The 144,179-nt window shown below is 39.7% G+C and overlaps 1 protein-coding gene across 1 annotated transcript; it reads right to left on the reverse strand.

The window, feature by feature from the left end:
* Positions 1-8,062: 8,062 nt before the first annotated feature.
* On the reverse strand, positions 8,063-89,277 carry SCAF8 (SR-related CTD associated factor 8). Its single transcript, XM_047769865.1, is given in 22 exon segments — positions 8,063-10,176; positions 11,218-11,436; positions 13,914-13,982; positions 15,880-16,024; positions 17,766-17,899; positions 20,086-20,242; positions 21,488-21,601; positions 24,659-24,759; positions 26,609-26,802; positions 28,185-28,297; positions 28,796-28,927; positions 32,750-32,864; positions 34,907-34,986; positions 36,214-36,390; positions 39,222-39,352; positions 40,715-40,868; positions 42,505-42,666; positions 49,815-49,859; positions 53,969-54,052; positions 83,417-83,455; positions 83,457-83,480; positions 89,078-89,277. Coding segments are annotated over 22 exon segments (3,870 nt in total). The 5' UTR covers positions 89,108-89,277; the 3' UTR covers positions 8,063-8,725.
* Positions 89,278-144,179: the final 54,902 nt, after the last annotated feature.

Genomic DNA, 144,179 nt, shown 5'->3' on the forward strand with positions numbered 1-144,179 from the left:
ACGGCATATGGAGGTTCCCAGGCTAGGGGTCAAATCGGAGCTGTAGCTGCTGGCCTACACCACAGCCAAGGTAACACGGGATCCAAGCCATGTCTGTGACCTCCACCACAGCTCGAGGCAATGCCGGATCCTTAACCCACTGAGGAGGTCAGGGATCAAACTCGCATCTTCACGGATGCTAGTCAGGTTCGTCAACCACCGAGCCACACACACACTCAGGGTTTCCTTTTCTTTTTTAAAATTTTTTTATTTTTTTAAGGGTTGCACCTGCTATGTATCAAGTCCCCAGGCAAGGGGCAGAACCAGAGCTGCAATTGCAGTCCTACATCACAGTGCCAGAGGGGTGAGGCCAGGGATTAAACCTGCATTCTCATGGATACTAGTTGGGTTCTTAACCCACTGAGCCACAATGGGAATTCTTGTGTGAGGGTTTTAAATTTAACACCCAAAGGGATTTATAAATGAGATTCTATAAAGACATGTTTCATCACTATAATATGTGACTAGCTTTGCAACAGCATGTGTTTTAAACTGTTCAAGGTCTATTTATTTAGATCTTAAATAGTTACAGGATTCAGCCACAGGCTGTTATGAAAGGTGTCCTCTAAAAATGTATGCTGAAGTCCCAACTTCTAGTACCCCAGAATGTGACTTTATTTAGAAACAGGGTCAATGTAAATATAGTTAGGATGAGGTCATGCTAGGATAGGGTGGGCCCCTAACACAATATAACTGGTGTCCTTTTAAGAAGAAAATTCAGGCACAGACATGCATAGAAGGAAGGTGACGTGAAGACACAATATGGAAGACGGCCACGCAACAGACGCAGAGACTGGACTCCAAGCCAAGAACACCAAGGACTGCTGAGAACTTCCAGGGGTTTGGGTTTGCAAGCAGCAAGGAAGGATTCTCTTCTAGAGCTTTCGGAGAGAGCACAGTCCTGCAAACCCTGATCAGATTTCTAGCCTCTGGAACCATGAGAGATTGAGTTTCCGTTGTTCTAAGCCATCCATTTTCTTGTATATTGTTAGCACAGCTCTATGAAATTAATTATACAGACCATACATTAAAATTAAAATCTACCAGTCCAAAAGAACATCTTTTAAAGTAAAGCATAGCTGTGAAGTCAGCAAAACCTGGGTTCAAATACCTATGCAAATCAAAAGCTGTGTGATCATGGACTTGAGTTTGTCTACTTGTAAAGAAGGGAAAATAAATCCTACCAGTTTATTTCTGAAGATATTTATACAGAATGCCCATGACACAGAGGTTAAAATTTTTCTCTCACTCCCAAACCCCTCTGTCTCCCTGTAATGAGAATGCATTTTAACATACAGTCATAGACTATTTGGCCAACAATTCAGAAATATGACAAAAACAGAGGACTGTAATTCAAATATTATTAAATAAATTTTATAAAAAAACACTGTGCTAAATGAAGTCCTGATGCCTTTACTGCTTAGAAATCGCTAAATCTTTACTGTGGGTATGACCACAGGGCTGTCAGACACCATATGTTTTTTGGAACTTCTAAGAATGTAAGTGCTACTCTACTGAAAAGGAAAGATTTTTTTTTTTTTTTGGCTTTTTAGAGCTGCACCTGCAGTATATGGAAGTTCCCAGGGTTGAATCGGAGCCACAGCTGCAAGCCTACACCACAGCCAGAGGAATGTGGGATCTGAGCTACATCTGCGACCTACACCACAGCTCATGACAATGCTGGATCCCCAACCCATTGATCGAGGCCAAGGATTGAACCCGCATCCTCATGGATACTAGTTGGATTGTTTCTGCTGTGCCACAATGGAAACTCCGAAAGATCGATTCTTACACAATCTATCTTTTATACTTTCAAAGATTATTCATTTAATACAAGTCTTCTGATTTTACTAATATTCTTACTAATGTGTAAACTGATTCGAGTTCAGTAATAACACGAGACTCACGTCACTAAAAAGCAATTGTTCAAATGCAAGAATTTTTTATTTCATGTAATAACCGTAACATAAGCAAAATAATAAACTCTGGCAAGATTAGTAGTAATAGAAGTATAACTCACAAACATGATAAGCACGGTCCCCTGATAAATGGATTAGGCAGTGATACGGCCACAATGTTTAGAGTCATCTGTCCAAAGACTCTGGGAAAGGTGATCAAAGGCCAACACCATGACATGCGGTGGATTAAACCTTATGTGAGTCTAAGTTTAGCAACCTGAAGAAAGTCAAGATTCAGGTTATATATTCTAAAAAAAGTAAAACAACTGCAAATTATCCACTACCACCAAAGACAACAGCTAACTAACCTCTTAGACTACTTGCATTCAAGAGGTGAATAAAGACTAACACTGAATGCTCACTATGTGTAAAGACAACTTTACATATTTCACTAATTTCAATACACGGAATATTCCTAATATAGGAATTTCACACACAAGAAAACTGAGAACGAAGTTGTGGCCACGCATACAATGTTTAAACGTCACATTTTAGAAAGGAGTGGTCGAGGCTACAACCCAAAGTATAAATTTGCAAAAGCCACCACTGGCTCTGCTTTAAGCGTATTAAACCTTTAAAAGGATTAAGAAAGTTTTGAAATTTTATGGAACTTGTGGGAAAAGGTGTTTTCACAAAGCAATCCTATTTAATACCAATGCAACACAAACCTGCCTCCAAAGCAGCAAGTTATTTAGAAAGTTAACAATATTCTGCTATGGTATCACTTGAAGAAAAAAAATCCTGAAAACAGAATCTAAGAAAATGAAGCTGAAGTGAATGTTCAGCCATTGGAAAAGACGACTGCCCCATGCATACTTATCACAACGAAAACACAGGTTTGGTGTTTCACTGCAGCCTTACCCTGTAAGGACATGCCTTCTTGGCTGTTCAAGTTTACATTTTTCTACACAAATTTTTTTCTGAAGAGAAGAGGAACTACTTGTTGGTGAGCCACTGCCATGTATGCCTGGCCCTTTATAAGGTGGGACATGATCATTTTTTGATCTGATAGATCCAGGTTTCAATCTTTGCTCAAATATTTATAAGTTCAGAGACCTCAGGATATTAAATCTGTGACTTAGGTTTCTCTTGAGTAACATAGATATTAAAATAACAACTACCTCACAGGATTGTCAGTGAGGATTATACTATGCAGGTAATGAAATCAGCCCAGTTCTTGCCACAGAGTACATGTCTACTAAATATTAGCTAATATTATCAATAATTCTTTAAAACGTAGCCCTGAAAGTTAGGTTTTAAGAAGTGGTGATTTGAGGTGCAGTAACTTGTACAAAGACACACATCTAGAAATGTTAAAGCTAGTTTTGAAAACCCAAAGGCAATAAAAATCCATGCTCTCTTTAAAAAAGTGTTCTAATACTGTTAGCCTTCTCTGTTCCTCTTGCTTCCTCAACTGGTCTTTTACAGAAGAGAAAATTTCTTTCATTGACTCAAGGTATTTAAATGCTGGAAATGACCTTTGAAATCACTAAGCAAAGAAGCGGCAAACTGCTTTCGACAACAGTTAAGTTCAACTGACAGTTCCTGCCTGGAATGACAGGTCAAAAAGGGGAGTGGGAATGCTATGAAGAGAAGGATGAGAACTCGGAGAAAGGTAGAAAAAGGCGATACAAGAGTGACCGCTGCCTGGGGGGTGAGGGGTGACAGTGGTGGGAGATGGAAGGACACATAACACAGGTCAGCCCAGTGCTGCATATATGCCATGGCTCATGAATCTCCTCTAATTCTCACTAAACTCAACAGGGCTGAATCGTCTCAAGTCCCAAGTGCATCCTCCTCCACCATCCACAGCACACGCTCAGCTTCCTTCCCTACAGGTCATTGTATTACCTTGAGCATTAACATTTCCTATGCAATATAAAGTCAGCCCATTTGCACCCACTCCACCCCTTGGATCTACTAGGTATTTTCCCAATTACAAGGGATATTTGTTCTCTATCTTGACCAGAACAAGGCACAGTAATTCTAGGTGTATGTATAGATGGAGAGCTCCCTGGAAAGTAGAGGGGAAGAAAAATGTCTCAGCAAAGCTCGTGCCACAATAAACCACTGATCTGCATTAGTTTTGGATGTGCAACCCACATCTCAGCAGTCCTACTAGGAACACTACTCCTAGTTGCTGATAAACTTCATGCTTGCAATTTTGTCCCAAATGGGTTTTTTCTATATTTAAAGCATTTAATTACATATCATCGAGTAAATTTTTAAGGTATTCCATAAAAAGTTTCACTTGAGTTGAAAACACTTCCTGCAAAACACTTTCAAATGCTTCCTTCCATCCCCCTCGTGCTACAATCATTCTTATTTATTTATCTATCTTTCTAGGGCCACATCTGAGGCATGGGTTGAAATGGAGCTACAGCTGCCAGCCTACACCACAGCCACAGCAACGCCAGATGCGAGCCTCATGTGCGACCTACACCACAGCTCTCGGCAATGCCAGATCCTTAACCCATGGAGCGAGGCCAGGGATCAAACTGGCAACTTCATGGTTCCTAGTCAGATTTGCTCCTGCTGCGCCCTGAGAACTCCTAATCATTCATTTTTACACTGGTATTTAATTTTGAAACATCTGTGATAATGGACTTCTTTTTATTCCTCCTCCAATACCAATTACCACAATTAACTACATACTTTATGGAAACACTAAAAATCATTTTGTGTTACTAACATATTTTACTTTAAAAAAAACTTTAAAAAAACCTCAAGGGTATGGAACATTAAACATTTCAATATATCTAAAGTGGTGGTGCGTAGAAGGAACGTGAGTATGTACTTGCGTATGTATATAAACATGTATCTCCCCAGGAGATTCTGTATTAGCAAGTCTGTGGTGACTATGCCCCCACGTTTTCAAAGAGCTCCACAAATGACTGTTCCACATTTCCTGACTGAGAACCACAGAGAAAGCGTATTTCAAATTTTAGCTTTCAATAGACATGCCCCCATTTACAGCATGCCCCCCCAAAAAGAAAACAACCTGGGCCACTAATTTTAAATTTTAGTTCTAAAAAGTTTTGCTGGAGCAAGGTATCTTGTTTTTAAATCTCGTGCAGTAACCTGACTTCTTCAGAAGTGGAAAATAAAACTTTTAGAGCCTACAACTTAAAATACAGTTTAAAAATGTTTTCTATAAAAACCACAGCATCATCATTTAAGGAGACACAATTCTCTGCCACACGGCAGTATTTATGAATACTTACAATAATTTTATTTTGCCTATCTTAAAAATGAATACACACTTGCTCTCCTCCTCTACTTTACGTAAAATACTTAAAGAGAAAAACGTTAATTTTCTTCTTTGAAAGAGTATTATAAGCCCTTGAAACATTTTATTAATATAGCACCAAATAATAATGATGAAGGCACATAAGGTGTTAACCAAATTGTGTTTAATCAAATGTTAAAATTTCCTTTTTCATTAAATGCCGTGCCCGTGTAAAACATAAACAACGACCAAACCTCAAAATGTTTCTAAACCACCTAGTAAGGGGCTATATATTATATGCATAGTCCAGTAATGAATGAATATCACATTTCTTTGATTCTAAAACATGTTTTACATTTGACATTTCTGAATTAGAAATCTTATAATCACTGGTATGTCACATTGGAAGCATTTTAAAATTTAATGGTGCTTCTTACAATCAAGAGCACTTTAGATCTGACAAACCAGTGTTTATTAAAAAATATATATATATTTTTTCAAAAGAGGTAACTTTTTAAGTATCACTCCATAAAATTGTAATATTTTCTATGACTAAAAAATGGCCAATAAATTTGGTAAGGCAACTAAATTATAAGAACAAAAGAAACTGCTCTGGTAAGAATAGCTTAAATAAAAAATTTTATCAATTAAATATTATGTAAAGACATTTCCAGAGTTTTAAAAAAATAACTTTATATTATTCCATCTTCCAATGTGTTCTAAGTATCTGCCCACCCTATAAATTGAAATAAAATAACCTTTCACCTATGATATGCTATAAAGACTACCTTGCTTTAAAATAAGTTTCTATCTACAATGTAAAAAATCAAAGTACAATATATGTACTCATTCTAAGAAGAGAAGCCAGTTTAATGTTTAAAGATGTAAAAAAAAAATACCAATGTCTATTAATGCTGCAATCTACTAATACCACAGGAAGTCCTATCATCCTCTCCTCTATCCTATTACAAATCAAAACACTATGTGATCTCACATCTAATGTAAATTACTGCCTGCAACACTTCAAACTATTTTATGTAAGTATTTAGGTTCCTCCTTGCATACTTTACTTGCATTCTAGTGACAGCAGTACTGTGATCAAAAGCATCAAAACTGTGATAGGTCTTAAGTCAAACTTATCAAAGATAATTCTCCCTCCATTGTTAAAAAAATACCAAAATAAATACCAATATTGGAAATTCCATAGGAGGATGAATAATACTCTTTCACTCAAACATTACAGAACAAGGATAAAGTGAGTATAACTATACATTTTTTTTTCAGCTGTTTTTAAGCGTGTCACACATCTCCCAGAGGGGTTTCTACATACAGTGCTGAAAACTGATTAGGTAACTTTCACTATCAGAATCTTCAAACCAGTGCAATACTTGTACACATTTTGTTATCAAGTTTGCACATGAAAGTCCAAGAGTGATAAAAAGCTTGAGATCAAAAGACTAACAAGTCCCACATTTTTTTTTATTATTGCTACTTAATCCAAGTGAATGTCACTTAATTTTAATAATGATAAATGTAACTTAAGTAGTTTCAGAGAAATTCTAGATAGGCTAATCTTTCTAGAACATGAAATCCTTGTACTACTGTCACGGTTTTTTCCCACTACCCCAAGAAAATAATCTGAAACCAAATTGAATTACTGAACTGAATTAATTACTTTAGAAATAAACTCTGAATTTCCACTCTTATCCACTTTTCCGATAAAAAAATAAATAATGTACTATTTCTATTTCAGAACCTGTAAGAAGAAAAAGACTTCATTTTTGGCTATGAACCTTAATGCTATTTCACAGAGGTAAGCAAAAACAACCCAATTTTAAATGGGTGGTGTACTCCAGCATCTGGGGGTAGGGGTGGGGCCCTTGACAAATCTAACAAAAATTTAGCTAGAGCAAATGATGACTTATTGGAATAGGAAACAAAACGACCACTCATAGGACCAAATGAAAGCCTCCATTAGAAACAAAAAAACACCAATGGTTTTATATATATATACTCATGTGCATATATGTAAAACCCAAAGGAGAAACAGATAGCAAATGAATGAAAAGCAAGAGCAGGGGCAGGGGTGGGCGGTGGGGTGGGCACTGGGAAACCAATGCCCAATTTTTCTGCTACTCGGTTTATCTTGGAGGCTGATCTGGATGGTGTTACACAGAGCCGATAAAGCACATGATGGACACGTTCCTGGCACAGGAACTGATGTTTTCAAACCCACCAACTCCACTCTACATTTTGGGCAATTCAGAAATTCACCTCAGGCAAGTGACCAGTAAGTACTTTTAGTACAAGCACTACCTATGCAGAATAGCAAATACAGTGTGAAATAAAGCAATGCAAGCATTTACGTGAAATTCGGCTCCTTGCTAAATCTGGCTTCATGCTTACTACATTAAAAAAGAACTGCCAAACTGCCACATATTTCTTATTTTATCATCATCATAAAGGCTAAGGGCTATAACTATGAGCAATGTCAATTAGCCAATAGCCAAATGTCTCTGATTTTCTATCCAGTTCTAAAGAGTATTTTATTATCTAAACTGTCAGCTTTCTATTTTTCTCTGTATGTGCATGAAAACAGACATACAGAGAAACAGAAACACTCCATGACTTAACACAGTAAATATACAAATATATTACATACATACTAATGAGACGGCATGATTTTTATATCAAAGTACATGCTTTTCCACCACATAGTTCTTTGTTGTCATTAAGGGTAATAGAGAAATTTTGCAACAACTAAGCACATGCTGCTAATGATCCATGGTTATAAGAATTTGTAGGTTAAAAAAATACAATTCCTAGAACACTGTTATCAAACAAATAAGTTTTATTGGCATCTAAAAACAAAATTCACCCAACATTGAAACGTACTTTAATATTTATGTTGTTTTCTTGTTTTCTTTTTTCTTTTTCACTCACTGAGTATGAGGAACAAATCACAAACACTTACTTTGGAGAAACAGAGACCATAGTGTAGATTTTACAAAATCACTTTTTAAAATCTCTGTATTGTGCTCCTCAAATATCTAGAGCCAGTCTTTGCATAAAATATCACAGCTTTGTCTATTACCTTAAAATTCTGCAGCAGCCTAAAGATATGGATAAGATATACCACCACTTGCTATTTGAAATATATCTATTACCATATCCAACCTAATGGTAGTATCTAAAAAATTCTTTCTTCCATAGGAAGTCTCTGACAAGCTGTTATTCATTTCCTTGAAGTTAAAAGAATCTGGGGGCAACATTTATATTTTATCAGAAAAATAAAAAAATGTTTACCTACCATGTTCATATTAAGAACAATGTCTATACAAGTCAGTTGTACAATTATTTTAAGAGAAAGGTGAACATGAACATCAGATTAACTTAATTCTGGCAGACAAAAGTGAACAACTATGGTCCAGTCAGCCATTAATCTATTACAGAGAGATGACAACTTTACAAAATGTATCTTTTACCTACTGAGTGATGATTATGTCCCCTCAGTTTCTGTGCTTTCTACCACTGGTTCACTTTCTATATCAGCAACTGTGTCACTCTTCTCCTTGCTTATTTCACTTGAAGATGTCAGTTTTTCATAAAGTTCAGGATCGCTCTGTGCTGGTAAAGGTGGTGGCTGAGCATGTCTCTCGGTATTTTCACCATTAACCTGAGGCACATTATCACCTTTTCGTTGAGAAGTGGCCCCTTCAAAAAAATCAAAAACCCGAGCATGAGGTGGGGGGACCCAGGTGTTCTGAATTCTATCTCGTCCAAGCCGATTTCCATTCATTTCTCTGCAGAAATCAAAATCTCTGTCGTCCCTGTCCCTTTGCCTCTCCCAGGGTCTTCTGCGGTCATCAAAATCTCTGTGAACCTCTTGTCCAAATCCTCTGTTCCAAGGACCACTTCTAGGATCAAACCGATAGTTTCCAGACCGAAATCGCCCTCTTTCTTCATGTAAGCCTTTTGGCCCCGCATAGACAGGCAGAACCCGGTGCTCTCTCTCGTCGAAATCTCTATGCCCCCATGGCTTCTCTGGAGTAAAGCCAAAGTGGTCTCTCCGACCCAGATGATCTATGCCTGGCCTCACAAGATTCTCTCTAATATCTACAGGAGGTCTTCCAAAATGCTCTCTGCCATCTAACGGAGGCCTTCCAGGACCTTCTCTCGGATCTACAGGCCGTCCAACCACATCCCTAACATCCACCGGGGGAGGCCTACTGATGGTTTCCCTGGTTTCCATGGGAGGGAACCGGTAATCTCTATCTCCTTCCTGTTGCATATTATCATTTCCAAGCGGTATCCTTTTTTCTGGATTACTGACATTGTCTACACTTTGTCTTCCAGGAACTAGAAAAGGTCTTTCAGGTGGACTAAAAATATCCCCTGGAGGAAAAGGACCACGGGGTGGTGGATGAAGAGCTGCATCAAGTACTGATGGGGGAGGGAGTCCCCGCTGGGGTGGAATTCCAGGCTGTATTAAAGGGAATCGTGGCCCAGGAGTCTGTGGTATGAGTCCTGGACGAATGTCTAAGATTGGCATTGCAGGCATCCTTTGATTAGAAAGATTCAAAGGGGGCAAATTTTGAGGCCCAGCTGGTGGCTGTGTTCCCAACAGTCCAGGATTTGGAACCCCGGGTGGCTGTACTCCTATGAGTCCAGAACTGTTAGGTATATTTGGGGGAAGCACCCCCAAAAGTCCAGAACTACTCGACACACTTGGTGGCTGTATTCCCAAAATTCCAGAGTTATTTAGAATAGTTGGTGGCTGGGGTCCAATAATCCCAGAACCACTGGAAACATTAGACGGCCGGACTCCAAGGATTTCATTATTACTTGATACATTTGGTCTTTGGACTCCTAGAATCCCAGAATTGCTTGTCACATTTGGCGGCTGTCCTCCTAAAATTGCAGAGTTGCTTGAAATATCATTTGGAATCACTAAAGTGGAAAGAAGAAAAATTATACAAGCTGTCATTCTGGTGTGAAAAGGAACCTATATTTCTAATTATTAATGCAATAATTTCCAGTAGTTAGCTTCATCAGCTACTGTACCCCCAAAGGCCAAGGTATACTAGATAATAAAAATTAATACCATGCATAGCGATATTTAAGTATTAAAACATAAGTGGGGCTATTACATATTAAATCTTTTCAACATAAACAAAAAAGGTCAAGTTTTACACTGACTGTCCGCCTTTAGCAAAGGTCTTTCCAAAGTACAAACAATTCTCAATACACTAAAAAAACAAAAAAAAACAAAAAAAAAAACCTTCTTGCTTTCAAATACCATATTTATCTTCTAGACCTAGCTGAATACCTGGTAGTCTTATACTTGACTCTTGCTCATTTTAATCTTTCATAAGTACACATATTTTGTGCAATTTTATTTTGATAACAACACATTAAAACAGTCCCAATAGGGAGAAGGAAAAAAAAAAAGTCCCAATAGGCCAAAAACAAAGGTGGAGTCTTAATGGAAAGGTGTCAAAATCTATACTATCCTGAACAGAATGCCAAATTGGTTTTTAATGGAAATTTTAGGAGATAGTGATTCTTATTTTTTTTTAAATTGCATTATTTGTGCACTGAACCATTTATACATGCATGTCGCCTCAGAATTAATACCAACAGGAGTTCCCATCTTGGATCACTGGTAACGAACCCAACTAGTACCCATGAGGATTCCGGTTCGAGTCCTGGATTCAATGGGTGAGTGGGTTAAGGATCCGGAGTCGCTGATGTGGCTTGGTTCCTGAGATGCTGTGGCTGTGGTTATAGGCCGGCAGCTGCAGCTCAAATTGGATTCCTAACCTGGGAACTTCCACATGCTACAGGAGCAGCATTAAAAAGCAAAAAAAAAAAAAAAAGAATTGACACCAACATAAAGAAGCAGTACTATAGTACTTATGATTTAACTACGTATTTCTGGGGATTTCTTTTGATTTGGGTTTTTGGTGTTTTGTTTTGTTTTGTTTTTACCTGATCTGGTGTTTTCACCAGAAGAAATCTGGTGGTCTAAAAGATGAGGTACTTTTTCTTCAGGCTCTGCTTGTTTAGTTGGAGGATTAAAAACACTTCCGGCTGGCAGAGTGGAAGTAGCAAGACTGCTGGCAACAGAACCACCTGGTAAAACAAGGCTACCAAATCCAACATCTTTCACAGTTTCTGGAGTCATAGATAATGGTGGCTGCACTAAAGCTGTTTAAAGAAGGAGAATATATATTTCAGATTGAATTAGCTAATCAATTCATGTGCTAAGTTAGGTATAGCCAACATGGGTCTTGCCAAAGTTTTAAATGACTTCCTTTCCTCTTTCCCCAGGTATCTGGGGTAAGACCGCTTGGTTAACAAGACACATCTGAGTTCTCTTTTAGTCCCTTTATTTCATTTATAATGAAAACTAACTTTGGCAGGTTGAGTGTTTAATGTAATGGCATATCTGTATTACCCACCACATTTTATGATGTTCAAAATGACAAATGAGCCATCATGAAGAGGCTAAACTGTATTTAGAAAGCTTTATTTTTTAAAAATAGGAAAAAAAATTTTGGAAATATTTTCAAGAAAAATAGGACTCATATTTAAGAAAATCCCAGCCCCCTCCAAAAACAAAAATCGTAATTTTTCAAGGATGACAGTATATGAATATCTAAATATACAGAAATGATTGGTGCAGACCAACAAATACAAGAATGAAAATCTGCCCAATCCCCTTGAAATTATAAGGACTAGGTTCCTCACAATTTACTTTTTGACAAACGAGGTTAGATGAGAACCACAAAGAAAAAAGTATAAACGTTTCATTTTTAAAAATGGATAGAAAACCCTTGTGTATGTCATTTATATGTTAAAAATCAAAACCAGAGAAACATAAAATCACAATCAAATAATCAGAATTTCTAGACCAATTCATGCCACTACACTATTAAACCATGTACTGTGGGATTTTAGAAACTGATTTATGCTCACATTTAACTCCAGACTACCTAGACAGACCGCTGGCACACAACAGAGATGTAAGACAGGGATAAGACCACCCAGGACCATGTATGGAAATTATGAAAGCTGAATGAGACAGTGTGAACAATCAGGTGAGGATCTTAACACACAGGATTTCTCTTTCTCCTTTAATGGACCCCAGGCTTTCTAAAATGAGTGAAAGTAAGGAGAAATAACTGGGAGGTAAACTCTAAGTAAGACCAGTCTCTATGAATGGTGAATTCGGAAATGGCTTCTGAGCACTCTTCTAATTTTCAGAAAGAATAAACAATTCTTCCTAATTAACCAACGGTAACAGAAAAAGGATCCTAATGTTGTCTAAACAATGAAGGTTCGAAGAGTTTAAAAATATAAGAGAACTTCAAAGAGAAAAGTGAATGCAACCGTTTGGAAGTAAAAATCCATTAGTCCTTAAACACTACAAAAAATGAAGAAGAAAAAAAAGAAGAAAGAAATAAGAAAAATCCACTCCCTCTTCAGTCACTGCGTATCGAGGTAATCCCCACAGAACTCATTACTTGGAAAAAGGCACTTATAGGAAAGAATTGAGCATCCACACCTAGGATCCTGTACATCTACACTTCAAGGTAACTAAATACTATGAGCTAAGAGAAAGTTTTTCTTTACAGAAAAAAATCTAAGACGTGGAAGGAGGGCGTTCTCCTGCGGCACAGCAGGTTAAGGATCCAGCATTGTCAGCGCAGCAGCTCAGGTCACTGCTGTACACAGGTTTGATCCCTGGCCTGGAAACTTCCACACGTTGAGGGTGTGGCCAAAAAAAAAAAACAACAAAACAAAAGAAAAAAAGAAAAGTGGAAGGAATTATAAAATTTGGAAGATCACTACTTTGCAACTAATGAAAAGTAGATTTAGGCAATACCAATCATAGGATGAAACCATCAGAGGAAAATCTGAAGGGCAACTTTTTTTTGATGGCTAGGTCCTAATACCTGATGCTCTGATCCATTCTAACACCGCTGAAAGTGGGACAAGGTACTGCATGGCTCCTGATGTGATGGAATATCAAGTCCATCCAGCACCCCACCTGTAAGCATCCTGATCAAAGCAGTTGAAGCTTATTCTAAACAAGCCTATGGTGCTAAAAACATCGAGATTCGAGGAGACAGAGCTACAAATTCAATACCGAAAAGAAGCAAAAAACCCAAATCCATTATTTGGGATGCTGCATACAGAAGTGAACTGTGTCGACAAGTCAAAGACACGAAGAATTTTAAGAAGGGAGGTTTGGGTGGGGCTACTCTATATTAAGACAATTAATACACAAAACAAACAAAAAATCCCCACACAAATACCATGTAAGAACCCTTCTCTGGCTTTTGACTAAAATAAAACAATTATAATACGGCAAATCTGAATATGGACAACTTTGTTAGAAATCATTTAACGAAAAAATGCATTTGTCTGAATACTTTGAGACTAAAAAGATTAACAATACTTCACAAGAATGAGAACCGACATGTATTATTAACACTACCATAAGTAAAGAAAACATCCTTTTCTTTTTTGGCCACACTGACAGCATATGGAAGTTCCTGGGCCAGGGACTGAATTCCAGCCACAGCTGTGACCTACATCACAGCTGAGGCAACACCAGATCCTTAACTCACTGCGCCACAAAGGGAACTCCAAGAAAATTCTTCAGGTAGAAAACTCACATGTTGGTACTACTGGTGGGATAGTAGGTGGTGGTACAACAGGTGGTGGAACTGGAGGTGGCATGAAACCTACATGGAAAAAAGAGACCAAAAATAAAATAGCAAAAAAAGTTACTTTCCTTTAAATCAAAGATTTCAATAGCTATTAAATGAAATTCTACAGTCTTAAAACAGTCACTACTAAACCACACATTTGAATATATTTTCCATATAAAAAATTACTTTTATGATTCTTAACATGAGCTTATCTATTTACTCATTTGTTTAAATCCTGTGGTCTATGAAGCTGTAAATATCAAAGATTAATTCAAGCCAGACAACCTGTTTATATTAGTGTGGTGACTGCATGAGTAGGTAAACATTTATTTCAAGCTGCTGATATATTATCTGCAATAATGACTTCTGTAAAATGTGCTATATTGTATTTGTTTGATATATATATGCTGTTTACTCACTAGATCAGACGATTTTCATTAACCTTGAGTATCACTATATTTTGTTCTGAGTATTGAAATCTTAATAAAAACTAAAAAAAAATTAATATTGTCTGTTTTATGGTTTTAAATATCAGAAAATCAAACTATAAACCTGCTTCCTTGCATTTTTTAAATACAGACCTGGGAGTTCCCACCGTGGCTCAGTGGTTAATGAACCCGACTAGCATCCATGAAGACACAAGTTCGATCCCTGGCCTTGCTCAGTGGGTTAAGGATCCCGTGTTGCCATGAGCTGTGGTGTAGGTTGCAGACGCGGCTCAGATCCTGCAGTGCTGTAGCTGTGGCGTAGGCCGGGGGCTACAGCTTCAATTTGACCCCTAGCCTGGGAACCTCCATACGCTGCAGGTGCAGCCCTAAAAGACAAAAACAGAGCTACTGCTAAATTCCTTTTAGAAAATAGTGGCTAAAAATAATGAAAAATACAGATACGTGATTTTCAAGAAATGAATGCTAAAAAATCCATATGGTATGGTTTTTAATTTAAAAATATCTTCTGAAAAAAGTCTTAATTTTAAATCATAAACACAGATGGTGTCAGACAAGAGCAATTTGCCAATATCTGAAATATAAAAAGACAAAGTTCTTACAAAAATCTACATCAACTACAAATTATGTATCAAACTGTAATTTAAAATTTTACATAACATGACAAATTACAACCATTCTCAGATGATGAATTTACTTTTTGTCCCTGCTGAACTCTATCAGTGGCTAAAAACTTAAATTATAGAAACCGATTCTGTAATTCTTTCCTATAATATGCAAATAACATATAAAGTTCAAAAAAATAAAAACAGTTCTGAAAAACAATATATATCATTTGATCTCTTGTATTGTCTCTCCCTATTCTTCTAAACCTATGATCTAATACTAAAAGTTCTAAGTTATGCAAGTAATTATTTATACTTAATTGATATGTGTTAATCTAGTTTTTACCTTTAAACACTGATGCAAAGAACTTTTATCAATAATTTACTAGGTCAAAATAAGTATTGTGAATTCAATTAGCACTTTAAGATATCATCTCTAATGTCAAAACTGAAATCGAATGATTTTTAAGAGGACCAATCTATATAACGTAACACATTCTTTCTGATGAATAACCACAGAGCACTCTGATATGGAAACTTCAACACAAATTATTTTAAGAGCATTTCAATGATTTTTAAAGGATTCCACTTCTCTTCTCTGTCAGTGCTTTGTGAAGTGCGGTCCTTTAACATCGGGCATCAGTCGGGCAGCTGTTAGTCAGGAACTTGTTAGACGTGCAACTGTCCTGCCCCACCTCAGTCCCGCTGACTCAGAAAGAGGCTGGGCCCAGCAATCTGTGCTCTAAGGCCCTCCCGGTAATGTGGATGTAATCTGAGGTTTGAGAATCACTGTGCCATATACAGCATTTAAACCTGGAAGATGAACAATTTAAATAGCATTCTAAATAGAGTTAAAATAATAAGATGAAAGTTTCTTACCAGGAGGTGGTTGTGAAGGGTTAAAACTTGCTCGGAGAAAAGGAGGTGGAGGAATTGGACTGAATCCAGGAGGAGGAACTGGCATTGACACAGGAAATGCTGGTGGGACTAAACTAACTGCAGGCACTGCTGGAGCTACTGGAATCTTGTGGGTAGAAAATAAAATGTATCGTTTTATCCACTTGCAGTGATTATATCTTAGAACAACCAAAGATGAATTATTTGTTTCTTTTTTTTTTTCCTTTCTGGATTCTTGTAAGTGAACCTAAGGTAAGAACCCAAGGCGGTATTTTTCAACAGACAGTATATATGGAGATCGTGAAATCTCATATTCAAATGACATAAAATAATGGGCACCTTCATGAATAGCGAATATCATGCTCAATTAATAACTAATTAATTATGTAGGCTGCGCCTGTGGCATGCAGAAGTTCCTGGGCCTGGAATCGAACCTGAGCCATAGCAGTGACAACACTGAATTCTTAACTGCCAGGCCACCAGGGAACTCCTGTCATGCTCAATTTTAAACTGCCATGTCCCACTAAGTTTATTATACCTAGCCGTGTTATGTGATCTAATCACCATCAGGCAGTATGTCACCGAAAGCTTTAAAATGGCTCAAATTTCTCATTAATTTGTTTTCTACTCAGAAGCATAAATTCTTTTACTCATCCTAAGTACAATGATCCCCAAATGTTTGTCTGCACTGTGGCTATTCCTCTCCCCTAAAGCTCAAATTATATCAATGGTCTGTCTTTTCAACACCTCAACTTTGTTGTCTAGAAAGTTTAAACTTCACACATAAAAACTGAATTCCCAACTGTCCTTCCTCAAACCATACTTCCCACAGACTTTCCCATTCTCAGATAATGGTTAACTTTGTCTTTCTAATTTCTCAGACCCAAAATTTTGCCTCTGTTCTTTGTCGAACTATCAGAAATACACTTAGTATCTGACAACGTTCTGCTGCCTCCATGCTATCAGTCCCGTCTGAGCCACCAGCTCCTCTCATCTGGATTGTTGCAACTGTCTTTTAACTGGCCTCCCTGCTTTTATCAATGTGCACTACACCATTCTCAGAACAGCTGCCAGTGTAAGCCTTCAAAACTCTAAGCCAGATCAAGTCGCTCCTTTCTTCAAAATCCTCTAATGGCTCCCCATCTTGGCTGGGTGAAAACCAAAGTCCCTCTAGAGGTCTCACTTCCACTAAGCTGCTGCTCACTCACGGCCAGGGCCTGTGCACTGCTTATTCCCTTGGCCTCCACTGTTCTTCTTCAGACAGCCACACAGTTAACTGCCTCAGCACCTTTAACTTGTGGCTCAAACGCCATGTTCTTAATTAAGTCCATCTTGACCATTTTATTGCAGTGGCTACCCAGACACTCCTGATGGTCCTTTCACTACCTTTTCCCTCCCACATAATTTAATCAACTTCTATCTTCTGCCTCCCCTATTGAGAACAAAAGCTCCATGAGGGCAGGGATTTGTGTTTCTTTCTTTTTTCACCGATGTATCCATATTCCAGGTGCCTAGGACAGCGCCTGCTGCATGCAGACCAGGCAATCAACAAATATTTGTTCAATAAATGAACATTTAAATATGAACTCTTTTCTAAAATAAAGTTTTCAAAAATGCTTGTATTTAATATTAATCCCTTTTGGACAATTTTCTCCAAGTCTTATTTTACTTATTTATTTATTTTAGCCATGCCTGCAGCATGTGGAAGTTCCCAGGCTAGGGACTGAACATGAGCCATAGCAGTGATAACACCAGATCCCTCATCACTAGGCCGCCAGGGAACTCCCTACATGTTTTATAAAGTAAACACATGAACAAAAATAGAAATGTAAGAAAACACATTAAGCAATAACAAAAACGGCACTAACCTGTAACATAGCAACAGGCGGAGGGAAAACCTCTGCCTGGGTCGTGACCACTGTTTCCTTTTCAACTGGAGGGGGGCTCTGAGTCGTCTGGACCGTCTCTTTAACCGGTTCTGAGCTTTTCACAGTTTCCCACTCTAAACAAAATATGTGAAACTGATTTCCTAGGAATAGGTGCAACTTTTCATTTTGTTTTTATATATACATGTATTTGATGTCTGCATAGCCCCTCGACTACCCTGGCGCATGTTTAAAGACATGTCCACAACTATAGGTGCCAACCTATTTGGTTTTACCAAGATACATCTGATTAGGATACTAAAGAGTTCAAACCAGCATGACACAAGGTACAAATCAGAGACACTAAAATATTTATTCTAGAGAAAACACTTTAAAGGGACATAATAGGTATATATCTCAAAGACCATCCTTGTTCTTTATTTTGTCACAAGGTTCAAGAGGAGACCAACAAGGGAGTACTGACCCAATACAGAAAATCTTTCTGAAAATAAGGCTATGCAAAAACAGAACAAAGACGCTCCAAAGGTTCCTCCAAAGGTTCCTCACCTCTCTCAAAGTCATCAGAATGACCAGTAAGACTTTACAGGACGCTGCCCCTCTGGACCTCTCTGACATCAGCTCCCACTACGCACGCCCTACCAAACCCAAGCCATACCAGTCTCATGGTGTTGTTTGTTTCTCATGATTTGTAAGAGATGGTGCACTTGCTGTTCTCTCTGTATGAAAGGCTTTCCCCAGAGAGTCGTATATCTCACCTCTCGGAGCATCACCTTCTCCTATTAGACCTTCTGCAACCACTTATACTGCAATAGCTCCGAACCCATACTGCCTACCCCCATTCCATGTTTTCTCAAAACTCTTCGAAATTATCAAGTTTATTTTATCATTCGTTTTTCCCCACGAGAACATGGATTGGCAAACTTCCTATTTTAAGTATTTTAGACTTTGGGGGTCATGTGACCTGTTACAGCGACTCTACTGACTGAATTTTAAAAAGTCATATCCAATAGGTAAACACAACTGAGCATGGCTATGTTTCAATAAAACTCTATTACAGAACGAGCTGCCAGTAAGACCTGGCTAATGGGCTGTTAAAGGCTGTCAACCCCTGTTCTACAATGTACACTCCTTAAGGATTTTGGTCTGTTTGCCTCGCTGTCATAATCCCAGTTCCTAAAATTATACTTGGAACACAGTAAAAACAAGTATTTTTTTGAATGAATAAATGTTCTGGAGGAGCATCCATCAAAAAGAGAGTGGGAGAGAGACAGAGAGAATGACAAGAAAAAAAAAAACTGAAAAAGTGTTTGAAAATACATGCATCAGCTTGAGAACAAAAATACTATTCTGAAAATTAGCTACTTTTGGTAGAAGAGCTAAGATGTAAAGAAACAAGGTATATATCATATTTCAATCCTTTTCTAAGTATCCATTTTAAGATTTCTTATTGGTTGTAACTGCTAATCATTCTGTTAATTTAAAACAAAATTTTAAAAAACAAAGACAAACTTTTAAAAAGAACAGCCTGGATTATCATTTGATTATAAGCTTTCTAGAACTGCATGAATCTGAACTGCAGCTCTCTAAGTCTATTCCTGCCATTCTCAACATAGATACTAATCAAAATAATCTACGAAGTTTTTTAAAGAAACTTCCTAAATCCCCAGTCTCATTAGAAATAATTAGCTTAAAAAAGCCTCCATATACACAAGTCTCTCAAAGACTGAGAGTTTTTGAAAGACAAATATGAAAAAATGCTACACTGCCAGAGTTCCAGAACACTATCGATACCCTGAAACTTATAAAGTCCGTTAAGCACATACACTGGACAGGATAATGTTTCATTTTTTTCCCCCTCTTTTGCATGAGGTGGGGTGGGGAGAGTCAAGGAAATAAACACAATTCATCCTATCATATAAAACTCTTATCAATTACATCTTTTTAGGCATACATGTATTTTTATTTTTTTTATATATATATATATTTTTTTTGTCTTTTTTTGTTGTTGTTGTTGTTGCTATTTCTTGGGCCGCTCACGTGGCATATGGAGGTTCCCAGGCTAGGGGTCGAATTGGAGCTGTAGCCACCGGCCTACGCCAGAGCCACAGCCACGCGGGATCCGAGCCGCGTCTGCAACCTACACCACAGCTCACGGCAACGCCGGATCGTTAACCCACTGAGCAAGGCCAGGGACCGAACCCGCAACCTCATGGTTCCTAGTCGGATTCGTTAACCACTGCGCCACGACGGGGACTCCCATACATGTATTTTTAAACAACAAAACCATCGCTGGTGTTCTTACCAGTATTTACAGTTTCCTGATCAATCATGCCTCCTTCTGCAAAACCTTCCAAGTCATCCACTTTAACTTTTTCCCATGGTATATACGTAACTCCAAGATCCACATCCCAGAATTGTTTGTATTCTGTTTTTACACCTTTGTTTAAAGCCCAAGCGATCTACCAAAAATAAGGTGAAGAAAAAAGAAAGTTCATGTAAAAACAAGGCAAAACATACAAAATTATATACTAACAATGTAAATGCAAATAAAATTAGTCTTAAAAATCAATTGAACAGGCAAAGCATCACTGCCCGAATAACACTAGGCAAGGAAATTTTTTCCATACATCTTCCGATTTTGTTTGTAAAATAAAACCTCCATTAGACAGTGATGTTATTTATAACATAGAGTTTATTTCCATTTCTTACTAAGACTTTAAAACAATACAGTTCCAGAAATAATCCAAATCTACTTTTCACCACAAAAGGTGTCAATCTATATTAGTAATAATTAGAATAGCTAATTTAAATAAAATCTTGCTACTCCAGAAAAGGGGAAACCAGTGACACTTTAGTTTAGCAGAGAAACTCTCCACCATAAAATGACAAAGCACAGACATATTAACTCCCTTGAAAGTAGTTAATATATTTAATTCAGTTGCAAAAACTGATGGAATAAATTATCTTCAAATAGCAGAAACAAAATGTAAATTAGTTACAAAAAGTAAAAATGGAAAAACACACCAAAAATATACTCAGTGTAAAGACTAGTAGGAAAATAAAAATATACTTTTACATAAACCCTTCAACTGTGTAAGACGTTAAAAAGGAGACATTAATAATAGAGTTAAGGGGTAGGCTTAGGAAGCACTGGGAAGGAGTGAATGGAATATGAACTTGTAAAAACAAAATAGTTCACATAAAATGGTGCCTGGTTGACTATGAGAACTGTGCATGCGTGGTTTCAAAGAACTGTTTGAGTAAGGTTTTGGTTTTACCTGCAGCTAATTTTACAATTCAACAATACTAAAATAATTAAATTTCCTTCTTGCCATTTTTTAAATTTTTTTTTTTAAGGGCTGGATGTGCGGCATATGGAAGTTCCCAGGCTAGGGGTCGAATCAGAGCTGCAGCTGCCAGACTACGCCACAGCCACAGCCACAGCAATCAACGCCAGATGCAAGCCACATGTGTGACCTACAACACAGCTTATGGCAACGCCAGATCCTTAACCCACTCAGCGAGGCCAGGGATCGAACCCACATCCTCATGGATACTAGGGTTCATTACCACTGAGCCACAATGGGAACTCAGCGAAACAATAAATTTCTGTGAGGGTTTGCCCATAACATTAAAAAAGAAGATGAATTAGATGAAACATTCTAAGAATCCAATAAAACACAAGGAGGTGCCCTTAATCTCACCTTAATGACCTTGGAGCCAATTTTATACGATCCGGAACTGAGTTTCTGAAGAGCCCGAAATGCATCTTGTCGATGAACCATGCAGACATAAGCACAGCCCCTGGGAGGAATCATCTATTAAAAAAATTTTTTTCTTTAGAAAGGGTATAAGGAGGCCAATTCACTTCTGGCATTTTATGGTTTTGGCACAGAACACTGGTCCCTAACACTGAACTGCTTCCCCTTTTCGTCCTCCAGCTATCCGTTTACTGGCATAATTCACGCACAATCACTTCGTTTAAAAGAAACTCAAAAACGAGTTGGGTCTCTTCTTATAAACCATGTTACATATGTGAAATCTTGACTATCTACACATCTTAAAACTTTAATACACAATGAAGAACAGATAAAACGATGTGTAATTACATGCATATAATACCACCAGGTAAAAGGAAAATAATACTTTATGGCCAACATATTTGAAGGTGTACAATTTATTCACAGTAGCATTTAAGTTGGAAGTGTCATGCTGAGTAATGTGAGAAGGATTTTTGTTTTGAGTAAGTTTCTTATCCTTAATAGAAAACCTAAAATCTACAACAACAAATGGTAAAATTAACATTCTTCTATTTTATAAAACTTAATTTTGTCCAAGTATCTCTGGACAAAGGTTTTAACATAAATAATAAATAGGAAGACAGCTTCACTGTAACCTCATGAGTTTTATTTACAAAGTATTTAACTATTCTACAGTCTACAGATATAAAATTATCTTTAATGTATTAATTCAGAAAAATACAGAGCATTTCAGCTTATTTTTGAAGAACTCAAAAGGTATTCTAGGAGTTCCCGTCGTGGCACAGTGGTTAACGAGTCCGACTAGGAACCATGAGCTTGCGGGTTCGATCCCTGGCCTTGCTCAGTGGGTTAACGATCCGGCGTTGCCGTGAGCTGTGGTGTAGGTTGCAGACGCAGCTCGGATCCTGAGTTGCTGTGGCTCTGGCGTAGGCCGGCGGCTGCGGCTCCGATTCGACCCCTAGTAGCCTGGGAACCTCCATATGCCGCAGAAGAAATAGCAAAGAAATAGCCCAAAGAAATAGCAAAAAAATAGCAAAAATAGCAAAAATAGCAAAAAAAAAAAAAAGGTATTCTATCACTTTATTAGTACTCAATACATAATAAGCTCTAGTTGTCAAAACAATATTTCAAGCTGTCACTTTAATAGCAAATTTTTCAAAAGAGCAGTCTATCTAAACCTTTACATCTCTCATAATGCAGATCCAACCCCTTTGCAACCCACTGAAAATATTTTCTTCAAGCTAATGACCTACTAAATGCTAGATCTAATGGACTTTTCTTTCTCTTCAAGCTCCCCCAAAACCAAGTGAAAGGTTTATACATCTCCCATCAATTTTTCAAATCCTTGATTTTTATCTCTAGCCATTCAGTACACTTCAGTTCACAAAGTAACTTAGTGCCTATTACTTGCAATTACTATGCTCTTAAAAGCCAATACACAAGAAGGGGGAGACAATGCAAACTAATGTCCAAATGACTGCAGTAAAAGAAAGACTACAAATATCATAAGGAATGTGAAAATCCAAAATGCTACTTGGATTCAGGATGTGTCCAGAGCAGTTATTCCTAGCTTTGCATCAAAATCGCCTATGTAATTATGGTACTTTGATAACAATCTTTAATCTAAAGACAATGACCACCGATATCCAAATTTTCTCAAACTAAATGACATGCAGCTAGAGCTGAGAACCACTAGTTTAAAAGTAGAGAAAAATCAGAAAAAATTTTAGAGGTTATGTGGTCACAGACTCTGAAAGATTACTTATGTTCTGACAGGTGAAATTTAAAAAGACAAAAAGAGAAGCCTCTCATACTTTCGTGGTGTAAAAACACGAATTTGAAATACTGAAGTTGAAACACTCAACCTATCGCCTATTATTTATTAGCCAATCTGCTATTTATCATCCATGTAACTCAGTCAAATCATTTGGGTTCCTCACTGGTAAAACAACATCTTAACTACATAAACAGCTTCTTGTGGGGCTCCAAGAAGAGCCTACATAGTTGAAAACAAAATACAAAATAACCAAATTCAATTTAAATAAAGAGTGCTGTTATTAATATCAGTAAGTCAAGTTTGGTCACGTAAGAAATGTTGGGAATATAAGGAATCTAAGACAAGAAAGGAGAACCAGCCAATTTCCAAGTAAATAATGATAAAAAGATCCAACAGACATAAAAGTACATTAATGATGAGTAAAACCAGAGAGTTAATGAATTATAAATCTCCTCAAACAAATAAATAATGATGAATCATTTCATTACTTAGTTTTAGCCCAAAAGGAAAAACAACAGCCCTTCAGGAAGAAAATGCTCAGAGGATTAGAATCCACTGAAAGAATAAAGCCCAGGAGTGAGTTATGCTCAAGTCACTGGAGATGCCCTGGCCACATGGGTTTTCTTGCCTCAGGTTTGCTATGAGAAGGACAGACAGAGAAAGGGAGGGAAGAGGCTGACAAACTGGACCTCAAGTCCAGTTGTGTCTCTACCACTGCCTATGTGCTCATGGGCAGGTGATTACAATTCTAACTCAGCTTCTTCATGTTCATTACCAAAAAATTAAAAAGTAATTAAACCAGATCACACATAAGACTCTTGCTAACTCAAACATTCAGTTTTTTTTTTTGCTTTTTAGGGCTACACCCACAGCATATGAGGGTTCCCAGGCTAGGGGTCAAACTGGAGCTGCAGCTGCTGGCCTGCACCACAGCCGTGGGGATTTGAGCCATGTCTGCGACCCACACCACAGCTCAATGCAATGCCAGATCCTTAACCCACTGAGTGGGGCCAGGAATCGAATCTGCCACTTCATAGGTTTGTTTCTGCTGAGCCACGACAGGAACTCCAAACATTTCAATGCTTTTAGGAATCAAATGCCACTACGCTGCTATAAAACCCCTAAGAATATTTTGTTAGAATTCCATTAAAAAGAGCAAAAGTAATTAAGTAAGGAGATCAAGAGCAGTGGAATAAACACAAAAATGATTAGAATTAAATAATCCTTATAAAGATGTGATTAAAGGTAGCTATTCCTGGGCTAATTAGGAACCAAGGTAATGTTGAAAACTCCATATTTTTTTAACCATAAACTATTATTTAAGAATTGATACTTACATTAATAGATTCGATCTGTCCAAACTCTTCAAACAGGTTAGTTAAATCCTGCTGTGTTGCCTTCTTGTCTACCTGACCAACCCACAGAGTAGTACTGCACACTGTCAAGACAGAAGAGACAAAAGGCCTAAATCACACGGACAGTGACTTCTTTCAAGCAGCTGGGGAAAAGGCACTGGTAACAATAATAAATTAAAATTAAGATCGTGTATTTAAAAAAATTTTTTTTTTTTGGCTGCACACTCAGCATATGGAAGTTCCCAGGCCAGAAATCAAATCTGAGCCACAGCTGTGGCAACGCTGGATCCTTACCCACTGTGCTGGCCAGGGATTAAACCTGAGCTGCCAGAGACAATGCTGGTTCCTTAACTCACTTTGCCACAGCGAGAATGCCTAAAATACTTGACATTTTTATTTGTTATGTTTAAAATCAACTAAACTACCAAGTGCCCAATTCACACCTATGCCAAGTCAACTTCTCGCATTATCACATATTCTCAAGTGTGGCAGCATACATGAATCACCTGTGTATATCTGAGTCCCACTCTAAAACATGATGCAAGGTATGGAGTATGACCATTTTGGGAACTGGGAATTTTAAAATTCTGTAGGTAATTCTAATGTGCAATAAAGTTTCAAAGCCACTTTTAACTGAAATCCTGTTTGTGCATCTTAAAATATCTCTGTGTGCTAGAATGATTAAGTGATGTTTCTCCCTAATCAACAGTGAAATATAAAAACAGCATCATATCCTTAAGAATAATTTGCATGGAGATACACAAAAGAAAAGGCTGGAGCAGAACTCCTTAATTTGTTATCATGTAACACTTGGGGATACTTCAGGGTCAGAAGCCACTTCCCTTTAATAAATGAACGCTACACCTAAGACATCTCGCCGACTTTTGGTTGCACTATTCGTGCCTCCATAAACATCTCCTTTTCCTGAAGACACTTTAAAAATATGTACAGCTGACATTTGCAGAGTTGTAAGATAAATAGATTTATGTTAACATCATAAAAAAATTAGTTTCCAGCTTTTGCATTATATTTTATCTACAACAGAGGCTAGAGCAGGCTTTATTCTAGAGCTAATTCAGCCCACACTACGATGTGACCATTCCAAGATCTCTACCAAATGTGGGTTTCAATTAGGTGTCTCTGCTTTGGCTGCTCAGAACCTGAATGCCTTCTAGACCTGCGTGAGCTTTTAGGAATCATTAACAGATCCCTAGAAATCGTTTTATTTCCTGCTATTTGTTCTCTGTCTTATGTAGTCTCACCCTATGCATACATAACTTAATATTCAACCAAAGTCTCAAAGGGCAATTGTATTAGTTTTCTTTTTCTGCTGTAATGAAACACCACAAACCTATTACTAAGAATCATTTAGGAAGAATTTGGCACTAATTATAACTTATTTTCCTGTACCTCACATGCCTACCAAGTCAACTCTCCCCTAGGTCTTCCTCAAAACAAACTCCATTACTACAAATTTGTTCTAACCATGCATTATAGATTGAGAAACATAAGGGAGGGAAATAGGAATCTCTCCTTCAATACTGATACAGTTCGTAATTAGCCTTAAACATAGTAATTATTCTTACAGACCTGGTGTTCATTAATTCATTACGACACTGTGCACAGAAGTCATGTGCCCATTAACAGACACAACCTAGTCTACTTTATAAATCAATATTTAAGCTGTATTTTCTAACTGGTACTAAAAAAAAAAAAAAAAAAAAGACAACTCTCAATGACTTTAGTATCTGAGTAGAAACTGCTATTCCTTTTTCTTTTCTCCTCTATCACATTACAGAAACCGAAAATAAAATTACTCATTTACCAAAACTGTTTTCAACTCTTTAGTCTGAAAATGAAGAGACTTCGTAGCAGATAACTACTTTCTTAATATTTACTGAAACCAAAATTTTGTAAAAGTATGTCACTTACCACTTAATGTTTTGGATCTAATTGGCGGTAACCCCTTTTTCTGCCGTTCTTTCTCCCTTTCTCTAGCTCTTCTTTCACTTGAGTATGAACGTGACGATTTCCTCTTTCTTTCTCTAGAACGGGAGCGCGATCGCTTTCTGTGTTTACGCTTTCGAGAACCAGATCGAGACCTAGACCTTCGTTTTCTTGGTGATCTATAAAAATAATCTTATTTTACTTCTAATGGCAATGTTATTTTTCTATCAAATTTCTCACTTTTAGGTGAGGGGGGAAAAACCGTCTTATATCTAGTTAATTCTTAAGAAATGTTAAAGTACAATCAAATATCAAACATGCATTTTCTCAAATCTATAAACTGCTTAGGTCCACCCTAGTCACAGATGTTTGTCTGCAATGATTCTTACTGAATCTGGGTGACTATTCGCAACCACGAGGAAAAAAAAGATGAGATTCCAGTAAGGGTCTCACTTTCTCTTAGCATCTTCCAATTCATTTTTCAAACAAGGGCCAAGAACAGGAATGATAAAGACCAACAGGTTTTAAATTAAAAACCACGGAATGTTTTTAACAGAACATTAGTTCACTATATAATACTGTTTACAAGTTCTCAATTTCTAAAATCTCATTGTTCTTGACTTATTACAATATAAGATGATACTGAAACACTGTTTCTTTTTTCCTGTCAAGCATATGCCATTGAACTTGTTTTGCAATACTTAGTAAGGAGGTGCTGCTACGACTGATGTTTTTGGCACTAACACTGTAAAATTCAATGAAGTGAGGGCAGTTTGGAAAAAGACGAAGTGACATGCTCTCATTTGCAAGAGGTAAATACAAGTTTAGTTTTTGAACCACAAAAGGAATGACTAAAAATGTCATTGAAGATACTGCCCCTCTTTCAGCATTTATTGTTCAGATTTTCAGGGGTATTCATTTGTAGAAAATAGGGCACAGAAGTGTTAAAGGTTAATGACTACATTTTAAGACAGTTTATGACAAAACAATATATATGTGCACCAAAGAAATTTATCAGGTTAAGAAAAAGGCACCTTCAACTCAAATTTGAATAAGCATGTACACTGATGTACCTTATGAGCAAGGGTGAAAAGCCCACAAAGAAAACCATTTCTAGGATGTTGTATAATAGTTTAATATGGTTAATGTTTATAAAAACATTTTTGGTATTAATGAGGGAATGGAATGTAAGAAATACAATGACATTTCTAACACTATTCCTCTAGCTTGAGTTAAGTGTTCAGAGACAATAATAGTCTAGCCTGGGTATTATCATTTTATTATTAACAGAAATCAGGTATAACTGAAAATCTAAGTCTTAAAATTCTGCTGTGACTCACATAAATTATTCAAATAAATGGCCACAACTATATGCAATTAAAAACATAACAAATATTTTGCTTTCGAAGTTCTGAATTATGGTCCTTCTGACAGAATATGATGCACTCTCAGAAAAACATTTCCTTTAATCCTGATGCAAAGAAATAAAGGACAGCAAAAAAAAAAAAAAAGCCAACATTTTAAAAATTCACACATAGCTATTTAAATAACACTGTAGAACCTTGAACGAGATCGTGAATGTGTTCTTGATCTTGAACGAACAGCCACCTTCTTTGCTTCTTGTTCGAAGCTCTCCTCTTCCACTCCATCTTGCCCTTCATCTATATCCATATCCTTGAAAGTCAAAAGAAGAGCAAACAAAATGCCTGGTTGAGATTCCATATATACTGGCAATTCTGCCTTAAAAATATTTTCCAGAGTTCCCGCTGCAGCTCAGCAGTAATGAAACCAACTAGTATCCATGAGGACACGGGTTCAATCCTAGCCTCGCTCCTTGGGTTAAAGGATCTGGCATTGCTGTGAGCAGTGATGTAGGTTACAGATGTGGCTCAGATCCCTCACTGCTGTGGTGTAGGCCCGCAGCAAGCTCGACCCCTAGCCTGAGAATTTCCACATGCTGCAGGTGCAGCCCTAAAAAAAAAAAAGAAAAAAAAAATCACCACAGTAACACTAAAAGGTTAGAGTGTGAAGCTTGATGTGGGGGGGGAACCATTCAACTTGACATTATTTTACACATTAAAAAAAGTTACACAAAATAAAAATTACTATATTTATATTTTCTCTGTAATCAATTTAAAAAATTTATGACCCAGAAAAATATTTATTTTTCACCTGTTGCTGAATATCTATGGAATCATCTAAATTTGCTTCAGGTTCAAGGAAATGCTGCTGACTGCTTCCTTGTGATGGTGACGCAGAATGCTCTGACCCAAATGTTCCTTCTTGACTATCCTGAGGAGTTGCCTATTGAGAATGTAGACGAACACACAAACATTGGGAAATAATATTACAAATGAAAATTTAAACATGCAAACATCGCAATTAAATTTCTGAAAAGAAGCCAAACACCTAAAGAAATCCTGTATTACATCTTTTATGATCAATCTAAAATGACACTTTTGTATAAATTCAAGTTTACTTAAAACACCTCACAAAAGGCAGACGGAGACTGTAATACTAGAATAAAATGGTAATATCAAGTAGGTCTCAAAACAAATTTTTATTGTGGCAAATATAAACTATCAAGAATAAAGGGAATGTATCACAAATGATGAATACAGAACCAAGTTACACACTGCATGTGCAGAAGGAAAACAAAGCTCAAATTCCAATATCAAAAACACTAATCTAAAAAAACAGTTCTCAACTTGGGCCTTTCCCCACTGCATTTCTAGGAAATCACAAAATAATATTAGGAAGTACTCGGACATGTAAAACATTTTAGAAAGTCTAATAAACATGGGGCCTAATTATAGAAACTAAAATTTGAATTTTTTTTACCGCTGGGATTAGAATTACAAGTTGATATATTGACACTGCTTACATGATTCTCATCAGTATGAACCTGATCAGGAGTTACATATATTATGGCGTTAACTAAAACTGAGAAACTGATTATCATGAAAAAATGACTCCCTAGTTAAATATGACTAAGACATGATCTCACAGGTGTTGAAGATTAATAAAAAGAATTCCTGGTAGTGCAGAATTCCTGGGAGTACACAAGTTGGGAACAACTGGACTAATTATCAAAGAAGAGCAATTCAAAACTGCTACAAACTCTGTGATTGTGAATCTAATTCCGAATGTGTCTATCTATAAAGGAAATATAACCAATATTGTTGATTACGGACAACAATATTGTATTATTAACTTCAAAGTTGCTAAGGGGTTAAATCTTAATTGTCCCCACCACCAAAAAAAGGTAATTATTTGACATATTAAGGTGTTAGCTAACAGTACAGAGGCAATCATACTGCAATATATAATTGTATCAGATCAGTATGTTGTACACCTTAAATTTTATCATGTTATATGTCAATTAAATTAATAAAAATTAAGAGTCAAAAAGAGCATTAAATAATTGCTCCAAGTGTCTTAATTTATGATAGGTTTCCCAAGGACAAATAACATTTTCAAGGTTTAGAATTAAAAGAATTAGAAGACCTCAATTAGTTAAATCCTTGCTCTATTCCACAGAATTGACCAAAAAGTTGGTAAATGAGTATAGTCATTGACAACAAATCAAAATGTCTTAGTTTTAAGCACGGTTCTGGCTTATGCCTTTAAAATTGTACAATAAAGGAGTTCCCGCTGTGGTGTAACGGGATTGGCCGGGTCTCGGCAATGCTGACATGTAGGTTTGATTCCCTGGGCCAGGTGAAGGTGAAGGCTCTGGCGTTGTTCTATCTGTGGTATAGGTCTCAACTGCAGCTTGGATCTGATCCCTGGCCCAGGAACACCATATGCCCCGGGGTGCACAGACCTCCCCACGAAAAAGGAAAAAAATGATACAATAAAAATAAAATTCTTAACAACACAGCAAACTACTTTTCACATGCATCCTGAGCCTTACTGTCTGGCTCTACTTCAATACTCACATGCCCTTCCCATCCCTTACTTCTTACATCCACCCCATTTGTTTTTCATCTCTGACTTCTATTTAATGGTCGGTCAACCCTTGGTATAACCAACAGAATCCACTGCAACCAATTTTCACTTCTGAGTTTCTTTTTTGAGGAGTTTTACCTATTTTGAAAAGGTTGCAATTCGTGACTTTTATTCTTTCTTAGAGGTCTTACAAAAAAGAAAGAGAAAGTTTATTTTCAAAATTCAACTAAGGAGTTCCCGTCGTGGCGCAGTGGTTAACGAATCCGACTAGGAACCATGAGGTTGCGGGTTCGGTCCCTGGCCTTGTTCAGTGGGTTAAGGATCCAGCGTTGCCGTGAGCTGTGGTGTAGGTCGCAGACGCGGCTCGGATCCCGAATTGCTACGGCTCTGTCGTAGGCTGGTGGCTATGGCTCCGACTGGACCCCTAGCCTGGGAACCTCCATATGCCGTGGGAATGGGCCGAGAAATGGCAAAAAGACCCAAAAAAAAAAAAATCTCTAACAGTATTTTCATCCAATTAGTCATTCAACAGGAAGGACTTCATCTTACAGTGTTTTGGGAACAAGAGCCTGCATTGTTATGTTTTATTAAAAGAACATGTGACACGAATTTTACTGACACGAAAAGGTTTGCTATATTTCAACTATATTAAAATTCCTAATTGGCTTTTCCCCATCCCTACAGTCTCGCTTTTAAATTATTTGTAAGATGCGTAAAATATTTTTTTAAAAAAACAGTAACAAAAAGAATCCACAGGAACCAAGTGGCAACTGACTTTTTTTTTTCCTGATATACTAGTATACATCCTGGTATATACACATCTCTAGTTTCTTCAATAATGAATGTCTTCATGCAAAGCATCAATGAAAACATTGGAAAAAAACAGAAGGATAAGAGCAGCTGACAAAGACTTCTTCAAAGGTTGGATTAACGTTCAATGTGACATTTTGATCAGTTATAAATCTACTTTCCTCATTTTTTTTCTCTGTTAAGTAGCAGGAAAGGCTTTGTCAAAAACCTTACTGACGAGTTCCCATGGTGGCTCAGCGGAAATGAATGTGACTAGTATTCATGAGGACACAGGTTCAATCCCTGGCCTCGCTCAGTGGGTTAAGGATCCAGCGTTGCCCTGAGCTGTGGTGTAGATCACAGACGCAGCTCGGATCTGGCATTGCTGTGATTGTGGCATAGGCCCAGCAGCTACAGCTCTGATTCGACCCCTAGCCTAGGAACCTCCACATGCCATAAGTATGCCCTAAAAAGGCAAAAAAAAAAGACAAGGTACATAATTCCATTGTCATTAATTCCAGGTATAAGTTCCAACATTCAAATACTATTAATATCCATTTTATATTTACTATTTGCACAAAAAGGACAAGTTCAGACCCTAGCAGTGTCTAAGGTTTGCTATTCCTTCTAAATTAACCCTTCCCTCTTCCACCTTGCCATAGACCTTCTCTTACACCTCGATTACAGAAGCTAGGATTCTGCCTCGTGTTCATACAGATGTGTACACTCTATTGGAAAAGAGGTTATCTGAGGCCAGATGCTTCTCTGTTCATCTCTGTATGTCTAACAATGCACTGCTCATACTTTGGGATGTTATTTCATATAAACAAGTGTTTAAAATAAAAGTTTCAGCTACACATAAAATAATAGAGTATCTTAAGACTGACATACATCAGTGGCATACTTTAATATTAGATTTTCATTTCAATAAGCTTCAATTTCCTACAGTGTAAAATGAGATTCAAAATGCCTACCTCATAAGCATTAAATGTAACCATGCTGAATAAAAGTTCTTGAAACATACTAGGAGCCTAATTAAAGGCAGTAATCTATTTTGTCATTATCATCATTAACACAGCAAAATTATCATTACCTTGCTTGACAGGAAATTTAGAGGAAAGAAAATTTTAAATTATAATATTGAAACATCACCTGTCTTCTATTCTGTAATTCTGGTACACTGAAATTAATTTCTATAACGTTCTCAATGGATATATAAGTTGCCAGAACACATTTTGATTATAGACAAAAAAAAAACCCCAAAACTATAAAAGTCCTAAAAAGACTGATCTTCTTAGTATAAATAAATAAAAATCGCCATAGTTTAGCAAAAACAAATGATCCCAACAGCAATAACTCTGAAAACCACAAGATGGGGCTATAAACCTTTTGAGGCTGTTGTTCCAGAAGTTGCTGTCTTAGATGTTCAAGGTTTTGCTGCTGTAGCTGTTCTGCTATCTGATGAAAAATGGAATTGTTCACAGATTCTGAAACATGAGAACTAAAAGGAAAAATAAGCAGAAGTGTATTTTAAAATCCAACAAACATAACATGAAATAATTGAATATTCAAAAAGAACACCCCAAAATGCCAATTAAATGAAACACTCTACTACAATGTTTACTTCTGAAATATTAACACAGAAAACAGACTACCTCAGAACATTAATATGTTGAAATCGAAATATACTCAACAGTGTTTCAAGAGATGGATACCATGTTAGAGATACTCTGATAAAGACTTGATATTACTGTCTCATGCTATCAAATACTATATATATAAATTAGTACTTATTACATTAGAGCACTTTAAGAAAATCTCAATAAAACACTTACAAAAACAGTTAAATGTACTTAAACACTGTCACTCTAACACCTTTAACTATGAGACAGTGGGGAAAATGGTCTATCAATCAGTATACGTGAAATCTACAATCGTAACTGATCATACACTTTACAAAACTAATCTGCTCTCTTTAGAAAAACATTCACATTATTAGGTATGTTAACAGAAACAGTGTTTAGGTAAGAGTAAATAATAATTGAACTATACTCTGGGAAATTCACACCTGGAATACACCTGGAATTCTGGGTGCCACAAGGTAAGACATGAACAAAAAAGAGGGCATCCCAAAAGGGACAATCAGGATGGTGAGAAGTCTTGAAACAGTTGAAAAAAAGTGTACTTCATCTGGAGCAAATAAACCTAAGGGGAAGAATGATACCTATCTTCAAATACTGAATGGCTATGTCTCAAAAGATAATGGAATAAATTTGTTTCCTTGCTTCAGAAAGCAAAATGGATCAGTGTGAAGAAAGCAAATCAAACAGAATTCAGTAATAAAAGATGACACAATATTAACAATTACTTAACTTATCATAGAAGGTTATTAAAACAATGGATAAATATCCTATCAGGACTGTTAAAGCAGATTGTTACATTGTTCCAGACACAGATCTATATGATCTCAACTACAATTCATAATCTAAAACGTTAGTTTTTTCAAGAATTTTTAATCAAAACATGTATCTGGAGTTCCCATCGTGGCGCAGTGGTTACGAATCCGACTAGGAACCATGAGGTTGCGGGTTCGGTCCCTGCCCTTGCTCAGTGGGTTAACGATCTGGCATTGCCGTGAGCTGTGGTGTAGGTTGCAGACGCGGCTCGGATCCCGCGTGGCTGTGGCTCTGGCGTAGGCCGGTGGCTACAGCTCCGATTCGACCCCTAGCCTGGGAACCTCCATATGCCGCGGGAGCGGCCCAAGAAATAGCAAAAAGACCAAAAAAAAAAAGTATCTGCATATTATATAAATACATTTTAATAAATTATCACGATATAGAAAATAACCTGAATTTATCACAGCATATATTTGCATTTTATATATTTTATAAATTATCGCAATATAGAAAATAACTTCTGAAACAAGATTCCCAGGGGCTTTTCCCATTCATTAGCCCCTTCCTATTCTCCCACCTGACACCCCTACTCCCCAAAATCCTCCTTCCAACTGGTCCTCTCATGAACCCTCACAGAACCTAGGGCCCTGCAGAACTGTTTGGGGGCAAGGGGACCACTCATTTAAATAAAAACATACACTCCATTTCTTTAAAAAACACAGTTTCTACAACTCTACTCCTTACTTCTAGTTAGTCTAATATACTCCTAGAATTTATTATACTTCCCAGAAGTGGCCACAGGCACCAGAAGCAAGTTTCTTTCCTATTACTACAAATACTCCTACAACTAAGATAAATAAAAGCCTAATATAGAAAATATCACAATTAGACTCTCAACACATCAGTTTTCCAATAAAGAATTTTGACACATCCCAACTATTTGAAAAATTCTTAGAAAGAGCAAAAATAACATAGGGAGGCAACAAGCAGCAATTCTACCATCTTTCTGCAATGCTGGGAGCTCAGGAGCCTAAATAGTAACTCAACTTATTGGAAGTCCCTCTTTCAGACGGCAATGTTCCAGTCAAGATTTATAAAGATAACAGAAAAAAGTTATGGTTTATAAAGAAAATATAACGACTCTTACAGTTGAGAAGTTGGAATTTCCTTTTTGGGTTCTTCACTATGCTCAGAATCTTCCCCAAAATCAAACCTATCCATCAACTTCTAAGTGAAAAAAAAAAAGAAACAAATTTAAAAGTGCTTCACATAAGCTGAAGTTACAAATGCTATTTTGGAGGTCAATGACATCCTATTAACTTATCTCTATCATTTAACACATATTTCATATCATTTTATGTTACATGATAATAAAGCATTTTATTTGAGTGTATCTTTACTTTTTTCCTTTAAAGCATTTTGACAGACACTGCCTTATGAAGCAAAACAAACCACTATACAAAGCATAAATACCAACATCTAATTTGACAGAAGAGAAGATTAGGATTAAAATAATTAAGTATTTTGTCCATGGTAACAAAGACTGATAATAAACATCCAGAACTATATACAATCAACAGATCTATTACTAGCACAGTTCTCTTAGAATGCTCCAATGACTTCTAAATGATCAATTTAAAGACTTTTTTGGAAGATGAGGACTAAAAAAGTCTAAGTAATAATTTAATAAATCAATATATTTCTATTAAAAATAACAGGAGCAGAAATAAAAATAATATGGATAACATTTCCAAGGTACTATAATAGTCCCATAATTAGCACTAATACTGAGGATATCACACAATAAGTTAAACCAAAAAGATTTTCAGTGGTTAAGGAATCTGACTAAGAACCATGAGGTTGAGGGTTTGATCTCTGGCCTCACTCAGTGGGTTAAGGATCCGGCGTTGCCATGAGCTGTGGTGTAGGTCACAGACAAGGCTTGGATCCCATGTTGTTGTGGCTCTGGCGTAGGGGGAGGGCTCCAGCTCTGACTGGACCCCTAGCCTGGGAACCTCCATATGACCATATGACGCAGGTGCGGCCCTAGAAAAGACCAAAAAAATAAAATAAAATAAAATTTCAACTTTAAAAACATCATTCTTCATGGTTAGACATCATTTATTATACTGTACAATACTGTAACAACTTGTAGAGAAGCTTTTCTTTGAACTTTCACATACTTTACAATTTTAATTTTAGCAGGTTAAAATTATAACGCAGGGACTTCCCACTGTGATGCTGTGGCTTAAGAATCTGACTACAGCAATCTTAGTCACTGCAGAGATGCGGGTTCAATCCCTGACCTGGTGCGATGGGTTAAAGGAACCAGCACTGTTGCAGCTACGGCCATTAAAAAATACATATATAATGTATTTATACATATATAATTACAGGACAGACACCACAATTAATATATAATTCTTCACATACAACTGTTATCTTAACATCTACCTTGTTAAAAGACACGCCCTGTTCTAAGGGATTAAGAGTGTTGGCTGCTGCAGCTGCTGCTGTAAGCTGTGCTGTAAGAGCCTGCAGCTGGACCACAAGACCAGCATCCAGGGCTTGCAGGATGGAAGGCTGAGGCTTCTGCTGTTGTATCTGTAAAGTCTGTATTAATTGCTGAAGCTGTGAGGGGGAGAAAAACAAAATTATTACAAACAAGTACTGGGTTTTATCCATAAGAATGCCAATCTGAAACTTTTAAGTCAATAAAATCTATTGTTCTACAGACTAGAGACCAAGAAAATAGATACACTAACTCAAAACAATGTTTTTTTAAAAAGTCTTTTTTTGTGTGCCGTATCTAACAGTTCTTAACAATTCTGTCTTGCTTCTGGAAAGTCAGGGAACTTTAAACAAAATAAAATGATGAGACTCTGACAAAGACAAAACAATCCTGGTTCCCCTACTCACCCTCCTTCTTAACAAATAGAAACCATAAGAAGATCCTGAAGATATTTCAGTTAAGAAACCCTACAAACATTCTAGTAATTAATACTTTTCTATTTAAGATCTAAACCTAGGTCAAACCTGAAAATTATCCAGTTTGAATAGAAAAATAAAAACAGGAAAGCTACTGATAAACAAGACATTTGTAGTCAATAAAGTTCAAGGTACAGTGGGAGAAGCTACAAACAAAATGGAAGATGACAGTAAGTGAAACAACTTCATGCCTGTCTAAAGCAGCAACACTAAGAAACAAACTGGTCTTTACCTAGTAAATATTTACTTTAAACTCCTATGTGACAGCAAAGAAAATACAAAAATATGTAACAGCTGAGTTACTGCACTGAAGAAGATCCAGAACAGACAAGGATGAATGAATGAAAGGAGGGGAGAGGGAGAAGAAAGCAAAGAAATGTCTCATTTCTCCTTTATACACTTTCACTGCTCTTTCTGACATCCCCGTCCCCCCCGACCCCCAGCGCTGTTATTCTTTCAGCCACCCAGGTTCAAGCCACTTGCAGCTTGCTTCTTTCTCTACTCTGACTTCATATCTCATAGATTACTGGTTTCTTGGGGGCTTTTTTTTTGGGGGGGGGGGGCTGTGTCCATGGCATATGGAAATTCCCAGGTCAGGGATCAAACCCATGCCACAGCAATGATATCAGATCCTTAAGCTGCTGAGCCTCCGGGGAATTCCCATGGTATCTTCTTGATTCTTTATACTATTCTTTTGGGAAAATCCATTCTCCCGCCAAAAGTTTTTTTTTAATAGATGTCTTTTAAAATGACATTGGCTTTATGAATTAATTTCAAAATATCATTATCTCAAAAATTAGTAATTCTATAACTTAACCTAATATCCAATTCAGTTTCCCCAACTGCCCCAAAAATGTAGAAAATGGATCCAATCTAAGACTATAATTGAATTGAAATGGTTTTTACATTTTTACATTATTAGAATGGTTCCTTTTTTGGGATGGAGGGGATTGTCCTTTTAGAAAGTCCACAACCTTACTATTTTTCATATATTCATTACTTCTTTTAATTATTGTTATTAAAACAAAAATCCTCCTTATTTCTAGATTTCTTTCCTCTCTCATCCATTCAAGTACTATTCAGATCATGTGACTTCAACATAAAACTCTCTGGCAATTCCCCATTGCTTAGGATATGAGTCCCTTATTTCTTGGTCAGCCATTTATGTCTTTAGGAACCCAAGTCCCACAATTAGGTCTACCATTTCAAATTGGTCACTAGTAACTGACATGCACAGGTCAACTTACCCGCCAGACAACTCAATTATAAAATATCTTTTCTATATCCAACGCTGTTATTATGCCTCTAGACATGACTCATTCCACAAAAATATACTGAATAGCTGCTATAAGCTAGACACTGGATATACACCAGTGAGCAAAACAAAAATCCTTGCCCTTGTATAGCATACATTCCAGTGGGAAGAGACAGAGAAGGGACAAAATGAAACTAGTAAGTTACATAAGGTATGAAGTGCCAAGGAAGGAAGATGGGTGACAGAGAAAGGGAGTAGAGGGGATGAAAGGTAGTCTGCGGCTTCAAATAGCTGTTTGAAGCCCTTACTGAGGTAACATCTTAGAAAAGACTTACAATAGGTTGAAACGTGTGAATATATGGGGGAAGACAGTTGAGGGAGTTTTATTGCACAGATCACAATTAATCTGGCTTTTAAAGGATAGGTTAAAAAAAATGCTAAGGAGGAGTTCCTGTTGTGGCGCAGTGGTTAACGAATCAGACTGAGAACCATGAGGTTGCGGGTTCGGTCCCTGGCCTGGCGTTGCCATGAGCTGTGGTTCAGGTTGCAGATGTGGCTCGGATCCTGCGTTGCTGTGGCTCTGGTGTAGGCCGGTGGCTACAGCTCCAATTTGACCCCTAGCCTGGGAAACTCCATATGCCACGGAGTGGCCCAAGAAATGGCAAAAAGACCAAAAAAAAAAAAAAAAAGGCTAAGGAAAGACTATCCTCATATTTTGCCTTGACAAGCTCCCTTTCAAGGCTCAATTCAACTGCCACTTTTTCAAAGATGCCTTCTCTTGGCTACTCTAATTCTGACCCCTTTCCCCAAGCCTAGTCACTCTAAAGATTTACCCTCCTTTAAGTCCTATCACCATCTAAATAATGTTTTATACTTCTTCATTGTCTGTCTCCCCTAAGACAGAAGGATACTTTTTCTAAGGTAGAAGACCTCCCTGTCTCATTACTGGAATAACAATAGCACCTAATAATGTTTGGCATAAACTATGCACTACGTCAATATTTTGGTGTAGAATGAATTACTTGTAAAATAATCTTTAATGACATAAAAGTGTCTATGATGCATTACTAGGTGAAAAAAAAGCAAGTCACAAAGTCCTATATGCAGAGGGATCATTTTTACACAATAAACACATACTCTTTGGGTGGTACATAATGAAACAACACATTAGGAAAATAATGAGTTCTAAATCATTGCGGGCATAACGAAAGTTGCTCACCTGTTGGCCTTGAGGACTCTGTAAGATCTGAGCTACAGCTGCAAGTGTATCTGTATTTGTTATCTGAGATACCCACGGATCAGGTAAACCTTGGACCACATTGGCTGGAGTAACAGGTGTCACAGGAGTTCCTTTTAGAAAAGACATCGAACCCACCCCAATAAATATGTAAGTAAATGAATAAGACTTGAAAAGGCAGAGAGAGCTGTTCTGTCACTTATATAAAATATCTACAAATTTATACACATTAATTTTATTGTCTTCATTCCGAGAAACTATTACAGAATTAGGTAGACTTAAAAACAAACAAACAAACAACCCAAACCCACCAAAACGAGCTAACTGTACTTCCACACTTGTTCTCAACTGAGCTGCAACTTTAAAGGAGCTTACAACACTTGAAGTCATTAATAATTTTACTAAAAAAGAAAATTTGATGATATAAGGAAATACTCAAAATGCAATCTTCGATGAAAAATGTCAACAAATGTAGTTCTTGGACTATGATAAAAAAAATTTCAAATGTCACTGAAATATCTTTAAAAAAAACTGGAGTTCCCATCGTGGCTCAGCAGTTAATGAAAACTGACTAGTATCCATCAGGACACAGGTTCAATCCCTGGCATCGCTCAGTGGGTTAAGGATCAGCATTGCTGTGAGCTGTGGTGTAGGTCACAGACACAGCTCGAATCCCATGTCGCTGTGGTTGTGTCACAGGCTGGCAGCTGCAGCTCCAATGTGACACCTAGCCTGGGAACTTCCATATGCCTTGGGTGCGGCCCTAAAAAGACAAAATAAATAAATAAAAATTTAAAAATAAAAATAAAAATTCATGTTTTTGAGTTTATTACTAAAAATTCTTGGCTCCATTAAATAAATTTTTTCAGGGTTCTCTATAAATATTAAGTACCCTTAGTTTACTGTAAGTATCAAGTTGATTTATGCAAGTTTAAAAGATTACAGACAGTTTGAATAAGGAAAAACCCAACTGACGTACCAATTTCTCAAGCTGGTTGTTTCTAGGGATTTAAAAAACTTAGCTTTTTAATTTTTAGAAAAGAATTACATGAAGTTCCCATTGTGGCACAGTGGAAACGAACTGACTAGTACCCATGAGGATGCGGGTTTGATTGCTGGGCTTGCTTAGTGAGTGAAGGATCTAGCGTTGCCATGAGCTGTGGTGTAGGTCACAGACACATCTTGGATCCCATGTTGCTGAGGCATGGGCCAGCAGCTGCAGCTCTGATTTGACCCCTAGCCTGGGAACTTCCATATGCCGCAAGTGCGGCCCTAAAAAGCAAAAAATGAAAAAAGAAAGGAATTACATACAAATATAATTTCTGATTTTACTTTTCCTTCAAATTACATTTCCTTTCACTTACCTAATGCTAGACAAATTCTCCTGCACTGTCAAATTATTATTTCACATATGAATAATAACCTGAAAAGTGTAAGAAGAATACGCAGAAAACAATCCCTATCAAGCAACCTACCTGGGGTGTTGCTCATGGCAGCAGTAGTACTGGCCAGCACAGGTGTGACAACTGGGGGGGGAATGCCCGCTGCCATGTCCAAAAGAGGTTGAATAATCTCGCTCTTAAATACATTATTTTTCTGCCATAAGTTTAATACTCTCACTATCTTACTCTAGAGGAAAAAAGAAAAATGACATTTTAAGAGTATCTGGTTCATCTTTAAATCTCTCATGTTACACCAACATATTTTCCAACTAGGTCTGAGCTAAATTAACATGCAAATTTTTGTATTTCTAATGAAGCATAAGGAAGTTACACACAAGAATGCTTCCTACCTTCTAACTTCTGATTTCTCTTAATATGTGGGCACTTAGAAAGTGCCTTCTATTTTTTGCTTTATACAAAAAAGGCTTTCAGGAGTTCCCATCATGGCACAGAGGAAACGGATGTGACTAGGAACCCTGAGGTTTCATGTTCGGTCCCTGGCCTTGCTCAGTGGGTTAAGGATCTGGCGTTGCTGTGAGCTGTGGTGTACGTCGCAGACGGGCGGGCTTGGATCCTGCAATGCTGTGGCTGTGGCTTAGGCCAAGAGCTACAACTACGATTAGACCCCTAGCCTGGGAACCTCCATATGCTGCGAGTGCAGCCCTAAAATGACAAAAAAAAAGACAGAAAGACATAAATTAATTAATCAGTGAGAAATATACAAATTCAAGGATGATTTGTTCATTTTAACTGATAGAAATCCAAGCCCAAACTAGAGAAACTTCTAAATCAAAGTGTTTAAGTTACTTAAAAAAAGTTTATATAAAATTTCAAGTAAGTTACTTTAGATGAGATTCTAAGGTATCTATCTGGGACTCGATGATAAATCACTTAAAAATTAGGAGCATTCTTTCTGCCTATTTAGAATTATCAAGTACCAAAGTTAATTAAATGAAAAAAATCTGTCATGAAGCATATCCAAAAATATTTAAAAAATCATACAATATCTTTAGCTCCATATCCATCTATTATAATAAGACTTTTTTCCTCATTCAAGATTATATAATCGTCATTAAAAATAAAAACCACCTAATCTTGTGGTATGTGAGAGGAGGTAGAAGACCGTGGTGAGCTTTGAAGTTTTGCGGCTCTTCCTTAGGGTGAACAGTTCTTCCACTATTCTTACCTTTTCCTACAAAATCAATGTAGCAGTTGACGCTGACAGAAAAAGGACACTAAATTTCCAAGTCAGTATCCAACACACACAACTTTCTAATATCACTGAGCACCTATGAAGATCACAACACCTTTTTGTTCTCCCTCAGGATCCAAAGCTTCGTTCTATGTAGTACAGACTATTTGTTCACTTAGATCTAGCAGACCTAATACTGTGGTTTCTGGCACTAAGAAATCTCTACCATAACAAAAGAATTTTGGTATGCGGTTAGTTATTTTCTATTAATTGCTTGGTAAATCCATTTTTCATAGACACTAAGTAAGTAAATATCAGCTCATATCAAATAATCAAAATTCTGAACTGGCTATGTGTATAAATAAGCTTTTCATATAATTCCAGAAGCTTATGAGAGCCAGTTTCTGTAACATCAATTGGTTTAATAAATTAAAACGTAGCAAAATCAACTACATTTTTACATTGTTTAAGAAGAGTCTAATGAAAAAAAAGGAACGTGGATAATGCAATAACTAGGAGTAAATGATAACATAAAATGATAAATTAAATTAAGATAATCTGAAGACTCTCATTAACACCAAAAGGATAATTACTGTAGTGATTAAAAAGGGGGGGGGGGGTGACAGCATACCTTGTCATCTCCAGGGCAACGATATAAATTCTGGAAAGTGCTAATGATGTTATTACTAAATCTGGGTGCGAACACATCCTTTTCTTGACCAAACTGATGTCGAGACTGTCGTACAATGGAGTCAATAACGTAAAGCCCAGGTACCTTGTATTCTGGTTTACACTGATGAAAAAAGAGAAGAGCGGGAAGGGAAGCGAATGAATGAGGTTAAATTCTTGACAGACAAATGTCACCATAAATCCTACACAAACACAAAAACCCTGCTCACGCTGCGGTAGTGAACATTCAGACGCTGACTATTTCACAGAGTCTATCTCTGGAATGGCATTTGAAAGAATCTACTCTGGCTACTCCACACACTCAGACTGGCCCATCACCTAAGTTCCAAAACAGCACTGCATAACTGGCTTGAATGATAAAAAACAAGGGTAAGGTACTATTTTAATAACCAAAAAATGTGTTTAATGACTGTGAAAAGCCACATGGAAGGAAGCAGCAAATTCAGGAAAGAAAAGCTCTGGTAATAGTATTGCAAACATGCCTTAGACTTCATCTGAAATAAATAACCAAAGGATTTCTGTATTAAGAAGGGAGAAAATGATATGGCAAATTATAACATTCTTAACATACCGAACCCAGAGTTTCATAACTTTGCTCAAATGCCATACCTATATGAAAGATAAGACACTACCATTATGATTCTAGGAATATATCCCATGAGAACATTTTTAGCTACTCCACTGATCAGTTTCTCAATCTTCTTATCCCTGACCCAATGGGAAGAATACGAAAGTCTCCTACTTTCCAGAGCATGATAAAGAATCCTTTTACTATCAAGCTCACTGCTTCAATTTTTTGCCATATCCAAAAGCATACAAAAACCTGCCTCCCAAACATATACTGATTAAAATGGAACTATGGTTAGATAATTCCTACCTATCTAAAAAGTAGGTTCCAATTTTGGGTGTAATGAGGTCAATATTTCACCCAAAGTAGTTTCAGGAAAATCATATACGGCACTAAATCAAAACTGCATTCTTGAAAAACTTCTTGGCTATCAAAGGAACAGTGAGAAAAGGTTCCTCAGCCCACTTACAACACAAACATACATGTTTCCAAACAGAATTCAGCCAAGACAATGAGTGATTTCACTCTGCAAAAAGACATGAGGTCCCTTCAAATCCTTTTAAAGAATCTTCTTAAGGTTACTATTAAGAAAATGAAGAGATCTTCAGCACCCATTCACAAATATCTACTGCAGTGCTCTGGCCTTCAGTACTTAGGGATTCATGATAAAAGACGTTAACGCTGATGTTTGAACATTAAAGGTTTAGGGGTTTAGGTTTAATCTACCTAAAGGTTCAAAAATGTATGCTCTGTTGAAAGTTATTGTTTTAAAAGTCTGAAGCAGTTTTCACTCATATTCCCCCAAATCTAGCATATTTGTCCTTCAGTTCACATAGTAGCCAAGGCTATTTTCCTCTGACTACCATACATTCAAAGAAATGTCTATCTAGCCAAGCGAATAATATATCCAGTAATGAAAACTTTTAAAATTTAATGAAAAGCCTGACATCTTTGTTAAAAATTACCTATCCCCAATGCCAAAAACATAGATAAAATAATCTGATATACAAAGTACTACTTTATAGAAATGATTATTCTGAGAGTAAAGCTGAATAGAATTTATAAGTTGTGGATAAGAGTTTTTAAAATTTAACTGAATGGTAAGTAATAGAAGAATCAAAGCAGTGAGTTTATTTAAAAATAAATAACACTTTTTTTGATTTAGAATAAAAACTCTGATTATAAACTCACAATACATAAGCAACATAAGTACACAAGACAAGAAATGAGCCTTTCTGGCTTATTGCAAAGATCCCAAAGCTTCAAAACTATGTTAGCAGTTTTAGTATTAAGCTATAAAGACTAAGGAAAAAACAACTTTCCTTACACAATACCTTTACAAACCCTATATTAAGATGTTGTGAGACAGAATTTCCTTCGCTGAGTAGGTATTTTTATGTGTCTGCCACATAAAATGGCAAAAAACAAAGTTAAGTATTATTTAAATATTGTGAATGCTTTAAAATATCATTTGGTAAACTTGGCTAAGTCTCCAACTGGGAACTTGAGAGAATTAAGACAACAAATCTGAAATGTTTTTCAATTTCTTCTTCAAGTCCTATCAGTATTGAAAACACAGGAATTCCTAAGACTCTAATGTCATGCGGTATTTTTTATACTTTGAATAACAACTGTGACTTGTAGTTATAAAGCACTAAAGGTTGCTAACAGCAGCATTTAAGAAAAGAGGGCTGTCTCAGGACCCAGTTATACCTGACACCAAATCAACTGTCACAGTGAACAGGGGATGCTTCCAAGAGGAGGAGGGGAAAAGAACCATTCTGAGGTAGCCAAGGCATTTAGTTCTTCATAAGGTCTTCCCTCAGGAGAAACTTTTCAACCAGAGACTAACTTGCTGGGATTTTATCAGAGCCTAACTGACCTGGGGGAAGAGAAATACCCAACTCCACAAATACCCACTCTACCCATCCAGACCCTCTGAAGGGGGGTTTAAAAAACCCTGAAAAACACATGCGAAGTTCAGTGCCTATAGGTACAGACTCTATTAAAAAACAACTAAAAAAACCCAATTAATATCATACTTAATGGTGACAAACTACTTTTCTCACTAATATCAGGAACAAGGTGTGCAGGCCCTCTCTCACCACTGCTTTTCATCATATTAGAAGTCCCAGCTGATATAAGACGACAAGAAAAGGAAATGAAAGGTACATAAATTGGGAAGGAAGGTGCAACATGAACTGAACATATGTAATACTCTTAGCAGAGCCTACAAGATCTTCACTGCTAACTTTGAACCATTCTACACAGTATTTCTTAAAGAAGTAACATTTAACTACAGAAGGCAGAGATACTGCTACAAAATAAGGGAAAAGATCAAGTGGCATTTTCTTCTAGATAGCAAACACAATTACTTTTACGTCATTTTCAAGACTTCGATAATTCAACTTCTCTAAGTGCGGAACCTCAGAAATTCCACAATAGTTGTATTTCCACAACGTCTAAGCCAGAGAGGCTAATGGGGAATCACTAACTCTTCATACTCCGAGGGAGGGCCTTGGTAACACCAGTGGGAAAGCAGAGAAGAGGGGACTTTGTTCTTCACTGACATGGAGTGTCAGTGCACAAGTACAGGAGAAGGGAAATGATAAGCAAGGAAAAAATATTATACCAGTTCTTGACAAAACAAAGCTAGACAAATCCAAATTTAATAGCTTAGTAAAATATCTCAGGTTGAATTTGATGTAATAATACAGAATCTGAAGAAAAGTAACAATAACTATAAAGCAACACAATATTTCTTAGCTGGTAATAGGATACATTTTGTTTGAGGGACTAAAGAAATTGATTCTATTTGATAGTCCTTAAAAGTCTAAAAGACATCAAGAAACAAGTTTCAATGTTGGCTGGAATTTAACTTCTTGAATGAAGGTGATTTACTAAAATCTCTCAAAAATAACCTTTAAGTAAGGCTCATTAGGTCAGAAAAATTTAAATCTAACAGTATCAAGCGCTGGTTAAGATGGGGGCCACATCTGGTAGCGGGAATGTGAATGAGTAGAATCCTTACAACATTATTTTGGTATTATCTAGCCAAGCTGAAATGCACAGCCTACAACCCAGCAATTCCACTCCCACAGAAATACCAGCTGCACCAGGATACGCATGTAAGAATGTTCCCAGCAGTACTGTTCACAATTCCAAAAACTAGAAAACCATAAACACATTCAATATCTGTTAACAGAATGAAAATGCTGCAGTTGGAACAATGGAATATATAAGCAATAAAAGAAACAAATACTGCTATGCTGACTGGGATGAATTCTAAACACATGATTTAAAAAAGTACACAAAAGAATACACACTACAGGATTCTGTCTAAACAAAATTAAAATGTATGGAGTTCCTGTCATGGCTCAGAGACAACAAACCCGACCCGACCAGTATCCATGAGGATGTGGGTCCCACCCCTGGCCTCGCTCAGTGGGCTAAAGGACCCAGCACTGCCATGAGCTGTGATGTAGGCCACAGACCTGGCTCGGATCCCGAGCTGCTGTGGCTGTGATGTGGGACTGCAGCTACAGCTCCAGTTCAACCCCTAGCCTGAAAACTTCCATATGCTGCAGGTGCGGCCCTAAAAAATGTAATAAACAAACAAATAAAAAGCAGGTTAAAGTGCTTGCTCAAGATTCCATATTTAAGAGTAAAAGTACAATACCAGGCAAGTTTGTAACTAACATAAAAGCCAGTTTGTTTACTTGGAAATGGATGTGATCAGGAAGAGGCATTTGGGGGGCTAAGGACGTTTAGTAAAAGTTCTAATTTTTTTTTTTTTTTTGGTCTTTTTAAGGCCACACCCATGGTATATGGATGTTCCCAGGCTAGGGGTTGAATTGGAGCTGGAGCTGCAGTCCTACACCACAGCTACAGCAATGCCAGATCCGAGCCACATCTGTGACCTACACCACAGCTCATGGCAGCACGGGATCTTTAACCCACTGAGCAAGGCCAGGGATCGAACCTGTGTCCTCATGGATACTAGCTGGGTTCCTTACCATTGAGCCACAATGGGAACTCCTCAAAGTTCTATTTCTGAAAGTGAATGAGTTGCATAATTCTTCCCTTTATAAAAAAATTAGCTATACAGGGGAGTTCCTGTCATGGTTCAGTAGTTAACGAAACCCAACTAGTATCCATGAGGATGAGAGTTCCATCCCTGGCCCTGCTCAGTGGTTAAGGATCCGACATTGCCATGAGCCGTGGTGTAGGTCGCAGACACAGCTCGGATCCTGTGTTGCTGTGGCTGTGGTGTAGGCTGGCAGCTTCAGCTCTGACTGGACCCCTAGCTTGGGAACCTCCATATGTCAAAGGTGCGGCCATAAAAGACCAAAAAAAAAAAAAAATTTAGCTATACATACTATGTTTTCTGTGATGTATACGTGTACATATATGTCACAACAAAAAAATTAAACACCCTAAGTTTCTCTAATAAAACACAAAAGACAAAAGCTTGCCTTAATGATTAACAACAACTAAGCCTAAGACATATTTGAGAAGCAAATTTAAGAGTATGGAACAAAGAACTGATATAAAATATTCCCGGGCAGGAGTTCCCGTCATGGCGCAGTGGTTAACGAATCCGACTAGGAACCATGAGGTTGCGGGTGCAATCCCTGGCCTTGCTCAGTGGGTTAAGGATCCGGCATTGCCGTGAGCTGTGGTGTATGTCGCAGACGCGGCTTGGATCCTGAGTTGCTGTGGCTCTGGTGGAGGCCGGCAGCTTCAGCTCGGATTAGACCCCTAGCCTGGGAACCTCCATATGTCATGGGAGCGGCCTTAGAAAAGGCAAAAACACAAATTAATTAATTAATTAAAACAAAATATTCCAGGGCAGAGGAATTTTAGTAAAAAGTTCATTAGGACAGAAAAGAATCTGGAAATTTACTCCTTCTAAACTATCTGTGCCAAAGCCCACAAATCTCTGTGTTCTCCACACCGAAGGGTAAGGTGCACCCACGATAAGTACACAAGTACAGGATGTCACAATCTGCATGAAGGGGTATGTGTGTAAGCAAGACAGCGGAAGTAAATGTAACAACTATCTTTTCATATGGCTCTCATCCTTCCCCTGGGAAAACGCAGAAGGGCAAAAGCATTAATGTACCAACCTTAATGAAGGTGATCATATATTTAGGTTTCTCAAAAAGAAAAGGAAAACACACACACATTTATCTCCACTGTAAAAAGAACAGCCAACCACTGTGCGCACAAAACTACTAGATCGTTTCTGGAAAACCAAAAACTTTCATTACTATATCCTCTAGATCACTTGGCACAATTTTTTCACATTTTATTCACTGAGTAAATGTTTGTTACTTGAAAATAACTATAAATAAGCTACATTCCCTGCCATCCCTGATATAACACAGTAGGAAGTTTCAAGAAGGTAATAATAGTCAAAAGCTTATAAACTAAGGCAGTACTAGTTCATCGATAGATCATTATCAGAGCCTATAAGATAAAATTTTTGCTGACCTTCTGATACCTAAGAGTAGCCACAGTGTCCTACAATGCATCTGACTAAAAAAAGTATGCAGACTGTATCCAACTAAATAGTTCTGAGATATTCAATCCTATTCCACATCTAGTGGACAGATTTGTTGGCAGTAACTCATGCAAAAGGGTAAAATATTTCACATGGACAAAAGTAGACAAAACTCTACATATTTTTTTAGAATGTAGCTGAAGATTTAGCCTTTGAATTTCAGACCATCAAATAAAAACAGAAAGATTAGCCACGGATGATAGAAGTCATCAAATCATGAGGTCTCTGACTCTGCATAAAACTTCTTGTCTTTATGACTAAGGATAATTATTCATAGCCAAGACATGGAAGCAACCTAAGTGTCCACTGACAGATGAATGAATAAAGAAGACATGGTATGTATACATAATGGAATATTACTCGGCCATGAAAAAGAATGAAGTAATGCCATTTGCAATGTGGACAGACCTAGAGATTATCATACTAAGTGAAGTGAGAGAAAGAAAAATATCATACATATCACTTACATGTGCAATATATAATAATACAAATGAACTTATTTACAAAACAGCAACAGACATACAGACATAGAAAACAAACTTACAGTTACCAAAAGGGAAGAGGGGAGGGATAAATTAGAGTTTGGGACTAAAATATACACACAGTATATATAAAATTATAACCAACAAGGACCTAGTGTAGCACAAGGGAAACTACACTCAATATCTTAGGTGGAGTTCCCGTCGTGGCTCAGTGGTTAACGAACCCAACTAGTATCTGTGAGGATGTGGGTTTGATCCCTGGCCTCCCTAAGTGGGTCAGGGATCTGGTGCTGTCGTGAGCTGTGGTACAGGTCACAGATGTGACTCAGACCCTGTGTTGCTGTAGCTGTGATGTAGGCCGGCAGCTGTAGCTCCGATTAGACCCTAGCCTGGGAACCTCCAAATCCCTGGCCTTGCTCAGTGGGCTAAGGATCCAGTGTTGCCATGAGCTGTGATGTAGGTTGCTGACACAGCTCAAATCCTGTGTGCAGCTCCGATTAGACATCTAGCCTGGGAACTTCCATAAGCTGTGGGTGCGGTCCTAAAAAGACAAAAAAAGAAAGAGAAAAAAGCACAGGACACTATATCTTTAATTACAGTATATTTAGCATATACATGGAAAATCATATACTTACTTTCTGGATGAATTTCTCAACACTCTGTACCACATGTTTATAGAACTAAAAAAAAAAGAAAAAGAAATGTGGTTTTAAATCTAGTATGATTTTTCCTGCTAAATATATGGCTTAACAAATCTTCAAAGGTCTATTAATGCAATTAACTTTAATCATAAATTTTCATATAACATAACTAGCTGTGACTAGTAAAGTGATTCTTGAATTAAGTGTACTGTCAATATACCCAAAGTATGTTACATTAACACAGACACAAAAGAATTCTATTATAGTCTTTAAGCAAGCAACTTTCACAAACAGGCTGACAAATCCTGGTGTTAAGACACTGGTAGATGTACACTCTTCTTTCCTAGAATGAAAAGTATAGATTTGCTATAGTAAAATTTTATTGACAAAAAATTAACCGTCAACAAAATGCATTAATAAATGTGTGCGAGAGAGTGGTTTTCAACTTTATTATCTTCTTCAGTTTCTCCTGGAAAATGTAACTACAAGTATATATAACAAAATAGAAGTATATAATGTTCTAATGGGTCAGCCAAAATAAATCAGTAGAAAATAAGTGAGCACACATATTAAAAATTTTAAATGGGCTACTCTCAATTGTGAGAAAACTTAGATTTAAGTTTTATAAACAATACTATGAATGAACCTGAAAAGGAATGAAATGAAGACTATAGGCTAAACAAAAAGTATCTAGAATTTGTACATTATAAATTTTAATATCGCAATGGCAACTGCATAATTAGCATATTTTCGTTTAAAAACTAGCCTCAACCATGCTTCTATTTCTGATTCCATGAATTATACTTTTAAGAGACATCCCCCAAGACTGAAGACACACTAGAGTATTCCACTGAACTGCAGCATGAAATCCAATATTGGTAAAGTCAAAAACAAAAGAAAACCTCATTATTCAGATTCTCCAAATCAAAATTCACAATAAAATTTCCTTACTATAAAGTAACAGTATACTCAACGATTTAAATTACTTGTGTAAAAAAAGCTAAAACTACTTAAAAGTTATTAGGTATTTTATAGGTAACTAAACATTTAAAATCAATATACAAAATACTAATTACACAGTGACTGGTTTTTATTAAGTAGTGATTTTTCTGGAAAATGCCTTGACAGTGCTTCTTGTTTCTGGTTACTTTGTATACTACAGGTAATTCAGAGTAAAACAGCTTACTAAACACTAATTCAAAGTTTCACATAGGGCTTCTTCCACTTCAGGCTACCAGAGGTACTGTTGACAGTGTGCAGTGTTGGAGTTCCTGTTGTAGCGCAGTGGAAAACGAATCCAATGAGGAACCATGAGGTTGTGGGTTCAATCCCTGGCCTTGCTCAGTGGGCTAAGGATCCAGCCTTGCCGTGAGCTGTGGTATAGGCCACAAACATGGCTCGGATCTGCCGTTGCTGTGACTGTGGTGTAGGCTGGCAGCTGTAGCTCCGATTCGACCCCTAAGCCTGGGAATCTCCATATGCCATGGGGTGCAACCCCAAAAAGAAAAAAGACAGTGTGCAATGTTAACAAGCTCCCATCAAAATAATCACGCCTCCAAACACTGATAAAAAGTCAAGGACTTACTTGAATATGAAACACAGTGTCACCTAAATCTGATTCAAGTATCAATTTAGGTATGTATCAAATGCAGTTTAAAATAGTACAGTATTATTAAACAATTAGTCCCAACTCTTCAAAAATGTCAATGCTATGAAAAACAAAACAAAGCAACAAGAATAGGACAAATAAATGGCAGGATCTTGACGAGATCCTGAAAATGCACAGGTGCAGGGGATAGCTACTGAAGTTAATACTGAGACACCTGGTAAATGAAAGTGTAGATTATATATTAGTACACTAATATATTATGTATTAATATGATAACGTGATTGTCATATAACACATTATATATTAATATAATATCAGAGTGAAATTTCTTGCGTGTGATGTATATTATCATTATCATTGTTTTAGGACAAATTCAAGAATTTAGTGATTGCCATTCTGAATGAACTCTGAAACAAACTCTCAAATGATTCAGCCACAAAACCCCAAAACATATGTGAGAGTGAGAATGTGAGTGAGTGAGTGAGTGAGAGAGAGAGAGAGAGAGAACAAATAAATCAAATGTAATAAGATGTTTGTTAACACATGGTGAATCTAAGGGGCTGTGTGTTGCTTATTGTAGTATTTTGCAAGACGTTTGAATTTTCTTAAAAAAAATTAAGAGTACCAATAAATCAAAATAGTATATCATGTTTAGACTCTGAGAGAAACTTGGGTTCAAATCTGGCTGTTTTTACTATTGTAAATTAGCTCTTAGACCCTTCCAACATCTGAAAAACGGAAATAATGTTAAGTACTTCTTAAAAAGTCTTCTAATTAAAATGCATTGTGTTCAACAAAAAGTTACACTAAATGCATCAATTATTTTCACTGAACAAAAGTGATATGTTTGCACACTCTCAGGATCATGATCATAAAATTCAGATCACTATGTACAACAGTATAGTAAAGCACACGAGACCAACATTCTATACAGAACTTATGAAATACACTGAAAAATCTCTTCTTAGAAGAATCCTGTAGCTTAAATGTGTTCACTGGTCACTGTCCTTATTCCCTCTTTGATCTTCTGCATTTAAATACAGGGATTTGAACTGTTTCTGGTAGATATTAATCAAAAATTTGAAAACTAAGTTTTGGCTGTAAGAACACTGCAAAATCAACTATAAATCTAAATTTTCTCGGAGTGGTGATTCTCTGTAAAGAATCTGTTAAATCTAATAGATAATGCTGTTACTCAAAGACAATTTATTTAAATAATGGTGCTTCTATGGTTGATCTTCTTACTCAGAGTAGGAAAATATATTACCAATATAATATCTATAGGTTAATACCTACTTAATTAAAAACAAGTAATTATTCTCAATTTTAACAACTCTACTGCAGCAGCGAGTCTCAGCTTTGGGGAGAAGAACCTTTTGAAGAGGTTATCTAAGGTTAACCTTCAAAAGTTTCTTAAAGTCAGAGTTCTCATCGTGGTGCAAGGGGAAAAAATCTGACTAGGAACCATGAGGTTGCGGGTTCGACCCATGGCTTCACTCAGTGAGTTAAGGATCTGGCATTGCCATGAGCTGTGGTGTAGGTTGCAGATGTGGCTCAGATCCAGCATTGCTATGCCTGGGGCGTAGGTGTAGCTCCGATTGGACTCTTAGCCTAGAAACTTCCACATGTGCAGGTGCAGCCCTAAAAAAGCAAAAAAAAAAAAAAAACACCAAACCAAACCAAACCACCTTGAAGTCAAATTTTATGCAAAATTTTGCATATACGTGTACTTCCCTAGAGAGAGTCCAACCTTTTCCTGAGATTTTCAGAAGTATCCATAAGTCAAAATGGGTTCAAAACTACTGTTTAAGAGCAATGGCTAAATACCTGTGGACTCTTCCCACAGTTCAAATGCCCTTCATGGGGTTCCCGTCGTGGCTTAGTGGTAATGAATCCAACTAGTATCCATGAGTACATGAGTTCAACCCCTGGCCTTGCTCAGTGGGTTAAGGATCCAGTGTTCCTGTGGGCTGTGGTGTAGATCACAGACACGGCTCAGATCTGGCATTGCTGTGGCTGTGGTATAGGACAGCAGCCTCAGCTCTGATTTGACCGCTAGCCTGGGAACTTCCACACACCATGGGTAGGCCCTATAAAGAAAAAAAAAATGTCCTTCATACAATGAAGTCCAATTATTTTTCATAATGGCCCCTAATCAATAAGAAAAAATTAATACATTAATTTTATTTGGAAACCTTTTCTTAACTCATGTTTCAAGATCTTGGAAAGTCAATGTGACAAATAACAGTGTTAATAAACACTTTGCTCACAAGGGGGCTCTATCTAAAATCTAACCTGAGACAAAGCAAGGGAAAATGATTGCCTTAAAGTTTATGAAAGAATATTTATCAAAATATTAAGTGTTTATCTCTAGGTGAGAGAGTCTGCACGTGATATACTTTGTTTTGTGTTTTTCCCCTTGTACTGTACTAACTCTGTAAAAAGGAAGAAAATATATAATCTGTAAAAACTCTCTCTCTTTCAAAATAATGGTGTAGTATTTTCTTTTGAAAACACAAGAGCAAAATTTGTTACTCACCTTAATAGCTTTGATGGCTGCTTTAGTAATTTGGGTCATTTTTGCTTTAGAAATGGGTGGCTTATAGTCATTCAGGGAATACAACTGATGAAAAAGAAGAACAAAGCTTAAATACAACAACACTAATTGTCTTGAAGCAATTACATAAAATTATCAAACATTTCTATTTTTATATACTCAATGAAATAAAAGCATTGCTTTTCTTTTAAAAATCAAGTTCAACATTATTAGCCATCAAGCAAATACAGATCAAAACCACAATGAGATTATCCCTTTACACTTGCTTGCTTACCATCAGAAAGATTAGTGCTAGCAAGGACGTAAGGAAACCGGGACTCTTCCACACTGCTGATGGAAACGTAAAACAGTGCAGCAGCTTTGGAAAACAGTTTGGCAGTTCTTCAAAAAGTGAAATATAAAAATACGTAATATGACCCAGCAATTCCACTCTCAGGTACATACCCAACAGTTGCAAATATATTTTCACAAAAACTTGTACACAAATGGCCACTGCAGCATTATTCATAAAAAAAAATTCACTTAAAAAGTGGAAACCACGCAAATGTCCATCCAGTGAGGAATGGATAAATAAAATGGGTTCAATCTATTCAATCAAATATTAGTCATGAAAACGGAATGAAGTACTAACACATGCTACAAATGGATGAACCCTGAAAATACGTTAAGTTCAAAAGGCCATATTTAAAAGACGGTATGTTACAGAACTGCATTTATTATGAAATGTCTAGAAAAGGTAAATCTATTGGTGATTAACTCAGCTATGGGTGTTAGGAGCAACGAGGCATGATAATAATGAGTACAGCACTTCTTTTTAGGGTGATAAAGATATTCTAAAATTGACGGTGGTGATGACTGTACAACCATACTAAAAATCACTGAATTATATACTTTCAATCAGTTACTGACATGGTAAGTGCAATATAACTGTTTTTAGAAATCAAGAGCTTTAATGGTTAGCAATGATCCTCCTCCCTAAAATCTTCTGTTTTAAAATTTCTCATGTAAGCAAAGGATAGTAGTACTGATTAGAGAAAACAGTTAAAGTAAGGTGGGGAAACTAGGCAAAAGACAACTAACTAAGCTTAAATGATACTGATGAAAAGTGATGCTAGGATTTTACCAATGCTCTAAGATACTAAATACAAGTCTGGAAACTAAGCTCTGGCCACTAGAACACTGCAAAAACAACCTGAACAGACTTTAAAAGCAATTCAAACAGCATTCGATGGTTAATCAACTAGAGTCCTCTATAGTCTTAAATCCAACACCCCTTATTTACTGATTTCTATATCCTATAGACTTTCTACCCAGTTTCCCCCTTTTTTGTCTCTTCTTCCTCCAGCCACCGCCAGGACCAAATTACCTTCATTCTCACATGGAGATGGCACGTCTATCTTTTCAAAACCTAGTGTGATCAAGTGACCGATATCCACTTCTTACCACCTTAAAAATTAGTAAGCTCAATGACTTCCCAGTCTTTGGGGAAACACAAAAATCTACACATACAATGCCCCTGCCTGGTCCGATTCCTGTCTACCTTTCCAGTCTCATCTCCCCTTCCCAGCTCTCTGCCCTAAGTATGACGGTCTTCTTTCAGTTCTCTACCACAGACTCTTAAAAATGGGCTTCTTCCCTCTATTTGGAATACAACCAGGGCCTCCCCACTAGTTACCTAATGAGAAAAGCCTTCCCTACGTCTCCCCAACCAAAGCTATACCTCCTTTTATGCCCTCATTGTACTGTCATTCACTTCTGAAGCATTCAACACAGTAATCTGATACTTATTTGTATACTTATTTAACTAATATTTGATTTTTAAAAGGACTGTCCCAAAGAATGACAAGGACTGACATCCATGAGACGAAGGATTTAAGCACCTTTAATGCAGTGTAAGTAAAAAGAGATTAACTGTACACCAAGATCTGTCCAAGCTAAAATCAATCCAAGGAGAAGTCTAAATCTTTCCCCTTTAAGTTCCCAAAGAAGTACCCGTCTGCTTGTTGATGGTACCGCCCAATCAGGGAAAGGACCTCACCAGAATCTTTAAGAGGTCACCTCTATCAAATTCATAGGAACTTTAATATACTCATGGCCTCAATTCCTATCTTTCTGTTTTAGAAAATCTAATGGTATGCCAGTCTACTCACCAGGTGCAAAACAGCATCAAGACATTCTACAGCGTTTACAGCAAGCGGTATAAAGCAAAGGTCAACTTCCCAGAATTTCTTAGTGGGCCCCAACTGGAGCCCATCTGAGATCCAGTCCTACTTTCGCTTAGTAGAGAATAAGCTCTAAGGACAGAAACCCTACCATTTTTGTTTAGGTTTTTTTTTCCCCCTATTGTCCAAACTGTATCCTAAGTGTCTGAAAGAGCATAGGAACTCATTAAGAATAAATTAAAATGAACAAATACATATAAGAGACAGCTTTGTACAAGCTTTTCACAGAAAGACCTGGATTTGAATTCCAACTATGTCATCTTATTACAAGTTGCTAAACCTCTGATCTTTAGTTTTCTCATTTACAAAATAGAAACAACACTCATTTCACAGAAACACTGCATATACAGCTTTTAGAACACACTGAAGTCACTCCACACTTAGCCAAAATTAAAATCCTTTTCTTTGGTAGTATTCTCCATTTAAATGAATAACACTTAAGTATCCATTAAACAGTTATTCATTCATGTACCTGAGGGTACCTTCCACAGTAATTCATATTACTAAGGCAATGAAGATACATCAGGTTCTTTCTATGGCTGATGATACATTACTTCTTTCATTTGGCATGGTAAAGCCCTAGAGTTTCAACCAAGCACTAGCCTATATTCTAGCAGATCAAAGGCTTTGCTTGCTTGCTTTCTTCCTTTTTTTTGAGGGCGGGGGGAGAATGAAGTAGGGGAAATAAAATTTAGCTTTGCAAAATGTGTGTGAAAACTCAACAGTGTGAAAAGTCAGCTCTTATCAGAGAGTCTCCTTTTAAAAATGCACCTACTGCAGAAACTTAAAAGTACTACTTAGATAAATACCTAACTTCTTTTCAAAGATTCAATACACAGGCTTCCAACTAACCATTTATCTAGATTCTCTAAAATCTCATTTCTTTATTAAAAGTGATCATCAGAAAACAGGCATAGGAGTTCCCACCGTGGCGCAGTGGTTAACGAATCTGACTAGGAACCCTGAGGTTGCAGGTTCGATCCCTGGCCTTGCTCAGTGGGTTAAGGATCTGGCGTTGCTGTGAGCTGTGGTGGAGGTCGCAGACGCGGCTCGGATCCAGTGTTGCTGTGGCTCTGGTGTAGGCTAGTGGCTACGGCTCCAATTAGACCCCTAGCCTGGGAACCTCTATATGCTGTGGGATCGGCCCTAGAAAAGGCAAAAAGACAAAAAAAAAAAAAGAAAGAAAGAAAAGAAAAGAAAACAGGCATAGATCATTTCATGGAATGCCTTTACTAAAATTTAATGAAGGCTCAGTCTTGACCTGCCCTTTCTTTGGCTATTCAAACGAGAGATACAAAACTATAGCCTAGGTTTTCGGTCTAATTCACTTATTCTTTTGTTTTTCAATTCCCCTCAGGTACACTAAAGAGTGCTCTTTGGACTAGTTAACATTTTAAATTTCTATTCTGTCACTCGTAGGCACCAAATCCAATGCATATTTTTGGATCCACAAATGACTTTCTCAAATCAAATCAGTTTCTAATGACTTTAATCAAGGTATGAGGAATCTTTTGCCCAAACTGAGATATATTAGTTGCTGCTGGTTATTCCACCAAAAAAAATACTTCTAATAAAAGTTGCCCGTTATTAATTAGGCCAGGGGTCATCATGTAAATATCTTAGTCTTTGGAAGCTACACCGTCACCACCACACAACAGGCATATTTCATTGTATTGTGCTTTCCAGATGCTATGGTGTTTACATATGGAAGGTCTGCGGCAACCCTGCATCAGGCAAGTCTATGGGCGCTATTTTCCAACAGCATTTGCTTCCTTTGTGTCTCCGTGTCACATTTTGATAATTCTCACAATATTTCAAACTTTTTCATTACCATTTGTTAAAGTGATCTGTGATCGGTGACTATTGGTGTTACTATTGAAATTGCTTTGAGGTATCAGGAACCACACCCATATAAGATAAGGAACTTAATACACTGTGTTTTGATGGCTCCACCAACTAGCCATACCCCGTCTCTTTCCCTTTAGGCCTATTCCTTGAGAAACAACAATACTGAAATTAGGGTAATTAACACCCCCATGGCCTCTAAGTGTTCAAGTGAGGAAAAGTTGCATGTCTCTCACATTAAATCAAAAGCTAAAAATGAAAAGGTTTAGTGACAAATACATGTTAAAAGTTGAGATGGGCTGAAAGCTAGGCCTCTCTGGCCAACCAGCCAAGTTATGAATTCAAAGGAAAAGTTCATGATGAGAATCATAAATAAAAAAGGAAAACAGCCTTACTGCTGATATGGAGAAAGTTTCAGTGGTCTGGATAGAAGATTAAGTTAGCCACAACTTTCCCTTAAGCCAAAGCTGAATCCAGAGAAAGGCTCTAACTCTCTCCAATTCTATGAAGGCTGAAAGAGGTGAGGAAGCTGCAGAAGGAAAGTTTGAAGCCAGCAGAGATGGTTAAGGAGGTTTAAGGAAAGAAGCCATCTCCAACACAGAGAAGTGCAAGGAGAAGAAGCTAGTACTGATGTAGAAACTGCAGCAAGTTATCCAGAAGAGAATTAATGAATTACAAAAATTAATGAAGATGGCTGCACTAAACAACAGATTTTCAATGTAGACAAAACAGCCTTATGTTGGAAGAAGATGCCACTTAGGACTTTCATAGCTAGAGAGAAGAAAGGGGCTTGTTAGGGGCTAATGCAGCTAGTGACTAGTTGAAGCCAATGCTCACCATTGTGAAAATCTTACAATCTTTAAGAATTATGCTTAAATCTATTACGCCTGTGCTCTCTAAATGACCCAAAGCCTGAGTGACAGCATATCTATTTACAACATGGTTTACTAAATATTTAAGCCCACTGTTTGGACTCACTGCTCAGAAAAAAAAAATTCCTTTCAAAATATTACTGCTTATACACAATGCACCTGGTCACCCAAAAGCTCTGAAGGAGGTGTACAAGATTAATGTTTTCCTAAGCCCGCTAACACAACATTCACTCTGCAGCCCATACAACAAGAAGCCATTTCAACTTTCAAGTCTAATTAAGAAATATATTTCAGGATTCCTGTCGTGGCTCAGCTGGTTACAAACCCAACTAGTATCCGTGAGGATATGGGTTCAATCCCTAGCCTCACTCAGTGGGTTAAGGATCTGGCATTGCTGTGAGCTGTGGCATAGGTTGCAGAAGCAGCTCGGATCATGTGTTGCTACAGCTATGGCATAGGCTGAAGGTTGCCACTTTGACTTGACCCCTAGCCCAGGAACTTCCATACGCCACAGGTGTGGCCCTAAAAAGCAAAAAAAAAAAAAAAAAAGCAAGAAAGAAAAGAAAAGAAAAATACATTTCCTAAGGCTATAGTTGCCATATTGATTCCTCTGATGGATCTAGGCAAAGTAAACTGGAAATCTAGGAAGGATTCAACCTTCTCGCTGCCATTAAGAACATTCACTGGAGAAGTTCCCATTATGGCTCAGTGGGTTAAGAACCTAACATAATGTCCATGAGGATGCGGGTTCAATCCCTGGCCTTGCTCAGTGGGGTTAAGGACCTGACATTGCTGCAAGCCGCAGTGTAGGTCACAGATGTGGCTTGGATCCAGTGTTGCTGTGGCTGAGGTGCAGGCCAGCAACTGCAGCTCCAATTCAACCCCTAGGCCCAGGAACTTCCATATGCTGCATGTGCAGCTTGTGGCTAAGAGGGTTAAGGATCCAGTGTTTTCACTGCAGGGACTTGGGTCACTGCTGTGGCCACGTTTGATCCCAGGCGCCAGAACTTCCATACACCTCAGGCGCAGCCAAAAAAAAGGGTCAAGATTCATGGGAAGAGGTCAAAATAATGATGTTAACAGGAGTTTGGAAAAAGCTGATTCCAACCCTTATGGATGACCTTGGGGGATTCAAGACTTAGTGGAGGAAGCGAATGCAGATGCGGTGGAAACAGTGGGAGAACGAGAGTAATTTTTACAAGGTATTTAAAACTCACAGTAAAAAAGCAGAATGGGAAAAGGAGAAAAATAAGCAGACAAGATGTCATTAATTTCCAGAAAATGGAAATGTGATAAGAGGACTGGTTAACTGATGAAACAAAGAGGAAACCACGAGTCACAATACATACACAAGAGACAGCCAAAGCAGGAAACAATTTGCTCTGCAGAAATCCAGAGTCCCACCACTAAACAACAAGGTATTCAGAGGGCGAGAGCAGCAGAAGTGATGGCTAAAAAATGTCGATCTCTAATGTCTGAAATTGACCATTAAAGAAATATGTATAGGAGTTCCCATTGTGGCTCAGTGGAAACAAATCCGACTAGGAATCATGAGCTTGCAGGTTCAATCCCTGGCTCGCTCAGTGGGTTAACGATCCGGCGTTGCCATGAGCTGTGGTGTGGGTCGCAGACGCGGCTCAGATCTGGTGTGGCTGTAGCTGTGGTGTAGGCCGGCAGCAACAGCTCCGATTAGACCCGTAGCCTGGGAACCTCTATATGCCATGGGTGTGGCACTATAAAGACAAGACAAAAAAAATAAATAAAATAAAGAAATATGTATAAAATTATTGCTTAGTGATATGAAGGCTATCATCAGAAGGACTGAAGTGTTATGAATTAAAACACTGCTCTCTTTGAAGACCCCAGAGGATAAGAAGGAAGGGCTTCCAATAAAATCTTTTTTGTACTAAAAAAAATTACATGCTTGGGGAGGGAGTGGGGTAGATTGGGAGCTTGGGGTTAATGGATGCAAACTACTGTCCTTGGAATGGATTAGCAATGAGATCCTGCTGTGTAGCACTGGGAACTATGTCTAGTCACTTATGATGGAGCAGGATAATGTGAGAAAATAGAATGTGTACATGTATGTGTAACTGGGTCACCATGCTGCACAGTAGAAAAAAAATTGTACTGGGGAAATAATTTTAAAAAAATAAAAGAAATTAAAAAGAAAAGAAAAAGGAATGGATAAAACCAAAAAATTACATACTCATGTTATTTTGAAAAATTTTATAATTCTACTTTAATGCAATCTTGCCAACTACACTTGCCAACTTCAGCCTCCCACAGTATATCTCTCCCCCCAAATTCATATGTTGAAGTCCCACCCCCTAATACGACTGTACACCAACCACTCAACAAACAAAAATGCTAGGGGTGACAACCTTCCCACAGTCAAAAATCCATATATAACATACAGTCGGCCCTCCAAACCTAAAGTTCTGCATCTACAGATTCCACTAACCCCGGTCCATGTAGCACCACAGTATTTACTACTGAAAAAATTCTGCATATAAGTGAACCCTCAGAGTTCAAACTGTTGTCCAAGGTCAACTGTATTTGGAAACAGGGCCTGTACGAAGTATTTAGGGTAAAAAAGGTCCGAAGCGTGAAGTCCTCATCCAATAGGACTGCTGTCCTTCTAAGAAAGAGGCACCAGAGAACAGGGAGAGGGCAGGCACGCGCCATGTCCGCGAAGCGCCTCCCTCTCCCCGCCTGACGCCCCCCCGCCCCCCCACACCCGGGTTACACGGTAATATATATCCCTGACTAGCTTGGCTAATAGAGACATCTTCCTGCAGACATTTCGGACCTGTACCTTGTTATGAAAGGAAACTCAAATGAAAGAAAGCTGAGAAAAAAATGCGAAGACACATATGAGAGGACTACAAGGCTATTAGGACCTGAAGGTGGCTGCTAGGAATTCAAAGAGCCATCTCTGGCCATAGCCACCAAATAAAATGGAGATCTCAGTCCTACAACAGCAAGAAACTGTATTCAGCCAACACCCTGAATGCGCCAGGAAGAGGACCTCATATCTCAAATGAGAGGACAGCTTGGCTGATGCCTTGATTTCAGGCTGGTGAGACTACCAGTAGAGGACCCACCTAACCAATGCCTGATCCTGACCAAGGGTCAAGCCAGGTTTGCAGCAATGTGTTAACACTGCAACAGAAAATGAATAAAGTAAAAGAAAGGGAGTTCCCATTGTGGCACAGCAGAAACGAATGTGACTAGTACCCATGAGGTTGCAGGTTTGATCCCTGGCCTCGCTCAGTGGGTTAAGGATCTGGCGTTGCTATGAGCTGTGGTGTAGGCTGGCAGCTGTAGCTCTGACTGGACTCCCAGCCTGAGAACCTCCATATGCTGCTGGTGTAACCCTCAAAAGCAAAAAAAAAAAAAAAAAGATACATTAAAAAATAAAGTAAAAGAAAGCTGTGAATGATTTACCTTCATTTTCTAACTTGACTATACAGATTTTTTTTTACTTTTCATAAATATTTTTGCAAGTCATTTTTATAATTGAAGGTAGAAATTAAAATTTCAAAATAAAACATTTCTCTGCCTTTTCCTAAACAACTTTAACAAAAGGAATTCAGCATTTTGCATACAGAAAGTGACAAAGTCATTTTAAAGGCATATTATTCACCAACTTTAATACCTGAGAACCAATACAATTTATTACAAATTTTATTTCAGTAAGTCAAAATGAGGTATACTCTATATCCCAATTAACATTAGACTAACAATAGTAGATTCAACATTAAGAAACGCACATTCTACCCCTGGCCCAGCAACTTCCACATGCTGTAGGTGCAGCTTGACAAAAGAAAAGAAAAAAGAAATACACATTCTAAAAGAATAATGGGACCAATACTGACTTATTCCTAAGATTTTTAAAGTAAATTTCTTTGTAAAAAGTGTTTGAAAAAAGCCCTCAATACATAAGTCTGGGTTAACTTCCAGTGAAGTAGCAATATTCTTGTGCAATCAGAATGTTTTAAAGAGCAAAGGCCAAAGAATACGTCACAGACACTCTGCGAGGATCAACAGATCAGGCTTTTAACAAAAGCACAACTTCCAATTTTATACTCAGTATTGGGCCACTATGAAAACTTCAGAACAAGATTTCAAATACATTTTTAGGGATGGGGGGATAGGTAGGTAGGTAAAAAAGGTCATGAGTAATTGCAAACACCAAAGCCACAAAATCTGAAATGTTATATAATACTTCTAAAAACCAGTGAGAGGAAGTTCCCTGGTTAAGGATTCAGTGTTGTCATTGCTGTGGCTCAGGTTGACTACAAGGCCTGAGAACGGTCTACATGCTGCGGGCACAGCCAAACAAACAAATTTCGTTAAATAATAATTTAAAAAAAAAAAAAAATCAGGAGTTCCCATCATGGTGCAGTGGAAACGAATCCGACTGGTAACCATGAGGTTGCGGGTTCGATCCCTGGCCTCGCTCAGTGGGTTCAGGATCTGGCATTGCCGCGAGCTATGGTGCAGATCGCAGACGCAGCTTGGATCCTATGTTGCTGCGGCTGTGGTGTAGGCCAGCAGCAACAGCTCCGATTAGACCCCTAGCCTGGGAACATCCAAATGCTGCGTGTGTGGCCCTAGAATAAGGCAAAAAGACAAAAAAAAAGTATTTTTAGTATGGAAAAACTGGAAAGTGCAAAAAAGTATAAGGATGGCAAAAAATGCAAATCATCCGTAATCCAACAATTCATCATTCATTCCAAATATAATCAATCAGTACCAGGCACTACGGGTCCAAAAGAAGAGGCAGGTGTCTCTGTCCTCATGGAACTGATAGGCTACTTTTGGAGATGGACAATACTCTAATAGACACACTTCACAGAGTGTAAGTAAGGACCCAATGAAGATGAAAACGTGATGTGATGAAGAGTAAACAAAACTGCATATCTTTCTCAGACTCCTAAACCCAGAATCCTTTTTAAAAAAAAATACAAGATACTGTAAAAGAAAATATTTACTGTCTTAAAATTATAAATGTGAATTATGCAAATATCTCTCTGATAAGAGCAAATCTATATAAAGCCAAAATTTGATATATAAAGGTGCTAACAAGATTATTATGACAAATACAAATGTCTATATCCTTTATAAATGATTACCTTTTCCTATGGGCTGTAAGCATTTTCACATAAATGCTTTAATATTATTAAGCAGAATATCCCATTTCTCAAGCATGGTAGATGCTTGAGAGATTAATATTCCAGTTATGAATACCATCAAAAAGGAAGCTTATTTTAGAATCTAAGTTAAAGCAACTGTATTAGTAACAAAGAAAACCTGTTATCAATTCTCCTCTCCAAAAACTATCATTTAAAGAACTAAATTTAGGCCACTTATTTGCATGGCCCTTTAATTCAACATCCAAATGTACATAACCTTTCCAAGTCCCTGGAATGGGGGCCGGGGGGGGGGCTAAAAAATACTCTTTGAAAAAGTATAGAAGTTCCCACTGTGGCTCAGCAGAAACAACCCCGACTAGTATCCATGATGCCACGGGTCTGATCCCTGGCCTTGCTCAGTGGTCTAAGGATCCTGAGTTGCCGTGAGCTATGGTAGATAGGCTGGCAGCTATAGCTCCATTTCGACCTCTAGCCTGGGAACTTCCATGAGCTGCGGGTGTGGGCCTATAAAGACCAAAAGAAGAAAAGAAAGAAAAAAAGGGGAAATAAAATAAATTAAAAAGTACATACAGAAGTTCTTGCTGTGGCACAGTGGGTTAAAAATCCAACTGCAGCAGCTCACTCTGTACAAACTGCAACCGTGTGGGTTTAATTCCCCACCAGTCCCTACCAAGTTACTAATGGCATTTTATTTTAAAATTTGTTTGAAAGCACAAAAGACCCAGAATAGCCAAAGCCATCCTAACAAAGAAAAATGGAGCTGGAACAATCAAGCCCCCAGACTTCAGGCTATACTACAAAGCTACAGTCATCAAAACAGTATGGTACTGGCACAAAAATAGAAATATAGATTAGCAGAACAGACTAGAAAGCCCAGAATTAAACCCACAAACCTATGGTCAACTAATCTATGATAAAGGAAGCAGGAATAGACAATGGAGAAAAGACAGTCCCTTCAATAAGTGATGCTGGGAAAACTAGACAGCTACATGTAAAAGAATGAAATTAGAAAATTCCCTAACAACACACACAAAAATAAACTCAAAATGGATTAAAGACCTAAATATAAGACCAGATACTATAAAACTCTAAAGGAGAACATAGACCAAACACTCTCTGACTTAAACCAAGCAGTATCTTCTGAGATCCACCTTCTAAAGCAATGATAATAAAAACAAAAATAAACAAATGGGACCTAATTAAACTTAGGAATTCCCATCATGGTGCAGCAGAAACAAATGTGACTAGGAACCATGAGGTTGTGGGTTTGATCCCTGGCCTCGCTCACTGGGTTAAGGATCTGGTGTTGCCATGACCTGTGGTGTAGGTCTCAGATGCAGCTTGGATCTAGCGTGGCTGTGGCTGTGGCGTAGGCCAGCAGCTGTAGCTCTGACTGGACCCCTAGCCTGGGAACATTCATGTGCTGCGAGTGCGGCCATGAAAAGACAAAAGACAAAAAAAAAGTTTCTGCACAGCAAAGGAAACCCTAAACAAAATGAAAAGTCAACCCACAGAATGGGAGAAAATATTTGCAAATGAAGCCACTGACAAGGGATTAATCTCCAAAATTTATAAACACCTTCTGCAGCTCAATACCAAAAAAACAAACGCCATCAAAAAATGGGCCAGAAGATCTAAACACATAATTCTCTTAAGATGACTTATAGATGGCCAAAAAACACATGAAAAGATGTTCAACATCACTAATTATTAGAGAAATACAAACTAAAACTACTATAAGGTACCACCTTACACCAGCAAGAAGGGCCATCATCAAAAAGTCTACAAACAATAAATGCTGGCGAGGGAGGGGAGAAAAGGGAACCCTCTTGCACTGCTGGTGGGAATACAAACTGGTGCAACCACTATGGAAAGCAGTATGGAGATTCCTCAAAAAACTAAAAATGGAATTACCATTTGATCCAGCAATCCCACTCCTGGGCTTCTATCCAGAGAAAACCATGACATGAAAAGATACAAGTATCCCAATGTTCACTGCAGCACTATATACAATAGCCAAGGCATGGAAGCAACCTAAATGTCCATGGACAGAGGACTGGACAAAGAAAATGTGGTACATATATACACAATGGAATATTACTCAGCCATAAGAAGGAATGAAATAATGGCATCTGCAGCAACATGGATGGACCTAAAAATTATCATGCTAAGTGAAGTTAGACAATGAAACACAAATATCATATGCTATCACTTATATGTGGAATCTAGCAAAAGGATACAATGAACTTTTTGGCAGAACAGAAACTGACTCACAGACTTTGAAAAACTCATGGTTACCACAGGAGACAGGTTGGGGTGGGGGGAGGGATGGGCTAGGGGTTTGGGATGGAAATGTTGTAAAACTGGGTTGTGATGATAGTTGTACAACTACAAATACAATAAAATTCATTGAGTTCAAATAAAAAATTCTAAAAATTAAAAGAAGAAAAAAGTACATATGAGAGTTACAACCAGCCAAGATGGAGTAAGCGACTGTACCCTCTCTTTCCCACTGATTCAAGTAAACACTACAGACTAAATATAAAAAGTAACTACCAGAGGATTCTGAAAGAGAACACCAAGCCTACTGGAGTCACACCTGAACAATGCACTTACATCAAGAGGGAGCCCTGTGTGGGTCTTACAGTGAACTTTGCAGGGTCTTCTCTTTCTGTTATCTCCTGGCTTTGATTCCAAAGCTAGTGTTATCAAATGGTATAGCCAATACCAGAAGCAAAAATAAGGGGAAACCCTCTTTGTCCAGCAGAAGACTAGGTAAAAGGACTTTTCCCATGCTACTGGGGAGGTGGCGCTAGGAGAAAAAACAAACCAGCCCCCCTTTTCTTCCCTAACCCTGCCAGGAGTTAAAAAAAAGCCACTGTTAACAGCCCAGTACCAAAAACACCAAGGAAAAAGCCACAGAGACCTGACTTTGTGGCCAGAGAACAGGGAAAAGGATGCTCTGGGATCTGGAGAATACAGGAACCCCAGAGAAAGCTAGAGCTCTGAGGAGCCCCTAATTCTGTGCATCAACTAACTTTAAGTCCTGGGCTCATCCTAAAATTGTGCCTTTTGAAATAGACCCAAAGAAGTCCCACAAAGGCTTTGGGAACTAATATCTATGTAAACCGCTACTTAATACCTAAGCAACAACTGAGTGGCACATGTGCTGGGCACACTTAAACAACAAAAGAAATTCTTTGAAAACTGAACCAACACTGGAGTTCCCATCATGGCTCAGTGGTTACCAAACATTAGCATCCATGAGGACACAGGTTCAATCCCTGGCCTTGCTCAGAGGGTTGGGGATCTGGCGTTGCCGTGAGCTGTGGTGTAGATCTCAGATGAGGCTCGGATCCCACACTGCTGTGCCTGTGGTGTAGGCCAGTGGCTACAGTTCTGATTTGGACCCCTAGCCTGGGAACCTCCACATGCCACAGGTGCGGCTCTAAAAGACAAAGACACCAAAAAAATACATAAATAAATAACAACCCAAATTGAACCGACATTGAAACCACACAAAAAAGGGAAAATAAAACTTACATCTGAACCAAACCAAGTTGAATGCCTGCTAAACCAAAATGAACACTCTTCAAAGGATTTTCATGAAGTTCTACAATACGATATTGAAAATGTCCAGTATACAAGCCAAATTTACTTGACATCCCAACACACACACACACCCTCTCTCTCTCTCTCTCACTGTGCCTCCACCCCCCCCCCAAATCTGTCCACACTGATGGATGGAAAAAATAATCAAAAGATGCCAACCCCAAGATGACGCTGATGTTGGATTATCAGGTAAGTACTCAATCATTCTAAATGAGGTAAAGAAGATAATTCTTGAAATAAATGCAAAGATAAAACTTTTTAGGGGATGATGAGAAACTACAAAGTAGAACCAAAGGAAAATTTTAGAACTGAAATATACAGTTTCTTTATAGCTATATATAAGAGCTGTAAAATTTTACTGAGTCTTTACATATTTTAAGAAGCAAAAGGCCACAATCATGATTACTTTTATCAACATTTTATATGGCAGTTTAAAGAAATGTCCAGGAAGAGAGATCTAGTAAGACATGAAATACAAAGCTAACCTGATACACTATTAATGCAGAAGGTAGGAAAGGTCTAATGTGTTACATGACAAATATAAAATGTTTGTAATAATTAAAAAATTCAGAAAAATGCCTGTAACAACTGAATATAATTTATTAGGCACTGACAATATTCTTAAAACTAAAAAGAAAAATGTCCTAGCACATATTTCTTTTTCTATTTCATGTCATGCCTTCCACCTGGGAATGAATGGTCCTTTTCTTCAAATCATAACTTATCTACTAGATGAAAATCTTCTCAAGGTAATTCTAGCCCAATTAAAGTACAACAGAACAAAGTAAAAAAATAATGAAGTACACTAACCAATCCTGGCTGAAATTTTTGTTCCTGCTGTATTTACATATTTACTATTGGTTCATGACACAAATTGTATTTTTTATTGTGGGTTGTAGTGAAAAAAAAAAAAAAAAAAAACTCGAGAGACCTTGCTCTAGTCTGCAGTCATAAGTAGAAGGTAATTTGAAATATAATCAAAGGAAAATAAAACATGACTAAGTTCCCTCTGGATATTTTCTGCTTGCCAAAGGCTGAAACTAAACTGTATTCTTTTTGTTTCTTTTTAAAAAGATTAGGAAATATCCAGAGACGAAAAAGAAATATAAAAGAGATATAAAACTCAGATTTTTTTCGTACTTATAAGAACAGGAGAGGGAGTAATTTTCTTATCTAAATCATACCCTGCCAACCAGAGGAGTCCGTCTGTCTGTATGTGTATACGTGTGCAGATAAGATACAGATCTGCCTCCTCCTGTGACTGTTATACACCCTGCTTATTACCTTCAGAGCAATCTAATCACAAGGTAAAACTGTTTTTCTCATAATTGCTTTCTGTTTAGTCTATTTATCTCTCCATTCACGCATCCACTTTAGAAAACACTGACACTATATATTATAAACCCTCAATGGTTATCAATTATCAGTCTTTTTCATATCTTCCGCAATGCATAAAACAGTTCTTGCACATATAAGTTGTATAAAAATAAGCTGAATTCGCTTTGATAAATTAGCTTACTAGGCTCCAAAGGTAATCAGATAACCAAATACAAGGTAGAAAAACAAATTTATCCAGTTTCTTCATATCTAAATTCCCTTGAGTGCAACAGATCTATTCTGCTCAAAGGAGGGGAAGGCCAAAGCCAGAGTGATGACACACATTTTTTCCCCTTCCCCCAAACTTACTTTTAATAACCTTTGCAACCCAGTAGCTATAATCCAATGCCAATATTCATGGAAATAAAGAACTACCTCAAAGCAGCAGGACATCTCACTCTGAAATAATTTCCAATGTAATTTAGAATTAATGTACAATAGTCACCCCGTAAATTTGTTCTCAAATTTACTTAAGAGTTAATCATAAGCACTCACAATAATCTCCCTCAGATCAATACAGTTTCATCATCAAGGTAAAACCAACTAAAAACAAAGAACTGGGAAATATGAAGCCAAATTCAACTGATGCACAGGTTAAAGCTAAGTGGTGACTTAAATCTACATTCACCGTTAGCTGCTGCATATACACGATATACCAAGCTCTTCAGCAGACAAAAGATAACATGAAGACCTTCACCTCAACTGACTAACAACTGACAGACGTGAAGGGGAGCCAAAGACACACCGATATTATAGCGTAGTAGAGTCTCAGCATTCTGAGATTCACCACTGTCACTCTGACAATTCGCTAATGATCCCAAGGTCTCTAAAGTGTAACCACAGGTAATTTCATGGAGACACTAATTTGAAATGTGTATATTTAAAAACTGGTGTATGGGGAAACAATTTACTTAACCATTAGTGACTGAACATCTTTTATTTTTCTCCCCTCATGTTCCCATGTGCGTTTAACAGGGAATAACATACCAAAGTGGTATTTAAAAAGTGGGAGATCCTGGGAATTCCCACTGTGGCTCAGTAGGTTAAGGACCCAACATAGTCCCCATAAAGGATGTGGGTTTCATCCCTGGCCTCACTCAGTGGGTTAAGGATTCAACATTGCTGCAAGCTGCGGTGTAGGTCACAGATGCAGCTAGGATATCTTGTTGCCGTGGCTGTGGTGCAGGCCGGAACTGCAGCTCCAATTCAACCCCTAGCCTGGGAACCCCATATACTGTGCGTGTGGCCATAAAAAGAGGAAAGAAAAAGTATATAAACCGTGGATCCATGAAGACCTTAACACGACCTCAAGGCAATAAGAACACAGGGCATGATTTAGCGCCAAAATAAAAAATGTTACTGAGGGAAGCATTCAGACAAATGACATGTAATTAGAAACAACAAATAGAAGTGAAATGGACTGATTAGAAAGAGAGCATTCATGTCACAGCTGTGATTTTGCTTCTATACTATTTACACATGTAGCAGGCTCATCAATAAATCTCTCTTGACAAACAGTAATTATCAAAAAGGATTGGAAAGTAGCTATTTCTTAATGACAATGCATTAAAATCTCAATAGGCTCCTGTGTCTTCCTACTAGAGAATCACTGAGTACCAAAAAGACACCAAGATGGGAATATACAGTGCATAGCTTTGTATATAGTAATCTTGACAACATTTGTGAAAATGCTAACCTTCACAGCATATTGTGTATATAAGCATATTTATATTTTTTTATTTATATATTTATAAATAACTGATTAACAAAATAGTCCTATAAAAAGCCTTAAATCTGCAGTTAGGAAATCTGCACAGTTGAAGGAAAAGGTAATCTGAGAGATTTTCCAAAGTACAAAGCAATTCATTTTTATTTTTATTTTTTTGCTTTTTAGGGCTGCACTCGAGGCATATGGAGGTTCCCAGGCTAGGGGTCTAATCAGAGCTATAGCTGCCAGCCTACACCACAGCCACAGCAAAGCCATATCCGAGCCGCATCTGCAACCTACACCACAGCTCATGACAATGCCGGATCCTTAACCCATTGATCGAGGCCAGGGATCAAACCGACAACTTCATGATTCCTAGTCAGATTCGTTTCTGCTGTATCACGACAGGAACTCCCAAAGTACAAAGCAATTCAAATGAAACAGTTGTTTAAAGACACTAATCAAGCAAAAATTAATCCAGTAATCCAAAACAAATGTAGTTATGGAAGTCCCTGGTGGCACAGGTTCAATGCCTGACCTGGGAATTTCTGCATGCCATAGACATAGCCAAAAACAAAAAAAAAAAGACAAATGAAAAAAATGTAGTCCTATTGTATCAACTAGAGAACAGAGAATAATACACTAAGAGCCAGTTAAAAACTATAGCAAACCTAGGAGGAAGTAATGAGGACACGGACTAAAGTATTTGTCTAAGAATAAAAAGAAACAGGAGGATGCAAAATTTGTTTTTAAAAATAATTCACTGGATTTCATGACTGAAAAGACACAAAAAAAGAGAGACACCTAAGAAAAATTCCAGTTTGCAGGTCTGCACGTTTGGGAACATAATTTTTCTACTGACATAAAGGGGATGTCTAAGAGCAAGATTGTAGTAGACAAGTTTAGATTGGAGTGATTAACCATACCATTTCATGAGCACATGCACATGATACCCAGATGATCTGGGACTGAATCCCAGAAGGGAAAAGCAAAAACAGTCTTCCCTGAAGAGATAAAGAGATGAAGAGATGAAGAATAAATTCTGAAGACTAAACAGAGAGTAAGTGGACCAAAGCCTATCAGGTCTATGGATAAAATCATTTCAAAAATAAAGCCTAAAAAAAGAGCAGTACAACAAAGAAAGATAGTATTACTTTTCATCTCTATGACATTGTTAACTATTGAGCACTATCATACATGCTGTATTGCTTTCACCTTCAGAATGGCTCAATAAGATTAGTGTTTACTATTTGAATTTTACAGATCTATAAACTGAGGGTAAGTGACCTAAGTAAATTCAAACTGTTATTAAGCTACATAACTATGTCTCGAACCCAGTTCTTCTGGCTACCTAACACTCAGTTTACAAAAACAAAGTCTACCAGGTAGCATCCAACTAAATATACACAACTGAGTCACTGAGTAAGGTGGTAGATAATTATGCAAAAATACCACGTAATAGCATGAACCTAACTAATAACCAAGAAGATGTAAAGACAATAGATTATGATGCTTACATGTCTACTAATCAAGTAACAGCTAAATAAGTTTCATATAAACATGAAATAAAAAGAGTAAGTTTTAGGAGCTTTCCAACCCTTTTTTTGTTTGTCTTTCTGCCTTTTCTAGGGCCACTCCCGCAGCATATGGATCTAGGCTAGGGATCTAATCAGAGATGTAGCCGCTGGCCTTCACCAGAGTCACAGCAAAGCAGGATCTGAGCCGCGTCTGCGACCTACACCACAGCTCACAGCAACGCAGGATCCTTAACCCACTGAGCAAGGCCAGGGAATCGAACCTGCAACCTCATGGTTCCTAGTCGGATTCGTTAACCACTGCGCCATGACAGGAACTCCAAGAGTCTTCCAACACTTAACAAGGAAGCTCACTTTCTCTAAAGGACGTAGTTCAAATACCATTAAAACAGACCAGCTCCATCTTTCTCCCCAAAGTTAACACACAAAGTGTTTTGGGTTTGAGGGGAATATTACAAAACTAATATGGTAATAGATGCTGACTGTGAAAAATTCCAAACATTGAAAACTCTCATTTACTGCTCCCTATTACCTACTAGTCTCTTAAGAAATGACCACTGCTAAAAGGCTGGTAGGTTACTTTTCAGAATTGTGTGGTTGTGGCGGGGGGGGGGGGGTGATGTAAATGTGTACATGTACATACATGGCACACAGACTTTAAATACAATCTGGCGCAAAATTATACTCATAATGACTATTTAAAATTCTTTTAAAGGCCTTGCTGGATTTAATAAAACACTGAAATTCTTATAAATTACGACCAATGATACTGGTCCAAAATGCATTATAGTTTATATTTTATTACTGTCTGCTGTCAACTGTTTTGTTCTACAGCAGAACTGCACAACACTGTCAATCAACTATATACCTTAATACAAAAAAAAATTTTTTTTAAGTTTTGTTCAACTATTTCTCCAATCTGGAAAATACATTAAATATAATCTAGCACTTGCTTTTTCTCTTTTTGTCTTTTAAGGGACACACTTGTGGCATATGGAGGTCCTCAGGCTAGCGGTCGAATCAGAGCTGTAGCCTCCAGTCTACATCACAGCCACAGCAATGCAGGATGCAAGCAAGCTGTGTCTGTGACCTACAACACAGCTCATGGCAACGCCAGATCCTTAACCCACTGAGCGAAGCCAGGGACCAAACCTGCATCCTCACAGATACTAGTCAGATCCGTTTGTGCTGAGCCATGACAGGAACTCCAATCTAGCACTTTCTTTATAGCTCATATTCTCCAAAACTTTTTTTTTTTCTTTTATGGCCACAACCATGGCATAGGAAAGTTCCTGGGCCAGGGACTGAATCCAAGCTGCAGCAACACTGGATCCTTTTAACCCACTGAACCAGGCCAGAGATCAAACCCGAGCCTCCCCAGCAACCCGAGCTGCGGCAGTCAGATTCTTAACCTACTGAGCTACAGTGGCTACTTCAAAAAATTACTTTCCTTCGTATACTTTTTCTCTAAAAAACTAAGAATATTAGAACTAGCATTCTTTAGCTTTCCAAGTGCCTTACAATTATTATTTTATAATTTTACATATTCAAACCAACTTTTTTGAGTATTTAAAATTTTATTTAAGACAACTTTTTTTTTTTTGGTTCTCTTCTAGGGTCGCACCCACGGCATATGGAGGTTCCCAGCTAAGGGTCTGATCCGAGCTGGAGCCACCGGCCTACGCCAGAGCCACAGCAACGCGGGATCCGAGCCTCGTCCTCGACCTACACCACAGCTCACAGCAACGCCAGATCCTTAACCCACTGAGCAAGGCCAGGGATCAAACCCGCAACCTCATGGTTCCTAGTTGGATTCGTTAACCACTGAGCCACAAGAGGAACTCCTAAGCCAATTTTTAATGCTTCAAAAACCAGCCAGTAGTTTAAATATTTAAACCAATTCTGAGAGGTAATCAGAGAAGGGATTATCATCCCTATTTTTTATTTTATTTTTGCCTTTTAGGGCTGCACTTGAGGCATATGGAAGTTCCCAGGTTAGAGGTCAAATTGGAGCTGCAGGTGCCAGCCTACACCATAGCCACAGGCATAGTCACAGCAAGGCCAGATCCAAACCATGTCTATGACCTACACCACAGCTCACAGCAATGCTGGATCCTTATCTTACTCAGCACGGCCAGGCATCAAACCCACATCCTCATGGATACTAGTCGGGTTCATTACTGCTGAGCCACAATGGAAATTCCTCATTACCCCTATTTTTAAAATGAGTAAACTGAAGCTAAGAAAACTTAATTTGAAAATTTACTCATTGGGGCTAATATTTAAGTGATCCTAAAAGTTACCTTGTCTAATCACATTTTATAAATGGTAAAACAACTATCTCCTTTCTTTCCAATTATAATTTAGCACATCTTACTTTGAAAGCAACCATATTAATTTCGTAGCCTTGTCTTGCTTTAAAATATCTGTGCCAGGAGCTTTCTAAACAGTAGCCTGTGAAAAATCTAAAGAAAACAGTTACAAAGTAGCCACTACTATTAAAATGAAAACAACACACCAAGGATACAGCTTTATAGAGCAGTTGTACTCCTCCTACAAAGACGGTACAAGATATGATACTTGAAGGCTGTTGTGACTTTTCTGCAGAGGGCTGAGTTGCTAGAAAACTGCTGGCTAAGTGGGTGTTACTGCACACAACACTTCCCTGCCAAGAAATGCATGTCTTCCTAAATCACCCTATTTTATGAGCAGGAAAGCAGCAGTACAATAGTCTACTCCTCATCCTGGTCTAGAGGTAGCATAAAGTGACAATAATTTACTAAGAATCACAAATTCCCACTCCTCTTCCACCTACAACGCACATAAATAAACACTACCAAAAACTCAATCACACTGAAAAAGTAAAAACAATGAGTGAAGACACAGAAAGCAGAAATTTCTTCTAATTTGGCGGCTAACTGTGTGCCTCTGATAAAGTGTGATTCTTAACTTTCATTATCTTTGGCTCTTGATACTTTATCTGCAAAATGTGTCTGTTAAATGATATATTATCATAAATCTTTCAGGTCTAAAATTTATTTGTGAAAATCCACTTTAAGCATTAACCAGGAAGTAAACAAGGAACCCAATCATAGAACCTAAAGCTACAAATGTATAACACGACTATAATGGTTTTCTAACCCCATTCTAAAATCAAAGAGAACAGAAATTATTCTCCATGGGAGAAAACAAAATGTGTAAATATAAACACATACATATATAAAAACAACACTTCATTTAAATTTTCCCTGGGATTCCCAACAACCCACCTGCATTTAATTTCAGTTCTTTCCTATGTCTTTTGTAATATTAAAATCTAAAAAAAATATGAATTTTACCTCCTAAATTTAGAATAATTAATCTAGTAAGTGAAATGACCAAAATGAGAAAGAATAATTCATTTGCAACCTATTAGTTGGAATTTCTCAAATAGATATGAGTTCTATTTCTAATAATATAGTCCTTAAATTCACAATTCCATGTCCACAATAAATTGGTTATTATACACAGAGTTAAAGAATTATGTAACTAAGAGAAGCTAATGAAACATTCAATGATATGAGTAGACTCAATGTTAAGGAATTCTAATAACATTTCATTCAATAAAACTTAAGTCCTTAATTTTATTCACTGACCATTCAATTTACTAAATTTTATTTTTTTATTTAATGATTTTTATTTTTTCCATTATAGTTGGTTTACATCAATTTACTAAATTTTAACTGCATATAAGAACATCTGGTTGTATAAGCAGAATTCTAAAATCAAGCAAATTCCAAACAGAGATGCTTTAAAATATCCTTATATTCACACATACAATGAGACAAAGGGTCAAGCCTTATCTTAAAAAAAAAAAAAGAGAGAGAGAGAGAAAGAAGTGAGCAAGATAAAAGATTCTACAAGATGTGACCATAAGCCTTTTTCTCCTCTCTCTCTACATAATTTCCCTACACAACTATACCCGCTCCCAAAACTCAGTCTCTAGCCTGTTCTTTCCAAGTACCTGACCTATATCTAGCTGGTTATCTCCAGACACTAAATCTTTAAGATATACAGAGCTCCTTCTACTGGATTCAACAGACTGGTAACAGTGCCTTTGGGTGGTTGAGATATGGGTGATTTCAATCCTCCTTCCATACGCTTTCATTCTAGGCGAAAAAAATGAGCCCCCATTCAGACAAGATAGGGAGCGTTCAGGGTGGTATGGCTGTAGACCATGCTCTCATTCAAACCAACCTGTTATATTTCTCAAGTTTGTTGTTCCTCCCAGTGATTGGTACGGTAACATTTTATCTACCTGTCACTTAGCCAAAGCCCCAGCATCACTCTCTTCCTTATATTCAGGTCCTTATCATTAAATTTATTCTGTATTCATCTAGCCGTCTTCCATCACTACTGTAGTTGAGTAACACCTCCTCTACACTAATTTAATCTTGCTTCCCCCACTCTCCTCCCTCCATTGCCCTGCCCTGTCCCATGAAGATATTGATCTAAAACACATATTTAAAGCTTGTGCTTTTATTTAAAACTCTTCAGAACCTCCATTTCCTTCTGATTAAAAACGCGGTCTTGTGCATAGTATGAAAGATTTTTCATCAGAAGATCCTTGCCTAATCCTTCTTTCAGAACTCCTTCTAAGCCCATCCCCTATCCAAAGTTGCCATTTCCTTGAAAAGGGTTTTTATCCTTTACTTTACACAATGTTTCCTCCTCATACTCTGAACAACACGACATACACAGAATATATACATACTATACACTCCCACATCACTACTCTTTGTATCCTAGTAGTCATATCACATTACTTTCTTTCCCATTCTTTGTGGTAATCCATTCCCAACCCCACTCATTATTAACATGAGCTGAGGAAAAGGATGGAGATGTCTAATTAAACACTCTGCAGAACACACTGCCTGAGAGATAGCCAATAGATAGAAAGAACAGAGCTCAAAGGACCAGTTGTTACTTTCTAGCATTCTTTCTGACTACTATCTGCTATCACATTAGAATTTTCAGGGGCTATTACTGAATTCTAGCAATTTGAGAACTGTACTGTACTGTATGTATGCAGAATGAAAAAACTTGTCTGACAAGCTTAAAGGACTAGTAAAACATAGGAAGCGCTCAGAGTTCCCCAGTGGTCTAGTGGTTAAGGATTCAGTCTTGTCACTGCTGTGGCTCAAGTTGGATTCCTGGCCAGGGAACTTCTGCACGCCATGCATGGCCAAAAATAAACAAACAAAACAAAAAATAAAGGAAGCGCCCATAGAGTTGTTTGGAATCATTCATTGTTACAGCTCTAGGAGGCCTGCCATATTTCATTCCTTTGGTTCCCAAATGAATCAAAGTACTAACTGGGAAATTTTGTGCTAGAAATGATGTGCCCGGCTCTTGCTAACTCCTTTAGGACATTAATCCTTTTCAGTTAAAGTGGTCACAACCCTTGTTCCGGTAATTGGTACCAAAGCAGAGACAGGCCTCTATAACAGGTTCTGAGTTCTCTGATAGACTGGAAATAAGAATTTGGAAAATTTTGCCCAACAGGAATTACTGTAAAAATAAAAATCACTTTTCTTAGTGTTAAAAAAAAGCCAAATGTGTTACTAATCCTTGCAAAAGCAGTCACTCATATCTCAATAAAGCACTAAAAAAAAGAGGCACTTACTGGTTTATTAAATGCTTATAGAAAAACTACTAAAAGAAGTCATTTCAGCAACAAATATACAACATGGTAAAAACTCATTTTGAAGACTTTTATTCAAAGGTGTTGATATTTAACCAGGCACAAAATAGATAACCTGCATAGAGTTTCTGAGCTTTTATTAAGTAAATGAATATTAGCATTATCAGAAGACTTTTTCCCTATTTCAAGAAAACCCCACAAGCAACTACTCTCACAATGGTTTTCAACTTTGGACAATACTTTAAGAATCATTCTCATTTATTCACGAAAGCATTAAAGAAAGAAAAACTGAGTTACTGTTACATATATTCCTGAATAGTATTTTTTTTAAGATTCTATAATACATGTGTACTTATCACTAAATGAGGTCTGGGTTCTGTGTCCAATTAATGATGGTTTTTTTCCTCCTCTCCCTTTAGTGAGATAGTGCAGCTACAAAAGAAAAGTATCATGAACGGGAGGTGGGAAGAAATGAGCCAAGCTTTTAAAAGTTTGCCCCCTTTGGTGCATCTTTTATCAAGTTTTCAAGCAAGAATGCTCACTCCGCAATTAATACGAAAGAAACTTTTAGTTGGTTAAATGTCACTAAATCGGAAAAACAAGAAACATACATTTCCAGCACACACCCACACACACTAAAACTGAATGTAAGTTCCAGGAGGACAGAGTTTCTTGGTTTGTTTTTTTTTTTTTTCCCCCAGTCTGTTTAGTACACTGTTAAATCCCTAAGGGTCTAGAATAGTGTCTGCACATCTGCATTTAGTGGTAGTGTTCAAAAAACATCTTGAATAAATATTCTCACCAAGGCAGCTTTTAAAGTTACTTTGTTTCTGTTTCTGATGCTAAAATAAGGCTTATACTCCTATAAAGAATATATCTTCCTGGCAATTATAATTGTTTTGCAAGTAGCAGGCAATTAAACAAGTTCTCAGGTTTCAGAGTGCAGCAGCACCATTATGAGTAGGGCCCACAGCCTATTTTTGCAGGCCCTCAAGACAAGAATGGTTTTACATTTTAAAAGAATTGTGAAAAACCAACATAATTATGCAAAAGAGACCTTAAGTGACCCACAAAACCTAATATTTACCATCTGGCCCTCTACTGAAAGTCTACTAACCCTTGTGAATGAAGATTTCATTCAAAAGATTTCACTTAAAAGTTTTTTGAATATGTACTTTCACCTATGAATTGAATCTGCACTAACCAACATATCTTTCACCTAAGACCTTTTCCATATCTAAACTTCTAAATTATGGCTTATGTGATTTGAAAAATGTTAAGGAAATGGTTTTGGGTTTGTTTTTTTTTTCACCAGAGCATAAGTGGTTATAATACTGAAGCTAATGCAAAGGAGGATTAAAGATAATTTATTGTTTAATGTTTTACATATTTAAAAAAATCACAAAAATGGATGGAGGAAAAAACAAAATAAATACAAACAGGAAAAAAAGCCAAATTATAGTCAAAGGAATAGCAAAGCTACATTAAGGGGGGAAAAAAATAACCAATCAATGTTTGAACACAACACTTTGACTATATACCCACGGGCGAAACAAAAAATGAACTAAAACAAATATTAAATTCTAGCTAATAGGTTTATTTTCACAGACATATGGTTTAGCAGTTCTGAAACTACTTTCTGTGTATTGCAGGATTGCTCAAAAATATGAGGAAATACACTGGATAGCAGGATCTAGTTTTCTCACTGTCTGAGAAAGGGACTGCAGATTTGGAAAGGGGAATGGCGAAAATGAACCCTGCAGTGTTAGACTGTCATTGGAGACATCAGGATGAATTCCTGGTTTCTTAGATAGGCAGACGGATTAAAATAAAAAAAAAATTGCGTATACATACATCTGGGCATGTGCATACATATATATACAACTTCTAGCTCAATCTGTTAACAGATAACCACCAGAAGAAACTACAGTTCCTTGGAGAAATGGCTGATTGCAGGGTTGGGGTGGGAATACCTTATTATACAAGAAAGTGAGTACAGTACTCAAAGGAGGAGGAGTACAGGTAGGCATGAAGGAGTTCTGACATCAAAAGACCCCAATGAATTAAAAAGAACACTTGAGTTCATACTGATAGGCATAAATACATAAATGGGGAGAAGAAAAAGCTCTTGCAGAATGCCAATAATAAAGAAAGAAACAAAGAAAATCACCATCTGACAACCACCGTCTTAGGACTGATTCGGGCAAGAACTAACTATATGCTGGGGGGGAAAAAAAACAGTGAAAGTCTAATGAGTAACAAGCTATTTGCATAATTTCAAAAATATCTTCCCATAAAATGCTTGTTACAAAGTGAAAAACAGTAATTTTACAACAGAAAAAACTCTGCAGGAAAAAAGTCAACATCCCTAGGAATGGGACAAAGAGACATCACGTGCTTCCTGAGGACACAATATCACTTCTGGACTATTCCTGCCAAAAACGCATAACGTGAAAACTAACCATGCAGCAACAGCAAGAGCAGACAAATCCATACTGAGGGAATTCTATAAATAACTGGCCTATTCTCATCAATCATCAAAGGTCATAAAAGACAAAGTAATAACCAACTTCTCCAGATTAAAGGCCACTAGAGAGACAAGACACATGAACATAAGTGTGATGCAGGCTCCACTCTTTCTATTCAGGACATTACTTGTATAATTACTGAAATCTGAACAAGGTCTGCAGACAATTGCATTATGTCAATATTAATTTCCTGATTTTGATAACTGTACTATGGCTATATGAGAGAATATCCTTGTTTTTAGAAAATAGTTATATTTAGAAGTAAAAGCCATCCTTTATTGAAATTGGCTCTCCAAATATTCAGAACAAAAAGTTTACATGTGGTCATGTATATGTAAAGAGAGGAAGAGAATAAGAAAGCAAATATGATTAAATAATTAGAGCAATCAGGATGAAGTGTACAGAAAAGTTCTTTATCATTCTTGCAACTTTTCTATAAATCTGATATTGTAAAAATAAAGTTTAAAAAGTGGGAAAAATATTTAATTTCTATGTGGACATCACGCTAGCAAAAAGAATTGTGAAAAACTGTGTGATGGTTCTCAACACAGAGTGTAAAAAACACCATCTAAACCAAGAACTGAGATGCAGGTCCTTCCAGCCTTAGCTCTCATACTTACAAAGCTGCGTTTTCTCAGGAAAATCACAATGGTAGGCCTCAGTTTCCTTGTCTATAAAATAAGGATAGTATCCTGCTTTTCTCTCAAGTTTATCCTAAAGAGCCACTGAAACTTGATAATGGTTGGGGAAAAGAAGGGCAGAGTATGAAATATTATGTACTATAAAGTGCCTCACTTTTTAACAATGTTCAGTAAATAAAAAGTACTTCAAAATTACACAAGCCAGACCTTTTTTTCACTATAGCAAGCAGCTGTTTTTTGGAAACTAAACATTTGCTATGTGTTTTGGTTTGGAAAATTTTTTAACTTGTTCAATATTCTTTTTCATTTCGATAAATTCAAGTATCTACATCTTTTTTATCATAAAACTTTATAGTATCAAAGATGTTACTAAAGTAAAGAAAACCATTAACTAGGGCTTTGGCAACCTTTTTTTTTTTTTAAAGATATAGATGACATACAACATCATATTGGTTCCAGGAGCACTAGTCAACCTTTTAGATACTGTGACCCCAAATAAAAACACCATTGTATCATTTCCCAGGTTTCCAAGATCATAAAATACATGATCCAAACTCTTCATCCCTCACTCATAAGCTACTCAAACGAGCCCCAAAGAATTAAATCAAATTCAGAAAATAAGTGTTTATAGAAAAGAAACACAGATACCAAATTTTTTCAAGTATTTAGGGAAAAGTTTGTTTTAAAAATAAAAATACTTGTTAATTTATCACACCACATTCATAAAGCTTTGGTCACCACTTAAAAGTATTTTGTAATCATTTGCACGTGGAGACCAATATCTAACTGAAAAACGGAAACATTCCCAAAACTACATTCGATAAAAATAGTTATGCTTCCAAAATGCCAAAAGAAATTTAATACCATGACATGCAATGTGGTGCAAAATAAAACAATGTGGCTCATCTTATTCCCACTGTTAAAAACGTAAGGTCCCTCGGAGTCAGGAATACCTGCTCTGCTCTGCAGCCAAGTCACTGCACAACAACGCTGATGAGCTTTACAAGAACATAAGCTCCAAAAGGGTATGCTTTCTGCTTGTCTTGTTACAACTGCATCCAGCAGATAGAAAAATGTCTGGTACATGGTAAACATTCCTTAGGTACTGGTTAAATGAATGAAAAAAATGAATGAATGGAATCCTGGATTTTTCAAGTTAACCAATAAATTATACTAAGTTGTAGAATCATTTTAAAAACAAATTTGGGGAGTTCCCGGCTTGGCGCAGCGGAAAGGTATCCGACTAAAAGCCATGAGGTTGTGGGTTCGATTCCTGACCCCGCTCAGTGGGTTAAGGATCCCGCACTGCAGTGAGCTGTGGTGTAGTGGTATAGGTTGCAGACGTGGCTCGAATCTGGTGTTGCTGTGGCTGTGGTGTAGGCCAGCAGCAACAGCTCCAATTAGACCCCTAACCTGGGAACTTCCATATGCCAAAAAAAAAAAAGAAAAGAAAAAAATTGCCATAATTAACTTAATGGCCATAAACTACCTTCTAAAAACATGAACAAATGATCTATACTGTCCATTCTGACTAAATGCAGTAATGTCAACATTCCTAACCTATTTTCCGACCTACAGTAGATATAACATATTTACATATCCTTCCTTGAGCTTAAAATATAGTGTATCGAAAACTGGCAAGCAGAATTAGAAAGATGAAATAAATGCATAAAATCAAAAGCAGAAAGACAAAATGCATCATGTTTACCACCAAACTTGAGATAGAACCAACTCAGTCAAGAAATCTGAGGCTATAGAAACATTTCTCACCAGCATTTATTTCTACCAAAATCTGCTCCTCTATAATTAGAAAATCAAAACTTTGATTTACTGTTATCTATCTCCATTACTGTAGCATATCTGTCAATGGTCTATTGTCATCTTATAGTTTGAAGAACTTCCTCAAAATATAAGACGTATTTTATTTTCAACCATCAAATTCAGAGACTGGTAACATTTATTTTACAAAAAGTTACATGGAGCAGAATGTAAGTAAATGCGACAAGGGTTTAGATATGATTTATGCTCACTACTAAGCCCAACTTTTTTTTCACTTAACCTATTTTTTTGAAGAAATTTAACTTATTCCCTACATGCTCTCCTTAAAATTACTAATATATTTTCAGTGACAAACTGTATTTTACTTCCCAAGTACTTCCCATGCAGTTAAGACATCATTTCACTACCAATTTAAACCTAATTATTTTCCAAAGCGCCTGCCTTATGTGGGTTGTAATTATCTTACTATGCTTCTTGTGTCCATGCTGCTGGAAAAGCAGTCTGTAACAAGCAGGAGTAGAGGCACAATCCTGAGAGAGAGGAGCAGAGAAAGATGTTGAGAAAACAAAACCAGATAAAATGAGCTCATGTAAGAGTTCAGGAGCTCAGCCAGTGTTCAAGGTCAAGGTTGATTACATTCTCTCATACCATTATTAGTTAGAAGTTGTCCAGTAACAGCAAAACTGGCCCTAGAAAGACACATTCCACGTACAAGTAGCAGTATCAGCACTAATTCTAAGCCAACTACATGTCTAAAAAAAGGCACAAATGATCATAAAATATGACTATTTAGAAGACTAGGGAATACAGATGTCCCCCAAATGTCAACAGAAATTACTGTAACAAACTCAATGCTAGACTAGAATAAAGTGATTGAACTATATATATCTCATCAATTTCAATGTTGCCAAAAAATTTTATATTTAATCTTGAAAGATTAAGACTAAAACACTTTCAAATCATGCGGAGTCCCCAAAATCATTATTATCGATCTCAATTATCCCTGTATTCTAAATTTTTTTTTTTTGGTCTTTTTGCCATTTCTTGGGCCGCTCCCATGGCATATCCCAGCAACATGGGATCCGAGCCACGTCTGCAACCTACACCACAGCTCATGGCAACGCCAGATCCTTAACCCACTGAGCAAGGCCAGGGATCAAACCCGAAACCTCATGGTTCCTAGTCAGATTCGTTAACCACTGAGCCACGACAGGAACTCCTAAATTTTTTGAATACTGGTTAAAAAAACTTTTACCATATGTTGTCTTAAAATGAAAAACAATAAAGCAAATATGATTTGAAAATAGCATAACATAAAACTTATGATGAATTTAATCTAACTGAAACTTTCAATGGAACAGCCCCCTCCCCACTCTCCCCTTTTAGTAAGAAGTGAAAAACCATAAACAGAGTTTTGATTTAAAATTTCCCATCTAAATTCCTATACGCCTACAGTGTCACAAAATGACCTTCAAAGTAATGCTTATACTTTAATTAGTAAGTCTTCACAATATTAATTTTATATTTAGTCAAAGAATCCTCCAGCTAATACAGAAGCTAAAAACAATCTCAAATTAGTCACTTATTTCGCAAAGAAGAAAATCTTAGGTCCAGAAATGTTAACTGCTTTGCCCCAGATCATTTAGCTACCTAGTATATCATCCATCTTTACTGAGCATATACTATGTACTAAGGCACTAGTTATATATCAAGGATATGAAGCAATGAAGACGTGGTCACTGTCTTCATGGAACTTACAATCTGGTGGGAAAGGCTAATACTCATTATTTAAAATTGTAGGAATCACTAGAAGGAAAAGCACAGAGTGTTTTAAGACAGTTTATCAGGGGATCTAACTCAGAGATTCTCAACCAGAGTGATTTTTGCCCCCCAAGGGCATTTGGTAGTATCTGGAGACATTTCTGTTTGTCAATAGCGGCATCTCTAGTGGGTAGAGGCCAGGGGTGCTGCTAAACATCCTGCAACACACAGGACAGTTCTCCACGGCAAATAATTATCCATCCCAAAATATCAATAATGTCTAGGATGAGAAACCCTGATCTAAACCATGAAGGGCAAGGATGGGCTAGACAAGGCTTCCTTCCTTTAGAACACTAGGATTGCTGTATCTTTAAGGGATTTTCACAAGGCAGAAACAAAACATAGCCTAATTGTTACAATTAATCAAAACTCCCACTGGAAAGTTGAAACAGGAGAGAAAAAGGAGACAGATTTCCCTGATACAAAAAAGTGAAAGAAAAATGTTATGTTTTACAGCTGCTTTACATTTATTCCCTTTCCTGAACCACGAAAGAAAGCATAAAAACATTCACACACTTTTATTATTTGCACTACCTTTCCCACTAGTCTCTGCCAACCAATACCTACAAGATACAGCTAGAAAGATTATAAAAAGTCCTGTAGTTAGGCAAATGAACACTCTCAATATAAACTTGGAATAAAACAAATGGGATCTTACTTTTGATGTGAAAGACAAGGCACAAAAGAGGAAAAGGTACTGGATGTTAAAGTGACTCTGGAAATCTGCATCCTGAAAAGGTTTATAGCCAAAGGATCCCAAGGACAAAAAATGCTAAGAATTTAGATGGCCAAAGATGAGTAAAGAGTTTATGAACCAAAGTAATCCAAAAATTAAACTGCAGTAATTTTCCTGACGCATGGAGCGTAACAGATGCATAACAGATTCTTGAATTTTCTACGTATCATTTGAAAAGTTCCTATATTACTAAGGGCCCTCTCCAAATGAGTTATAATTTTAAAAGGAGAGGACCATGTATTGCTCTTCTCTTTCCCCTCTTTTCAAAGACAAAACCCCACCATAAAGACCTCCATACAGTGGCATTCTTAAGGACAGGGTACAGTTATGCAGATCACATAAAACTGCCGCATTCCAGCAATCAACTAGGGTCCTCAAGTCATGCACAGACACCAACACATCAACATCATATCCTTTCCACTGAGGTGAGAACTCCAAACCATCGTAACAAGTAAATGCCACCAGCTCTACGCAGCAACAAATCCAGTATCTTACAATGATAGTAATTCTAGAATTAACTCCTCAGACCAAGCACTGACCCTTAGGGACTCTTATACTCCCATCTGGACAAATTTGCTTTCATCATTTCAGAACTGACATTCATGGTTGTGGGATTAACTTTCATCATAATGATGATGCTTAACTGGAAATTCTAGTTTTCCCACAAAACTAGCATAGGGGGTACTTAAATATCAATTAAGTATCAATTTTTGAGCCTCAACACTCATGATAATTAAGGGGAATTTACCACATAAAGGATCCCTGACAGTGAATTTGAACATGGGGTGGTGAGGCCACAAAAACCCTTTGAGAAATGGTGTGGGGGGGGGGGGGGAGGCAGTACAGGCTATTCATGACTCATATCCTGCATAAGGCTACGAATTTTCAGATTGAAACTTATCCAGTTTGCAAATAAAAACCTATACTCTTAATTAAAATTTCTGGCACGTTCCTGTTTTCAAGCTAATGCTGGCTTGTTTGTTTTTTAGTCTTGAAAAATCTGAGAACCAGCAGGGCATAAAAGCTAAGTATTTCATATTTTAAACATTATGCTTAGAGCTAAATTGTGGTGCCTTATAAAGTAAATGGAATTTCCTGACAATACTTCAAATATACCTTTAAATTTGGCAGAGAAAATTTTGTTGGGCTCAGCCCAAGGACAGATGCCTTTAAAAGCCAAATTCACTGTAGGTAAACATTCCAAAACATCCTTTTCTCCTAATCATGTAACTCAGATTCCTTTTTTATTTTTGCACTTTGCAACACATGATTTAATGGAAAAATATTCTGAACTATTTCCTACTATGTACTTACTTGAGACAACAAGTTTTTACTACATCAGCAAACATTATAAAAAACTATCAGGATTATGTACTTTGTTTTTAAAACAAAAATAGTATATTCTTCCGAATCTTCTTCAAAATAGATTTCCCTTCCTTAATTCTGATTCTTTACTGCTACTATTTTTAAATCAACCCCATTTTCAAACATGGTGAAGTCTGAGCATATTAGTAAATAAAGGAGTTAAAAGATGTTTCAAGTTCTTCAAAATCCATGTGTGGAAATGAGGAGAGTGCTACATACACTAAAATGGGAATACTACTACAACTCTCAAGTTACTGTAAAAATTAGATGAGAAAAGAGGTGAAACATGAAGCTAGCCAGATATGTCAGGCCCCCATCCTTAAAGTCAATACTGAAATGAAAAACCGTAACATGTCTACTCCACTTGCCCAATTGTGACCAACCACAGAGTGCAAACCACTTGATTCTATCTCCCACATGGTGGGGAAGACTGGGAATGGAGGATACACACTGGGACCCTCCGCCCCCCACGAACGAGAGAGACACCAATCAAAAACAGGTAGGGTAAAAAAAATAACTAAGGAAATAGGATTTTCTTCACACTTAAAAAACAAAACAAAACACTTTAACATTCTATTAGTGCTGTAGCACTATATGTAGCAAATAAAAAGGCTACATAGAGCTGTGGGGTTTTTTTCCCCCCCTGAAGAGCTCTGAAACTATTAGCAATAAATTGGAACACAGTATCCCCACTTTTTATTCCAGACTTTAAAGGACGGAGGAAAAAACAACAACAAATAAAACCAAGAGCTTTTCAAAGTATTGTCTTGTTCAGATTATCACAGTAATTAAGTCTAGTACTTTAGAGTACTGTAGATTCGAACCAAATTTTACAATTTGACACAAATTATCAGCTATATATAAGTTGAAAGGAAAAGATTCCCATGTCCTTTGCTCTGATTTGTAAAAGGAAGCAATCAAAAAGAAAAGAAAATCCAGTATTCAAAAGACTGCTTGCTCTCATGGACCTGTACCACTGCCATCTACTCTACTACGGAGAGTCTAATTCACGTGATTTTTATCGAACTTTTAGCCTCTTTGCTAAGCTTCCCAAATGCCAGTTCTAGAGGGAAGGAAGGGGGGGAGACGGAGGAAAAAAAAACAAAACTGTAAGAGCTTTTTAAAGTATTGTCTTGTTCAGATTATCACAGTAGTAAGTCTGGTACTTTAAGAAGTGAACATTTAAGACTGTTAATTATACTACTGAACAGAATATTAGCACTTCCCTATCAAAAGTCCTTAAAATGTATGCGACCTTAGTTAACATCACATTAAAATGCTTTTATCTTAGGCACACCGGTAAGGACAACTCTGGGTTTTGTAGATATGTGCTTGCTATGCTTAATGTTTACATTACGGTGTATTCAAGTCAGAGTTTTAAAAAATTGTGATACAGTTTATCGAAACTTGTCTCCTTTCAGACGAGTAAATTCATTTGAACAGTGAAAACTGGACACCTGCAAGTTAAACATCTAGCCTTTTATCTGACTTGTGAATGAGCCCGTGGGAAATGCTTCCCCAGCATCTTCCTTCTCTGCATGCTTGCACAGCTCTCCCTGCCATGTGTGCCTTTCTGTCGTGACGATGAGGAGGAGTAAGAATAGGAGAAATTGCAGAATAACCAAAATACAAAATACCCTCGCCTCTCGATCACCCATCCGCTTAGCCTAGGTCCCTAGTTGGCAGGTTACCTAGCCAACGGTATCTCAGTTATATACAAACACTACGTGCAAAGTGACCACAAATCATCACCCCTGTAGGGGCTCTTCCAGCACTACCCCCAATCGGTGCCTGCCTTATTAATGACCCAGGGAAGGTCTGGGCCGCGAAGCCCGGCCTCCAGTTAAAATCCCGCAGGCCCAGGAAAGAGGTGGGCGGGCCAGGCCTCGGCGGAACTGACCCGGAGAGACCAGCCGGGAATCTCCGGGGGAGGGCCCAAGCGAGCCTTCCCTCCAGCCTCGCAGCCATACAGTAGGATGCTGGAGACACCGGAACCTCCCTCCTCCCCGGGGCGGCCCTCCCCCAGCCCTCCCCTCCCCGGAATTGGGGGAGGGGCGCCGGGGCAGAGAAACACCCCTCCCCCACGGACACAGCTAGGCCGCCACTCGCCCCACCCAGAAAAGCCCTGCGGGCCCGTGCCCACCCTCCCAGCGGCGGCCCCGTCCCGGGCGGGGGGGGGGGGGGAGGCTAGACTGCAATACCAACCTCGCTGTTGAAGGTTTTCACAGCCTCCATGTTGTCGGTGCAGAGGCCCGGAGCCCGGCGGCGGAAGAGGCGGCGGCCACTGCACTGGGTGGGGAGAGCGAGACGGGGGCGGCTGCGCGGCCGCGAGGAGGGGGCGCCGGCAGGAGACCGGACCGCTGCGACCCCGGGCAGGAGGGGAAGGGCAAGCACTGGCGGGGAAGGGTTCCCTCAGGGGCAGCGAGGCCCCGGCATGGCCGCTAGGGCGGGCGGAGCGCCGGTCCCGGGAACAGAGGCGCTGCCGGGGCGGGTCGGCAGCGGGCGGGGGAGGGGCTGGGCCGCGGCGCCTGCTCTTCTCCGCCCCGCTCGGTCTCGGGCCTCCACCCTCTAGCCGGGGTCCCCTACTCTCTCCACCCCCTTCTTCCTCTGCCTCCGACAGGCTCCTGTTTCACCTCCCCGCCGCTCGGGCCGCAGGAACCAGCAGCGCACCGCGAAGACGGAGGAGGAAGCGCTGGCAGCAGTGGCTGCGGCATCCAATATGGCGGACACGAGTCGGGCCGCGCAGCTTGGAGATCCGCGGCACCGGCCAGCGCGCCCCCTGGCGACTGCATCGCGCGGGCCCGGGCTGCCGCGCGGAACCATCGAGCGCGCGCGGGCCAGAGCGTCGCCGTCCGGAGGCCCGGCTCAGCTCGGCCCAGGACCACCCTCCCATCCCCGCCCCCGCGCTTCACCCCCTACCCACGCGGGCCCGCAGAGGGAGCGAGTGCCGCTGCCCTTTGGGCCACTGCAAAGCATCGCTCAAAGAAAAACCCAGATGCCCCCCTACAAAGCAGCAAGTTTAGGCAATAATGTTTCCATGTGGATTGGCCCCTTTACATGAGGTTTCGATGCTTTTCATAACTTCACTGGACAGTGACCTAAAGGTTAACAGCCGGAAAAGTTCCTAGCCAGACACTTATTTAGTAACGACGTGCCCAAGCATTTTCCTGGCGTCTAGAGAAAACGTTAAAAACAAAAGCTTTGGATCCGGTTGGGGGCAGGGGGACGAGGGAAGCACGCCTGCAACCAGCAAGCAGTTCAGTGCAGGAAATGCACGCTGCATAAAATCCGGGGGGACTGGCGTGGTACAGACAATGAGTGTATTTGTCTGTAGGGCGGGAAGCGGTTTCCCAGAGCGCACGAGATTTGCATAGGTGAAAGGGAACTCATCTTTTACAGAAGATGAATTATTCTAAAGGAATCTTGCCCTAGGTTGTTTAGAGTACGGGTGCATACAGATTTCCTGGATGAAACAGGAGGTGCTGCTAGCAAAATGCCTTCTTTCTCACCTCGTGCAATGTAAAATAACCGATACCACACTAAAAGCAAATATTTAAAAGTCGGAGGTGTATCCGTGAGCCCCAGACACCGCCTTAGAGTCGTTTTTAAGCAACCACTTCTCTCAAGTTCACGCAAAGGAAAGGGAGGAAAATGAGCAGAGTTTTATTCGAGAATCGTTGGAAGCAAGGTACTTTCTGTGAGAGCTGAGCCCCGAGCTGTGTGAAACTGAGGAAGCCAGCCCTTCTCGACTTCTTAGGGTCTGCTGTTTAGAGTCTGCTTCGTTAACATCTTTAATATTGGGGCTGGCTACTTAGAATCAAAGAGGGATAACGTCATCCGTTAAGAGCTTATATTTCCACCTTCAAAATTTCAGGTGATGTCACAAAGCTCTCCATCTCCATTTGCCTCCCATCCTCATAATCCAAGCTGTTACCATCTCTTGCCAACAATTGCAGTAGCTTCCTAATGTCCCTGCTTATCTTCCTAATTTTCATTCTCCAGATTGTAGCTAGAGGGATTTTTTTTTTTTTTTTGGAAAGACAAAAATCAGATCAACTCACTCCCTTGCTTAAATCTGTTTAAAACTTTCCCCTTGCACTCAGATCTTACTTTAATCTCTTCCCAGAACCCAAAGGCCCTACCTATCTCAGCTCATAATACTTTCCCCCTTGCTCTCTGCTCTGGCCACACTGGTCCCCTTTATTCCCCGACGACATGAAGCACTTTCTTTCCTGGGACACTTGGGTGCCTCTGCCCTTAGTGGGGTGCTGTGGTTCTCATTCTTCCATGGCTTGGTCCTCATCCTTTCCTCTTGCAAGAGGTCTCTCCCCATCAGTTCATCTACAGTAGCATGCACTGACTTGCAGAAATACCCACTCAGTTGTAATCACGCCAGATTCTAATGCTGAACAGTCACTGCTCTGGCCTAAGAGGGATTCTTTATTCAGTCATTCGTTAATGAATGCTGATGGAATTATTTAGGCCTGAGAGATTAAGATGCAGTACCAGCTAAAGAATTAAATCAGTGCTTAACATGTTATAGGACTTCATTTCACAAAGCTTCCACATTCAGAAAGATTGCAGGAGGCATACTTTGATCAAGGAACAGGAAAAAAGCAGAGAACAAATGAAGCACATTCTTTTAGTGAGAAGGAGGTAAAGCAAGAGGGAAAATTGAGGAGGGTTAGAGGGGGCTGAGGGGAGTGGGGAGGACCAGTGCAGGGACTAAGCGCAAAGCTTATGCACAACCACACATACCCCTACCTTTGAAAAAGGCGATGCCCATAGCTGTAGTTTATGTATTTAGGTATATTAGGATTCTGATTCCACCATAACAAACTAATTTGAGCTAGCTTGAGCATTAAAGACTTCATGCTTGCTGATTTTTCTCCTGTAACCCAAATCAGGAATGCAGATGAGCCTGAGGAACGGATGGACCTGAACCGGAAGACAGCACGTCTAAAGCACCTAATCTCTGTCTACTCGAGTTTTCTGTCTGTTCCTTTATCCAACTCTCTGTTGTACACAGCAGGATTGGACTCTGGCTCCTGGTTTCATAGTTCTAATCACCTGGAGGACCTGACTGGAGACCTCTCCCTCCCAGTTCCAACTGTCTTAAGGGAAAAGTAAGGAATCCGAGTGGCCCAGCTCAGATTAGGTGACCATCACCAAGAAACTTAACAATACTTCATATTCTGGCGATGGCTGATATGGGAAAGAGTGGGCAGGAAGATTCGGCCAATGGAAGAGAGATGCCCATCGTGAATTATGAAAGTCACATGCCAGAGTTGATGGCATTGTCTTCCGAACGAGGTCATCCTTGGCCTTTCCCTCAGGACCTCCTCGTTTCTGGGAGTAACTCGTAGGCTGTAATTCAGCTGTAACCAAGTGGTCGGAGTCAAGGCCATTCTGGAGTTGCTCTTACCATTGAACTTTCTGGGATGGAGGAAATGTTTTGTGTTCGCGATGCCCGATTCAGTAGGACTAGCTCTGTCTGATTAACATGCCCTTGAAATACGGCCAGTGCACCTGAGGAAACGAAGGTTTCATTTTATTTCACTCTAACTGGCTCAAAGTTAACTATATGCTAGTGAGCACCACACTGGAAAGCAGAGGTCCCAGCTAGAGAGGACTTACTCCAATGAATAGGGCATGTCCTTGAGGGAGTCGTTGTGAGGTAGCAGCAAGCAAAATCCAATTATCAACTATCGTAAGTAATGATATATGTTATGAGTTATTTAAAAATGGGTTTATGTGAATTATTTAAAAAAAAAAAAGCCTGGAGCATTGCCTAAACCAAAACTAATTTTCATCCAATGGAAAAAAATTAAAACTTGAAATTTCTCAGGAACACTTCTGGAATGGTTTAGTAAATCAGGGCATTGAAACAAAATGAAATATACATAGCCAGTGAAAATGATTAGACTGTGAGAAACGATATAGGGCAGGTTCCTCAAAAGTCAAGTATCCTATGATCCAGCAATTCTGCTTCTGGTGTTCCCCCCAAAGGACGGACAGCATGGACTTGAACAGCTCTCTGTCCTCTTGTTCACAGCAGCACTTTCACGATAACAAGGGTGGCACCTAACCCAAGTGTCCGTGGACAGGTGAATGGACAAAACAAACAGAATAGGGTATATACATACAATAGAGCATCGTTTAACCTTAGAATGGACGTTCTGACACAGGCTACAACATGGATGAACCTTGAAGACATTATACTAAGTGAAATAAACTAGTCATAAAAAGACAAATGATGTATGATTTCAATTATATGAACTACCTAGAAGAGTCAGATTTATAAAGCCAGAAATTGAAATGACGGCTGCCAAGGGAGGAAAGGAGGGGGATGGAGAGTTAGTGTTTAATGGGCATGGAGTTCATTTGGGGAAGATGGGGTGGTTCTGGAAATGAATGGTATTGATGGTTGCACAGCAATGTGAAGGTACTCACTGTCATAGAACAATATACTTAAACATATTTAAAAATGAAGATAATTATATTAAGGGTGCTGAGATTGTGAGGGGGTTTTTTTAGAGAATATTTTTGCCCCCTTTTAGTAATTCGGTAATTTTATATTATTATTATTATTATTATTGTCTTTTTGCCTTTTCTAGGGCCACACCCGCGGCATATGGAGGTTCCCAGGCTAGGGGTCGAATTGGAGCTGTAGCCGCCAGCCTACACCAGAGCCACAGCAACTCTGGATGGGAGCTGCATCTGCGACCTACACCACAGCTCACTGCAAGGCCAGATCCTTAACCCACTGAGTGAGACCAGGGATCAAACCCATGACCTCATGGTTCCTAGTCGGATTCGTTAACCACTGAGCCACAACAGGAATTCCTATCTTAATATTTTAAATGGGTACAATATAACTCACCAAACTTAATACTGAAACCAAGTATATTTCCTGAGAGAACAGTAAGATATTAAAGATACAAAGTAAGCACTTTACTTCTACCGGCTTGGCTTCTCTAGGAATTTTGAGTTTGGCAGGTGTGTCTCGTTGTCTCTGCAAATGGCTATAGGTAAAACATCACACATTATTAGTAGTACTGGTTGATAATTAAAAAAAAAACAACCAGGTTTCCTGACTTTGTAGTTTGTATATTAATCTCAACACTTGCCCCCCACCAAGTAAACCAACAGATTTCTTTCTCCTTCACAAGGAATCTTTCGTGACTTCTAACATGCTCCTGACCCAAATTACTTGCCCTTTCTCCTTCACAAGGAATCTTTCGTGACTTCTAACATGCTCCTGACCCAAATTACTTGCCCAACCTTCAATTATTCCTCAGACTTTCCAAATGGACACCATTACAAATTGCTTGTGAGAAGATGGGGTATTTTTTGTTTGTTTGTTTTTTGGGTTTTTTCGTCTTTTTGCCATTTCTTGGGCCGCTCCCACGGCATATGGAGGTTCCCAGGTGGGGGCTGAATCGGAACTGCAGCCACCGGCCTACACCAGAGCCACAGCAATGCGGGATCCGAGCCACATCCGTGACCGACACCACAGCTCAGGGCAATGCTGGATCCTTAACCCACTGAGCAAGGCCAGGGATCGAACCCACAACTTCATGGTTCCTAGTCAGATTCGTTAACCACTGAGCCACGACGGGAACTCTGTGAGAAGATGGTTTTTTGCCTACCTTAAAGTTTGATGCAGCTATTGTGAAATGAAAGGGACGGTGCTGACTGTCCAAATTTTCATTCATTTCAGATCATTAAGAAAGAGAACACATTATTTTGTTTCTATAGAATGAGAAGACTGAGGGTGTGACGAGAGAAGTTATATCACCCCACAGGCATGTCTTTCTATCCACAGATTCAGTCTAACTCTCGGATTCAAACGTCTGTCATCAACTGAGGTTGTAATGATAGCTGGCATCAAAATGCTGTCCAAATAAGGCCTCACAGAATAACAATACCTTGTGATCTTTCTCATATGTTGGTAGATTAATAACTTAATTCAAGACCGATGATAGGTAAACACAGGACACAGACATATGCCATCTAGAATGCTAGTGTGTTAATTTGCTGTGTGATGGATCTCATTCAAGTGACTGGAATTCTGTCTACTATTCAAGGCGAAGTCTTTTACATCAAGGTAGCTGGCACACTAATAAACTGAGAGTTGCTTTGAATTATTAGATTGTAAAAAGAGGTGTTCCCGTCGTGGCGCAGTGGTTAACAAATCCAACTAGGAACCATGAGGTTGTGGGTTCGATCCCTGGCCTCACTCAGTGGGTTAAGGATCCAGCGTTGCTGTGAGCTGGGGTGCAAGTCGCAGATGCAGCTTGGATCCCACGTTGCTGTTGCTGTGGCTCTGGCGTAGGCCAGCGGCTACAGCTCCGATTAGACCCCTAGCCTGGGACCTCCATATGCCGTGGGTGCAGCCCTAGAAAAGACCAAAAAATAAGTAAATAAATAAGTAAATTTAAGGTCTACAATAAGACTAGTAGACCATGATCTTCCAGAGACTTGATTTTATTGATCACATATTAATTTATACAGATTTTAATATAAATCTGAATATATCGAAGCACTTTTTAAAAATCAGTTGGAGGTGGTGTTGTACTCTGGATTGTGTCTCCCAAAATTCGTATGCTAGAGTCCTAATCCTCAGAACTTCATAACGTGACTGTATTTGGAGGCAGGGTCTTCTCTGCACCCCAGCTTTATTGAGATATAATTGACAAATAAAACTGTATACACGTAAGGTGTACAAGGCGATGTTTAGATATATATTGTGATATGCATAACACAACCAAGCCGATTCACATATCCGTCACCTCCCATGGTGAACACATTTTGGGAGGTAATAAAAACACTTGAAATCTACTCTTTTAGCAGATTTCAAGTATGCATTACATTTGTATTAGCAGTCGTCGTCATGCTGTCTCTAGAACTTATTCATCTTATAACTAAAAGTTTGTCCCCTTTGATCCCTATCTCCCCACTTCCCCCACCTTCTAACCTCTGGTAACAATCATTCCCCTCTCTGCTACTATGTGTTTAACCTTAAGAAAAAATTCCACAGATAAGATTATGCAATATTTGTCTCTCTATATCTGGCTTATCTCACTTAGCGTAATATCCTCCAAGTTCATCCATTTTGCTGTGAATGGCAAGATCGCCTTCTTTTTCTTTATTTTTTAGCATTCTTTTCAATTTTTTTAAAATTGAGGTATAGCAGCTGTGCAATATTATATAAGTTTCAGGCATACAATGTAGCGACCCATTGGTTGTTCAGTAGCATGTTTTTAATTTCCACATACTTGCACATTTTCCAATTGTCATTGTGTAATGAATTTCTAGTTCACACCAGTGTGGCTGGAAAAGATGCTTGAGATGATTTCAATCCTCTTAAATTTATTAGGACTTGTTTTATGGCCTGACATACAATCTATCCAGGAAAATGTTCCATGTGCACTTGAGAAGAATGTGTATCCTGCTGATTTTGGATGGGATAGTCGTATATATTTGCTAAGTCCATCTGGTATGACATAATAATATGTCATTTAAGGTCTTTTTTTTTTTTTTTTTTTTGCTTTTCAGTGCTACCGTCATGGCCTATGGAGGTTCCCAGGCTAGGGGTTGAATTGGAGCTACAGCTGCCAGCCTAAACCACAGCCACACCAACGCAGGTTCCAAGCCATGTCTGCAACCTACACTCACAGCAATGCTAGATCCTCAACCCACTGAGCGAGGCCAGGGATCGAACCTGCAATCTCATGGTTCCTAGTTGGATTCATTTTCACTGTGCCATGCTGAGAACTCCTAAAGTTGATATTTCTTTATTTGATTTTCTGTCTAGGTGATCTATTCATTAATGTAAATGGAGTATTAAAATCCCCTACTGGAGTTTCTGTCATGGAGCAGTGGAAATGAATCTGACTAGTATCCATGAGGATTTGGGTTTGATCCCTGGCCTCACTCAGTGGGTCAGAGATCTGGCGTTGTCATGAGCTGTGGTGTAGATCACAGATGTGGCTTGGATCTTGTATTATTACTGTGGCTGTGCTGTAGGCTGGCAGCTGTTGCTCTGATCACACCCCTAGCCTGGGAACTTCCATATGCCATGGGTATGGCCCTAAAAAGCAAAAATAAAAATTAGAATTAAACATTAAAAAAAAAAATCCCCTACTATTATTTGTCTTTTTTTTTTTTTTCTTTTAGGGCCACTCCTGTGGCACATGGGAGTTCCCAGGCTAGGGGTCGAATCAGAGCTGTAGCTGCTGGTCTACACCACCTCCAGAGCAACGCCAAATCTGAGCATCATCTGTGACCTACACTACAGCTCACAGCAATGCCAGGTCCTTAACCCACTGAGTGAGGCCAGGAATTGAACCTGCATCTTCATGGATGCTAGTCGGATTCGTTTCCACTGAACCACGAAGGGAACTCCCCACACACACACTATTATTATACTGCTGTCTATTTCTACTTTTAAGTTTGTTATGTTATGTTAGTTTTTTGGCTGGTTTTTTTTTTTCCTTTTTGTTTTTGTTTTTTCTTTTTTGGCTGCCCTGTGGCATATGGAGCTCCTTTTGGGCTGGGGATCAAACCTGTATCCTGGCACTGTAGAGATACTGCCAACCCTGCTGTGCCACAGTGGGAACTCCTAGATATGCTGATTTTTTTCTTTATATATTTAGGCACTTCTATGTTAGATGCATAAATATTTACAAATATTATATCCTCTTGTTGGATTAACCCGTTTATCATTGTATAATACCCATCTTTGTCTGAGAACACTGGGTTAAGATCTTGTTTTATTGTCTTGTTCTGCTTTTAACAAGAGAGGCAAGAGAGCAATGCAAAGTTCAAAAATTGTTTAAAATATATGTTATCTTGACTTATTTCACATAAAGATTTGTAGAGAAGAATGAGTTAGTAATCAAGAAGAGTTACAAAAGAGAATTGAGTCTGGGGGGCCAAAGGAATTAACATTTGAGGCATGAAATGGTGGCAAAATGAAATCTAATATTTCCTCTTGGTCAAGAGGCCTTCCTGGAGGTCAGGACACCATGGTGCCTTGTTTATGAACTACAGCCTTAGGTCTTTAGCCCCTTAAATTCCCAGAGAGTTGACCCTTTAAAATTTCTAGCAGAATGGCAGATCAGATGCCTAAACACCTCTATTGCATAGCAACTGCCAATCCTTGTTAAAATACTTGTTTTCTTTTTAAATGCATTGACATAAAGTAAAAAAGCCATCCTTAGAAGCCAAAACAAGTACAAGTAGGATCTAGAGAAATAAGAAAGCACTAGAATGGCAGAACACTGCCAATCCCTAGTGTAACTAAGCTTTGATTTTGATAGTTATACATGATATGTGCATAGGACATGAGATGGCCAAATAAGGGTGTCTTTAATTTAAATAATTAAATAAGTAGCATTATATTAGTTTCAGGTACATAAAACAATGATTTGACGTTTGTAGATATCACAACAAGATCACCATAATAAATCTGGTTAACACCTATCACCACACTTAGTTGCACAGTTTTGTTTTTCTTGTGACAAGAACTTTTAAGATCTACTCTGTTAGTCTTATAAGAGAACTTTGCACAAAGCTAAATCTCAAAGGGCCTCCATAAGTAAAGTGGTTGAAGTGTAAAAGGAAGACTAAAACGAACACAAAACCAGAAGGTGGTTGGGGATGAGAGAGGAGGGGGCAGCGCAGAAATTCCTGTATCAGCATCAGAACTAAAGAGAGGGAAAAATTTCCCTGGGGAATATATAACCACAAGTCAGACCTCATGCGTGTTTGTGGTCCAAGTCATAATACCTGGGTGATGTGAAAAACCTCAAGCAAAGAAATTATTTTAATTTGGTACTGGGTTGGCATGCCTCCCAACCATGTAACACACAACTGCAATTTCTTTTCTGGAGGAAAGCAGCTTCAACCTATCTTTCAAAGAAGTTTGACCAACGAAGGTCTATCGAAAATGAGATTATAATTAAACAAACAAATAAATGAACAGGAAAACAACGCATTGTGAGTGAGAGCCAACGAAAACACAAGACAGCAGAATCAGAGCAGCCAAAAGTTTGGATGGTGGAATTGACAGATTCAGAAGACAAATTTTTATTTAAAAAAAAAATTACTTTTCTTTTTACAGCCACACCCGTGGTATATGGAAATTCCCGGGCTGGGGTCGAATCAGAGCCACATGTACAACCTATGCCACAGCTTGCGGCAACACTGGATCCTTTACCTGCTGATTGAGGCCAGGGATCAAACCCACATCATCACGGAGACTACATCAGGTTCTTAACTCACTGAGTCACAATGGGAACTCCCAAAAGACAACATTTTTAATAGGTCTCCAAGAATATGTTGGACTAGGTTATTCAGACCAGTCCCATTACCAGAAAATCACAACAAATGCTGGCTAAAAGAAAGAAAAATATGAAACGCTTGGAAAGCGCCGAAAACAGGGCAAAAGTTGACGTGAGAACCAGGGAGAGCCCTGAAATCATTTTTGCCTTGGGTGCATTTTCTATTCCAGACAAACTTGAATTTTGGGTTCTGAGAAACTTCTAGAATAAAAGGGGCAGATATCAAACCCTAGGGGCCCCCAGTTTGAGACATCTACCCAGAGGGACTCTCCACACTGGGCTGGACTTGCAAAGGGTTACAACCCAGGATTAGAGCAAAACAGAAGTAAACTCACATCTCTTTCTCTCTACCCAGGGGATTCTGAGAAAATTTTCCTTGTCTGATAAAACAAGAGAGGGGCATGCTAGAAGCTTTAACACAGTCTAGGCTTTGCACGGATTTGTAGCTCACAATTGTGTTACCTTAAGTCTTTAATGTAGTTTAAAGGATCCCCAGGGTAGCAGTGCCCCTAGAGAGAAACATAAGCTCTTTTCGAAAGATTGGACCTTCCTCTAAGGCCTTAAAGAAATCCTACAAATAAATTCTTAAGGAAAATGGACGTATTTGCTTCCCATTGCTGTTGTGACAAGTTACTACAAACTTGGTGGCTTAAAACAACATGCATTTATTGTCTTCCAGTTCTGGAGATCAGGAGTCTGCAACGGGTCTTGCGGTGTTAAAAAGCAAGGTGTCGGCAGGGCTGCATGTCTTCTGGCTGGAGGCTTGGGGGGCAACCTTTGGAGACTATATACCATGAATGAGAATCAGCAGGAAAGACAGATGAAACATAGATACACACACATATACACCATGAAGCCATCTTGAGTTGGGTTTATCATAGGAATATAGGGCTGGTTTAACATCAGAAAAATGCCTTAATGTAATTCACATTTTAATGAGATTGAAAGAGAAAAACTAGAAGTTCCCTTGGGGCCCAGTGGGTTAAGGATCTGGCATTGTCACTGCCGCGACCCAGGTCACTGCTGTGGCATGGGTTCAATCCCTGGCCTCAGAAGTTCCACATGCCACAGATGTGGCCAAAAAAGAAAGAAAGAAAGAAAGAGAGAGAGAGAGAGGAAAAACTATATCATTATTTCAGTGGATACAAAACATGCATTGATATGATTCAATATCACAACTAAATAAATGAATATTAGAATCCAATGGCTGCCAATAACCAATTACAATGAAAGCAGTGACTTAATCATTTACTTATAGTCCTGGAGGCGAGAAATGAAAAGTCTAAGTGCTGGCAGGGCCAGGGCCCCCTCAGAGGTGCTAGGGAGAGTCTCTTCCTTGCCTCTTGCAGCTTCTGCTAGAGTTTTCTGACCAATGGTGAGATCACTCCAGTCGAGGCTCTGTCTTACATGGACCCTCCTCGGCATAAAAATCTCCCTCTGCCGTTCGGATATGAGTGCTGCTGCCCCAGCTTTATTTTGATTTCCATTCGCATGGAATATTTTCTTCCATCCTCTCATTTGCAGTGTGTCCTTAGAACTGAAGTGAGTCTCCCTCTGCCTCTCTCTTCTAAGGATACAGGCGACTGCCTTTAGGGTCAACCCTGATAATTCGAGATAAAGTCTTTTCAAGATCTATACCTTAATCACTTATTTGGCCATATAACCTAATTTCCCCTCTTTTGCTGTAAAGGTGATATGCACAGGATCCAGTGACTAAGAAGTAAATGGAACTAGAGTGGAAAGGGAAACTTGTCAGCATACTGAGAAACAATCCACAAAGGAATTATTAAATTTCCTCAACGTGCATTTGAATCAGGATCTTTAAAAAAAAACATTCCTTTCAAAACTGGGAATAAGAATGGATGCCCATTAGTGCCACTTCGATTCTGCCTTCGCATCACCTGAGAAGCCCGATCCCAGGTGGCAAGACAAAAAATAAAAATTCTAAGAATTGCAAAGAAAAAGTTCCACATAACGATATAGAAAGCTTTAAAAACAGCTACAGGTAAGTTATAGAATTAACAACAGTTTGAGACGGGGGAGTTCTCCGGTGGTCTACTGGTTAGGAATTGGTGCTTTCACTGTTGTGGCCTGAGTCCAATCGCTAGTCTGGGAACTGAGATCCTACCAAAAAAACAATAACAAAAACAGCAAAAAAAAAAAAAACAACCCAAATAACAGTTAATAGTTCAAGACAATTGCTTTTCCCTGTGCCCATATTAGGAAATTATATGAGCAACTGTAATCAATTACAGAAATATGTCCCATGTAAAATAGCAGCCAAGGAGTTCTCGTCGTGGCTCAGTGGTTAACGAATCCGACTAGGAACCATGAGGTTGCAGAATTCGATCCCTGGCCTTGCTCAGTGGGTTAAGGATCCGGTGTTGCCGTGACCTGTGGTGCAGGTGGCAGATGTGGCCTGGATCCCACGTTACTGTGGCTGTGGTGTAGGCCGGTGGCTACAGCTCCAATTGAACCCCTCGCCTGGGAACCTCCATAGGCCAGGGTGTGGCCCTAGAAAAAGCAAAAAAAAAAAAAAATTAATAAAATAAAATAGCAGCCAAAATAGTGGAGACAAAATAGGTGTTGTGCTTCCTGCTATAATGGAACACTGGCTCCACACTTGACTTTTTATAACAACTAGAGAATGAAAATATAAGCAATAACTATTTCCAGTGGGCAATAGATGGAGAAGGTTAATAGAAATGTTTTCCTAACAATACCTCTATTTTCTGCCTGGTGGCTCTTTCTGGACCACAGCATAGGGCAGAGGCACCCAAACAGAGCATGAGAGTCTTACTGAGTTGAGAAGACAGAGGTCAGATTTTGGAAAGATGGCTGAAATTTGGAGAATAGGATACGAGAAGAGAGAGCTAGGTGGAGAAAGGGCCCAGAAATTATCCCAGAGGTCAGTTTGAGTTCTGGCCAAAGACAAAGGAGCACCTGCCCAGAGAAAAACACCACAAGATCAGGCAACAAAACCCACTTGGGAACTCGAAGCTGAGCAATTCCCAGAACTAGGAGGTTTTGAATTCTTATCAACCAGATTAGAGCGACCATGCTGAATACCTGGGAAAAACCACAGACAGACAGACAGACAGACAGACAGACACACACACACACACACACACACTGATGGTGCGTGTCAAAGCAACCCAGGAACTAACTGAAAGAGCCTCCAGTGGCCAGAGCAGAAACAATTTAAACAAAATAAAATTATTGAATTATAATCCAAGCAAGAGTGATAATCACATTCGTGGTATTGAAGGCAGTATTGTTAAGATGTCAGTTCTCAAAATGGTTTAAACAGTCAAGCTAATTAAAAAAAAAAAAAAAAGCAGGGTTTTTTTCCTTAGAGAGGCTGATTCCAAATTTTATTCGAGGATTAAAAGGATTTAGAATGTCTAAAACAATTTTAAAGAAAATTAGAAAGACACCTATTATATGATCTAAAAAATTATTATAAAGCTACAGCTTCAAGACAGTGTGGTAGTGGAGTATGAAAAAACCTACATATCAAGAGAGGAGACTAGAAAATCCAGAAACATACATATATATTATATATATTTTACCTATAATATGTATAGCCCCACACATAGTTTGTTCATTTTCTTTTTTCCTTTTTTGTCGTTTTAGGCCCGCACCTGCAGCATATGAAAGTTCCCAGGCTAGGACTCAAATTGGAGCTGCAGCCGCTGACCTATGCCACAGCCACAGCAACACCAGATCTGAGCCAAGTCTGCAACCTACACCACAGCTCATGGCAATGCCAGATCCTTAACCCACTGAGCAAGGCCAGGGAATCGAACCTTCATCCTCATGGATACTAGTCAGATTTATTTCCACTGAGACATGACGGGAACTCCTAGTTTGTTCATTTTCAACAAAGGTACCAAAGAAATGCATATTCTTTTTTTTTTTTTGTCTTTTGTTGTTATTGTTGTTGTTGTTGTTGTTGCTATTTCTTGGGCCGCTCCCGAGGCATATGGAGGTTCCCAGGCTAGGGGTCGAATCGGAGCTGTAGCCACCGGCCTACACCAGAGCCACAGCAACGCGGGATCTGAGCCGCGTCTGCAACCTACACCACAGCTCATGGCAACGCCGGATCGTTAACCCACTGAGCAAGGCCAGGGACCGAACCCACAACCTCATGGTTCCTGGTCGGATTCGTTAACCACTGCGCCACGACGGGAACTCCAGAAATGCATATTCTTTCCAATACATGGCAGTGGAAAACAAGGGGATCCATATGGAGAAAAATGTGCCTCAATGCTCACCTCACGTCATAGATGAAAATTAGGAGGAGAGGGAGCAGTACCTGGAGGGAGGATGGGGTTGGGGGCCATTGCAAAGACCTTTTCGTGGAGATCACAGCCACGGCTACTTGTGATTCCTTCTCCAGTTCTACCATTCCCTTTGATTCTTCAGTCCATAATTTCAGTTCCTTGAATAAGACATTCTACGATTTGATTCTAGACATTGCCGTGCTATTTATTTCATTTTACTAGAATGCTTTCGACCCAGTTACATCTTATCTTTATATGGGTAACTCCTATTCCTTTTTCCTTTTATTTTCCTTTTGATTAACTGGTTAATCATATAATATTTATAAGATATGAAAGATATAAAAATTTTTAAGAGAACACCTGTATAACTCCCCCTAAGACCAAGCCCTAGGCTGATATTAAGCTAGGAGGACTCATAGACTCAGAATCGGATCATAGTCACAGTATGATTTATTACAGTGAAAAAATACAAAATGAAATCAGAAAAGGGAAAAGGTACAGGGAAGACAGGTGCAAGCTTCTAATAGTCCTCTCCCTAGGAAGTCCTATAAGATGGGTTTAACTCTTCCAGCAATGAGTTGTGACAGCACATGTGAAATGCTGCCCGTCAAGAAAGCTCATTAGAGATTCAATGCCAAGGGTTTTCTCTTGGAACTGGACATGCAGACTCCCTCTGCCTGGCATGTACCAAATTTCGAGACTTCCGGATGGAAAGCAGGTGTTTGGCATAAACCACATTGTTTGTACAAATGGTTTTGGCACAGTGAGCCATTCTCATCAGGCAATGGTGGGAACCCTTCCAAGATGAAATCCAAGCTCCCAGGCACCAGCCAATGTCTAAACTTATAAGCATGTCTTTCCAAGGATAGCATCTCAGGCCTACTATTTATCCTGGCACCTACTTCCTATTTATGCCCATCCCAAACTCTGAAACCCTCTTTCCCAAACACTTTCCCTCCCTCCACCAAGTAACCACCATATTAATGAATATTTACTATACCCTTGCTTTTTTTCCTTGTATAAGTTGTACACCTATACAACTTACTTTTGGTTTTGCCGTGTTTAAAACTCATTTAGGTAGAATAATGTATTTTTCACTTTTTCATTAATATAATGCTTATAATGTTATAAGCTTTTCATTAATATAATGCTTATAATATAATGCCTCCATGTTAATGCCTCCATGTCTTAGTATGTGTTTAAACTTTATTATATGTATGCATATGTTGTATGTGTATAATATATATACTTTTGTTGAAGACAAAATATAGTTTTCAACTCAATAAAGTGTTATTTTTTAATTTGCTCATTGGTACCTTATTTATATTAATGAACACAAATGTCATCAATAAAGTAATGAATAATTAAGAAGGCAGAAGATAAAAATAATACTTTATTGAATCGAAGATTATGTTCTATCGTCAAAAAACACGTATAGAGGATCCACTGTGTTTTAGGAAGGGCTGAGGATGGACATAGACGAATACATCTGTTCATGTGCCAAGTCCATAGTTCTTGATTACCATTGATTTATATTGTTTTAGCATCTGATAATATCAGTTTTCCTAATCAATAGTCTTATTTCCCCAAATTTCCTGATAATTATAATTCACTCAATTTCTGATTTGGAATTTAGAACCATAGTACCTAGTGCAAAACCCAACAAAATGATCTATGGGGCTTCTCCTTAAATTTACATATTGCCTTACATTTGATTCATTTTTTTTCCCCAAACGACTACCGAATTTTTTCTAAATCGTTTATTGAAAAGTTTATATTTTTCTCAGTGGTTTGAAGTATACTCTCATATGTTAAATTCTCACATTTTATTCTAGGCTATCAGTTTCCCTATTAATATTTCTCTATAGTAATCTAATATTTCAGGTTTTTATAATATGAATTTATGGTATGGTTGGTTCTACCTTGTTGCTCCTCTGTTTCTTCTGTCTTGTTTCTTGATTCTTTTTCTATATAAATTAGAATCCATTTGCCTACTCTCACACATATTCATAGCTATTTTTATTTGGATTTTACTAAATTCACAAATAAATTAGAAAGGCCGGACATATTTTTGAAATTGAGTCTTCTGTGGAGAATAGACAATAATCAAAATAAACAAGCTAAATATATGATCTTTTTTATGATAAGTGCTAGATAAAGCAGGGAAGACCAGAAGGTGGGGGGTGGAGGTTGCTATTTTAAATAGGACGCTTGCTGATATTTTAGTATATTTTAGTACAGACTCTAAGGAGGTGAGGGAGGGAGTTCATATTCTAGACAGACCGAGTGACAAGATCAAAGACCCTCAGGAGTTTCTGTTGTGGTAACGAATCTGTCCAGTATCCTTGAGGACACAGGTTCGATCCCTGGCCTTGCTCAGTGGGTTAAGGATCCAGCATTGCCATGAGCTGTTGTGCAGGTTGCAGGTGTTGCTCAGATCCCAAGTGGCTGTGGCTGTGGTGTAGGCCAGCAGCTACAGCTCCGATTGGACCCCTAGCCTGGGAACTTCCATATGCCTCAGGCAGCCCTAAAAAGACAAAAAAAAAAAAAGAGAGAGAGAGAGAGAGAGAACCTCAAAGAGTGTCCTTGGCTAGGAGCACAAACAACTGACCAGAGTAACAGGAGACTGAGCAGTGTCCTCTCGAGATGAAATGTGATGGGCAGGTGTGGTAGTAGCAGGGGTGGACTGCCTCCTGTTTCTTTAGTGAAGTAGGAAGCTGGGCAGAGTGGAAAGCAGTGTTAAAAGGAGACAGGAGCTGAGTATTGACAGCAGGTAGCATCATGGGCCTATTCAAGAAGAGTGACTGAATTCAAAGTGGGAGCTGTCAACCTGCCAGGCATGGTTCTCTGGCCACATTCAGCCCCGTGGGTAGAGGCTCAGAGGAGGCAAGAGCTGGACACACTCAGGGCTGTGATTTAATCAAGCAGGAATTACAAAGCAAGAGAATGGCAAGGAAACGGAGCGTGATGTGTTTGGAAATAATAACAGTGACTGTGGAAATGCCTTGAGATAAGGAGAGAAGTGGGGGCGGGGGGTGGGGGCAAGGGACCATGACCTTTCTTGTTAAATGTATCCCTGGGTAGTTCAAACTAGCACATCAGAATTATTTTGTAAAATATATTGTAAAGCTAGCTTTTTAGAGATAATCCTTCAAACTATCAACTAATGAAGACACGACTTAATTATTTTAATGAATTCGTTATTAGTACTCTTACAAAGCTGAACATTTTTTTGGCTGTACCCACAGCATGTGGAAGTTCCCCAGGCCAGGGATTGAATCTGAGCCACAGCTGCAACCTACACCACACTTGCAGCAATGCTGGGTCCTTTAACCCACTGCCCTGGACTGGGGATCAAACCCTCATCTCCACAATGACCCAAGCACTGCAGTTGGATTTTTTTTTGTCTTTTTAGGGCCTCACCCCACTGCCGGCATATGGAGATTCCCAGGCTAGGGGTCTAATCAGAGCTACAGCTGCCGGCCACAGCCACAGCCACAGCCACAGCAAGACGTGATCCGAGCCCAGCCTGCGATCTACACCACAGCTCACAGCAATGCCAGATCCTTAACCCACTGAGGGAATCAAACCTGAAACCTCATGATTCCTAGTCGGATTTGTTTCCACTGCGCCGCGACGGGAACTCCTCACATTGCCTTTGTTGCTCTCAAGCTATACTCCTGTGCAGTCTCTTGGGCCAAGTTCCAGCCATTGCATTTGTCTATATTAAACTTTGTTCTCCTAGATGAAGCCCATCGTGCCAACCTACTGCCTTTTTAATTGTCATTCTGTCAAATCTACTAGCCTTCTAGTTTTATCTCATCTAAAAATTTGATCAGCACATTTTCAATGTCATTATATCAATAACTATTACAAAAGTCTGATTCCTGGGAGTTCCCATTGTGGCTCAGAGGTAACGAACCCGACTAGTATCCATGAAGTTGTGGGTTCAATCCCTGGCCCCACTCAGTAGATTAAGGATCCGGTGATGCTGTGAGCTATGGGATAGGTGGCAGTCTCCACTCGGATCTGGAGTTGCTGTGCTGCAGTGTAGACTGGCAGCTGCAGCTCAGATTCAACCCCTAGCCTGGGAATTTCCATACCCCACGAGTGTAGCTCTAAAACAAAACAAAACAAAAGTCTGATGACTAAGGAGTCTATTCTTCAGCTCTAAAGTTTCTCCCAGCTCGACATCAAACGGCACTGTTGAGTCTTTTCCAATTACTTCATTAAATACAAATCTACCCCCATTACATCATCTTCTCTACAAAAGCATCATGCAGTGTTGGACTTGCCTTCTAAATGCTGTAGTATTCATTTCAAAAGTCGTCTTTAAATACAACTCCATGGGGGGTATCATAGATTTAAGACTACACTTAAAACCACACTTTTTATGATTTAAATACAGCATCACAAAAATGCTTTAGAGGCTTCTGGCTCAAAACAATAGACTGAGGACAAACATTTGCCTCCTGTCTTTATAAGACTCCACTGATATTATGCTATGGAAATATAGAAAGTTCAAGAAACACTGCAAGAGAGAAGGCAATAAGGCTTTCTTATCAGCAGATAGGAAATTTCATGGAGTTTCCACTGTGGCCCAGTGAGTTAAGAATCTGACTGCAGTGGCTTGGGTCGCTGAGGAGGGGCAGGTTTGATCCCCAGCCTGGCACAGTGGGTAAAAGGATGTGGCAGTTGTGGCTTGGATTCAGTCTCTGGCCTGGGAACTTCCGTATGTTGAGGGTGTGGCAGGAAAGAAAGAAAGAAAGAAAGAAAGAAAGAAAGAAAAAAGAAGAAAGAAAGAAAAAGAAGAAAGAAAGAAAGAAAGAAGAAAGAAAAAGAAAAAAAAAGAAAAGAAAGAAAGAAAGAAAAAAAAGAAAGAAAGAAAAGAAAAAAAGAAAAGAAAAGAAATTTCAAAAAATAAGGAAGACAAAGTAAGGCAGAGCTGTGGTCATGGATGAGATGGAGTTCAAACTGCAGTTTGATGACGGGGTAGCCGTGTAGTTAGGAGACCAGCCAGCATCTGCGAATCAGAGAGTAGGAATGCAGAGTGGGGCTGGAAATATGGAAGAGCTGCACAGGTCTCCTCCCAGCTTTCCTGCCTCACCCACCAGAGGCTCTATCACTGAAGAGAAAAGTCAGCAGTTTGAAGGCCTATGCTTTCCAAGGGGAATACTGTGTTTGACTCCCCAAGGGTGAAGCACAGCATCTGTACTGAATGTCCCTCCAACATCTAATGACTCCCCATTTAGGAAAAGAGGCCCTTATCAGGAGGCACAGAAGGAGAAACCCATACCAGAGACATGAAATAATCCATTTTTTATTATTTAATTATTATTTTGTGGCCATACCTACATCATGTGGAAGTTCCTGGGCCAAGGATGAAACCCACATCATAGCAGTGACCTTAACCCCCTGAGCCACCAGTGGGCTCCGCTTTTATTCTTAAATATAAAGGAATTAACCAGGATCAATAGATATATCAGGGAAAAGAGCAACATGAAAGAACTATACCAAGATACAAACACACACACACACACACACACAATCCCAAGGGAAACAGATAATTCAAGAAACAAAAGAGGGCTTGAAATAAAATAATTGGTCTCAAGAAAATATTGTATACATAAAATAAAACCCTTTGAAAAAGAAATAGTATAAGAAAGGGCTACTATAAACGAACACTATGAATGTTGCAATAAAAATATTTCAATAGAACTAGAAGATAAAGTTGAAAAATATCCCACATCACCTCTCAGGGTTAATGTGCATAAGGATCACCTGGGGATCTTGCTAGTAAAGGGTCTAACTTGGTGGTTGGAGGTGAGGCCTGAAGTCTGCATTTCTAACAAGCTCCCAGATGAGGCTGGTGCTGTGGGGCCACGAACACACTTTGAGCAGAAAGGCTGTAGGAGCAGAAGTCAAAAAAGAGAGTCTGAAATTATAAAAGAGGAGGGAAAAACAATCTAGACTGTTCAAACCAATAGACTCTAGACTATGCAAACTAACTGGAGTCTCAAGGAGAGGAAGTGGATAAAATATATCAAAGAAACATTAGAAGAAAATTACTAGAATTGGGAAGGAATTCAGGTCTTCAGATGAAAAGAGCCCCTGGAGGGCTGAGTAGAATGAATTTGAAAAAGACCCCTTCTAGACACATTCACATGCAATTTCAGAACACGAGAATGTAAATAAATGTAAAGATCCTAAAAACAGAGTAAAAATTAGGACTAGAAAGGAATGTGGAAGAGAGATACAAAACCTCTCTTAGATACGTTGGATGCTAGCAGGCAATGCCTTCAAAATCCTGAGTGTGAAAACTTGGGACATACATTTTTAGATCCAGTCACGCTTGATCATTCAAGTTAGGGTAGAATAGTGACATAACCGAGATGTGGCAGAATCGGAAATTTGGCTGATCTGCTTCCATTCCCAACCTCCTTCTCCCTCCCTTGTCTGCCTCTCCGATAGAGGCTGGTAAATCCCCATGCCTGTTTACAAGCTTTGTGCAGATAGGAGGGGCCATCAGACCCCTGTCTGTTCAGGGAGATGCAGGCAAATGTTGCCAGACTTGTTTCTACGGAATTTTGGTCCATGTTTCCTGGATGCTCCAAAAGAATTTTTGTTGGTTGGTTGTCTATGTAGCTAGGAATGTGAATTTACCAATTATGTTACTTAACGAATTGAAATCTTCACTTATTTTTACACATGCTTTATCCTTAAGTTTCTGAGAGGGTCTGTTAAAATCTCCAGCCACATTTGTCCGTTTATCTCTCTCTCTCCCTCTCTGTAATTCCACTAGTTGTTGCTACATATCTCTTAAGATATTAGAAATTGTATCTTTTTTAAAAATTAAAGTATAATTAATTTACAATGTTGTGTTAATTTCTGCTGTACAGAAAGTTATTCAGGGAGTTCCCATTGTGGCTCAGTGGCTAACGAATCCGACTAGGAACCATGAGGTTGCGGGTTCGGTCCCTGCCCTTGCTCAGTGGGTTAAGGATCTGGCGTTGCCGTGAGCTGTGGTGTAGGTTGCAGATGCGGTTCAGATCCCGAGTTGCTGTGGCTGTGGTGTAGGCCAGCAGCTACAGCTCTGATTTGACCCCTAGCCTGGGAACCTCCATATGCCGCGGGATTGGCCCTAGAAAAGCTAAAAAGACCAAAAAAAAAAAAAGTTATTCAGGTATGTATATGTGTATATGTGTGTGTATATATATGTATGTATGTATGTATACATATACACCCACACATATACACATTCTTTGTAATATTCTTTTCCATATGGCTTATCACAGGATGTTGAATATAGTTCCCAGTGCTATACAGTAGGACATCATTCTTTATCCGTTCTATGTGTAAGATTGCATCTGCTAACCTCAGACTCTCAGTCCATCCCTCCCCCCCCTCACTTCCCTCCCCCTCGGTAACCACAACTCGATTCTCTGTGTCTGTGAGTCTGTTTCTGTTTTGTAGATAGGTTTACATCATATTTTAGATTCCATATATAAGTGATAGCAAATGGTATTTGATTTTCTTTTCTGACTTACTTCATATAATTATCTCTAAGTCCATTCATGTGGCTGCAAATGGCATTATCTCATTCTTTTTCTATGACTGCCTAGTATTCCATTATATACATGTACCAGATCTTTTTTGGGGGGGGGTGGGGGATGCTGCACATGCAGTTTATGGAAGTCCCCGGGCTAGGGCTGGAATTGGAGCTGCAACTGCTGACCTATGCCACAGCCACAGCCACATGGGGTCTGAGCCAAGTCTGCAACCTACACCACAACTCATGGTAATGCTGGACCCTTAACCCACTGAGCGAGGCCAGGGATCAAACCTACAACCTCATGGTTCCTAGTCAGATTCGTTTCTTCTGTGCCACAACTGGAACTCCCCAAAGCAATTGTAAATCTTACTGAGATACGAAGGACGGTAGTGACTACAGAGTAAAATCAAAGGGATTTTGCATAGCTTTGTGTGTTTCAATGAATTCTGCTTTGACCCCATTAACAAAAAGCAAAACTAGGAGCTTCCCCTCCCCAACCCTTGGGTATTTTTATACCCTTACCATAGAAGATGAGAGTTCACTGACGACAGTGCTAATTTTATTTGTGATCTCTGGCAAAGGACTCCAAGTGATTTCAACTGAAGAGGCTATAATTTCGGATTCAACATAGCTGAAATCCTGGGGGGAGGAGAGTTCTTGAGTCCCAACTTAAGGTCCATGGAATGAGTTTTATTGTCCTAGTGCTGAAGAACCATTGATGGGCCTCCTCTCCAGTTAATTACAAATAAAAACAATTTCTAAGCTGAAAAGTAGGTATTGGAAAACGATGCAATTCTGCCATTTCTCATGCTGATTTCAGTATTTTAACAACATAAAGATTTCAAAAACAATTCTCATGTATTGGGGTCTTGTTTTCAGAACACCTTAAACACATACGTAATTGGCTTATTGGGTTAACGAGTGCAGATCACACTTCCCCCCAGAACCCACCACAGGGCCAGACTGGCAAAAACCTATGCATACCAAATCAGCAGGTAAAGCAAAATGGCTGAAGCTATTGTGTACCAGCTCATAAAAAGGCTGGGTTTGTAGTAGAAAATGCCCCCCCATAAGAGGGGTAGGAGCTATCCAGCTCCAGTCAGTTGTAGCCAAGAATTGATGCCAAATATTGCCATATCTTCAGATTTTAAAATAGAAGTCCCAGATACGAATTTTTTTACAAATTAAAACAAATTAATTCTGGCACAACTTAGAAAACTTTTTAGTAGTTCCTAATTTTATTTATTTCTACATGTATTCTTTGTAGGCCAATACCACGCCGGTGCGGGCACCAGTTGGCGACCTTTGTTATATACGTGGTTTTGACACTTTCTGATAACAAGCAAGGAAGATCATTCAGATTAAATTTCCCATTATTTGGTGCAATGGGGTTCTCAGTGTTGGGGACATGGCTCAGATCATCCGTGTCAAAAAATGAGACACATGAACACGGGGAGATCTCAACAAGGCTCTTTAGTTCTGCAGAAGGGCTTGGGCACTCCAAAAAGTGCGCGCCGAACAAAGGACCCTCCCCTATTTATCCCTAACGCAGGCGACGTACCTGTCCCCTTCCCATAGGTCAGGTCAGGGTGCACACTCTTCCCGGTTGGCTAATTTGAAACAAATTGATATTGGAGAAGAGGGAAGGGGGTGGGGGGGTCGCAGGAAGGCAAAACCGGAGCAAAATGGAGCCACCAAGATTTCCTTTGATAGAAAAGACATTAGGTGACTTTCCACATCAGGAAGAGATTTTAGCTGCTTTTAAGAAAATGGAGAAATACGCTATCTTACAGGTTGGAATATGGGGTATGGTAACTCATAATGCAAATACTTTGGTAACTGCCTATGCCTCTCCTTACTAAGGATTCAAAAGTTCTGCAGTGACGTATATGACACTTACCCAGCCTCATCCCAAAGACCAGGCCTCCAGTAGGAATGCGCTTAACATACTTCTAAACTTAAATCCTTTTCAGTAATCAGTATTACTTAAATTAACTGAGTCCTTTCTGCTCTGATAAGTGTGTTAACATTAATCCAGTTTCCTTAACTGCTCCTGGATTTCAAGATCTGGCTGCCCATCAACATAGCTTTAACCTTTTTTTGTTTTCTTTCTCGGAGTCTTTTCAGCATATTTTGGATGGAGCAAAATTGTTTTTCATCTCACTTACAGAGGAGTTTTCTAACAACCACAGACAGCATTTTAATTGCAAATGCAGCCACTCCAAATAGCTAGGCAAATTAGCATAAATACAGAACCGAAAGCTGTTAGGATGGTCCTAAATTAAGTCAAGCTACAAGGAGCAATTTCACTGAACCAAAAAAGATTAAAAGTTGAGAACTCACAGAATCGGTGTTGTAGTTCTGGACACTGAAGTTTACAGCTGTGCATTCTTCCTGCTTAGCTCAGGGTGTTTCATGCTGGCTGGTTGTTCAATACACACTTGCTAAATGAATGAATACCTGGGTAGCTGAGGTCTCCTGGCTTTCACCATGCACTTATCCTAAACGTCTCTCCTGCATTAATATTTCTAAAAAGCTGATTCATTACATCATTCCTCAGCACAAATACTCTTGCAGTATCTACCGAGTAAAAATGCTCTTGGCCCGCATAAAATCCTGTTTTACTTCTAATTCTTGCCGCTTTTAAAATGAGTCCTCTTGCCTCAACCAACCACTTCATTGAGCATTGTTCTTAAAATACACACACACACTCAATCTTGTTCCACCTCTTAAACCTAATTAAATCCTTTCCACCCTGTTAGCTTCAGGGTGGAAAATACTCCTTGGGTGCATCAGCTTACTTCGCTTTTGCTTTTTGTGTTTGTTTCTTAACAAAATACTCCTTGGGTGCATCAGCTTACTTCGCTTTTGCTTTTTGTGTTTGTTTGTTTGTTTTTGTCATTTTAGGGCCGCACCTGCCACATATGGAAATTCCCAAGCAAGGGGTCCAATCAGAGCTGTAACCGCCGGGCGTACTCCACAGCTGCAGCAACGGCTTTGACCTTAATAATTTTCAATATCTAGATCTTGTAAATTCCGATTCCTTGTCTCTTTCCCTGAACTAATCAATAAGCGCTCTAGAGGAGTCTGGAAACTTCCTCTGGGAGATACTTTTGATAGGAAAGTATAGGAAACTGACACATCACAATTTCTTTTGCCGTGGAATTATTGATACCCTTTTATTGTTACCTGTTGGTTTCCTGACTTCTCCTCAGTAATGTTCAGAATCACAGTAATGTTCTTGTGATGCGCAGGGACTAGATTTTTTTTAAAAAATTATTTATTTATCTATTTATTTTTGGCCACACCCAAGGCTTGTGGAAGTTCCCGGGCCAGGGATTGAACCCACACCACAGTAGGACAACTGCTGGATCCTTAAGCCACTGAGCCACCATGGAACTCCTTTTTTCTTTTTTTTTTTTTAATTTAGCATAGGGACTAGATTTGTATTTATTCCCTTTGCTACTCTCCGGCGAACACGCTGCTGATGGTAGATGCTTTACAATTTCCTGCTACAAGAACGGATTGCCCAGTACAAATTTTGCATAGGCAAACCTTTTGTAAAAATGTGATTTGCAGCATAGGTCCATTATAGAAGTATTTGTGAAGAAAAATGCTTTTCAGTTTAAAACCTTTTTTGTTTCAGTAGCGAAGGCATAGAAAAATACACAACTTCAAGTTTAAAAATGAAAAAGGGGCGTTCCCGTCGTGGCTCAGCAGCAACCCGACTAGTATCCATGAGGATGTGGCCTTGATCAGTGGGTTAAGGCTCCGGCGTTGCCATGAGCTGTGGTGTAGGTTGCAGGCTCAGTTTGGATCCCGCTTTGGAAGCTCCAAATGCCTTTAAAAAAATAAATAAATAGCATAAAAATGTAAACAGGCATATAGGATTGTTTTGGAGTAAACTCTGGTGAAATTCCTACTCAACAGAGATTCTATATTTGGAACAAATTTAAGAATTAAAAAATCCTCCCTGAATATTTAATTAAGCCAGAAATGTGAAATGAAAAAGTGAGGCCTTTGAAACTAGAGCCAAATGTCTTAAATTCCATTATTAGTTTTGGATTAAAAAAAAAATGTAGTAGCTGGGACATGGGTTTAATACTAAATTGTCTTCTTCCATTTGAGTTGTACTAGTAATTCATTTTTTTTTGTCTTTTGTCTTTTGTTGTTGTTGTTGTTGTTGTTGTTGCCATTTCTTGGGCCGCTCCCGCGGCATATGGAGGTTCCCAGGCTAGGGGTTGAATTGGAGCTGTAGCCACCGGCCTACGCCAGAGCCACAGCAATGCGGGATCCGAGCCGCGTCTGCAACCTACACCACAGCTCACGGCAACGCCGGATCGTTAACCCACTAAGCAAGGGCAGGGACCGAACCCGCAACCTCATGGTTCCTAGTCGGATTCGTTAACCACTGCGCCACGACGGGAACTCCTAGTAATTCATTTTATTTTGAAAGTCTTCACTACTGGGTATCTTTTCAAGAATTGCTAATCTTCAGAATCCATATGTTCCTTGTATAAGATGAGAAAATTGAAGCCACCTCTGGTTTCTCAAGATGTGAAAGGTGTGAATAACTCCTTTTTTCCAACTTGAAATAGCATAAATGAAGTGTCCTGTTCAACTACTCTAAAGTCCACTGATCTGATTGAAATGATAAAGTGAATGGCTGTTTGTAGAGTTTTATGGGAACATATTCAGGAGTGTCTGATAAAGGATGGGTGTATGAGAACTTAGTTTAGCTTTAACCTATTTCCTAAGGGAAGGAGAAAACTCCATTTCTAGAGGAAGAAAATCTGATCAAAGCAATTTGTTAGAAAAAGCTAAGAGATGATCCCACAAGATTTTTTTAATTTTTAATTTTTTAATTTTTTGCTTTTTAGGGCTGCACCCATGGCATATGGAATTTCCCAGGCTAGGGGTCCAATCAGAGCTACAGCTGCCAGCTTACACCACAGCCACAATACCAGATCTGAGCCGAGTCTGCAACCTCACTACAGGTCATGGCAATGCCAGATCCTTAACCCACTGAGCGAGGCCAGGGATTGAACCTGTGTCCTCATGGATACCAGTTGGGTTCTTAACTCACAGAGCTGCAATGGGAACTTCCTAATGGTATCTTAGAGAAGCTGAGATATGCATTTGGCCTAGAAGGAAATACCAGAGTTTCTGCACTACATTCAAAGTGTTTTTACAATTTGATAACAACCTTCTTTATAAGTACTTCTGTGACACTAGTGTCCATGTCACGCTAATTTGCATTTGCTGTATGTGGTGCCAGCTTAGAATTCTTCTCTTGTTACACTTCATGCTCCAGAAATATCAAACCACTTATGAGTCTCCACATGTTCCTTGCTTGCTGAACACTTGGTGTTTCTCCAATGCAGTTTTGGAAGGTCCTTCCCTGCTTACACGGCAGATTCCTGCTCCTCTAACTCTAGGCTGAAACATCATCACTTGTACAATTATTTCCTTGTCTCAAATGTAAGAGCTTCCTCTTCCACGACACCTCATGAGGTAAAAATGTCTATTTCTCCATTTCACCCTAAGACTATAAACAATTCCAGGTCCAGACTGTGAGGGCTTTTTGTTGAATGAACAGAAATTAGGCAATTGACAGAAATTAATAAATCCTCTAGTAATGGAGAGTCTCTACGATATTTTCCATATGAAACAAAGAAACTTCCAGGAGTTTCCACCAGAGCACAGTGGGTTAAGAATCCAACTGTTGGAGTTCCCATTGTGGTTTAGGGGAAACAATCTGACTAGTGTCTGTGAGGATGTGGGTTTGATCTCTGGCCTTACTCAGTGGGTTGAGGATCCGTTGCTGTGGCTGTGACCTCCAGCTGGAGCTCCGATTTGACCACCTAGCCTGGGAACTTCCATATGCTGTGGGTGCAGCCCTAAAAAGGGAAAAAAAAAAAAAAAAAAAGAAAGAAAGAAAGAGGAAAAAAAGGAAAGAAAAGAAAAAGAATCCAGCTGCAGTGAGTGGCTCCTGTCGCTGTGAAGTTTCAGGCTCAGTCCCTGGCCTGGTGCAGTGGGTTAAAGGATCTAGTGTTGCTGCAGATTCAATCTTTGGATGGAGAACGACCATATATGCCAAAAATGTGGCCATAAAAAAAAAATAGGAATAAATTTCCAAAATCATGTAAAGCTAATTTTTCCTAGGCATGGTGTCATTATAGAATTGAAAACCAGTAAGGCCAAATCTAAGGAAAGTTGTTTGACAATTTGTTTGTCTTCTTTCCAACCCTGATTTTTTGAACAATTTCCCAGGGTCTTTGTGGGTTCCCCTCTTGAAGGCACTCCACTTCACAAGAGTAGGATTGGGAGTTCCCATTGTGGCTCAGTAAGTTAAGAACCCAGCATAGTGTCCATAAGGATGAAGGTTCAATCCCTGGTCTTGCTCAGTGGGTTGAGGATCTGGCATTGCCACAAGCTGCAGCATAGGTCTAAGATTCGGCTCAGATTTGGTATTGCTGTGGCTGCGACTTAGGCCTCAACTGAAGCTTTAATTTGACCCCAAGCCCAGGAACTTCTATATGCCACAGGTGTGGCCATAAAAAGAAAAAAATTAAAAAAATAAAGGATAGGTTTGGGCTTCCCTGTTATAGCTACTTGTGGGTACTGCTCTTTCCATTCCCATTTATATGGCTGTTAATATTCTCCATGGCAGGAGTTCCCTGGTGGCTCAGTGGATTAAGGATCCTGTGTCTCTGCTGTGGCTTGGGTTGCTGCTGTGGCACGGGTCTGATCTCTGGCCCCGGAACTTTTGCATGCCATGGGCACAGCCAAAAACAAAAACAAAACAAAACAAAAACAAAACCAAAAAAACCCAACAAAGTATTCCCCATGGTATGGCAGTGGCATCAATGGAACTCAGTTGGGAGAAGTTACATCCATTGATTTCAATGTCAAAGTAACAAAAGGATCTATGAAGACCATGTGGAATGGGGCTGTGCCTGTCACTTCTCACCTCAGACAACTTTGGCAACGCGAGTATCCCAGCCCACTGTTGCTACACCTAGTTTCAGGGGATGCTGGAAATCGGGATTTTTTTTTTTGTCTTTTTGTTGTTATTGTTGTTGTTATTGTTGTTGCTATTTCTTGGGCCGCTCCCGCGGCATATGGAGGTTCCCAGGCTAAGGGTTGAATCAGAGCTGTAGCCACCGGCCTACGCCAGAGCCACAGCAACGCGGGATCCGAGCCGCGTCTGCAACCTACACCACAGCTCACGGCAAAGCCGGATCGTTAACCCACTGAGCAAGGGCAGGGACCAAACCCGCAACCTCATGGTTCCTAGTCGGATTCGTGAACCACTGCGCCACGACGGGAACTCCTGGAAATCGGGATTTTTATGTAGTATTTTCCAAATTCTAAATGTGACCAACAAGTTCAAATACAAAACATGGTAGAACCAATGCCTTTGAGCCAAATTAAATACCTCTGCGGATGGAGTTTGGCCAATTTGTAATCTTGGCACTGACTTTAACTGGTCCTCCCCTTAAACACTGTAAACATTCCACCACTGGCAATTAAATTCTATAAAGGCCATCGGGGATGAAGTCACCGTTTTATTGACGCACAAAGTGAGGTCTGGCTGAAGTCACAGAGCTAGCTAAGGTCACAGAACTAGTTAGTGGAGAGCCTGGTCCAGACAACAAGTGTTCTGTCTGCTCAGACTCAGCTTTTCATAGTCTATCACTTTCTAGGTGACCTTTTTTTTTTTCATTTTTTTTTTTAGGGCCACACCTGTGGCATATGGAGGTTCCCAGGCTAGGGGTCGAATCAGAGCTGTAGCTGCTGGCCTACGCCACAGCCACAGCAACGCAGGATCCTTAACCCACTGAGCGAGGCCAGGGATTGAACCTTGTCCTCATGCATGCTAGTCAGATTGGTTTGCACTGAGCCACGATGGGAACTTCTCTAGCTGATCTACAGCTTCTCCTAATTTTTTGTTTTCCCTTAATCACTCATCTTGTATCAGCATCTTCTCTCTTTACGAGTTTAGGTTCTTCTGAGACTATGTATAATCGGTCCAACGGGCAGGCACATACAGCCCTGAAATGGAAACTTCCAACTTGATAAATCAGAGATTTCATGAAACTTTCAGCTTCTATGACAACTGCACTATCATTAATAAGCTGTGAAAAAAATACCATGATTGCTTATGAACTGGTTACTCAAAATGTTATCTTATTATTAGGCTATTAAATTGTGATTATGTTCAAAGATAATTCTTGATTAAAACCTTATTAACAATAACATCACATAAACAAGTTAGATTTCCTTTTTTGGAACATAAAATATCTTGGTTAAGTAAAACTTTAGCTCCTGCCATGAGAAGAAAATAAAGCTATTTCAGATGACACCTAGAAATGCAGAGATAGTTGTAAATATACAACTTGCATTTTTTAAGGGCTCGATATTACATAAGTCGTTATTCTTCTGTAAAAGGACTAAGCAAAATAGAATTCTGTCTCACTTTAATGCAAAACATTAAATTGTAGCAATTTGAGTTATTTTCACTGAGCCACACTCCAGGAATACCTTTGGCCAATTTTTTTTTTGCAAGGTTGCTCTTAAAATCCCATCTGCCGTATCAAGCTACTGATCCGACAGGAGGTTTTAGGGTAATTTCTAGTCAGTGTAAAAAAACACCTTGGCTTCTATGGCCCCAAGTAGCCACAGATATAATGATTGAACTTCTTCCACAAGCTTATATCTTATTTTTGAGGACCAGCCCTGTTTTTAAGTAGGATAGAGTAGAGCCTATGGAGCAAGCTGTCTATAATTTAGAACTTTCCTCGCTGATGCTAATGATCCTGACTGATGCTTTAACTTTAGCTTCACTTCCAGTGTTTAGAAATTGTCTCGGAGTTCCCGTCGTGGCGCAGTGGTTAACGAATCCGACTAGGAACCATGAGGTTGCGGGTTCGATCCCTGCCCTTGCTCTGTGGGTTAACGATCCGGCGTTGCCGTGAGCTGTGGTGTAGGTTGCAGACGCGGCTCGGATCCCGCGTGGCTGTGGCTCTGGTGTAGGCCGGTGGCTACAGCTCCGATTCGACCCCTAGCCTGGGAACCTCCATATGCCGCGAGAGCGGCCGAAGAAATAGCAAAAAGACCAAAAGAAAAAGAAAAGAAAAGAAATTGTCTCTTCTCTGAAACATTTTTTTTCCTATAACACACACAGCATGACATGCCTGAAGGGAAGTGCACACATCATAAATGCTCTATCATTTGTCTCAACATGCATACACACTCACTGCCAACACTCGGGTAAGAAACAGACCATTGACACAACCCCAGAAGCCCGGTCTGTGTCCCACACCCTTCACCATCCGCTCCCTTCAGCCCAAAGTTTACCCAAGTGGTCTGGTCCTTGTCTGCTTCTTTTTCTTCTCCTTCTCCTCCCTTTTTTTTTTTTTTGCCATTTCTTGGGCCACTCCTGCGGCATATGGAGGTTCCAGGCTAGGGGTTGAATTGGAGCTGTAGCCACTGGCCTAAGCCAGAGCCACAGCAACGCGGCATCTGAGCCATGCCTGTGACCTACACCCCAGCTCACGGCAATGCCGGATTCTTAACCCACTGAGCAAGGCCAGGGATCGAACCCACAACCTCATGGTTCCTAGTCGGATTCGTTAACCACTGAGCCAAGACGGGAACTCCTCCTCCTCCTTCTAATTCTTTTTATTTTTTGCTTTTGCATCCAGAGATTCCCAGGCTAGGGGTCTAATCACAGCTGCAGCTACTGGCCGACACCACAACCACAGCCACACAGGATCCAAGCCATGGCTGCAACCTACACCCCAGCTGGCGTCAAGGCCAGATCCTCAACCCACTGAGCGAGGCCAGCGATTGAATCTGCATCCTCATGGATACTAGTTGGATTCGTCTCCGATGTGCCTTGACGGGAACACCTACACTAGTCTTCTTCAAGTGCCTGTTTTTAACTCGATGTACAGAAAGCTGTATGGTGGATCGTCTCTTGTGACTGGCTGCTCACACCCCACGTTGTGTTCGTGATATCCAACCAAGTTTTTAGATATAGAAGTGGTTCATTCTTCCTCATTGGTGTGTAGAGTTCCATCCCACAAAGAGATGGTAATTTATTTACCAAATCTAGCCCCAGTTTTGGTGCTTACGAGTAACATTGTTCTGGATATTCTTGTCTATTTCTTTGGGGGGTATGTAAGCATTCATTTCTGATGGGTATTCAACTTTAGTAGATCATGTCAAGGTTTTCCAGCATAAGTGTATCAGTTTACATTCACTTATGGTATAAAAGATTTCTTTCTCTCTCTCTCTCTCTTTCTTTCCTTCCTTCCTTCCCCATCTTTTTAGGGCTGCACCCACAGCATATAAATGTTCCCAGGCTAGGGGTCAAATTGGAGCTGTAGCCGCTGGCCTACACCACAGCCACAGCAACGCCAGGTCAGAGCCGCATCTGCGACGTACACCACAGCTCACAGCAATGCTGGATCCTTAACCACTGATCAAGGCCAGGGATTGAAACTTCATCTTCTTGGATACTGGTCAGATTCCTTTCTGCTGAGCCACGATGGGAGCTCCAGTATAAGAGATTTCTTATGTGTTCTTAGTCTCATCAAAAGTCTGTCGTTTTCATTTTCTCTTTTGGGCAGGTTATGCTCTCTCATTGCCATTGTAATTTGCATTGCCCTGGTGAATTTGGGTCCTTTTCCAAATGTTTATTGGTTATTAAGTTGTCCTCTCCTATTAAGTTTTCTGTTCAAGACTCTCATCCACTTTTTATTAGGTCATACATTTTTACTAATTTGTAAGAGTTTGTCTATTATGGATAACAAGTCTTTAGTCAATATGTCAATTGCAAAAAAAAGAGAAAAATCTTCTACTCTGGTTTGCCTTTTCATGACTTTAATAGTGTTTTGTTGAAAAGCAGAGAGTTAAGAAAGTACAATTTTTCTACCACTTTTTTAAAATTGAAAGTGCTTTCTGTATCCTGTTTAAAAAAGATTTCCCTAATTCCAAGGTGAGAATCTTTCTCTTTGCTACCTTCTAGTAATTTTATTGCTTTATATTTTTATAGTTAGGTCTATAATCCACCTGGAATTAATTTCTGTGAATGGCACGAGGTATGGAAAAGCTTATACTCTTCCATATAGTTGCCTAACTGACCTGGCAGCATTTATTGAAAAGACTGCTTTCCCCACTGCTGCGTCTGTGTGTGTGTTAGGGCTTCTATTGTAAGTGAACGTGTTTTCTGGTGAGCTGTTCTGTGACTTAATTATTGTAAGTAGTCACAAGGAGATGCGAATGTATTTAAAGTTTTATTCGTAGAGGACAAAGGAGTCATATCTCATTAGAAAATCAGAGGGGAGTTCCCATTGTGGCTCAGCAGTAATGGACCCAACTAGCATCCATGAAGATGCGGGTTCAATCCTGGCCCTGCTCAGTGGGTTAAGGATCTGGCATTGCTGTGGCTGTGATGTAGGCCAGCAGCTGCAGCTCTGATTTGACCCCTAGCCTGGGAACTTCCATATGCTGTGGGTGTGGCCCTAAAAAGACAAAAGAAAGAAAGAAAGAAAGAAAGAAATGGAGGGAGGAAGGGGGAAAGAAAGAAAATCAGAGGAAAAAGGAGAGGCAGGTAGGGTTAAGGAAGTTAGAAATGGGAGAAGGCAGAAAGACACACACACACACACACACACGGGATTCCAGCAAGGAGGACACGAGTCAGAGACCCCTAGATATGCTCTCACATAATGAAAAGGAGACGACGGTCTGGTCTACATTAAAGCCTAGGTCACGGCCTCAGGAAGGATGCACACGTTCAAATGCCCCCAGATCTCATTGGCCAGGCGGGTGGCAGTAACTTAAGCTACGATTTAAACCTGAGACTGAGGCAAGAACCCACAGGTCACTGGGAGAGACCAGATGAGGGCGTCCCCAAGTTGTAAGTTACCCAAGAAGTGAGGACGACCACGGCGAATGTGGATGGTTTAGGTTTGAATAAAATGATTCACTGCTGAGTAACTGTATCGGGCACTCTCCACGCCTTACTCTGAAATCCTTCCCCATAACAAAGAGAAACCGTGCCTGTCAGAGATTCCCAGATTCCGGGAGCTTACACTTAGGAGGAGAGCAAACAGACACTGAAGGGTGAGAGTATCAAGAGTTTCACTTGACACTTTTCACTTTCAAAAAGGAAAGTCTTGGTTTCCGCCTCTAGCTAGTGATCATGTAGGGAGAATGAAAAAGTTTGCAAGAAGGCACTGCCAGAGGAGGCACGGAGGTGGTACAGGGCTCAGGGTTAAAAGAGAAAGAGCTGGGACCTTTAGTTCTTTGCAGACAATAGCCTTAATCATGTGACCGCTCCACATCAGTTTATTAGGAATAATCTTGTACTCAGTTCATTTATAGTTATCTAATTTATTCTCAAAAGTCGCTTGATCGGCATATGCATGGCCAGCTATTAATAGAGCTTCCAGGTGAAGGAAAAAAAACTTTATGGCCTTTGGTGTTCCTACCGAAGTGTGTTTCTAGGCTTATAATAAATGGTATTTGATTTGAGACGTTCTGAAATACCTTCAGTGTTAAGCCAAAGATATTGCAGTGTAAGTACAAAGGGCTAAACATACGATCTTGTCTGTTCAGGCTCTGAGTTACTAGTTGAACCATTTTGTAGTTGAATTATTGGAATTAGGAACCACTTGAGAGTTTGCATCATGGATGTAATCCAATCGCTGAAGTATCTAGTACAGTGCTCTTGAGTATGGGGTACTTAATAACTGCTTTTTGATTGATTACAAGAAAGTCTTTAGCAACATTCTCTAACCCTCACTGAAACTGCGCTATATTGAATTGGGGATAGTCAGGTGAAAGAACACTCAAAAAATAGCAAAGTGCTTTGAAATGTTGTCTCCTTTGTGGTTACAATAATCACTGCAAAGCAGACGCACAAAAGGAAGAGGATCTAATAATAGCTTTGAATTTCATCAATCCAAGGCTTTATCTTTTTGCTTTGCACAATTCCCAGCTCCTAGCCTTTTTGAAGTAGTATAAAAATTCCCCAGCCAGATACTATAAAACTCTTAGAGGAAAACATAGGCCAAACACTCTCTGACAACCATGTAGAGTAATGATGATAAAAACAAAAATAAACAGGAGTTCCCGTGGTGGCGCATTGGTTAACGAATCTGACTGGGAACCATGAGGTTCGATCCCTGCCCCTGCTCAGTGGGTTAAGGATCCGGCGTTGCCATGCGCTATGGTGTAGGTCGCAGACGCGGCTCGGATCCCGCGTTGCTGTGGCTCTGGCGTAGGCCAGCGGCTATAGCTGCGATTCGACCCCTAGCCTGGGAACCTCCATATGCCGCAGGAGCGGCCCAAGAAAAGGCAAAAAAAAAGTGACTTAATTAAACTTAAGAGTTTCTGTACATCAAAGGAAACCCTGAACAAAACAAAAAGACAACCCACAGAATGGGAGAAAATATTTGCAAATGAATCAACTGACAAAGGATTAATCTCCAAAATTTATAAACACCTTCTGCAGCTCAATACCAAAAAAAAAAACAAGCCCGTCAAAAAAATGGGCAGAATATCTAAACAGACAGTTCTCCAAAGAAGACATACAGATGGCCAAAAAACACATGAAAAGATGTTCAACATCACTCATTATTAGAGAGATGCAAATCAAAACCACTATGAGATACCACCTTACAGCCAGAATAGCCATCATCAAAAAGTCCACAAACAATAAGTGCTGGAGAGGGTGTGGAGAAAAAGGAACCCTGGTACACTGCTGTTGGTGGGATTGTAAATTGGTGCAACCACTGTGGAAAACAATACAGAGATTCCGCAGAAAACTAAAAATAGAATTACTCATTGATCCAGCAGTCCCACTCCTGGGCATCTATCCAGAGAAAACCATGACTTGAAAAGACACATGTACTCCAATGTTCCTTGTAGCACTATACACAACAGCCAAGGCATGGAAACAACTTAAATGCCCATCGACAGAGGAGTGGATCAAGAAGATGTGGTACAGATACACAATGGAATATTACTCAATCATTAAGAGGAAAGAAGTAACGGCATTTGCAGCAACATGGATGAACCTAGAAATTATGCTAAATGAAGTCAGTCAGACAGTGAGACACCAACATCAAATGCGATCGCTTACATGTAGAATCTAAAAAAGGGACACAACGAATTCTTTGCAGAACAGATACTGACTCACAGACTTTGAAAAACCTTATGGTTTCCAAATGAGACAGGTTGGGGGTGAGGTGGAGGGATGCACCGAGGTTTGGGACGGAAATGCTATAAAACTTGGTTGTGATGATTGTTGTACAACTGTATATGTAATAAAATTCATTGAGTAATAAAAAATTCCCCTAAGATTCCCTCAGAGGTCTAACAGCCTCCAAATTCTTGAGGGAAAATTTCTGGCTATTTTGTTTTCAACTCCTAAAATCCATGTCCTTTATCTTTCAGTAACTTTTGGTGGTTCAGCATTTTCCCGTCCGACTGGTTAGTTTTCTTAGCCATCGTGTGTCTTGGTGTAGTACGTTCTGCTTGTTCAGAGCATGGCCAATCCTGCCGGAAGAATCAGGAAATGACTAGTAAATAGTTTTGGAGACTGGACAGCACTCTCCAGTATGCTGCAGCCTCCAAATGTAGGTTCCACTTACCTTTACAATTGTCGATGTTCTATCAGTACGAATTCTGAGTCTCCATGGAAAACCTTGCAGCCAACCAGTGTTTTTCCTCCACTTCTCATCCCCTGACTATCTTTAATGGACTCTGGGGAGCCTTCAACTCCTAGGTACGTGGGTATAATCTTGGGAAATAGTTACACCTAAAACCATCTCTGGGTCTTAGGGGGTGCTTTGAGGATATATTTGATTGGAGATCCTTCTGGATCATCTCACAGCATTTCAGTCCAACAAATATTGAATTCTCCCATATGTGCAACGTGAACTCAAATGATGGGGTTGCAAAATGAATAGTTCCTGTTGTCAATGGGAACATTGAAATGCACTGATCCCCAGTTCTAGAGCAGGCAGCACACACGGGGAGCCATGTCTGCAGCATATGAAAGTTCCCATGCCAGGGATTGAATCCAGGCTGCAGTTGCAACCTACACCACAGCTTTGGCACCTCCAGATCCTTCAACCCACTGTGCTAGCCTGGGGATCTAACCCACACCTCCACAGTGATCCGAGCTGCTGCAGTGGAGTTCTTAACCCACTGCATCACAGTGGGAACTCCTGGATAAACTCTTTAATGATGGTAGTTTGTAAAACACACTGAGGGGGGAAATGTCGGAGCTGTCGTTCTGACCATGATTAAGGCGGCTGGAGAACACTTTACGGAGGAGGAACTATTTGAACTTAACCCTTACATGATGAATAGGATTTATAGTTAGAGAGGACAGTTCAAACAGAAGACGTATAAACCTCTGAAAAGATACTCAAAAGATAGGCATGGAATATTCCAGAAATATGTTCCATTTTTTGGGTGAGGTGTCCAATCCCCTTAAACCCTTTACCCGAGAAAGATCTATTGTCAGCATCCCAGACTGCCTAAAAAAGTACACCTTTCCTCAGTGCTGTCAATGCTCTCATTTTATATGTCAAGTTATAAAGAAATATTCTTAGCAACAACATTTTTAAAACTAAAATGAATAAAAGTACAAGAGAAGCCCTTGTTGGTTCTTGGTCTTGCCTTTCTCGGCACTGGGTTCTTCTAAGCCACCATGCTGATAAAGTGGGGTAGGTTTTAAGCAAAAGAGTCTTCTTAACTGGAACTATACATTTTAATGATTTCCGCTAAGTCATAAAAAAAAAAAGATATTAATGATTATCTCCATACCCGCCCCTACTGGTTAGCTTCTTGCTCTTGGGATGTCATATTTATGAAATGGGCAGTAAATAGGAATAGGGTGAGGAGTTCCCATCATGGTACAGCAGAAACGAATCCGACTAGGAACCATGAGGTTGTGGGTTCGATCCCTGGCCTCGCTCAGTGGGTTAAGGATCCAGCGTTGCCGTGAGCTGTGGTGTAGGTTGCAGACGTGGCGTGGATCTGGCGTTGCTATGGCTGTGGTGTAGGCAGGTGGCTGTAGCTCTGATTAGACTCCCAGGCTGGAAACCTCCATATGCCACAGGTGCAGCCCCAAAAAGCAAAAAAAAAAAAAAAAGTCCCAGAGCTAAGGTGCGGGTAGGGCGTAGGAGCTAGCACTCTGAAGCGAGCGATTGGTGCGGCAATCATTCCTTATAAGGTCATAGTGTGGATCCATCCAGGCTGACAGGGGCTCCTTTACACATGGCATAAAGGACCATGGACCTGTGTTCTGGGGTCCTCTGACATAGACTAGTCCTCACTCAACCTGGGCTCCACTGACCACCTCGTTGGCCACCGACCTTGGTGCTGTGGACCAAACTGTGTCCCCTCTGTATTAATATGTTGAAGCCCTAACCCCACATGTGGAGGTGTTTGGAGATGGGACATTTGGGAGATAATTAGGTTTGGATGAGGTACTAGAGAGCTTGCATTCTCTCGCCCCATGTGTTTGGGACACATGAGGAAGGTGGCTGTCTGCAAGCCGGGAAGAGTCCTCGCCAGGGAACTGAATTGGCCAGCACCTTGATCTTGGACTTCCCAGATTCCAGGACTGTTTGAAATAGATTCCTGTTCTTTAAGCCCCCCAGCCTGTACTGTTTGGTTGTGGCCCCCAGGCTGACACTGGGAGTACCTTGATGGAAGCACCAGTTCGTACCGTTGATCTTGGGTGTAGTATAGTTGTGGGTGAAAAGCATTGGGTAATAACCTTGAACCCAGTCTGAGCTGTCATTCCCATCAATGAACCCCCTCCTTTTCCTTTGGTTACCTGGTTATTTCAAGTAAGATTTCTAATGTTGTTCCACTTTCCCAGAAGATGAGTTGCGTTTAAGTTTGGGGTAAACTGTCATGATAACCAAACCATGTTATGTTTTGAACTTTACTAAAAGAATAAACTTAGCATAACTTGCCTTGACAGAAGTGAGATGCTTGTATTGGTGAAGCAGAGTTCACCGCGGAAAAGAGCGCAACCTCCGAATCTGTGGGATTCTAGTGCCACCTGCTGGACACATCAAATGGTAACCGTCATTTGTGGACTAATGCCGCCTGTTCCCTGTGGCAACAACCAGACCACACAGTCAGGAGAGCGACCTCTAGCGGCAAACCTTGGAAATTGTTTTTAAAATTGAATTTATGAAGGCTCAGAAAGCCCGTTTAGATAACATACAATTAGGGGGAAGAAAGGTAAGAGTTTACGTGTTGAGCGTATTCAAACTCATTAATGCTGTTCAATTCTTTGTCCTGTGAAGAGCGATCTCTTAGATGTACCAGAATTAAAAATTGAGGATTATAGCCTGTTTTACGGATTTATCGTTTTGCGTTCATGTGTTGTTTTATACTGAAAGGCTCTATAATTTAGTTGTTTGAAACAAAGGCTCTGGGGTTAAAATACAGGCGTTTTCACTTCTTATATTTTTGCCCTGAGCAGGTTACTTAACTTTCCTGTACCTCAGTTTCCTTGGCTTAAAATGGGGCCAGTTGTACCTACATCACGGAGACGAGACCCTTGCCTGACACCACTCAACCATTGTGAGCTATTTTTATTACAAGACAATACATAAAATCCCTGTCGTTTCTATCATTCTGTGCTAAAATTAGTCTCTCAGTTATCTCTTTGTTGGGAGTAAGCTGAAGACAAATGACTCATCCAAAGAACGGGGGAGAGTCCACAAAAGAGCGGCTGCGAATTCGTTCTCATGGCCTCATATTAGCTCCGCGGAGAAGCCACAGAGACAACGATATTGCAGTGGTATGAATGGGGGTGGTTGTGGCTGTCACCAGAAGTCCACATTGCCATTTGCGAGCAGATGGCAATGCCGTCGTAAGGCTGGCATGGGATGAATGGCATACGGTGATGGGGGAGGTTGGAAGCTTGGTGATAAAATGCCACGAGGTCATTGGGCTTAGATAGAGCTGGTCTCCTTGGTCTCAGGATTGGACGCCTGTTCTGCAGGTCCTCAGACATTGTCATTGCCCTTCCTGAGCAGCCAGCCAGAATTATGCATGGGGTATATACAAAGATATGCAAAGAACAAGATTGTGGCAAACCGGTGTGGGAGCAGAGAGCACAGACACACAGTCATAGAAGCTGGACACAGCTCCATGAACCCTCGCCTGCTGGCTTTTCTGCAAAGCTGGTGGCCACGGTGTAGCCGGGAGTCAGTCGCTTCTCTTTTCTGGTGGAAATATATGCTCCAGCCAGGGATGTCAGATCAGAGTTGGGATTTTTGTGGAGGGATTTGGAGGTTACTTTTTATTTTTAATTTGTTATCAAAGTCATACCAGAAAACCATAAAAAATGAAAATAGGAGTTCCCGTTGTGGCGCAGCAGAAACGAATTCAACTAGTATCCATGAGGATGCAGGTTCAATCCCTGGCCCTGAGCAGTGGGTTAAGGATCTGGTGTTGTTGACGTAAGCTGTGGCGTAGGTCACAGACGCGACTCAGATCTGGCGTTGCTGTGGCTGTGGTGTAGGCTGGCAGCTGTAGCTCCGATTCCACCCCTAGCCTGGGAACTTCCATATGCTGCGGGTGTGGCCCTTGGAAAAAAAAAAAAAAAAGGACGGAAATAGTATAGACTAGAGTTCTCTGGTGGCCTAATGGTTAAGAATTCAGCGTTGTCCCTGCTGTGGTTCAATCCCTGGCTTGGGAACTTCTGCATGCCATGGACACAGCAAAAATAAATAAATAAATAAATAAAAATAAAAAATAAATAAAAAATTAAAATAGTATAAATTAATACCAACTATAGTCCTTCTAATGCTGTCCTTAAAGACAACCACTTTTACCTCTTTTATTCCCTTAGTTAACTTCCCAGGTCTAAATGACGTACAAAAATCATGATTTGTAAAGGTACCAACTAAGAAAATATTTCCTGGCTTTCTGCTCTGATAACCGAGGTTTTGCTCACCATTTTAGGAACTCTCTTGTAGGAGGTTTAGATGGGCACTGTGCCAAGTAACTGCAAGGTGTCTGAAAAAAAGAAAAAAGAAACTGGAGCCAAAGTGTAAAAGATCAAGTACAAACATAAAGAGATTTTCCTGCTTCTCTTGAGCAATTATCACATATTCAAAACTGCGTTTTCTGTCTTTATGGAAACAACTGGCTTAAGCTGAGTCGTGACCGGCAGTCATTCAGTTTCCAGTTTTCCTCAGACCCCACCACTCCTTATTGCCCTTCAGTACTGAGGCTGAAGGCAATTTTTCATTTATCCTCATCTGTCTCTTTTTTCCTTAGAACAAAACAATGTTCGGAGTTCCCGTCGTGACACAGTGGTTAACGAATCCGACTAGGAACCATGAGGTACGGGTTCGATCCCTGCCCTTGCTCAGTGGGTTAATGATCTGGCATTGCCGTGAGCTGTGGTGTAGGTTGCAGATGCAGCTAGGATCCCGCGTTGCTGTGGCTCTGGCGTAGGCTGGCGGCTACAGCTCCGATTCGATCCCTAACCTGGGACCCTCCATATGCTGCGGGAGTGGCCCAAGAAATAGCAAAAAGACAAAAAAAAAAAAAAAAGAAATGGCAAAAAGACAAAAACAAAACAAAACAATGTTTCACCATATGCTGGTGGGATAATTAAAAACTGACCAAGCAGCTCCGGCAACCTTTCTCGCCTCCGACTGGTTGCCTCGTTTGCTTTAGCTGTCTGCCCCTGTAAGCCCTTGCGTTTGTGATCACAGATTGCTCCTTTGCTATCGTGATGACTTTAAGCAATATGCGAGGCACAGAATGTGAAAATACAATCCTTCTTGTCTTCATTTTGATGGACGTGCTAACAGGGCGCATGCCATGATAGATGAAAGTCAAAGTCCCATACGCAGAATTACAAAGGAAATGGTCAAGAACCAGTGTATTGACACGAGCTCCTCTCTACCCGAATTAACCGTATTACTCCGAATATAAACTGTCGCCGTGGAGGGAAGAGCAAGCATGTGGGGAGGAGGATGTCCCTGGGGAACATTCTGCTGTGAACGCAGCCCACCTTTCCCACCAAGGGGTCAGAACAGAGATTACCTGTCTCATCACCTCAAATCGAGGATGGGGCATGCTTACCTGGGCCAAGTGGGGTGGCTATAATGAACCCGTAGGATCTGGGATACGGAGTGGCCTTGGGTCTAATTCCCATTGTAGGAAGTAGGGAGGACCAAGAGACTGTTGGACCGTGAGCAGCTGAGATGATGGAACAGGAGGGGACTGCTCTTGCGACTGGGGAATATCGGTGCTTCTGTCCAGTGTCCAGTCCACAGGGCACGGATCTTTCCAGTGGACCAGTTGAGAATCCCCTAGGAGAATGTTGAAGGCTCTGGAAGCTTTTTTTTTTTCTTTTCTTTTTTGGCCACCCTGCAGTATATGGAGTTCCTGGACCACGGATCAAATCCAAGCCGGAGTTTTGAGCTACGCCACAGCTTTGATCCCTTAACCCACTGCGCTGGACCAGGGGTCAAACCCACATTCCTGCCACTGCACTGATTGATCCATCAATCCTGTTACACCACAGCAGGAACTCCACTCCGGAGCCATTTAAAACCCTACTAAGGAGTTCCCCTCATGGCTCAGTGGTAAGAAACCTGACTAGCATCCACGAGGACACAGGTTCAATCCCTGACCTTGCTTAGTGGGTTAAGCATTGTCATGAGCTGTGGTGTAGGTTGCAGACACGGCTCAGATCCCCCGTTGCTGTGGCTATGGTGTAGGCCAGCGACTACAGCTCTGACTTCAACCCCTAGCCTGGGAATCTCCATATGTCCCCGGTATGGCCCTAAAAAAGACACACAAACAACACCCCCCAAAAAAAAACCCACATTGGAGCCATGGAGGAGGGGCTCTGCTTAACGCCTCAGCTTTGTTTGGAGGGCTAGAACCCGGGGAGAGGGTACAACTTTGAGGAAGGTCAGACATTAAAAATGTACAAAGGCGACTCGAATCCAAATGCACAGAGTGTACTGAGGTGATTTCCGGTCTGTGGCTGCCAGAGAACAAGGTAAACCCTCACTGCTGGAGGATAAAGTCACCCAGACGCTCTGGAATTCTTCACATACAATGTCCTGCTTTCCCTAAAAATTACTGCTTATTTCCACAACCAGTATTTAGAGAGAGACTAGACTTGCAAGTGACTCGAATGTCAGAATTATCAGACACAGCCTTTAAATGGATTATTCGGATTTTCCAATCTTCATAAACAAATTTTGGTAAAGTGTATTTTTCTGGAATCTTGTCCATTTTATCTAAACTTTCAACACTATTGGCATAAAGTTGTTCCAAATGTCCTCTTATTATGTCTTTAATGTTGGTAGAACCTGTAGTTATAATTTTCTTTCATTCTTTGCCTTGGTCATTTATGCCTTCTTTCTTTTTTCCTTAATTTCACCAAGTGGCTTTTTCTTTTTTTTAAATCAATTTCCTTAAGTTTTTCAAAAAAACCACCTTTTGGCTCTCTTGATTCTCCCTATGGTATATGATTTATTTGGCTTTTTGTCTTTATTATTTACTTTGTGTTTATTTCCTATTCTTTTCCACCTTCTTGAGATGGTTGTTCAGCTCATTGCTTTTGAACTTAATTCCTTTCTAATACAAAAAGGCCATACGTAAGTGTGCTTTAAACATGATAAAATCTTGAGGAGTTCCCACTGTGGCTCATTGGTAATGAACCCAACTAGTATCCATGAGGACTTGGGGTTCGATCTGAGGCCCCGCTCAGTGGGTTAAAGATCTGGCATTGACATGAGTTATGGTGTAGGTCACAGAAGTGGCTCGGGTCCCCCGCTGCTGTGGTTGTGGCCTAGGCTGGCAGACTGTGATGGGAACTCCCTTCCTTTTTCTGATAAATATTTTACATGTGTTGGATGATTTGCTGATTAGATCCACACATACGTACAATGTTACCACTTGCAGTGGGTTTCACTGATGTAATGAGTTTCATTGATAGGTTCTTCTGATAGGAAGTCCTTCAAGTTCTGAAAGTATCACGTAATCTCTTTGTGACTTTGTTTCTTTGTTGGTACAAGTGATGGCCTGATTCCATCATCTCCAATCACTCTTTCAGACTCTATAATCTCAGGACTCTGTTGTTCTTTTTTTTTTTTTTCTTTTTCTTTTTAGGGCTGCACCCATGCATATGGAGGTTCCCAGGCTAGGGGTCTAATCAGAGCTGTTGCCGCCGGCTTGCACCACAGCCACAGCAACGCAGGATCCGAGCTGCGTCTGCAACCTACACCACAGCTCACGGCAACGCTGGATCCTCAACCCACTGAGCAAGGCCAGGGATTGAACCCGGCAACCTCATGGTTCCTAGTCAGATTCGTTTCTGCTGTGCCACGACGGGAACTCCAGGCCTATGTTGTTCTAATTCATCATAAACCTATAGGTTCCCGGAAGGCAAAAAAAGTGGCTAAAAAGTAAACAAATCCAACCAGGTTCACAGCAGCCAAACAGTGGAGCAATCCACACGCCCTGATGGTTCAACGTGTAAACAGAGCATGGTACACACTTGCGATCAAAATGATTCACCCTCAGAAAGGAAGGGACTCTGACGCACGCTACAACATAGATGAGCCTTGAGGACATTTTTATGTGAAATAAGCCAGTCACCAAAGAACAAATACTGTGTGATTCCACTCGCGTGAGAGTAGCCCAATTCACAGACAGAAAGCTGAAGGGTGGTTGCCAGGGGCTCTAGGAGGAGGGCTGGGGAGGTGGTGGTTAATGGGTATGGAGTTTCAGTTGGGGAGACGAAAACTTTCTGGAGGAGGACGAGGTAGGGGCTGCACCACAACGTCCGTGTACCCGATGCTACTGACCTGCACACAAAGGAGTTAAAATGGTGAAGTGTATAATGTGTGTTTTACCACGATAAAAAAAAAAAGAAGGGATAGTAGAGTAAAGGACTGGATAATCATTTGGAGTGGAAAATGTTTAAATGATTTTAATGTCCATGTTTGCAACATATTTCCACCATCTAGGTTTGTTCATCTCCAATGATCCGAATCTGCTGAATATGCACCCACGTGGGAGCACTGGTCACGGAGAAAGTGGTGGGGTCAGGAAACTTTCCTCAAACCACCCCTCTGGGTGGGGGAGGAAGCAGGAGGGGTAACATTTAAGGGCCACAAACCCACTTCTCCAGAAACGCCCCCTTTGGGAGGAGATTATGAGTAATCCTCATTCGTGGATGAGGCCAGAAGTTTGGTATTAGCCAAGGGCAATGGGATGAAATTAAGCTCCGAAGAGGAAAGGCCAGTTCCTTTTTATTTTTAATATTTATTGATTTATGAATGGATTAGCCATGAGATCCTGCTGTGTAGCACTGGGAACTATGCCTAGTCACGTACGACAGAGCATGATAATAGGAGAAAAAAGAATGTACACGTGTATGTGTAACTGGGTCACCATGCTGTACAGCAGAAAAAAAAAAAACTGTATTAAGGAAATAACTATTAATAAATAAATAAATAAATAAAATATAAAGGAAAACTCTCCAAAAAATTATTTATTTATCAGCTTTTTTAAGGGCCACACCTGCAGCATATGGAGGTTCCCAGGCTAGGGGTCAAATCAGAGCTACAGCTGCCGGCCTACACCATAGCCACAGCAACGCAGGCTCCAAGCTGTGTCTGTGACCTACACTGCAGCTCTGTGCAATCCTTAATCTGGATCCTTAACCCACTGAGCGCGTCCGTGGATTGAACTTTAAACCTCATGTTTCCTAGTTGGATTCGTTTCCGTTGCACCACAATGGGAACTCCTATATTTATTTACTATTTTTAAATTTTTTTCTTTTTTTTTAATGGCTGCACCTTCGACATATGGAAGTTCCTGGGCTAGGGGTCAAAGTGGAGCTGCATCTGCTCTCCTACGTTACAGCCGCAGCAATGCCAGATCTGAGCTGCATCTGTGAAATACTCCATAGCTTGTGGCCATGCTGGATCCTTAACTCGCTGAGCAAGGCCAGGGATTGAACCCCCATTCTCATGAAGCCTACGTCGTGCCCTTAACCCACTGAACCACAACAAGAACACCTATTTTTTATTTTTAATATTTGGCATGTGGCATGTGCTTGGTGAATAATTATTGAGTAAATGAAATATGATATGAACCCAGATTAATCTAACTTCTAAGTCCATACTCCTCCAACTGAATCAGGAGTTGGACCTCTTTGGTGCTGAGTCGAATTCTTTATGCTGAGTCTTGATTAAAACTTCAAAAAAGACACAAAGCATCATGATTTTATTTTCTGAGAGGACCAGAGTGCCATCAAGACCCCAGGACTTCTAATTCGCTGTTTTCCCACTCCATCCACTCTTATTTTACACCTTCCTTTCCTGGGTGAGAATTTTGTTTTAATCCCAAACTTTGGAGAACAAGAATCACTTGATACCAACCTTTGGGTAAGTAGCTTGTTGACGGATGCCACCTCGACGCTCCATCTCCCACCCTCCATGCAGGAAATAACTGAAGGTGTAGGCGTTGGGGAGGAAGTTTGGGTCACGACTATGTGGCTTTAGGAATTTAGGTTTGGTATGTCTCTTATTTTGGATTTTTTTAACAGCTAAAATGAAAGGCACACTGTTTCTTCAAGTTGTCAGTCCTTTTGAAGTATAATTCCTGAGAACAATGCCCCTATTAAAAAAAAACCTTGGATTTTATACCACCTGTAGCATATTTCCAAACTTTCGTTTTCTTTTTTGGCAAGTTTATTGCAAGTTCTCACTCTCATTTTTTCTATCAACATTTGCCAAATCTCTACTTTCACTTACAAAGGTTCTTTGTTTGTTTGTTTGTTTTTGTTTTTGTTTATGTCTGTCCTGAGGCATATAGAGTTTCTGGGCCATGGATCAGATCTGAGCCACAGCTGAGGCAATGCTGGATGCTGTTCTGGGCTGGGGATCGAACCCTTATTCTGGCACTGCAGAGACACTGCTGATCCCATTGCACCACAGCAGAATTCCTAAAAGTTCAGTTAAGTGTAATTTGAATCAACGGAGAAAAAAAGTATCTGCAAAGGAGAAAAACTAATTTTCAGAGAACTTTCCACTGTGTCTCAGCAGAAACAAACCTGACTAGTATCCATGAAGATGTGGGTTCCATCCCTGACCTCACTCAGTGGGTTAAGGATCTGGTGTTGCCACGAACTGTGGTGTAGGTCACAGACTCGGTTAGGATCCTGTGTTGCTGTGGCTGTGGTGTAGGCTGGCAGCTACAGCTTCAATTTGATCCCTAGCATGGGAACTTCCATATGACGCACCTGAGGCCCTATTAAAAAAAAAAGAATCAGAAAAAAAAAGAGGAATTCCCATCGTGGCTCAGCGGAAATGAATCCAACTAGGAACCATGAGGTTATGGGTTCAATCCCTGGCCTCGCTCAGTGGGTTAAGGATCCGGTGTTGCCGTGAGCTGTGGTGTAGGTCGCAGAAGCAGCTTGGATCTGGTGTTGCTGTGGCTCTGGCACAGGCCGGTGGCTACATCTCCGATTAGACCCCTAGCCTGGGAACCTCCATATGTCATGGGTGCAGCCCTAAGAGGGACAAAAGACAAAAAAAAGAAAAAAAAAGAGAGAGAGAGAAAAGTTTAAATCATAATACAACAATTTCATTGTATTCAAGTATCCAATTTATATATGTTTTATGTATATATATATATATAAAATGTCTATACAATTATTATTATTATTATTTTGTCTTTTGTTGTTGTTGTTGTTGTTGCTATTTCTTGGGCCGCACCCGCGGCATATGGAGGTTCCCAGGCTAGGGGTCGAATCGGAGCTGTAGCCACCGGCCTACGCTAGAGCCACAGCAATGCGGGATCTGAGCCGCGTCTGCAACCTACACCACAGCTCACGGCAACGCCGGATCGTCAACCCACTGAGCAAGGGCAGGGACTGAACCCGCAACCTCATGGTTCCTAGTCGGATTCGTTAACCACTGCGCCACAACGGGAACTCCGATGTCTATACAATTATTAACATTAGGTCATAGGTCAGAAGCCTGAGTGACACAAATGAAACCATTCATATATTACACTATCTCGTGAAAGCCATCCTTTTCTTTTAAACAAGAACCCTGGGTCCTTTTTTCCTAAGTACTACCAATTCTGGAGCACATACAGTATCATTCACAGGGACACCTCATCCTGCTGCCCAGGTTGTGCACTGAACAACCCTGGAAGACATCTTTCACATGAAATATAATGGGAATGGTCCCCTCCCACAACCAAGCAGTTCAATGTGTACAGATGTGAGGGGTAGTTCTGTTTTTCTGTTCTTTCCTCCTTCTTTCCTAAAGTATACCCCCTCCCGTCTCCATCTTTTTAGTTTTCTGGTTTTAGTTTTAGTTTCTGAGTCTGGAATCCTTTTTCCATTCAATATCTTCATTGAATTCCATTCCATCTCTTCAAGATTCTCAGTCACTGGATTTCATATAACTTCTCTCCACCACTGTGTGTTGTGGGACAGTTGAAAGACTGTAATTACAGTCAAGTGGAGCGGTCAGGGGGCGGCGGCATAGCTTAGGGGGAGAGAATGGGCTGAGGAGTCAGATAGACCATCTCTGTCTCTTATTGGCAGGACGGAACAGAGCAAGCTAGTTAACCTTTTTATCTGACATGTGGCAGTAACACTAGTAACTGCCTCACGATCCACCGAAAAGATTAAATGAAATAATGCTCTAGATAGTAATGGACAGAAATTTCTCAATAAAGGGTGGCTTATAAAAAGACGGAAGTTTGGGGGTGTACAGAAGGAGCTGTGGGGATGTGTAATGAAGCCAGCTGGTCTACGAACAAAAAGAAACACAAGAAAGCTAAGGCCACATGCATCTCCCATTTCCCCCCCATTTAGCTGAAACTAAAGAGGTGAGGTCAAAGTGTTCGCTATTGGCTTCAAGACTGCTCCTAGGAGTTCCCTGGTGGTGAAGCGGGTTAGGATGTGGGGTTGTCACTGCTGTAGCTCTGGTTGCTGCTGTGGTGCAGGTTCAATTCCTGGCCCTGGAACTTCCATATGCTGTGGATGCAGCCGAAAAAAAAAAAAAAGAAAAAAAAAAAAGACTGCTCCTAATTTTTACTTTAACCTGGCTTACTCTCTACACAGTCAGATGGAGATGGGCGTGTGAGGGTGTGAGAGGAAAGTGTCCTTTCTTTTTTTGTCTTCGTAGGGCCACACCCACAGCATATGGAGGTTCCCAGGCTGGGGGTCGAATTGGGATTGTACCTGCTGGCCTACGCCACAGCCATAGCAACTCGGGATCCAAGCCACATCTGCAACCCACGCCACAGCTCATGGCAACGCTGGACCCCTAACTCACTGAATGAGGCCAGGGATCGAATCTGTATCCTCACCGATACTAGTCAGCTTTGTTACCACTGCGCCACGATGGGAACTCCGAAAGTGTCCTTTATATCGAAATTTTTCTGAACCCCAGCACCCTGAGGAATACCGGGCACCAGGTCTCCAGGGTCTCACTCATGCAGCGTCCAGGACAGAGTCCCTTGGGATCTTCGCCAACAGTTCATACCCAGGCTGCTCCTTCAATGACCCATGGAAGGAAGTTCTAAGATGAGAGTTTGAAGACCGTTATCAGGACAGACGCTCAGAAGCAGGAGTTGTGTTGTTGTGTAATAGACACGGATAGGGTCCCAGGGCAGTGTCTGGACGTCTGGGTGGTGAGTCAAGGTGTTTCTGAGCATGGCCATTGAACACCTGGTCTCACATGCTCAATAGAGTAAAAAGGAACTCAAAAGAGGATTGCCCTGGAGACACTGCTGTGGCTGCATTTCTGTAGCACCAGGATGCATGCAGGTTCCATGCCCAGCCTGGCACAGTGGGTTAAGGATCCAGGGTTGCTGAAACTGTGGCGTAGGTCACAACTGCGGCTCAGATCTGATCCTTGGCCTGGGAACTCCATATGCCGCATGAGGGCCAAAAAAAGTGGGGGGGCGGGGAGAGGACTGCCCCCAGTATTTGAGCCCCCAACAAAGAAGATGTGGGCTCACTGGGGAGCTGAAAGGCATTATCACACCAATGTCACTGTTAAATGCTGTGCAAAGAGCCTTTCTACAAGATTTTTTAGACCAATTTTTTTTTTTTTTTACTAGTTAGAACAAAATTACTACCTATTTCCTACTAAATATTTCAGAAGTCCAGAAATCCACAAGAACAGTTATTACTTGAAGTTTTGTGTTCTTTTCACTTATGTTTCGGGCTGACCGAGGGGTAGTGGAGTGATCGAGTTTATTTGGCTGGGTGGTGTCATTTTTGCGGTATTGAGATGACACCTTTCTGTCCCTGGGTACTACCTCCACCTTCTTCCATCTCCTTGATATCTAAAATCCATTTGAGATACTAAATCTTCCTTTGCAGCTAGAGAAAAAACAGATACGCGGGAGTGGTAGTACGTTGATTTCAGTTTATCCTGCATGCAGGTGGTGAGAGTGAGGTGCTTTCTCCAGAATCAGGTTGATGGTATAAGCAGCAAACACCACAGCCCCAGACTTCTGAAGTGAGGAAAAAGTCATGGAAAGGACAAAATTGTAATAGGAAATATGAAGTCTGGGAGCTCCCTGGTGGCTCATCAGGTTAAGAATCCAGCGTTGTCACTACTGTGGCTCTAGTTACAGCTGTGGCTCTGTTCCATCCCTGGCCAGGGAACTTCCATATGCTGTGGGAGCAGCCAAAAAATAAAATAAAACCTATGTATTAATGGAGTTCCCATCGTGGCACAGCGGAAATGAATCCAACAGTAACAATGAGGTTTCGGGTTTGATCCCTGGCCTCGCTCAGTGCATTAAGGATCTGGCGTTGCCCTGAGCTGTGGTGTAGGTCAAAGACGTGGCTCGGATCTGGTGTTTCTGTGGCTCTGGCCGGTAGCAACAGCTCCAATTAGACCCCTAGCCTGGGAACCTCCATATGCCTCTGGTGCATCCCTAAAAGGACAAAAGACAAAAATAAATAAATAAATAAAATAAAATAAAATCTACATATGGAAATCTTGCCCTGCCTCCGGATTATTTGTTCATTTACTTAAAATTATCCATGGGAGGAGTTCCCGTCGTGGTGCAGTGGTTAACGAATCCGACTAGGAACCATAAGGTTGCGGGTTCGGTCCCTGCCCTTGCTCAGTGGGTTAATGATCTGGCGTTGCCGTGAGCTGTGGTGTAGGTTGCAGACGCGGCTCAGATCCCGCATTGCTGTGGCTCTAGCGTAGGCCGGTGGCTACAGCTCCGATTCGACCCCTAGCCTGGGAACCTCCATATGCCGAGGGAGCGGCCCAAGAAATAGCAAAATGACAAAAAAAGAAAAAAAAATTATCCATATAATGAAAGGAATTCAAGTCTGCTTATAAAGATGCAGACAATTTATCAAGATCAACTAAAAATCATTAAGAAAAATAAGTACACAGAAAACATGGGAGGGAAATGTGGGGTGAGAGGGATAAATTGGGGGTTGGAACTGACATAGACACACTAGTGTATATAAAATAGTCAGGTGACAAGGACCTACTGTGTAGCACAAGATAATCTACTCAATACTGTGTAATAACCTATATGGGCAAAGAATATGAAAAGGAATGAATGTATGTAGCTGTACACCTGAAACGAATGCAACTAAGTCAACTCTGCTCCAATAACATTTATTGTAAAAAAACAAACAAAAAAAACCTGTATACTTTCATAAAAATTTTAGAAAAAAAAATGAAATGAAAAAGAAAACGCAGGAGTTCCCGTTGTGGCTCAGTGATTAACGAATCTGACTAGGAACCATGAGGTTGCAGGTTCGATCCCTGGCCTTGCTCAGTGGGTTAACGATCTGGCGTGGCCGTGAGCTGTGGTGTAGGCTGCAGACGTGGCTCGGATCCCGAGTTGCTGTGGCTCTGGTGTAGGCCGGCAGCTACAGCGCCAATTAGACCCCTAGCCTGGGAACCTCCATATGCCACGGGAGCTGCCCAAGAAATGGCAAAAAGACCAAAAAAAGAAAAAAAAGATAAAGAAAAAGAAAACTTGGGGAGCAAAGAGGGCGGGGCCAGGAGCTACACCTTCAGACATTGCTCCTGCGATGGTGTCTGCTGCACGATGTGTTGGAGGTGAACCTCAGACCCTGGCCAGTGTTCTGATAACCCCTGTGGCAGAGAAACGTGTACCCTCTAACAGGCTTTGTAGAGAACTGGCACCACAGAGGGTGGGCCCCAGACTTGGATTTTAAAAGGCTCTTCATGTTACTATGATGTGTCTTCTTCAGTGAGACCCAAATTGGCAAAGGCTTACACTTCCCATTACTCTCATCTGGGCTCTCTTGTAAATGTCTTACCCACCAGTCAGTCCCCTGTTGGTGCTGAGGCCCTATCACGATATATATTCCAGATAAAGGACAGGAAAATCATTTTGCACTAGATTAAAATGTTACAGGAAATTGCTTTCTTTGATAGCAATCCCTTGACTCAAGTAATATGAGGGAAAAAAAGCTCAGAGAATGCAGGGGAGAAGAGTATTATTTCCCCCTATTTCTTTTTTTTTTTGTCTTTTGTTGTTGTTATTGTTGTTGTTGTTGTTGTTGCTATTTCTTGGGCAGCTCCCGCTGCACATGGAGGTTCCCAGGCTAGGGGTTGAATCGGAGCTGTAGCCACCGGCCCACGCCAGAGCCACAGCAACGCGGGATCCGAGCCGCGTCTGCAACCTACACCACAGCTCACGGCAACGCCGGATCGTTAACCCACTGAGCAAGGGCAGGGACCGAACCCACAACCCCACGGTTCCCAGTCGGACTCGTCAACCACTGCGCCACGACGGGAACTCCTATTTCCCCCTATTTCTAAAAGTTAAATAATTTCAACTGAAAAAGTTTCAAACACATACACATAAGAAGTCCAGGAATTGTAAAAATTTAAGTCATGAAATGATTCTTTAACATTGCAAAGTTCTTGGCTCTTAAGGAAAAAGTGTCTGACGTGGTAATTACTAGGGACAAACCTCGGTGAGGTCATTCCTGTGTGATTTACGATTTATGAAAGCTAATTTGGTGACTGGCATTTCATAATTGCTGTTTCCTTCCGTAGGCTGTATGTATTTGCTTGTGCTTCCTTAATGTCACATTTAAAAAAAAAATGAGATAAGGACATAGATCCTCTTTCTCCCTGTGTGTGTGCCTGTGCATAGCATTCTGAGTGTATTTGAACGTGAAATATGCATTGATTTTCATACATTGATTCACATGACTAGGAAAGCATTCTTATTTATAGTAAAAGCTGTGGCCACCATCCCTGACGTCACTCTAACTGAGTAGCTCAAAAGCACAAAAGGTCATGTCAGGCATTTACGTAAAACTTATTAAAGCTGTTTGTAAAGGCACCTTGTGTACTATTGCGCCGTTCCTGCACTTGACGGGAAATCCTGTCATCCTATCGTTTCCTTCCATGTTTCAGCGGTTTCTTTTTATAAATAAAAGCCTTGGCGTTCCCATTGTGGCTCAGTGGTCACAAACCCGACTAGTATCCATGAGGACACGGGTTTGATCCCTGGCCTCGCTCAGTGGGTTAAGGATCTGGCATTGCCCTAAGCAGTGGTGTAGGTTGCAGATGCAGTATGGATCTGGTGTTGCTGTGGCTGTGGAGTAGGCCAGCAGCTGCAGCTCTGATTTGACCCCTAGCTTGGGAACTTCCATAGACTGTGGATGGGGCCCTAAACTGCCGGGGCCAGCTCAGCAGGATGGGGCTGAAGAACGGGTGCTGTGGAACTTAAGGAAAAATAGTTAACATAAAACAAGACACAGAGACATTTATCTTAAGTAGAGGTGGGAGCCAGGGAACTCAAGGTCTCAGGGACCCAGAGCGCCCTGCCTCAAGAAACCACACTGCTTTTATTGTGAGATCAAGTGAGGAGTGGCTATGGGTGGATGATACAGGGTTTGTTTACTATTATATAAGTTCTTTTACTATTTAGAAAGCCACTTAGGTGGTAAAGGGTTAAGCTCTTACTCTGACCTCTAGGCACATAACAGTTCTTAAGCTTAAGTCACTTATGCCTTTAGGTCTTTGCTTTTAAGCTTAAGTCATTTACCAGCACTGTGACTGTTTTTCCTAGAAGGAAGATGGGATAAAGTAAGACAAGAAGATGGGATAAAGTAAAGAAGGACAAGATGGAGTTTTCAAGGAAACATGTCTTGCAACACTAAACAAAACAAAACACAACACAACACAACGGCCTTTATTGCTAACGGTCACTGAACTACACAGTGGAGCGTGGGCTTCTGTGAGGTCTCAGGATGAGAGACTCACTCAAGCTTGAGTACAGAAGGTGGGAGCTGAATTTCACATTCTCTGTGTTGCTGGGTCCAAACCATCAGGTGTCATCAATAGACAAGGTTCAAAAGAAAAGACTTGACACGGTGAGTCACGAATATAGTCACTCACCTATTATTCATCTGACTTCTCCCTAGTTACCAAATCTAACTCTATTCCTGAGACAAAAGCCATTTTTACAGGAATTTTTTGCTTTTTTTTTTTTTTTTTTTTTGCTTTTTAGGCATATGGAAGGTCCCAAGCAGGCTAGGGGTTGAAGAATTGGAGCTACAGCCACTGGCCTACATCATAGTCACAGCAACGTGGGATCCGAGCCGCATCTGCAAACTACACTGCAGCTCACGGCAATGCTGGATCCCCAACCCACCGAGTGAGGCCAGGGATCGAACCTGCATCCTCATGGATCTTAGTTGAGTTCATTACCCGCTGAGCCACAGAGGGAACTCCCTGCACAGACCTTTAATAAAGGCTTCATTTATAAAAATTACCCAGAAACATCTGACTTCCATCCTCTTCTTCCCCCCTATTGCCTCTTTCACTTCCTAGAAAATGCAGACTTGTTTGTAGAAGCACCAGGGGGAGGCATCTTGAAACCATTTGTTCATATAGAACATATAGGTTTTTGACTCACCACTTGGAAGAGAGCCACGTTATTGGCATCAGCCTGTGCCATGAGCTCCTTATAAGTCCCCAGATTTGGGGGTTTATTTGACTCCAGAGTCTATTCAGCCCTGCCTC

The sequence above is a fragment of the Phacochoerus africanus genome, chromosome 2 (assembly GCF_016906955.1).
Source record: "Phacochoerus africanus isolate WHEZ1 chromosome 2, ROS_Pafr_v1, whole genome shotgun sequence".
NCBI lineage: Eukaryota > Metazoa > Chordata > Mammalia > Artiodactyla > Suidae > Phacochoerus > Phacochoerus africanus.